Source organism: Xenopus laevis, chromosome 2L, assembly GCF_017654675.1.
Source record: "Xenopus laevis strain J_2021 chromosome 2L, Xenopus_laevis_v10.1, whole genome shotgun sequence".
In the NCBI taxonomy this organism is placed as follows: domain Eukaryota; kingdom Metazoa; phylum Chordata; class Amphibia; order Anura; family Pipidae; genus Xenopus; species Xenopus laevis.
In genome coordinates, this window is record NC_054373.1 from 11862446 (window position 1) to 12006624 (window position 144179).

The 144179-nt window shown below is 41.5% G+C and overlaps 3 protein-coding genes across 4 annotated transcripts in view; 1 reads left to right on the plus strand and 2 right to left on the minus strand.

Moving 5' to 3' along the window:
• Positions 1 to 404: 404 nt before the first annotated feature.
• Positions 405 to 61900, minus strand: dyrk1a.L (dual specificity tyrosine-(Y)-phosphorylation regulated kinase 1A L homeolog). Of its 2 annotated transcripts, none has more exons than XM_041581545.1 (12): positions 61873 to 61900; positions 40307 to 40378; positions 17864 to 18063; positions 15966 to 16058; positions 15701 to 15889; positions 13444 to 13591; positions 12106 to 12392; positions 11878 to 12024; positions 10183 to 10323; positions 8077 to 8383; positions 5706 to 5830; positions 405 to 3853 (listed from the first exon to the last, which is right to left on the minus strand). In XM_041581545.1, exons 2-12 carry the CDS (start codon positions 40314 to 40316, stop codon positions 3245 to 3247), a joined length of 2256 nt encoding a protein of 751 aa, XP_041437479.1. In that variant the 5' UTR covers positions 40317 to 40378; positions 61873 to 61900; the 3' UTR covers positions 405 to 3244. The 2 variants fall into 2 exon arrangements, with proteins under 2 accessions (XP_041437479.1, XP_018101384.1); XM_018245895.2 differs by lacking the exon at positions 61873 to 61900 and adding an exon at positions 60656 to 61801.
• Positions 61901 to 82195: 20295 nt separating this feature from the next.
• Positions 82196 to 96943, plus strand: vps26c.L (VPS26 endosomal protein sorting factor C L homeolog). Its single transcript, NM_001091288.1, is given in 8 exon segments — positions 82196 to 82291; positions 85057 to 85200; positions 86931 to 87080; positions 88651 to 88731; positions 88865 to 88939; positions 93358 to 93508; positions 94134 to 94286; positions 96586 to 96943. Coding segments are annotated over 8 exon segments (894 nt in total). The 5' UTR covers positions 82196 to 82234; the 3' UTR covers positions 96669 to 96943.
• A 7278-nt stretch (positions 96944 to 104221) lies between these two features.
• Positions 104222 to 144179, minus strand: part of LOC108707415 (E3 ubiquitin-protein ligase TTC3) — a 102840-nt gene continuing 62882 nt past the window's right edge. Inside the window, exons 31-48 of the mRNA XM_041581166.1 lie at positions 142550 to 142653; positions 140916 to 140972; positions 139050 to 139123; positions 137641 to 137787; positions 134343 to 135027; positions 132789 to 132854; positions 132155 to 132304; positions 131341 to 131480; positions 131141 to 131209; positions 130337 to 130433; positions 123118 to 123215; positions 122543 to 122618; positions 121012 to 121104; positions 120398 to 120738; positions 119123 to 119264; positions 117869 to 117997; positions 117535 to 117624; positions 104222 to 104449 (exon numbers count right to left, since the gene is read on the minus strand). Coding sequence (XP_041437100.1) covers positions 104342 to 104449; positions 117535 to 117624; positions 117869 to 117997; positions 119123 to 119264; positions 120398 to 120738; positions 121012 to 121104; positions 122543 to 122618; positions 123118 to 123215; positions 130337 to 130433; positions 131141 to 131209; positions 131341 to 131480; positions 132155 to 132304; positions 132789 to 132854; positions 134343 to 135027; positions 137641 to 137787; positions 139050 to 139123; positions 140916 to 140972; positions 142550 to 142653 — 2666 coding nt within the window. The 3' untranslated portion in view covers positions 104222 to 104341. The remainder of the gene's footprint in view (positions 104450 to 117534; positions 117625 to 117868; positions 117998 to 119122; positions 119265 to 120397; positions 120739 to 121011; positions 121105 to 122542; positions 122619 to 123117; positions 123216 to 130336; positions 130434 to 131140; positions 131210 to 131340; positions 131481 to 132154; positions 132305 to 132788; positions 132855 to 134342; positions 135028 to 137640; positions 137788 to 139049; positions 139124 to 140915; positions 140973 to 142549; positions 142654 to 144179) is intronic.

The following is a 144179-nucleotide window of genomic DNA, read 5'->3' on the forward strand; positions in this document are numbered from 1 at the left end:
AAAATTATCATATCATCATCTTGTATGACATAATTAGTAATAAATTTAATTGGGAATAAAACCTGTTGCTGTAGGTTAAAGAATCAATGCTATTGCAGCCTGCAACACGAATCTGAATTTACTACTACTAATAAGCCTTACATTGTGACAGTAATACTATCTTTATTGTGAGTGGGTCCCTAAGCTCAGTAAGTGACAGCAGCACAGAGCATGTGCAGTGAATCAGCAGAAAAGAAGATGGGGAGCTACTGGGGCATCTTTGGAGACACAGATCTTTACTGCTAAAGGGCTGTGGTTGCCTTGGGCTGGTACAGAAGCACAAAACATCATGTACAACATTTCTAGCCTATTTCTTTCATGTGCCTTAGTTCTCCTTAAATCATACCCATGAAGAAAAACAAAAAAAGGCTTGACTTGTGTTATTGCATGCCAAGCCGGGAACAAAGTCATCGACAACAAATTCACAGCATAAATGTATTAAAGGATAAATTAACCAAAAAGAGCCAATTAGCATTAAAATATTTAAATCCGAGGACAATGCGATATAACAAAATGTATAGGACGATAGCTAGACTCCTGCAGTCATTTCCTCCCACATTTCTGTTCTATCTCAGAGTAAAGAAGCATTTAGTTATTAAAAAATAAATATATTTTATTATAACTTTTTTTTCTCGTTTTTTGTAGGGCATAGCGGGTATGGTTATTTTAGCCAGAGCTAAAAACGTGTTCTTGGACTAAGGCAGTAGGAACTGAAAGTTAGGCATCAGTAGCAATAGCCTTCGTTATATTCGGATTTACCTTGGGGTACAACTTCCCTTCGGACCTGCGTGAGTCGGAACAAGGTGTGCGGAGAGTGGAAAGCTTTAGATCACTGGGTTTTGGTAGCTGAAACCGGAACGCACATCTACGAGCTGCTCTGTAACGGGACAGTGTAATACAGGGGTCCCCAACTTTTACCCATGAGCAACATTCAAATGTAAAAAATGTTGAGGAGCAACACAAGCATGGAAATAGTACCTGGAGGTGCCAAATAAGGGCTGTGATTGGCTATTTGGTAGACCCTATTTGAACTGGCAGCCTATAGGAGATTTTTATGAAACCAAAACTTGTTTCCAAGCCTGGAATTCAAAAATAAGCACCTGCTCTTGGGCCACAGTGTAGAGTCCTGCAGCAGGTTGGGTACCAGCAAAAAAAGCGGGTAGCCTGCGGGATGAGGGTTGGATTTTTGGTTGCGGGTATAGATGCAGGTCGCGGGTCTGCACGTCGCAGGTCTCATCTAAATCTCTTATCTTATACGGTCTATATTTTACTCCTTTTAAAATTTCACAAAACTTTTTTTGTCTCCGCCCACTTTTGATGTTGTCCCTTCCGGTTTGCAGCAACATCACGTCCTGTTTAATGGTGGTCAGCGGGTTGTGAATCGGGTTACAGGTAAGGCAGTTACCCGGGTCAGGGTTGGGTAGCAGATCAAAGTGGGTAAATATGTGGGTTGTGGTTCGGTTTGCGTGTTTGGGTCGGGTTTTATAAATTGGTTCCGTGCAGGACTCTACCACTAGAAGCAACATCCAAGGGGTTGGCGAGTAAGATGCTGCTCATGTGCTACTGGTTGCGGATAACTGGTATAAGAAGTCCGGCACTCACATGTCTGTATATGTTGAACTAGAGAACAGTGACAGTTCCAGTTTTGTTGAAGCGATGGTACAGCCTTCATTTTTCCCCCACTGACAATTAAAACAAAAAAAAAACGGTCTAGTTTCACCTTGTGCCAAAAAGTGCAGAACTGCTACATATTGGTTACAGACATCTATGTGCTATAAAAACAGCTTTGGTACAATAAATTATCAAAAAAAGGGAAAATAATTTTTTTTGTAAAATTCACAGCATAATTGTGAGGCAAAAAAATAAGCAGTCACATAAAATTCTGCATTTTTCTTTTTTTTCTTTCTTAAAAATGTTCAAAATGAACAGAAGACATGTTTGTGCAGAAGTTAATAGTGGCGATACCACGTGCGGCGAAACGGAGGGGAGGTTGAAAAAATAAAAAAGGGGGAGAAGGTGGTAGGAGAAAAGCAAATGAACAAAAAAAAAAGAAAAGGGGTTGGGAGGGCAGAGAAAAGAAAAAGGAAGGGGCACAGATGTAGCTATTTCCATCCAACGCAAACCACTACTTCTGTGACCGTCAACCATTAAGGAAGTCAGCTTTATGACACACGCAAAGTGACCTTGCAAAAAAAAAAAAAAAAAAAAAAAAAAAAAAAACTCTACAATTAGTGGGTCACACGAGTCTATGTTAAAAGAAAGGCCTCTTGAATGAACCCCAATTCTGGATTTTTTCAGTATGAAGGACTGTCTGCGAAAGCATGTCCGAAAGTGATTGCATCTAAAATGGCAGGCTCTTCTAACTCAAGAGTCCAAATCCATAAGGCCAAAGGTTATCCCAAAGACCACCGAACTCAGACCTCCCCAAGGACCTGTTGATTGCTTCTCAGTGCACCTTAATATTCAGCCGTCTCCCACAAAAAAACAAACAAAAAAAAAATATCCGATTTTAACTGCTGCTTTGTATCCCAAATTCAGGACAGGAGATTCTGATGACCGCCATCTTAGCATGTTGACTGTGTATGACAACCGTCCCTTTAACTACGGAGGTTCCTCGTTCTTACAGTACTGCATATCTGTGCCCAAGTTTCGATGAACCTTTAAGCCCCCGAAAAGGACTTAAAGAGGTGAATGTTTTATTTTTATTTGATAATGTTGCATTTTTTGTTTTTTAATCATGTTGGCAACTGACTATGTCCAGTATAACTTACTATGGTTAAAATATATAAATATATATGTATATACAAATACATATATATATCATTTTATAAAATTATTATGATACGAGTGTACAGAGTTGAAGGGGACAGCGGGGGAGGGAAGGGGGAAGCAAAAGGAGAGGAAATTACCTCGGAGCTATCCAATAAGGTGTGTTTGGAAACAGCTCGTTAAAAAAATAAAAATCGTTTCACTTCATTGTCCCTTTGCGATCGTTTCAAGTTTTAAAAAAATAGTCAGCTTTTCCCTGTTGTAGCGGTTTAAGTGTATCTCCTTCTGATTAAAGCAGCTTTTGCACTTTTTTGTTTTTGCTTTTGTTTTTTTTTTTTTGAAAAACAAAAAAACCTTTAAAAACAAATAAAACAAAAGAAAAAACAAACCCACACACACAAAAAACAAAAAAAAAACAAACCTAGATTGAATTTAGTCACGAGCTTGCCACAGGACTATGCTGAACACAAACTCCTGTCATGGGAGAGTCTTCTCGGTCAATCCCTTGCCTCATGGTTAAATGTCCTTCCGTTACGTAGTGGGTGGGGCCTGTATTTGCAGAATATTGATAATCTGGATGTCCAGTGAGGCCAGTCTCTTGGCGAGGATTTGAATAGACAGTTAAATTAACATCCAAAGTTCCATTCTGTCCAAAGTCCAAGGTGTTAGCAGCCACAGGACGATTCTGATAGGCCAGGTTGCCTTGGTTGCCGGTAGAAGAGGAAGATGTTGAGGAAGAAGTATTTGAGGAAGACAAGGAAGTCATGGAGTGTTGGCTGTGACCAATATCCATAGAATCCTGGGTGGAGGAGCTCGTTGATGGAGAATTGTAGATCCTGGTCCTTGTCCTGTTACTCAAGACATGCTGTCCATGGTGGTGATGGTGATGATGATGATGGTGGGAGCCGTTCCCATGGTGATGCGGCACATTTTTCTGGGAAGGGGGCACATGAAATGTAGTTTCTTGGACAGGGTGTGTTTCAATAGTGACCTGTGTAGTAGGGGCTTCAGGGACCGTCCAACCAGGAGGAAACTGTGGTCGAACCTAAAGAAGAAAAAAAAATTTTTTAACACACAATATATGTAGCTATATACTCCACTCTCATCAGGCCAATATACAGAACTAGACAAAATTAAATTAAAAAAAAAAATCATTTAGGTTTATTTTTCATTATAAGTCAAATTGTTTTTTTTTTTTTTTTCTTCAAACACTTTCTAATCTAAGCCTTGGAAAATGAGCTCTATATAAACAAACCCCCCAGTTCATGGCTGTATCTGTGCTTTATGGGAGGGACATTTATAATAAAGAGTATATCACTGAATAACCAAGGAGGTGGGAACAAGTGTTAAATAAAAGTGCTTTCAATTTCTCTGTCCTGTATACAGGTACGGGAACCGTTATCCGGAATGCCGTTATCCAGAAAGCTCCGAACTATGGAAAGGTCATCTCCCATAGACTCCATTTTATGCAAATAATCCAAATTTTAAAAAATACTTTTCTTTTTCTCTGTAATAATAAAACAGTAGCTTGAACTTGATCCCAACCAAGATATAATTAATCTTTATTGGAGGTTAAGTCAGCCTATGGGGTTTATTTATTATTTAAATGATTTTCTAGTAGGCTTAAAATATGAAGACGCAAATTACGGAAAGATCTCTTATGCGGAAACCTTCTTAATGGGATCTTCTTGAACATTGTTGTATGTTGTCCCTTTAAATAAACCGGTTTATAAAGATTGCACCTGTCGTGTCATTTATCCTTTAAAATGCAGATTAGTTGTGCTCCAGTGTACAGCTCTGGTTATAACCAATACTATAGTGACAAACATTGTCTGTAAAGGGTTACAAAAGTTTGGTAAGGATAGTTTTCACATCAGGTCTAGATTCCAAATCCTTTATTATTTACAGGAAAACACGTGGCCAACAGATATGTTTTTAAAAATCACACCCTAAATTCAATGATTTCATAATTTAAATGTAATAATTTAAAGGGATACAGTCACAGGAAAAAAATATTTTTTTTCAAAACACATCAGTTAATAGTGCTGCTCCAGCAGAATTCTGCACTGAAATTTTAGATTTAATTTTGAAATCTGACATGGGGCTAGAAATATTGTCATTTTCCCAGCTGCCACCAGTCATGTGACTTGTGCTCTGATAAACTTCAATCACTCTTTACTGCTGTACTGCAAGTTGGAGTGATATCACCCCCTCCCTTTTCCCCCCAGCAGCCAAACAAAAGAACAATGGGAAGGTAACCAGATAACAGCTCCCTAACACAAGATAACAGCTGCCTGGTAGATCTAAGAACAACACTCAATAGTAAAATCCAGGTCCCACTGAGACACATTCAGTTACATTGAGTAGGAGAAACAACAGCCTGCCAGAAAGCAGTTCCATCCTAAAGTGCTGGCTCTTTCTGAAAGCACATGACCAGGCAAAATAACCTGAGATGCACCTACACACCAATATTACAACTAAAAACATACACTTGATGGTTCAGGAATGAAATTTTATATTGTAGCGTGAATTATTTGCAGTGGAAACAGTGTCATTTAGAAATAAAAAAATGATAAAAATCATGACAGAATCCCTTTAAGGGATGGGTAGAACAATGTGGCATTAAAAACATCGGTGACAATTAGGGTATTCACTGAGGCCCCATATGTGGGCTATCGTGTCACTGCAGGGGCTAATATAACCCCAACAAAAGGCAGTAATTCACCTTGCAAATGTTTTTAGGAAAAAGCTACACTGCTATCTAGTGGGAACTGTGGGACTGAGAGCATGTGATAAACAGCATGAGACGAATAACCAACTTCCCTGATATAATAAAGATATAAAGACAATATAAAACAATCGTTTCCCGGACATGGGGTAGAAAGCAAACATGTTACCTGAGGACTGTGCGTCTCACAATCCATAGCCTGTACAGCAGCTGAGAAATGGCCACCACTGTGTCGATGCTGATGAGTAGGGTCAGATCTTGCTCTTCCGCTGTTGCTTGTTCCGGACGAGCCACCTAATATAAATGCAACATAGATATAAAGCAAGTCTTCAAAATGTAGAAAGCAAATTATCTTATCAATGGGTTATTATGAAGTCAAGTTAACTGGGACTGGGACTTGGCAGTTGTAAACTGCTACCAGTCACCATCTGTCTCTCCTATTCATAGCTCCCTGTTAAAGGAGAACTAAACCCTAAAAAAATGAATATGGCGAATGTTTCAGCTTCTCAACAGCAGCAATGCTCCAGGACTTCAAACTTGTCACAGGGGGTCACCATCTTGGAAAGTGTCTGTGACACTCACATGCTCAGTGGGCTCTGATTGGCTGTTGAGAAGCTAAGCTTAGGGCTCGTCACTAATTATCCAGCAGAAAATGAGCTTCCCCTGTAATATAAGCTGATGCTACAGGTTTGCTGATTATTAAATTCTAATGCTAATTGCACTGGTTTCTGTGCTGCCATGTAGTAATTATCTGTATTAATTACTAATCAGCCTTATATTGTGACATTTCTATTCTATGTGTACTGTATATTGTGAGTGGGTCCCTAAGCTCAGTAAGTGACAGCAGCACAGAGCATGTGCAGTGAATCAGCAGAAAAGAAGATGGGGAGCTACTGGGGCATCTTTGGAGACAGATCTTTACTGCTACAGGGCTTGGGCTGGTACAGAAGCACAAAACATAATGTACATCATTTCTAGCTAATTCTTTATTTAATCTTTAGTTATTCTTTAAGCCCCATGTCCCAGAGGAGGCAAGTTAAAACTGTGCACACACACACAGACACTATTATTGTTAAACACAACTGAGGAAGTACAATATGTGAGAGTGGCCTTCAATTAACCCATGACTCTGTGAATGAATGTACTTACTATTGCATTTAGTACTTGTCCAGAAGGGCTGCTATGAAAAAGGCAGGTTAACTGGTTCTTAATAAAAAATGACCTAGAATGTGAGTGGCCGGTATTTTAGATTGTGAGCTCAACTATCGCAGGGATTGATGTGAATTATTTCTGTAAAATGTTAGCTCTATATAAATTCGGGGTAAAAAAGAAAGCCTTTTCGTTTATAGAGGTATAGTGAACGGAAAAACATTAATTTAGACACATTTTGACACATATTTCTACTGTGAATTCTGTTGGCGTTGGCTAAAGAGTCACCAGTAATAAAACAGCATATGCATAGAGTGGAGGAGAAGTATGGAGTCCACGTTTATACAGGTATGGGATTCCTTATTTGGAAACCCTTTATCCAGAATGCTCTAAATTACAGAATGCCCATCTCCCATAGACTCCATTTTATCCAAATAATCCAAAGTTTTAAAAAAGATTTCCTTTTTCTCTGTAATAATAAAACAGTAGTTTGTACTTGATCCCAACTAAGATATAATTAATCCTTATTGGAAGCAAAACCAGCCTATTGGGTTTATTTAATGTTTACATGATTTTCTAGTAGACTTAAGGTATGGAGATCCAAATTACGGAAAGATCCTGATAAAATAGTCAGTGACTACAAAGCTCAAATCTTGTGGAGCGGGCTGGCAGGGAAAACAAAGAGCAAATCCAGAGGTAACCTAAAATTGCACAGTAAACCTTTAAGGGGAACTATCGCGAATATGAAAATTTAATATAAGCTTCATCATACTGAAATAAGAAATTTTCTAAATGCGATTAATAAAAAATTCTGTACCGTTTCTAAAATAATCAAGTTTATGTTCACTATTCCTCTCTCAGCATCTGTTTCTCTTCATTCTGGGGTTGGGTGTCAGATGAATGATCCAATATATCTTATAGAGGGGCTCCTTTTGCCTAGAAGATGTATTAGATCTCACTCTATTAAAATAACCTGATATAATGCCTCTCTACCTGCCGGATGTGTGCAAAAGGCAGTTATTTTGTTAAATTTTGTTCGTACTGGAATCAGTTATGTAAGTGAGCTCCAATTCATCTGCTAGGAAAGGGAGCCCCCCCTATAAGATATATTGGATCATTCATCCGACACCCAACGGCTGCATGAAGACAGAATGAAGAGAAACAGATGCTGAGAGAGGAATAGTAAACATAAACTCGATTATTTCAGAAACAGTGCAGAATTTTTAATTGACTGTATTTAGAAAGTTTCTTACTTCAGTTTGAGGAAGCTTATATTTCATTTTCATTTTCCCAATAGTTCCCCTTTACATGGTGTGAGCTTCCGGAGGTGTGAAAACAACATCAGTGAAGCTACATTTTGCTTTTCTGTGCTGGAGAACAGGTCATCATACCCGAGCTAGACGATGTGCTAGAGGTGGTTCCTGATGACTGGGACTGCTCCATTGCTGGACTCGTCGATACACTGTTACTTGTGTTTGTACCTTCGTCAGCAGTTTTCTTAAAGAAACTATGTTGCAGAGCATAATAGGGTTGGATACGGGTCTTGGCGTCATAATCCAACATCCTTAAAATTAGGTCTTTAAACTTCAAGTAGTCCGCTACAGTATGACCCGATTCCCCAGCACGACGGCCACCCGGTCCTCCAGTTTCTACTCCAATTATGATGTGAAGTTTTCGGGCTCCCGGTGGTTTGTACTCCTAGAGGTATAACAAAGACTCCAATCATGAACATGCCCATATGGGTATACAAATTAAAGAGCAAAGTGCAGTGTCTACAAACAAAATCAACATGCAAATAACTACGGATTGGTTCAAACATGGAGGTGCAACGGTGGCAGCGCTGGGGTCCTATGTTCGAGTCCGGCCAAAGCACTAACTGCAAGGCAAATGTATGTTCTCCCTGTATCTGCATGGGTTTCCTCTGGGTACTCCTGTTTCTTCCTATGCTTCAAAAACCTACAGGCTCCTGATAAAACTAACCCTAGTCTGTGTGAATGTGATAGGTGCTCTGCTGGGGCAGGGACTGATGGGAATGATGTTTAAGGGTCTGGCCAAACGAGCAGATTTGGGGAGATTTAGTCGTCTGGCGACTAATCGCTTCTTCTTCGGTGCGACAATCTCCCCGAAGGTACAATCGGCGCTTCGTTTTCTGAAGTCACCCTGAAGTTTCCTCACGAGGAAACTTCGGAAATCGAATCCCTGCAAGTACATTGCCGCAGATGCTTTATAATTTTAGCCGGCGGAATGTAGGGGGAAGGCAGTTCGGGGAGATTGTCGTCCTGAAGAAAAAGCCAATAATTCTCCAGGCGACTAAATCTCGCCGAATCTGCTTGTGTGGCCAGACCCTAAAGGGGGAACTATCAGGAAAATTTAATATGAGCTTCAGCATGCTAAAATAAGAAACTTTCTATATATATAGTCAATTAAAAATTCTGTACCGTTTCTGAAATAATCAAGGTTATCTTCACTATCTCTCTCTCAGTATCTGTTTCTCTTCATTCTGTCTTCACGCAGCAGTTGGGTGTCAGATATTAATTGACAGTAAAGTTCCAATATATCTTATAGAGGGGCTCCCTCCTTTTGTCTAGAAGATGTATTAGAGCTCACTCTATTAAATTCACCAGACATCATGTCTCTCTACATGCAGGATTTGTGCAAAAGGCAGTTATTTTGTTAGATTTTGTTTGTACTGGAATCAGTTATTTGAGTGAGCTCTAAAGGTGGCCATAGATGCACAGATAATATCGTACAAAACGAATTTTCATACGATATTCGGTGCATGTATGGTGGGAAAAGAGCCAACCAATATCGGCAGAAGACTTGGATATCGATCGGCTCGTCGATCTGGCTGGACTGAAAATTTTGATTGGGTGCCTTTGAAGGCCATCGTCCATTGTCCGTGCTGAATCGTCAGATACAGGTTGAATTTATTGTTTCTACCTGTATATCTGACGATTCAGCTCGTGTGTATTGAAACCAATGATCTTTCTTGGAAAGATCTTTTCCCAGAAAGATTGTAATTGTTACATTAAGGTGGCCATTGTCTATGGCCACCTTAAATCATCTGCTAGGCAAATTGAGCCCCCCTATAAGATATATTGGATCTAACTGTCAATGAATATCTGACACCCAGCTGCTGCATGAAGACAGAATGAAGAGAAACAGATGCTTAGAGAAGTGAACAGTGAACATAAACATGTTATTTCAAAAACACAGCAAAATATTTAATTGATTGCATTTAGAAAGTTTCTTATTTTAGAATGCTGAAGCTTATATTAATTTTTCACTTTCGCGATAGTTCTCCTTTAATCTCTATAAAGAGCTGGAGGATTTGTCAGGGCTATATAAATAAACTTATAATAATCATAAAAGCCATCGGATCTCTGTACAAGTCACAGATTCAGCGCTCCACTGTGACTTCTGCGCTCCAACAACAACTGCCATTAGAAACATCTAAAGGTTTTGATTTTTCCATTCCATAGAATTTAGAAAGTTACCTTTTTTCCATCTTTGGTCTTCTTTAAGTTCCAAGTGCCCTCTGGCACCTTCTCAAAGAACTTTCTAGCTTTTGGTGCTTGGTCAAGAATGTGAGCAGGTGGTATACCTAAAACTTCCACAATTTTACTCATTTGATCGACCTACAAGGTGGATAAAAGCAAAAGTCAATTGAGGCAGAACGAGCTTGTATGTAAAATAAATGAATAGAAATATAGCCTAGAAAGTTTTCCTGAGCCACAGGGATGGGAAATGGCTGCAGCGCAAGATAATTATGGGGCACGATGAAACAAATAAGCTATTTAAATTACAAAACAAATGTAGAGAGTTTATGCTACTGTATGTACAATGTCATCATTTTATTTGTATTTGGTATAGCATAAATGTGATCCTCTGGGGAAACTGAACAGCACTAAAACAGGTCACCGAATTCAAAACAGTGGGGAGGAAACTTAACTTGGGAAGTAGCAGCTATAAAGGTGACCATAAATGCAGAGATTTGGGAGGATTGGCCAAATAGCAGGCTGAAAAGTGGCTTGGACTTAAGCCAGAACTGCTTTGCATTGGAGTGTTGAAGATTTTAAAATCATTTGAACTGTAACCATAATGTAAAGAATGCCAATGCAGTCTAAATCCCTTTAAAGGAGAAGGAAAGGTCTTGTAACTTGGGGCTGCCAAAAGTTATGAACCCCCAAGTGATCGCATGTACTTACCTGAAACTCCAGGCCGGTGTTCCTATCCGGGATTCTTCCAGCAAGCACCACAAAGCGATCGTCTTCTGGCTTCTTCTTCATTCTCCCAGCTGCGCATATGCAGTAGCGCGAAAAGCCGACACTTTAGTGAGAAAGTTGGCTATTTAGTTCTACTGCGCATGCGTCTGCCCCGGTAAATTTGAATATAGAAGACGCAGGAAGACGATTGTTCCGTGTTGCTCGCTAGAAGAATCTCAGGCTGGTGCAGTTTTCTCCTGATAGGAGCACCGACCCGGGGTTTCAGGTAAGTACATGCGTTCACTTGGGAGTGCCCAACTTTAGGCACAGCCAAGTTAAAAGACTTTCCTTCTCCTTTAACTGCTGATCGAACGCAACATTCCCATAACTCAAAACGGGGTGGCAGTATTCAGGGAGCTGCAGTTCACCTCTGTAAACTATATCAGTCTGCAAATGCCAAGCTACAGCACTACACCTTAAGAAGCAGGGCCACCGTCAGGGGGCACAGGGACTACAGTTGTACTGGGCCTGGGCCTAAAAGGGGGCTCGGCTGTGCTGTTCTTAAGCCGCCGAAGACCCAAAGCCGCAACGAAAACCCGAAGCTGCCAAAAAACCCGAAGTTGAAGTCCTAAAGTCGCGAAAAGGCCTGAAACTACAAAATGAGCCGAAGGAAACAGAAAATCACCAGACATCATGTCTCTCTACATGCAGGATGTGTGCAAAAAGCAGTTATTTTGTTAGATTTTATTTGTACTGGAATCAGTTAAGACAGAATGAAGAGAAACAGATGCTGAGAGTGGAATAGTCAACATAAACGTGATTATTTCAGAAACAATGCAGAATTTTTAATTGACTGTATTCAGAAAGTTTCTTACTTCAGTACGAGGAAGATTATATTAAATATTGAAGGTTAACATAAAAGGGGACTGCCCATTTAAATGCATGACTGCTTACAAAAGGAAAATATAAGAGTTTCTATGGCATTACCTCATTGGCTCCACTGAATAAGGGTTCTCCAGTATGCATTTCTACCAAAATGCACCCAAGGGACCACATGTCAATTGCAAGGTCATAAGGCATTCCTAGTAAAACCTCAGGAGACCGATAGAAGCGACTCTGAATATACTGGTATATCTAGGGAGAAATAAACAAGCTGTTAGCGGTTTTGTTTTGGTGATCACAGTTTACTGGGACGACGCAATGATCCAGTCTTACCCTTTGCCCTAGTTGGCACGAGCTCCCAAAGTCAACAATCTTAATGGCGCTTCGTTTCGGGTTACAAAGCAAGATATTCTCAGGCTTCAGGTCACAGTGAATGATACTAAGTTCTGGAGTTGCCAGGAAGAGTAGTGCAGTGCACATCTGCTGTGCAAACTTTCGTGTCAGGTTGAGAGAAACGCCGCGGAAATTGGTGTTGCGCAGTAAATCGTAGAGGTTGTACGAGAGCATTTCAAACACTAAGCAAAGGTGGTTTCTGAACATAAAATGCCGCTTTAAATGCACTGGGGGGAAAAAGGAATGAAAAGAAAGATGGTTACTTTCACAATGTAAAATTAATGGAAAAATCCTTACATCCCCCCCCCCCTTAGGGGCATATTTATAACTGTGTGTAAAAGAAAAACACGTATCAGGTGGCAAGTTATCAGTGAGTCCCTAGTGATTTCAGGTGATTAACTTCTATATCAGGCCAGTGCCCCATCTTTCTCTGTCTTTTTACGTATCCGCTGGCTATCATCAGCAAACAAATGAACTATATGAAATATATGAACTATAGTAGTTTTTCTGAAGCATGCGGCACTGTTGTTTTAAAGTATAAGTAAACCTTTGAAATAAGTGAATGTAAAATTGAGGAGAGTGCAATTCTAAGCAATCTTGCAATGTACATTCATTATTTATTACTTTTCAATTCCATGATATTAAAGGATTCATGTTAATATGAATGAATTTTGTTACAACAGCGCCACTTGCTGGTCAGTTTCCCACCAGTCTGACCACCAAGTAGTGAAGGAAGTTGTCAGGAGAAAGAAAGAGGCTGCTCTGATGTTCTTCTGCTTAGGAAAAAAAAATAGAAACCTTTCTCAAATCTTTCCTAAGCAGAAGAACATCAGAGCAGCCTCTTTCTTTCTCCTGACAACTTCCTTGACTACTTGGTGGTCAGACAAATGACCAGCAGGTGGCGCTGTTATAAAATAAAATTCATTGATGTTAACAGTACATGTATCCTTTAACATCATAGAATTAAAATAAATAATGGATGTATATTGCAAACGTGCTTAGAATAGCATTCTTATCAATTTTACATTCACTTATCTTTAAGGTTTACTTATCCTTTAAACTCAATTTAAGACGTGCCCAGAGCAGTTTTGCAATCATTTGTTTTGTGTGTTTCCATTTGCACCCATAAATGTAAGCTTCCTACATTATTCTCTGTTTCACCACCACCACCTCCTCAGTCTGTGGGGTTCTGGGCTTGATGTTTATAGCAAGCTGCCAATGATATCCAACAAAAGCCATTAAAGTTACAGATGAGAATCAAGTAGGTAAGGTACATACCAATATAGTACTTCATTTCCGTGTCATGTTTGTTCATCAGCTCAAGAAGCCGGACCTCAATTTGGGCTTGGTTTAAAAAAGCTTTCTTGTTCTTTATAATTTTAATCGCCACCCACTCTTGCTCCACGCGATCATATGCCTTTACTACCTAAAAGGATTTAAAAAAAAAAAATGGTGTCTTTGAATGAATTTGCTGACCGACAGCTGATGTTCAATGTAAAAACTAGTTAAATAGACAGGCTGTGCAAAACAAGTGTTTCTAATATAGTTAGTTAGGCAAAAATGTAATGTATAAAGGCTGGAGTGACTGGATGTGTAACATAATAGCCAGAACACTACTTCCTGCTTTGCAGCTCTCTAACTCTGAGTTAGTCAGCACTTTAAAGGGGTTGTTCACCTACAAACAACTAGTTGTTTTCAGATATATCACCAGAATTAATGACTTTTTCCAATTAATTCCTATTTTCTATGTGTAAAAGTTTTTCTAATATTGAAGTGTCAAGTGTCATTTTTCACTTTCTGAAGCAGCTCTGGGGGGGGGGAGTGGCTGACCCTGTAAACTGTTTTAAATTGATACATTTAGTTGATACATTTCTTATTGTTGTCCCTGCTGAGCAGAATCCCTGAGTTTCATTACAGGCAGCTGTTAAAATTGATACAATAGTTGCTAAAATTCCAGAGATGCTGCTGAGAAATGGATCAACTAAATGTTGTAAAATTGTAACCGTTACTGAATTACTGAGCTGCCAGACTCAAACACCAGAGACACGAACATTCAACTTTAAACTTAGATTTTGGAAAAACAGTAAAAAAATAAATAATGGAAAGTAATTAAAAAAAAAAAAAGTCTTTATTTCTGGGGAACAATCTAAACACAACTGAATTGGAAAAAAGTTTTGGTAGGTGAACAACCCCAAACTGCAAACTGAAGAGCTGCTGAATAAAAAGCTAAATAACTAAAAAACCACGAATAATAAAAAATGAAAACCAATTGCAAATTCACAAAATATCCAATTCTACATCATATTGAACGTTAAACGCAAAAGTAAACCGCCCCTTTAAAGATATTTATTAGGACATGTTTAGCCTGACGCATTTCGTGCCAGCCTATGAGTAAGTGCCCAGCTGGCACGAAACGTGTCAATTTAAACATCTCCTAATAAATATCTTTAATTTTTATAATTATTTTTACTACTACAATATTTACTATCCATGGGTCTCTTTTAATAATTTTTTAATTAACTCAGTAACCCCCCTTTTGAAGATAAAGGCATACAATTATATCTATAAGGGAATAAATACTTGTTTTATAACAAGAGCTCCTCAATCAGTTGGACTTAAGGTGGATAAACATCCCCTGAACTGCATAAAATAAATACATTTTACACATACATGATTGTGTAGTTTGAGAAGAGACCATCTTTCCACCTACGGCTCATTTAGTGTTGCTGAACCCCTTCTTCAACTTGTTCCAATGAGAAGTGATGGATTCTGGGACTTGAAGTCGCTCTGATTTCCTGGTTCACGGATTCTTTGAAAAGCAGAAGGACTTCAAATCCCAGATTCCATCACTTGGAACAAGGTGGACGCTGGATTGAATGTCTCTGCCATCCCAAAGTGGGGGACAGAGATTTGAATGGGTGGTTCATTTTAAATTAACTTTACTTACACTGTATAAATTATTTGAATCTTGTTTCCTCCAGTCTGGGAATTCATAATTATAACAAGCAGGCAGGAGCCATTTTGTGGACACTGTTATTAAGACAAGCCTTGTATCATCTCAGAATCTTGTTTGTGCACCAGAATGGGGGACCTGATGTCCAACCCCATGCCCTGGCTACACAATCAAATGGTGAAGAGAACAGGGGAATGTGGGAAAAGCAGTGAATCTAGGAAGTGCTGAACGGAAAGTAAAAGTAATTGTCTGCCCCGCCTCTACGCCTAAGGCATAGAGGAGGGGCAGACAATATTTGATTGACAGCTGAGATCTTTAAATGAGTTTACAACAGCTATGAATGCTTTAATAAAAAAGAATTTAGATTTCATGTTAAATTTCAAAAGGACTTTTGTTATACAGCTTTTTATGTCTGGGTGACAGGTCTACTTTATTAAACCACAAATAATGAGAAATGAAAATCAATTGCAAATTGTCTCGGAATATCACTCTCTACATCATGCTAAATGTTAATTTAAAGGGGAACAACCCTTTAAATGACCTACAAAACGCTAGCTTGAATGACTGGGGGGTGATGCTTACCTGGCCGAATGACCCTTTGCCAATTAATGAATCTATTTCATATCTATCCATCCATTTTTCACCATTCTTAACGATATAGTCATAGTTGTCATCATCGTAGCCATCGTTGTAGACCTTCCTCTCCTTCTTGTGACTGGAGTCATCCCCTTGTCCTTGCTGATGCCGTCGTTTCTTTTTTGCATAGTAGACCTGGAAGGAGAAGGGACCGGAAATCAGTCGTAACCAGAGACATCTTGCTCTGTAGGTTTAAAAGACGTTTCCTCACCTCATTAATATGTTTGTATGTTTTGATCAAGTCAATGGACAGTTTTCTCAATGGTGCTGTGGCCGGTTCACGAAATGTTTGTGGCATCCGCCGCTGCAGAAGGAGACAAAATTAGTTGTCAAAAAGTTGTAAGGTTTCAGTTCCTGTGCTGGCCGTATAAAATGCAACAAGGAATAAATAACTGTGCAAGGAAATGATCATATATGTATAAATGCACTGAATGGTGAGTTACTGCAGCACCTGCACAAATATCACTTCTGGACCTGCACTAGATAAACTGCCTATTTTGGCAACATATATTGAGGGCCAGTGATCTGCCTAAGCAACAGCAAAGCTAAAGAGGTAGAATTTTAGTATGTTATAGAATGAGCAATTCTAAGCAACTTTTCAATTGGTCTTCATTATTTATAGTTTTTCAATTATTTGCTGTTTTCTGATTCTTTCCAGCTTTCACATGGGGATCAATCACCAAATCTAAAAAGCAAATGCTCTGTAAGGCTTCCCATGTATTGTTATTGTTACTTTTCATTACTCATCTTTCTATTCAGGTGCTCTCCTATTCATATCCCAGTCTCTTAATCAAATCAATGCATGGTTGCTAGGGTAATGTGGACCCTAGCAACCACATTGCTGAAATTGCAAGATGCTGAATAAAACGATTGTTCGCCTTTAAATTAGTATGATGTAGAGAGTGTAATTCTGAGACAATTTGCAATTGGTTTTCATTTATTATTATTTGTGGTTTTTGAGTTATTTCGCTTTTTATTCAGCAGCTCTCCGGTTTGCAATTTCACCAACCTGGTTGTTAGGGTCCAAATTAGCCTAGCAACATGCACCAATTTGAACAAGAGACTGAAACATGAAAAGAAGAGGCCTGAATAGAAAGATGAGTAATAAAAAGTAGCAATAACAATAAACTTGTAGCCTTACAGAGCATTTGTTTTTTAGATGGGGTCAGTGAACCCCATTTGAAAGCTGGAAAGAAGGCAAATAATTTAAAACTATAAAAATAAACGAATAAATAATGAAGGCCAATTGAAAAGTTGCTTAGAACTAGCCATTCTACAAAGGTCAAAGGTCAACTTCCCCCTTAAAGGAGAACTAAACTCTCAAAATTTATGTGGCTAAAAATGCCATATTTTATATAGTGAACTTATTGCACGAGGCTAAAGTTTCAGCTTGTCAATAGCAGCAATGATCCAGGACTTCAAACTTGTCACAGGGGGTCACCATCTTGGAAAGTGTCTGTGACACTCACATGCTCAGTGGGCTCTGATTGGCTGTTGAGAAGCTAAGCTTAGGGCTCGTCACTAATTATCCAGCAGAAAATGAGCTTCCCCTGTAATATAAGCTGATGCTACAGGTTTGCTGATTATTAAATTCTGATGCTAATTGCACTGGTTTCTGTGCTGCCATGTAGTAATTATCTGTATTAATTACTAATCAGCCTTATATTGTGACATTTCTATTCTATGTGTACTGTATATTGTGAGTGGGTCCCTAAGCTCAGTAAGTGACAGCAGCACAGAGCATGTGCAGTGAATCAGCAGAAAAGAAGATGGGGAGCTACTGGGGCATCTTTGGAGACACAGATCTTTACTGCTAAAGGGCTTGGGCTGGTACAGAAGCACAAAACATAATGTACAACATTTCTAGCTACTTCTTTATTTAAGCTTTAGTTCTCCTTTAAGAACGGAAAAACCACAATAATAAAAAATTTAAACCAATTGCAAATTGTCTCAGAATATCCCTCTCTACATCATGCTAAAAGTTCATTTGAAGTTGAACAACCCCTTTAAATACTCTCTGAGATTGGATGCATAAAAAGACCTGTCATCAGCAAAGCCACAAAAGCTTACAATCTAGGGCACGTGGCAAGATAACAGCGAATGTAATACCTGGTTAGGCAGCGGTTGCTGAATCTGGTCGTTAAATGGTAAGGCAGATGCTTGTTGGTCGTTTAGGTTCTGCTGACGGCGGTCGCTGAACTGCTGATGTGAATGGGACGTTTGTCCAGCCATCTGAAGGCCGGCAGCATGGAATGAAAAGGATGGTGCAAGCCGGACAGATGATGGTTTGCATGCTGAAGTCTCTCCTCCTATAGAGAAAGGGCACAATAGTCAATAATCAAATGAAAATTGAACAAGGCGTTAGAGATATTGCTATGGGAATACTTTATTTGTATTGCAATTACATCTTACTATACACACCGTACTATTCATATTTTGAAACAATGCTATGATAAATACTATTGTAGCTGTCAAGGGAAAAAACGTTTTTTTATTTTAAAACACATCAGTTAATAGTGCTGCTCCTGCAGAATTCTGCACTGAAATCCGTTTCCCAAATGAGCAAAACCCATTTTTTTATATTAAATTTTGAAATCTGATATGGGGCTAGACATATTGTCAGTTTCCCAGCTGCCCCCAGTCATGTGACTTGTGCTCTGATAAACTTCAGTCACTCTTTACTGCTGTACTGCAAGTTGGAGTGATATCACCCCCTCCCTCCCCCAGCAGCCTAACAACAGAACAATGGGAAGGTAACCAGATAGCAGCTCCCTAACACAAGATAACAGCTGCCTGGTAGATCTAAGAACAGCACTCAATAGTAAAATCCAGGTCCCAATGAGACACATTCAGTTACATTGAGTAGTAGAAACAACAGCCTGCCAGAAAGCAGTTCCATCCGAAAGTGCTGGCTCTTTCTGAAAGCACATGACGAGGCAAAATGACCTGAGATGCACCTACACACCAATATTACAACTAAAAAATACACTTGTTGGTTCAGGAATTAAGTTTTACATTGTAGAGTGAATTATTTGCAGTGTAAACAGTGTCATTGAGAAATAAAAACTACACCATAAAAATCATGACAGAATCCCTTTAAGGAGAGTCTCAGCCTGACCCTATTGGTAGAGCAACTTGTAGCCGCCAGTATTCTATTAACTGTCAGGCACAAATGTTTCCTCCTGTACAGACAGAACCAAGTATTGTACCTGGCAGAGATGGGCAAATGACACATGGCTAACCCCATTCCCTCATATCTTCACACTAGCAACACACCAAAATAACATTTTCTTTTCCTGCTGATCTACCAACTAGGCACTAGGTGGCAATATAGTACAATAATAAAAGTTTAAAAGGCTAAGGAAAGGGAATGCGCAAATGCACAGAAACACAAATGTTCATCTAATTTGGGGTGAATACAGAAAAAAAAAACATAAATGTAACGCACAGTCAAACTTAAAGGAACTGTTCAGTATAAAAATAAAAAATGGTTAAATAGATAGGCTGTGCAAAATAAAAATATTTCTAATATAGTTATTTAGCCAAAAATGTAATGTATAAAGGCTGGAGTGACTGGATGTGTAACATAATAGCCAGAACACTACTTCCTGCTTTGCAGCTGTCTTGGTTTTAACTGATTGGTTAAAGGAATTAAAAGAATTGTTCAATATATAAATAAAAACTGGTTAAATAGATAGGCTGTGCAAAATAAAAAATGTTTCTAATATAGTTAGTTAAGCAAAAATGTAATGTATAAAGGCTGGAGTGACTGGATGTGTAACATAATAGCCAGAACACTACTTCCTGCTTTGCAGCTCTCTTGGTTTCCACTGATTGGTTACCAGGCAGTAACCAATCAGTGACTTGAGGGAGGGGGGGGCACATGGGACATAACTGTTGCTTTTGAATCTGAGCTGAATGCTGAGGATCAATTACAAACTCACTGAACAGTTATGTCCCATCTGGCCCCCCTTTAAGTCACTGACTAAAGGTGGCCATACACGGGCCGATAAAAGCTGCCGACAGACCATGTCGGCAGCTTATTGGCCCGTGTATGGGGCCCCCCCGACGGGCTTCACCAATCTCGATCGGATGGGACAGAAAATCCAGTCGGATCGCGGCCGCATCTATTCGTTGATGCAGTCCCGCGATCCGACCGCCCGTTTGGGCATCGTTAGGATCCGATCATTGGGCCCTAGGGCCCACGATCGAATCAGCCCGATATTGCCCACCTCAAGGTGGGCATATCGGAGGGAGATCCGCTCGTTTGGCGACATCGCCAAACGAGCGGATCTCTCCATGTATGGGCACCTTAACTCAGAGTTAAGGTGGCCATACACGGGCCGATAAAAGCTGCCGACAGACCAAGTCGGCAGCTTATTGGCCCGTGTATGGGGGCCCCCGACGGGCTTCCCCGATCGAGATCTGGCCGAAAGTCGGCCAGATCTCGATCGGATGGGGTTAAAAATCCCGTCGGATCGCGGCCGCATCTGTTCGTTGATGCGGTCCCGCGATCCGACCGCCCGTTTGGCGAACGCTAGGATCCGATCGTTGGGCCCTAGGGCCAACGATCGGATCAGCCCGATATTGCCCACCTCAAGGTGGGCATATCGGAGGGAGATCCGCTCGTTTGGCGACATCGCCAAACGAGCGGATCTATCCGTGTATGGCCACCTTTAGACAGCTGAAAAACAGGAAGTAGTGTTCTGTTCTGTTCCACATCCATGGTCCAAATTACCCTAGCAACCAAATTGCTGAAATTGCAAACTGGAGAGCTGCTGAATAAAAAGCTAAATAACTGAAAAACCACAAATAATAAAACATGAAAACCAAATGCAAATTGTCTCAGAATATCACTCTCTACATCATACTAAAAGTTAATTGAAAAGTAAACAAACCCTTTAAAGTTATATATAAATGTAATTGCTATTGAGAGAAGTGTCTGTCTGTCCTGATCTGCTCTCTGCAAGCAATGTAGTGAGTTTTGAGTCTGTGAATATGCCCAATAAATGCCACTGATTGTTGTTATATGTAACGGGGGGAGATACATGCATGCATTGCTCTTACACAATCTACTTGCTGGCACAGATGCTTTAGTTGCCATGGTGAGTTCCATCTGTCCTAACTAGCCTTACCTTCACTTACCCCTTCCCTACTCACTGTCATTCCCCAATCTGATCTGCTTCTCGCACATACACAACAGTCACACATAAATACATAAATAATAATGGGCACTGAGGGGTTGTTCTGTGACCATATAAAGGCACAAGGCTGCAGGCTGAGTTATACAGGGAACTCTGAGTATCACTCATGTATTATAAGGGATAATGTACCCCCTACTGTAAATGATAAGGATATTAGAAGTCACTGAGGGGTTGTTCTGTGACCATATAAAGGCACAAGGCTACAGGCTGAGTTATACAGGGAACTCTGAGTATCACTCATGTATTATAAGGGATAATGTACCCCCTACTGTAAATGATAAGGATATTAGAAGTCACTGAGGGGTTGTTCTGTGACCATATAAAGGCACAAGGCTGCAGGCTGAGTTATACAGGGAACTCTGAGTATCACTCATGTATTATAAGGGATAATGTACCCCCTACTGTAAATGATAAGGATATTAGAAGTCACTGAGGGGTTGTTCTGTGACCATATAAAGGCACAAGGCTGCAGGCTGAGTTATACAGGGAACTCTGAGTATCACTCATGTATTATAAGGGATAATGTACCCCTACTGTAAATGATAAGGATATTAGAAGTCACTGAGGGGTTGTTCTGTGACCATATAAAGGCACAAGGCTGCAGGCTGAGTTATACAGGGAACTCTGAGTATCACTCATGTATTATAAGGGATAATGTACCCCCTACTGTAAATGATAAGGATATTAGAAGTCACTGAGGGGTTTTTCTGTGACCATACAGTTATACGGATCAGACAACACCAAGGTGAACACTGTCATAGTTTACAAAAGTGAGCACATTATTTTTAATAATAAGCAAGTCACGTGACAAATCCATTACTAAGCAGAGACTGATGACATCACTAAATCAAGGACACATTTAATATATTATAAAGTTGTAAACAAAACGAAATTAATTAACAGGACTAAAAACAACTTAATAATGACCCATAATAAGGTACTTAAAAAAAAAAGTTCTCTGAAATCACCCAGTGTGCCACTGCCCTCAGAGGCCTGAGATACTATTTTAAATAGAATTAGAGCAATATGGCAGCTCCCAGCTACACCAATCAAAGTATGCATTTCACTTATGATTAAGGCTGTGCAGCTGAATAAGTGAAGCATCACTGGACGTATGAACAGATTCTCCGTTCAAAACAATCAATAGATTAAGCAGTCATGGGCAACAGCAGGACTAATTAGCATCCCACTGACGACTTAAAGGGACAGTATCATCTTACAACTGATATCCAAGCGCAAAGTGTAGTTAATTTGAGGGAGGCTCATACAGGTATGGGACCTAGGGGATTTCTGGATAACGGATCTTTCGATGATTTGGATCTTCATACCTTAAATCTACTAGAAAATCATTTAAACATTAAATAAACCCAATAGGCTGGTTTTGCCTCCAATAAGGATTAATTATATCTTAGTTGGGATCAAGTACAAGATACTGTTTTATTATTACACAAAAAAGGAAAATCATTTTACGGCCTTTCCATAATTCTGAGCTTTTTGGATAATGGGTTTCCGGATAGTATATCCCTTACCTGTACTGACAAGCTGAAGAAAAGCACTGAAAAAGAAATGCCAACCCACGTAATTCTTAAAATGTACTTTTAGTTTGTATGGACAGTAACAGGATTCTGCATTAATCAGTCTTAGCTGGGTCCTAGGGGTTAATTAACCTAGCAACCAGGAAGCACGTTTGATTTCTCAATGATATATGAGACGGCCTGAAAAGACAACCACTCACTGACAATAAGAAAAATCATGAAAATGAAGCCATGTTGTTTTGGGTCACCAGGGTCCATTTTCAGCTGAAGGCAAAATAAAATAAAAAATGAAGATCAACTCAAAATTACTTGGAGCAGGTCCAAGTACAAGGCACTTCAAATGAATGTAAATATAAATGTTCCCTTTTGCTCCCTTCTATTTTTAAGAGCTCTGCAGAATTTGTACAACGTTACCATTTTATTATAAATCGTCCCTCAAACATGCGGCATGAGATACAAACAGTCCAGTACAGAGACGGAGCGGAGAGTTGCCGGGCAGACTACAGAGACTACAGAGTAGAAAAAGAAAGCAACGTTCTGATTTGTGGAGCTGCCTTAACAACACACAGTGGCTTTAGGCGAGTGATTGGAAACCAACCGGTTATTCAATTGGAGCTCCCATCATCTCACCTGCAGCTAAATGCAATTATAGGGGCTGGGCCTGGAAGGCAGATCATTTAGGACAATTTTGTAGGGGAGCAAAACACTTGGAATCATCCCTCCATTTAACAGAATGACAATGTCTGGACATCGCTGGGGGACTATGGGCTAAACTGTTAGGCCAGCGCATGGGTCCAGACTGGTATACAGACATCTGGAAGGTAGCACATACTGTCATCTGCCTCCCTTGAATACACCTGCCTCCCAGAATACACCTGCCTCCCAGAATACATCTGCCTCCCAGACTACACTTGCCTCCCAGACTACACCTGCCTCCCAGAATTCACCTCCCTCTCAAAATACACCTGCCTCCCAAAATACATCTGCCTCCCAAAAAACATCTGCCTCCCAGAATACACCTGCCTCCCAGAATACACCTGCCTCCCAGAATACACCTTCCTCCCAGACTTCACCTGCCTCCCAGAATACACCTGCCTCCCAAAAAACATCTGCCTCCCAAATTACACTTGCCTCCCAAAAAACATCTGCCTCCCAAAAAATATCTGCCTCCCAGAATACACCTGCCTCCCAGAATACACCTGCCTCCCAGAATACACCTGCCTCCCAGAATACATCACTCCACATTTAAAACGGACAAGGGGACCATTTGCTTCCTAAAGAGTTCTCTGATTTATTCAGATTTATTATTGAGTCATCCCTCACCCTATTGGTGGCACGTGGTTAACAGTGGGCTGATTTTAGCAGAGAGATATTTTAGAAGACTCGGTTCTGACATCTGGAATTATGAGGGGCCCATGCTACTAATTGGACTTTACATATGCAAATTAGGATTCGGTTTGGTATTCAGCCGAATCTCTCCAAAATAGTGGATTTGGTGCATCCCTAGGCTTTTTTCAACCCAACTTAACTATGTAAGTTAACAGGGCCTTTCCCGAGTGTGGCCCAATTACTGGTCACAAGAGCCATCTGGGTTTGGGGCCTTGCCAACAAATAAAATGGGGGCACCAATAAAAATGGAAAAAAGGCCCTTACATGCAAAGCCTTAGCCAAGCCCCTGATCCACCCAGTCACTCCTCAATTATGTCCAAACTCCACCTATAATTTTCCCAAATCCTGTCCACCATCCCATAAGCCCTACCCCATTCATTTCAGGGCCTGTGACTGTAGTACCACTGTGATTGCAGCACTCAACAATAACACATGCCGCTTGTACTACGAGCAGAAATAAGGCAGCAGGTCTCCAAGTACCCCACTAATACATTCATGCCCCCAGCAACAACAAGACTCAGTACAAATTTATATTTTTAATGTTTTTATTGTTATCCTACAAACTACTGTCTCAGTATTGAAACAAGGCAGGGCAATTGGGAATGTGGAAAAGGCAGAAAGCAGCAGTGAAGGGACAAGTGTGGCCTGTGAGACTGGGAATGGGAGCAGAGTACTGGGACTGATACAGTGAAACTAAACATTATTCTCTATGAATATCCCTTAGACAAAGGGGTTGCACCTGATGAACCAGTGTCTTTTTCCAACTAGATTACTGTGTAACAGACATTGCTTTATCAGCCGTAGTTCCAGGAATATGTAGGACATCAAGTCTTCACCCAAAGACTTGCTCTAATTGACCTTGAGGATGGGGCTCTGGGAGTATTTAGGGCAGAAAATAGGCTTTTTACCCATCTACTGTATGTCCCTAACTGGCCCTCAGGCTGCCCCCACCCCCTGCCAAGGCTCGGTGCCCCCCTAGGAAACCACTGGTAGAGAAACAAAGCATTGTCAGGAAAATAAAGGGGATCCTACTTAGAAATATGTTCTATGTTCGCACCTCATTGAAGAGAAAAAGGTATCCTATAAACCTGGTGTAAATAATAGTATTATTATGGGTACGATAAAGCAGAAGTCATGTTAACTTGCCCTTGAGCCTGGGCAGCAATGGAATGGTTAAATGTGAGTGGGCCTGGAGGGAGTTAAAGTGCTAAATAATAATGAAGAATGTGAGATGGAGCAGACAAAAAGCATGTGACTGCAGACTAAAATTATCCGCTGGAGCCAACCCCAGTGCCCACCTGTTGCAGCGCCAGCACATGGCTTACTTGGATTTTCATTCCCCCACCCCTAAATATTTGTATCATGCAGTAAGACATTCCAGGGCTTGCATTAGGCTCCACTCATGGGAGAAGGGATGTGAGAGGAGCTGGGGGGGGGGGCTGCATTTGTCCAATAGCAGGAGCAGCACTGGCAACTAGCAGGGAAAGGGTTAATGTGGGTTCAGCTCCTGCCTCTGTGTCAGGTTCAAGTCCAAGCAAAAGCCGGTGGGTGCGCCATCAAATTAAAGGCAAAATATTAGCGAAATGGATATTAGTAGCATTAAATACTGCCGGATAAAGGGTATTAAATCGGCCAATTAAACCCTTGTTGGTAGTTTTGTTCGGAGGGACTGTGCTGCCTGCAGTGAGTAGCAACTGCTGCAGATCATTAAATACTCATTTATCAACGTCTCTCTCGCCAGGCAACACAATGCAGAAGCACGGCATAGAGAAGCAGCAGCAGCAGCAGCCGGCAACCCAGCAACAGCGGCTCATTAGCATAGCCTACCGCTAAGTCACTCGCCTGCCATTGGAAGGCGGCGGGGAAAGCCCGGCCAATCAAAAGAGGCTATGCAAATAGGATGCTCGAGTTGCCAGGGCAGAGCAGCTTTCCCGGCTGCCCAATAGGAAAACAAACAATAAACAAGAAATGAAAATTGAGCTCTGTCACATTTTCAAGTCGTCGTTAACACTTTTAAGATTAATGGGGGGCTCTATATTTTGTATGTGTGTGTCGTGTGTGTGTATGTCAGTGTGTGTGTCTGTGTCAGTGTGTGTGTGTCAGTGTGTGTGTGTGTGTGTCTGTGTCAGTGTGGGTGTGTGTGTGTGTGTCAGTATGTGTGTATCAGTGTGTGTGTGTCAGTGTGTGTGTGTGTGTGTCTGTGTCAGTGTTGGTGGGTGTCAGTGTGGGTGTGTGTCAGTGTATATGTTGTGTGTGTGTGTGTGTGTATCAGTGTGTGTGTGTGTGTGTATCAGTGTGTGTGTGTGTGTGTATCAGTGTGTGTGTATCCAGTGGTGTGTGTGTGTTGTGTGTGTGTATCTAGTGTGTGTGTGGTGTGTGTGTGTCGTGTGTGTGGTGTATCAAGCTGGTGTGTGTATCAAGTGTGTGTGTGTGTGTGTGTATCAGTGTGTGGTGTGTGTGTATCAGTGTGTGTGTGTGTGTATTCAGTGTGGTGTGGTGTGTGGTGTGTGTGTGTGTGTGTATCAGGGTGTGTATCCATGTGTGTGTGTGTGTGTGGTGTATCAGTGGTGTGTGTGTGTATCCAGTGTGTGTGTGTATGTCAGTGTGTGTTGTGTGTGTGTGTGTATCAGTGTGTGGTGTGATGTGTGTGTATCAGTGTGTGTTGTGTGTGGTATCAGTGGTGTGTGCTGGTGTGTGTGTGTGTTCAGTGTGTGTGTGTTTATCAGTGTGTGTGTGTGTGTGTGTGTGTTGTGTATCAGTGTGTGTACAGTGTGTGTGTGTGTGGTGGTGTGTGTATCAGTGTGTGTATCAGTGTGTGTGTGTGTGTGTGTGGTGTGTGTGTGTATCAGTGTGTGTGTGTTGTATCAGTGTGGTGTGTGTGTGTGGTCAGTTGTGCAGTGTGTGGTGTGTGTATCAGTGTGTGTGTGTGTGTGTGTGTGTGTGTGTGTGTGTGTGTGTGTGTGTGTATCTGTGTGTGTGTGTGTATCAGTGTGTGTGTGTGTGTGTGTGTGTGTATCAGTGTGTGTGTGTGTGTGTGTGTGTGTATCAGTGTGTGTGTTGGGGGGGAGAGAATGTGGCTGCAAGTGAAAGGCATTACAGTGAGGTTGGTGCTGGAGAGGAATGGGGAGAGGACGATGCAGAGATCATACAGGGGACAGAGCAAGAAATCCTACATTAGAACTTATAGGGCACTATTAACCCCATCATATCTGGTAAGGAGTGAAAGTTTCCAAGGTGCCTAAGGAACAGAATGTGTTACATGAGCCTGTGCTAAGCAGGAGGGGGGGCAGCTCTCTCAGTCAGAATTCCAGAATCAGCACCCGGGATCTCCCTGCTGCTTCATGAACCCCCCAGTACAACAGATCAAGCAATAAACTGTGCCTATTTACTATCAGTACAGGGGAAACACAAACATGGGGCCAAATGGAAGAAATATTGTGTCTGTTTTATTATGATCCGTTCCTTTATCATCTCATAGGAGCTTACAATCTAATCTAATTTCCCCAACACCAGCGTACAAACCCACTTTCACCTGCCAGGGAACAACTCTGAGCACCTGAATGAGCCCCACACAGACAGACAGACAGACTCCATGATGGGACAAACTCTGCTCCCAAGTTGGGGAATCAATAGGATGATGCACAGCTGCAAGCCTGCAAACAACTCCCCAATAAACACTTACAGGCACATTTATCAAAAGTCGAATTTCGAATTCATGCAAGTTGTTAAAAACTCCCCTAAACGCCCATCAATTCAAACAGTCGAAACTTATTTAAAAAAACAAAAAACGAATGTTTAAAATTCGGATGAATCAAATAACCCCAAAACAAATTCAATTTGAAAAACTTGATTACAGGTTTTCCTCCAAAAAAAAAACCTTAAATGTCATGAATGCTGTAAACAACTCCAAATAGATCCCTTGGCGTCTCCCATTGACTCAAACAGCAATTCGTCAGGTTTTAGGTGGCGCATAGTCGAATTCGAATTCTTAAAGGGGAAGATTATAATAAATCTCAAAAATCAAATTTTTTAAAAAACTCGAATCGAATTTGAATAACTCCCTAGTCAAATTTGACAGTTTCGATAATTAAAAAATTGGAAAATTCTAATTTCCAATTCGACCCTTGATAAATCTGCCCCATAGTAACCAGCCCGCTGTCCTGGCTGCTATATATAGTGAATAAAGTAAATTATAAGGATATTAGAAGTTACCGAGGAGTTTCATGGAACTCCGAGGTAACTTCTAATATCCTTATATTTTGCAACAGGGGGTACTTTATTTATTATAATACACAAGTTTCAGTGAGTCATGTGACAGAAATGACATCAGAACTCACCGTTTATAACTGATGACATCAGAACTCACCGTTTATAAGGATATCATTTACTTTTGGCTTTTGTGTATTATATAGTGAATAAAGTACCCCCTCTTGTAAAATATAAGGATATTATAAGTTACCGAGGAGTTTCATGACCATATAAAAACACGAGGCTGAAGGCTGATTGTTTTTATACAGGTCAAGGAACGAGGTAACTTCTAATATCCTCATATTTTGCAACTGGGGGTTCTTTATTTATTATAATGCACAAGTTTCAGAAAATAGAAGTAGAAAATCACCAGCACAACAGGATATTTCTAGCAGGGAAACCCTTGCTCATTTATTTGCGGATGCAACGTTTTGGGGCGTACCCCTTTGTCAAGCATTGTAAATCATGAGACAGAAATGACATCAGAACTCACCGTTTATGACTGATGACATCAGAACTCACCGATTATAAGGATATCATTTCCAGGATATTCATGGCATTTGTGTATTATACAGTGAATAAAGTAGCCCCTCTTGTAAAATATAAAATATAAAAACACGAGGCCTGTTTTTTTAGGTCATGGAACTCCGAGGTAATTTCTAATATCCTCATATCTTGCAACTGGGGGTACTTTATTTATTATAATACACAAATTTCAGTGAGTCATGTGACAGAAATGACATCAGAACTCACCGTTTATAACCGATGACATCAGAACTCATCGTTTATAAGGATATAATTTACAAGATATTCGTGGCTTTTGTGTATTATATAGTGAATAAAGTACCCCCTTTTGTAAAATATAGGGATATTATAAGTTACCGAGGAGTTTCATGACCATATAAAAACACGAGGCTGAAGGCCAAGTGTTTTTATACAGGTCATGGAACTCCGAGGTAACTTCTAATATCCTCATATTTTACAACTGGGGGTACTTTATTTATTATAATACACAAATTTTAGTAAGTCATGTGACAGAAATTACATCACTACTCACCGTTTATAACTGATGACATCACTACTCACCGTTTATAAGGATATAATTTACAGGATATTCATGGCTTTTGTGTATTATAGTGAAATAATACCTGGAAGCACAGGCTTCCCAAGCACCGTCATCAGAATTAATCGCCAGTAATATTAACCAGGAGGTTGTAGAGAATGTAACGGAATAAATATGAGCAATGATCATGAAATGTATATGTGAGGTCAATAATGGTGGACCCAAACTCTGCCGTTCCACACGGAGATAGAACTAGTTGCTTATAGGGCTAAACCAACCCATAACCAGAGCATGCCATGGTCGCAGCACAAACATGAACAGAGAAAATGTATGGCAAGGACTGGTAAAACTCGAAGAGGCAGATTTATCAAGGGTCAAATTGAAAATTCGAATTAGAATTTTAGAGGTTCTATGGCCAAAACTGTCTTTTTAAACAGTTTTTTTTTAAAAAAAAATTCAAATTAGATTTTCGAGATTTATCATACACTAGCCCTTTAAGAATTCAAATACTGCCTAATTGCTGTTTTAGTCAATGGGAGACATCCTAGAATCAATTTTGAGTTGTTTGCAGCCTTCCTGACATTTTTTGGAGAAAAAACTTGAATCGAGTTTTTAAAACTCTATTTGAATTTGAACTCGATTTGAGTTTTAGGGTCGATCCTATTCACCCAAGTTTGGGAAATTTGAAAATTTTAATAAATTTTGAGTTCATTTGGCCTTTGATAAATGTGCCTCTAAAAGTGCAAAAAAACAAAAAATACAAAAACAGGAGCAAGAAGTAATGGAATTACTTGCACCATGGAAAGGTTTAGGTTTACAGCACCATACCTTAAAGGGAATCTCAACCCTAAAAAATAATTTTTTGCTGAATAAAAGAAAACATAATTCTGAGTAACTTTGCAATATACATTCGATACAATATTCCTAAGTTATTTGTATATATATTGCTATTTAAAGCAGTGGCTATTTGTCCCTGTCTGCTCTTTCCTGATGTCTAAGACTTTTGATACAATGTAAGACAAGGCAGCTGATTAACCTGTGTTTGCTGGGGTATTAAGACTTTTGCAACATTGTTTAAAAAGTAACAACCAGCAGCTAAGCAAATGCTTTCAATAACAAATGTTTTTTCAAATAACATTAAATAGCTAGAAATTTTTAATCAATGTATATTGGAAAGTTGCTAAGAATTATGTTTTCTTTTATTGGGTACATTTTATTATGCGGTTGACTTGCCCTTTAAACTCCTAGCCTGGTTGCTATGATCAGTGTCTCTAGGTACCAGCTAATGGTTAAAATGCAGAATTAGTAATTATTTTAGCGATGGTGGGTTCAGGCCGGCTTCCACAAAAACTCTTCGGGTCGCTCTTCCCACCTGCGACCTCACACTGCTGGCTTTCATTTCCTGAATTGATAGACTCGCCACTGCCCCGCCCCTTTTGTAACATAACCGTGGGGTGGGTCTATCGTATCAGACTTCCTGCCTTTAGCTTAAACCTCCGTGCCCCGGGCGTGAGCATGCTCAGTTTGCTCCTCTTACCGCCCTCCCTTCTCTGATGTAATCTGAGCCCAGAGCTATGAGTGAGCAGGGAGAGACTCAGGCAGGAAGTGATGTCACACCAAGCTAATACTGCAGCTGCTATCCTAAACAAACAGAGAGAGCTTCTAGAGCTTTTTACTCAGGTATGGTAAAGCATTCTACAGAATAAATATAGTGTTATAGCTTGCTCTATTGCAGCTAATCTATTGGCTATAAAATGCCTTTCTTCTTCACACAATAACGTGATCTTCGTCCAACAGGATCTTTAAACCTGCCCCAGCACCCAATTTTCACCAAGATATTGGCTGTTGGCTCATTGGTGTGTCCCATATGTTGGCTAATACGCGGTCAACTCCCTATGGAGGGACCAAATCAGCTGCTTTTATCCGCCCCATTACAGGCACCTTAACATCAAAGGGCACAAACTAAACTGTATTTTAATAAATGCCTTGGGTTAACAGCACACAAAAATTGGGAATCGAAATTTTGAATTTTTTTAGGGTCAAAATTTGAATTTGATTTGAGTTTTTTTTTTAAAATTTGAATTTTAAGATTTTTCATACTCTGGCCCTTTAAGAACGCCAATTCGACTATTCGCAACCTAAATCTTACCAAATGCTGTTTACGTCAATGGGAGATGTCCATGGATCAATTTGGAGTTGTTTACAGCCTTTCTGAAACTGGATTTTTTTTTTTTTAGAGAAAAACTCAAATCAAGTTTATTAAATTTGAATTTGATTTGAATTTTCGGGTCCATTTAATCCACCTGAGTTTGAAAAATCTGATTTTTTTTTTTTAAATAAATTTCAATTGGTCGAATTTGAATTTATGGGAGTTTTTAAAAACTCACGTGAATTCAAAATTCAACCTTAAAAAATGTGCCTCTCATTAGCCTTAAAGGGAATATTCACCTTCCAACACTTTTCTTCAGTTCAGTTGGTTCACCAGAAATAAAGACAATTGTTTATAAAAAATTTGTGACCATTCTTCTTGTACTGAAGTGTAAACCCTTAAGTTTCACCAGTGGAGTAACTAGATGCTACTGGGCCCCACAGCAAATTAATTTTAGGGCCCCCAACATTTCCAGAGGTTGTCCTGTTTTACCAATATTTATTGACATTTCTCATTAATTAGGGTCTCATAGGGCCCCTATACCTCCTGGGCCCCCCTGCAGCCGCAGGGTCTGCTTCCTCTGTAGTTACGCCCCTGAGTTTCACCTTCTTAAATCTTTCTAAAGCAGCTGGAGGGGGGTCACCAACTCTGTCACTGATCTAAATTGATACATTTAGTTGATACATTTCTTATCTTTGTCCCTGCTGAGCAGAATCCCTGGGTTTCATTAAAGGAGAACTAAACTGTAAACTTGAATGAGGCTAAAAATTGCATATTTTATATACTGAACTTATTGTATGAGGCTAAAGTTTCAGTTTGTCAATAGCAGCAATGATCCAGGACTTCAAACTTGTCACAGGGGGTCACCATCTTGGAAAGTGTCACATGCTCAGTGGGCTCTGATTGGCTGTTGAGAAGCTAAGCTTAGGGCTCGTCACTAATTATCCAGCAGAAAATGAGCTTCCCCTGTAATATAAGCTGATGCTACAGGTTTGCTGATTATTAAATTCTGATGCTAATTGCACTGATTTCTGTGCTGCCATGTAGTAATTATCTGTATTAATTACTAATCAGCCTTATATTGTGACATTTCTATTCTATGTGTACTGTATATTGTGAGTGGGTCCCTAAGCTCAGTAAGTGACAGCAGCACAGAGCATGTGCAGTGAATCAGCAGAAAAGAAGATGGGGAGCTACTGTGGCATCTTTGGAGACAGATCTTTACTGCTAAAGGGCTGTGGTTGCCTTGGGCTGGTACAGAAGCACAAAACATCATGTACAACATTTCTAGCTACTTCTTTAGTTAAGCTTTAGTTCTCCTTTAAAGGCAGCTGTTAGAATTGATACAATAGTTACTAATACTCCACATACTGCTGAGAAATATATCAACTAAATGTAGCAAATTGTAACTGTTCAGATTCTGCAGTTATTAAACGGAAACTCCACAAAAACATAACATATGCTTTTTGAAAAAGAGAACATAATTTCAAGCAACTTTGCAATATACATCAATTAAAAAATATGCAGACTTTTTGATGATATTTAATGATTTCTGATAGTTCCCTAAGTCTAGCCCCCTGCTCTCCTGCTGATGGGTCTGACTACTTTGCTGAGCTGTCTGACTACTGCTACTTTGTATCAACAGCCATCTGTCCTCAGCCTGCATCCTCCAAACCCCACAATTCCCTGCACATGTGATTTCAATAAGGAAAGGAACATCAAAGTGCAATGCATTGTGGGTTATGTAGTTCCTGCATGTTGTCTGTAAGCTGTGGAGAAGTTGTTACAAACTGTAACATCAGTGTTTAGTCCCTCCTTCCCTGCCCGGATTTCAAATGATGCAGAAAGAGAAGAACTGTTACACAGCTGGATTTCAGCATAGAAATTGGTATTTATTCATACTTTTTGAAGAAACAGGTAACTGTGATGGGTATATTAGGGGGATCTGTGTTATGTGGTCGTTTTATCAAATTTTCGTTTGGAAGTCGAAGTTCCCCTTTAACAACTGCACTGAATACAGGATTTGGTTCGGGATTTGGTTCGGGATTTGGTCTTTTTTTCAGCAGGATTCGACAGAATCCAAGTGCCTGGCAGAACTGAACTCTTAAAAATCACATGATTTTTCGTCACACAAACAAGGAAGTGAAAAAAATAAATAAGGGCACAGTTGTTTTGAACTCTTTCTGGTACAAATTTGCATAGGGAAATTCACGTTTGGATTCAGTCTGGGATTTGGCCAAATCTTTCATGAAGGGATTCAGCCAAATCTCAAAATAGTGAATTAGGTACATTCCTATTATTAACTGAAATAACATAGACAGGAAGATTAATCTTTGCTGTTATTCCAAAACTGAAGTTTAAAAAATAAAAAAATGGAAAGCAATTGATAAAAGTCTGGGGAACAATCTGAAAACAACTGAAAAGTGTTTGGAAGGTGAACAACCCCTTTAAAGGAACAGTAACATCAAAACATGGAAGTATTTTAAAGTAATGAAAATATAATGAACCGCTTCTCTGCACTGGTAAAACTGGTGTGTTTGCTTCAGAAACACCACCCCCATGGCTAAACAGCAGCTTGTTTATATAAACTATAGTAGTACTTATCTGTTATCTACTGTGTATCCTGTGCTTGAATGGCTGCCCCCCATGGCTACACAGCAGCTTGTTTATATAAACTATAGTAGTACTTATCTGTTATCTACTGTGTATCCTGTGCTTGAATGGCTGCCCCCCATGGCTACACAGCAGCTTGTTTATATAAACTATAGTAGTACTTATCTGTTATCTACTGTGTATCCTGTGCTTGAATGGCTGCCCCCATGGCTACACAGCAGCTTGTTTATATAAACTATAGTAGTACTTATATGTTATCTACTGTGTATCCTGTGCTTGAATGGCTGCCCCCATGGCTACACAGCAGCTTGTTTATATAAACTATAGTAGTACTTATCTGTTATCTACTGTGTATCCTGTGCTTGAATGGCTGCCCCCATGGCTACACAGCAGCTTGTTTATATAAACTATAGTAGACTTTCTGAAGCAAACACACCAGTTTTACCAGCGCAGGGCAACAGTACATTACATGGTCATTTCTTTAAAACACTTTCATTTTTTGCCGTTACCATTCCTTTAAAGGAAAAGTTCAGTGTAAAAATAAAAACTAGATAAATAAATAGGCTGTGCAAAATAAAAAAATGTTTCTAATATAGTTAGTTAGGCAAAAATGTAATGTATAAAGGCTGGAGTGACTGGATGTCTAAGAAAACAGAACACTACTTCCTGCTTTTCAGCTCTCTAACTCTGAGTTAGTCGGTGACTATAAGGGGGGCCACATGGGACATAACTGTTCAGTGAGTTTGCAACTGATCCTCAGCATTCAGCTCAGATTCTAAAGCAACAGTTATGACCCATATGCCCCCCTCAATACTCTGATAAATCAGTGGAAAGCAAAAGAGCTGAAAAGCAGGAAGTAGTGTTCTGGCTATTATGTTAGACATCCAGTCACTCCAGCCATTTTTGCCTAACTAACTAATATTAGATTATTTTTTTTATTTTGCACAGCCTATTTACCTAGTTTTTATTTTATAATGAACAATTCCTTTAATTCAGACAGCAACTTTAAAAACAGGGAAACAAAAAGCTATGAATCATAGGCTGCTTTATAATACAATAATACTCATCTGTGTTCAAGCACTTGCTGTTCAAGAAATGCCCCTCCCCAAATTAATTATTTAAAAAAATGTAAAAGTTGGTTCACCTTAAAATGAACTTTTAGAATGAAACAGACAATGGTATTTTAGGCCAATTGAAATCTATAGGGCTGTATTACTAAAGCTAAATGGAGTGGATGTTTGTAAAGGGGAACACTCTTGTTTCTGTACAAGAAGCAATGAACTCTGGATCTGAATCTGGATGGAACAAGAGTTCACATTTGGTCATCAGGTTGTGTTTTTGCCATTGGATGATTTTTCTTTTGCGGCAGCCTAATTTAAAGGGATACTGTCATGGGAAAAAAAAATTTTTTCAAAATGAATCAGTTAATAGTGCTGCTCCAGCAGAATTATGCACTGAAATCCATTTCTCAAAAGAGCAAACAGTTTTTTTATATTCAGTTTTGAAATCTGACATGGGGCTAGACATTTTGTCAGTTTCCCAGCTGCCCCCAGTCATGTGACTTGTGCTCTGATAAACTTCAGTCACTCTTCACTGCTGTACTGCAAGTTGGAGTGATATCACCCCCTCCCTTTCCCCCCCAGCAGCCAAACAAAAGAACAATGGGAAGGTAACCAGATAACAGCTCCCTAACACAAGATAACTGCCTGGTAGATCTAAGAACAACACTCAATAGTAAAAACCCATGTCCCACTGAGACACATTCAGTTACATTGAGAAGGAAAAACAGCAGCCTGCCAGAAAGCATTTCTCTCCTAAAGTGCAGGCACAAGTCACATGACATGGGGCAGCTGTTCTAAGGGAAAAGTTAAAGGGGAAATACTCCCAAAAAGTGTTTTTTCCCTAGTAAATGTAATTCTTTGTGATATACATTAAAGGAGACATATTATGTAAAGAAACAAGAATGTGCTAGTGCATTCAACTCTTATAGAAGGAATGTGCTTTAAAATTTTTTGTTTCTGGTTACTTTATTGAAAATTTCTGCAAAAAAACTCTATTAGTCCTGCCCATCTGCTCCACTTCCTGCTGCCTCCTTTCTCAGCCTATGCAGGGGAGTCCGCAGCACTCAGCTCACTGTTGGATAGGAACCAATCAGCAGCTAGCAGGACCTGATAGAGAACTGAAGCTGTCTGTGCTTGTGTGACTCTAGGGCTGTGATTGGCCAGCCCTCATTTGAAAGTACAAGGACCAGAGAACATCTCAATAGGGAGCTCCAGTAAAGGGTCAATTTTTAGACAATATTAATTTTTAATTTATCCTTTAAAATTGACCTGTCACCTACACATAAAAAGCTGTATAACAAAAGTTGTTAGCAAATTAAACATGGAACCCATATTGTTTTTTTTCATTAAAGCATTTATACCTGTTATAAAGACATTTAAATATCTGAGCTGTCAATCAAATATTACCTGCCCCGCCTCAATTACTTTCACTTTCTATTCAGCATTTCCTAGATGTCATTGCTCTCCCCACATTCCCCCTCCCTCCTCACACTCTATAGTTGTGTAGGGCAATGTGTATGGGCATTAGGTCCACCAATCGAGCGCATACACAAGATTTTTGGGTGATACACAACTTGTCTTAATAACCGTGTGCACAAAATGGCTCCTGCCTGTGTGCTGTGATTGTGTTATTCCAAGACTGACGGAAACAAAATTTAAATAATAAATGTAGTGTAAGTAAGTTTTATTTTGCTCAACTGACATGATAAAAAAGTATTTGGAATTATTTCAGAGGGTGACGGGTCCCCTTTAAAGGAATAGTTCAGTGTAAAAATAAAAACTGGGTAAATAGATAGGCTGTGCAAAATAAAAAATGTTTCTAATATAGTTAGTTAGCCAAAAATGTAATGTATAAAGGCTGGAGTGATTTGATGTATAACCAGTCAGTCTATACACTACTTCCTGCTTTTCAGCTCTCTTGGTTTACACTGACTGGTTACCCTGGCTACCAGGCAGTAACCAATCAGAGACTTGAGGGGGGGCCACATGGGTCATTTCTGTTGCTTTTGAATCTGAGCTGAATGCTGAGGATCAATTACAAACTCACTGAACAGAAATGTACCATGTGGCCCCCCTTATAGTCGCTGACTAACTCAGAGTTATAGAGCTGAAAAGCAGGAAGTTGGATTCTGGCTGTTTTATTAGACATCCAGTCACTCCAGCCTTTATACATTACATTTTTGGCTAACTGACTATATTAGAAACATTTTTATTTTGCACAGCCTATCTATTTACACAGTTTTTATTTTCACACTGAACTATTCCTTTAATGACATATGTCCAAATTATTTGTAACTGTAATTGCTACAGCATCTGTTTGGCTGTTTCTATCTTTTGCACTGCCGGTTCTACTTCCAGAAAAAATGTAGCAGAAGCCAGCTGATTAAGTTAAGTGTCTTGTCTGACTTACACAGAGCAGTGATATATATATATATATATATATATATATATATATATATATATATATATATATATATATATATATATATATATATATATACACATATATATATATATATATATACAGGCCTTTGCTCCTTCTCTATATGGATCTGCCTTGGGTTCACCACTGTCAAGAAGAAGCAGGACAGCGTGGCTTTCAGTGCCACTTTGCATGCCCCCCTGTAAGTGTGAAATACACCTTTAAAGGACAAGGAAAGTTAAACTAAAGAAATAGCTAGAAATGTAGTACGTTATGTACCAGCCCAAGGCAACCACAGCCCTTTAGCAGTAAAGATTTGTGTGTCCAAAGATGCCCCAGTAGCTCCCCATCTTCTTTTCTGCTGATTCACTGCACATGCTCTGTGCTGCTGTCACTTACTGAGCTTAGGGACCCACTCACAATATACAGTACATATAGAATAAAAATGTCACAATATAAGGCTGATTAGTAATTAATACAGATAATTACTACATGGCAGCACAGAAACCAGTGCAATTAGCATCAGAATTTAATAATCAGCAAACCTGTAGCATCAGCTTATATTACAGCCAGGGAAGCTCATTTTCTGGTGGATAATTAGTGACGAGCCCTAAGCTTAGCTTCTCAACAGCCAATCAGAGCCCACTGAGCATGTGAGTGTCACAGACACTTTCCAAGATGGTGACCCCCTGTGACAAGTCTGAAGTCCTGGATCATTGCTGCTATTGACAAGCTGAAACTTTAGCCTCGTGCAATAAGTTCACTGTATAAAATATGCCATTTTTAGCCACATTCGTTTTTAGGGTTTAGTTCTACTTTAACATCAATAAACAGCTACTAACAGGGTAGGTATTTAGAAGTCTTGTATCAATTTACTCAAAAGTAAATATGGCATGTACATAACCTCACACACAAGTAGGGATGCACCGAATTCAGGATTCGGTTCAGGATTCGGCCTTTTTAAGCAGGATTCGGATTCGGCCGCATCCTTCTGCCTGGCTGAACCAAATCTACATGCTAATTTGCATATTCAAATTAGTAGCGGGGAGGGAAATCGCATGAATTTTTGTCACAAAACAAGGAAGTAAAAAAAGTTTCCCCTTCCCATCCCTAATTTGCATATGCAAATTAGGATTTAGATTCCAGTGAAATACAGTGAATACACCTAAAGACCTTTAGCCCCAAACAAATCCAACAGCAGCACTGCCCTAACAAATACTCACCAGCCCAAAAACATTTCTACAAGCCATACCAGGCTGACCCAAAAACATTGCTACAGGCCACACCACTACTTTTTCTGTTACCGAATTCAGAGAGGATCTGCTTAGGCCCCTTGCTCAGAGATGACCACATTTTTTTGGGCTCAGAATTCTGCTTTTTATAGTCATTTCTGATCACTAGCCGTAGAAACAGCAGTAAAGAAAATAAATGTGAGGGACCTGTTATCCAGAATTTCTCAGGACCTGCGCTTTTCCAGATAACAGATCTTTCCATATACTAGAAAATCATTTAAACATTAAATAAACTAGGGATGCACCGAATCCACTATTTAGGATTCGGCAGAATCCTTTGTGAAAGAATCGGCCGAATACCGAAACAAATCCTAAATTGCATATGCAAATTAGGGACGGGAAAGGAAAAAGTGTGAAAATTTTATTAATTTCCTTAATTTGTGATAAAAAGTCATCATAATTTACATATGCAAATTAGTATTCGGTTCAGCCAGACACAAGGATTCAGCCGAATCCGAATACTGCCTGAATCCCGAACCGAATCCTGGATTCGGTGCATCCCTAAAATAAACAATAGACTGGTTTTGCCTCCAATAGGGATTCATTATATCTTTTTTGGGATCAAGTACAAGCTACTGTTTTATTATTACAGGTATTGGACCTGTTATCCAGAGTGCTTTTCGTAATTTGGATCTTCATATCTTAAGTCTACTAAAAAATCATTTAAGGATAAGTAAACCGTAAAAATAAGTGAATGTAAAATGTATGAGAGGGCAATACTAAGCACTTTTGCAAAATACATTCATTATTTATTTTATTTTAATTCCATGAGATTAAGGGATACATGTGCTGTTAATATGAATGAATTTTGTCACAACAGCGCCACCTGCTGGTCATTCTCTGACTAGTCTGACCACCAAGTAGTCAAGGAAGTTGTCAGGAGAAAGAAAGAGGCTGCTCTGATGTTCTTCTGCTTAGGAAAACAATTAGAAACAGCAAAATAACATCACAGCAGCCTTTCTCCTGACAACTTCCTGGACTACTTGGTGGTCAGATTGGTTGAATAAAATGACCAGCAGGTGGCGCTGTTGTGGAAAAATAAATTCATATTGACAGTACATGTAGCCCTTAATATCATGGAATTAAAATAAATTAAATAATGAATGTATATTGTAAAAGTTTTTGAAATAGCACCCTCGACAATTTTCCATTCACTTATTTTTAAGGCTTTATTATACTTTAAATAAACTCAATAGGCTGGGGTTGCTTCCAATAAGGATTAATTATATCTTAGTTGGGATCAAGTACAAGTTACTGTTTTATTATTACAAAGAAAAAGAAAAATTGTTGTTAAAGATTTGGATTATTTGAAGAAAATTGAGATATGGCATTCCTGCAAGTCAGAACTTTCTGGATAACGGATCCCATACCTGTATTGCCACCTGTTGGTATTCAGTCAGGTTGAGGCACCTTCATAGTAAGACCTATAGCACCAGAGAGTTATGACTGGAGCTTCTGTCCACTAAGAAATAGTTGCGGCCTAAACTCCCTTGTCACCAGCCCATGGAGAACGCACACACAGAGCGCTGACACAAGAACACAAGCAACACAAAAAAAGTAAGTGTGATAAATGTACCTGTATGCATCGTCCTCTTTCAAGTCTCATATCCTGGGAATAGAGGGGAGAGCCCAGCAGCAAACCACAACACTGGCAAACAAAAGAAAGAAAGGGCAAGTGTTAGGAGCAGTGTGTAATAACAACAGTAATTATACATCATGCGTGTGGCTTCTACACAATGCAAGGGACTCGCAATGAACTCGAACAACATACGAATCATTTTGCTTTGTCAATTCCAATTTGTTTGAAATGGTTCATGGAACTATATGGCTTGCCCAACGGCTGCAGTCGTTCCCTCTTGCTTCATTTCTACAATAGTTTAGCCAAGACTCCCGTAACTAAAGTAGCCTAGATATATATCAGCTGCAGGCTGAGTTATACAGGGATCCCTGAGTATCACTCATGTATTATAAGGGATAATGTACCCCCTACTGTAAATGATAAGGATATTAGAAGTGACTGAGAGGTTCTGTGACCATATAAAGGCACAAGGCTGCAGGCTGAGTTGTACAGGGAACTCTGAGTATCACTCATGTATTATAAGGGATAATGTATCCCCTACTGTAAATGATAAGGATATTAGAAGTCACTGAGGGGTTGTTCTGTGACCATATAAAGGCACAAGGCTGCAGGCTGAGTTATACAGGGAACTGAGTATCACTCATGTATTATAAGGGATAATGTACCCCCTACTGTAAATGATAAGGATATTAGAAGTCACTGAGAGGTTCTGTGACCATATAAAGGCACAAGGCTGCAGGCTGAGTTGTACAGGGAACTGAGTATCACTCATGTATTATAAGGGATAATGTACCCCCTACTGTAAATGATAAGGATATTAGAAGTCACTGAGGGGTTCTGTGACCATATAAAGACACAAGGCTGCAGGCTGAGTTATACAGGGAACTCTGAGTATCACTCATGTATTATAAGGGATAATGTACCCCCTACTGTAAATGATAAGGATATTAGAAGTCACTGAGGGGTTGTTCTGTGACCATATAAATGCACAAGGCTGCAGGCTGAGTTGTACAGGGAACTCTGAGTATCACTCATGTATTATAAGGGATAATGTACCCCCTACTGTAAATGATAAGGATATTAGAAGTCACTGAGGGGTTGTTCTGTGACCATATAAAGGCACAAGGCTGCAGGCTGAGTTATACAGGGAACTGAGTATCACTCATGTATTATAAGGGATAATGTACCCCCTACTGTAAATGATAAGGATATTAGAAGTCACTGAGGGGTTCTGTGACCATATAAAGACACAAGGCTGCAGGCTGAGTTATACAGGGAACTCTGAGTATCACTCATGTATTATAAGGGATAATGTACCCCCTACTGTAAATGATAAGGATATTAGAAGTCACTGAGGGGTGGTTCTGTGACCATATAAAGACACAAGGCTGCAGGCTGAGTTATACAGGGAACTGAGTATCACTCATGTATTATAAGGGATAATGACTATGAAGATTTTCATTCATCCAGGTCATGGTATATCTAGTATAGGTAAATCTAAAAACAACTGGACTTGAACCTATTGAGTTTATTTAAAGGATAAGAAAGCCTTAAAAATAATTGCTCAGCAAGTCCAGTTGCAGTAGATAACAGATAAGTACTACTATAGTTTATATAAACAAGCTGCTGTGTAGCCATGGGGGCAGCCATTCAAGCACAGGATACACAGTAGATAACAGATAAGTACTACTATAGTTTATATAAACAAGCTGCTGTCTAGCCATGGGGACAGCCATTCAAGCACAGGATACACAGTAGATAACAGATAAGTACTACTATAGTTCATATAAACAAGCTGCTGTGTAGCCATGGGGGCAGCCATTCAAGCACAGGATACACAGTAGATAACAGATAAGTACTACTATAGTTTATATAAACAAGCTGCTGTGTAGCCATGGGGGCAGCCATTCAAGCATAGGAGACACAGTAGATAACAGATAAGTACTACTATAGTTTATATAAACAAGCTGCTGTGTAGCCATGGGGGCAGCCATTCAAGCACAGGATACACAGCAGATAACAGAAAAGCTCTGTAGTATACAATGGGATTCTTCAGAAATGATCTGTTATCTACTGTGCATCCTGTGCTTGAAGGGCTGCCCCCATTGCTACAAAGCAGCTTGTATATATAAACTATAGTAGTACTTATCTGTTATCTACTGTGTATCCTGTGCTTGAATGGCTGCCCCCATAACTACGCAGCAGCTTGTTTATATAAACTATAGTAGTACTTATCTGTTATCTACTGTGTATCCTGTGCTTGAATGACTGCCCCCATGGCTACACAGCAGCTTGTTTATATAAACTATAGTAATACGTATCTGTTATCTACTGTGTATCCTGTTCTGAATGGCTGCCCCCATGGCAACACAGCAGCTTGTTTATATAAACTATAGTAGTACTTATCTGTTATCTACTGTGTATCCTGTGCTTGAATGGCTGCCCCCATGGCTACACATCAGCTTGTTTATATAAACTATAGTAGTACTTATCTGTTATCTACTGTGTATCCTGTGCATGAATGACTGCCCCCATGTCTACACAGCACCTTGTTTATATAAACTATAGTAGTACTTATCTGTTATCTACTGTGTATCCTGTGCTTGAATGGCGGCCCTAATGGCTACACAGCAGCTTGTTTATACAAACTATAGTAGTACTTATCTGTTATCTACTGTGTATCCTGTGCTTGAAGGGCTGCCCCCATGGCTACAAAGCAGCTTGTATATATAAACTATAGTAGTACTTATCTGTTATCTACAGAGTATACTGTGTTTGAATGGCTGCCCCCATGGCAATGGCCTGGGAGAGCCAGTAATTTACATGTCCCCATAAAGAAGACTAAACTCAAATCACAAGTACTGCCCAGCCCCATACCCCCTTATCTTTTTTGATTGAAAGCTCTGATGACTAGGGCCCTCCTATATCAGCCAGTTATCTGTATGTTTGTCCAGCACTGAACAATATGTGTAGTCTGTTCCCATAGAATAACTTATACATGTGTTTCACTGAATATGTCCAGAATAATAAAGGGCCATTATAAATAAATGTATATGTTCCCTTTAATGCTACAAGACACTGACGTACACACAGACAGAATGCTATAAGAGCAAAATATGTGAGTCAGGCCCATCTGACAGTATCATTATGGATTAAAATGTGACAGTTAGGTGTCAGGCAGGTCAGATCAGAGCAGATTTATGGCAATTAAAGCATGTCCTTAGACAAGAGGCAATACGGATTCACTGCAGTGTCAGGAAGCATCTCAAGAGGATCTAGTGCAGCTAGGAAATATGTTGTACAGGTATGGGACCTGTTATCCAGAATGCTCAAGACCTGGGGTTTCCCGGATAACAGATCTTTCTGTAATTTGGATCTTCATACCTTAAGTCTACTAGAAAATCATGTAAACATTAAATAGGCTGGTTCTGCCTCCAATAAGGATTAATTATTTCTTAGTTGGGATCAAGTACAAGCTCCTGTTTTATTATTACACAGAAAAAAGGAATTATTTTTAAAAATGTGGATTATTTGAATAAAATGGAGTCTATTGGACACAGCCTTTCCGTAATTCGGAACTTTCCGATAACGGATCCCATACATGTATAGCTTGATTTTCCAATATCAATAGCATGGTGCACGGATCCAAATATGCCTAAAGTCAGTAAATGAGCCCCATTATAATCACACTGCACTACTACATACATTGGTGTGCACAAAACCCGCCATCTTGCCCCAAAGACATAGCAGCAGATATAATAAAAGTTGAAGTGGCAGTCGCTGGTGAAAATTCGCCCTAAATCATCCTCAGGGACATCGGCAATTTACGAGCAGGCTTAGAGGACAATACGCTAGTGAAAGTTATTGCCACTAGCCCAGTCTTTTCGCCCTGTCGCCAGGCAAATTTTGCCTCAGGCGAACGATTGATTTTACAGAACGTTACCTCTTTCGCCAGAGTTTCCTTCGCCACCTTAGATCTGGCGAATTGATAAGCTGAAGCTACATCCTCCTCAATCCTATGTCAGTGACATCACATCTTATGTCCGTGACATCACAGCTTATGTCATTTACATCACATCCAGTGACATCACATCACATGCCAGAAAGTCATAATAATTTTAAAAACTCTGGCGTTTTTTCATATTTTAAAGTGGGATGGTCTTTAAGAGTTGTAACTGTTACATTTGCATCTATCGAAAGATCGCTATTAAATGGTCGCTTTGACCAATTAAAGCTAGTGAAACTTCGCCAGCATTCGGCTGCTGAGACGCAACTTAGTGAATCAGTGTAGTAGTAATGAATTTGCGCCTGACGAATTGGCGAGAAGGGTGGCGAATCGTTCGCTGGCGAAAATTCGCCCTTTAGTGAATTTGCCCCATATTTTGCACCGAAAACAAGGCATCATATTAAAGTAAGAGACTTGGTTCCTCCACTCAATGTACTTACTGCAGAAATATCTTCGATTAAATATGAGTGTATGTAATTAAAGGGTACGTTCATGTGAATAAATTGTGCTGCCCATAAGCACCCTGTCGACTGCTGTAACTACTGGACATAAGGCTCTTGGTGCCAAATGCATTAGAATGTCCAGTCACGGTAATGGGAATACTTTATTGGCACACACCACCCAAGTGAGCTTGGAATGCCTTCCGAGAAACAAGGAGGACTGACTGGAAGTTCCTGCCGATACATTCATATGCAGCTGCTCCTGATGGTTCTTGTAACTAGTAGTACAAGGCAATATAAATACCTCGAGAGCTTTACATACAGGTAAATGCATGGCATGAGCCTAAAGGAAACACAGTTGTTTGATAAATCCATAAAACTGGTTCTAGAGCAGGTAACGGTTACAGGGGTTCCATCCGAACAAACTCGACGCGTTTCATGCTTCCAAGGATAACAGTCACTGTCTAATGATCCCACCGGCTCTTATAGGAAAAGGAAAGCTACCAAGGCAGTTTATTGCATATAGATTAGCCACAATAGTGCAAGCTAGAATAACATTTTTATTCTTTAGAATGTTTTTCCATACCGGAGTAAACAGCTCTAGACACTGTCTGTTTGTTTAGGATAGCAGCTGCCATATTAGCTTGGTGTGACAGCACTTCCTGCCTGAGTCTCTCTCTGCTCGCTCATAGCTCCGAGCTCAGATTACAGCAGGGAGAGGAGCAAACTGAGCATGCTCAAGCCCTAGCCCAGGAGGTTTAAGCTGAAAACAGGAAGTCTGATAGAGAAGCCCATGTATACACAATAGAAGGAAAGAAATGCGTTTCTTTTCACAGAGGACTTTGCTTTGAGGGTTTACTGGTGTATTTATATAGACCTTTCTGATAAAGTTTACTTTTAGCCTTTCCTTCTCCTTTATATATCGAGGAACTGGCAGTATAGAAAATGAGATTGTACAGCTGATCAGGTTGTTGGTGCATCAGCTGAATGAAGGCAGTGGTGTTGGTGGTGCAGGACATGCTCAGTTGACATGCATGTAATATACTTATACTACCTGTGTTACAATAAAACGATGTCTTGTTTGGAGCTGCTGTTAACATAAGTGTTATACAATGGCAGCTAATTTATTGCTCTCCAGGGTTCAGTATATATTGATTTACAAGTATCTTTATGACAAAGAAGCTGTTTTGTTCTTTGGTGAATTTGTGGTTTGCCATATGGAGCTCTGTTTTATTTTTTATTTATGGATAAGCGCAATATCATGGCAATAGCAGTACTTGGGGGGTTCACTACTAAAGCAAGGAGACCATGGCAATAACACTACTTGGGGGGTTCACTACTAAAGCATGGAGACCATGGCAATAACACTACTTGGGGGGTTCACTACTAAAGCAAGGAGACCATGGCAATAACACTACTTGGGGGGTTCACTACTAAAGCAAGGAGACCATGGCAATAACACTACTTGGGGGGTTCACTAATAAAGCAAGGAGACCATGACACTAACACTATTTGGGGGGGGTTTACTAACAAAGCAAGGAGACCATGGCAATAACACTATTTGGGGGGCTTTACTAAAAAAGCAAGGAGACCATGGCAATAACACTGCTTGGGGGGCTCACTGACAAAGCAAGGAGACCATGACACTAACACTATTTGGGGGGGGTTTACTAACAAAGCAAGGAGACCATGACACTAACACTATTTGGGGGGGGTTTACTAACAAAGCAAGGAGACCATGGCACTAACACTATTTGGGGGGGTTTACTAAAAAAGCAAGGAGACCATGGCAATAACACTACTTGGGGGGCTCACTAACAAAGCAAGGAGACCATGGCACTAACACGGGGGGGGGGGCATTATGGGTGGAAAGTGCAGCAGTTAGCAGATAGTTCTGCAGATCTTTATATTGATGACAGTTCCCCCTCTAGGGACCAGTGCTGCTGTACACTTTGTACTCATAACAAGAAATTTGGGGTTTGGCAAGTAAGGAGAAATCAGCAGCAACAATTGTGTGGCCACATTTGCAACTTCATCTCATGCCACATGACAAGCAGCTGCTTCCAACAACTGTCACATGTAATACAGGTCATGTGTCACATGATGGAATACAGGTAATGTGTCCCATATGACCCATCTCTCTCAATGCAGAGTCCGAGGTCAGGCGAGCATCAAGCAAGGCTGTGTTCTCTCAAAGTAGCCTACACACTAGCTTGTTTATATAAACTATAGTAGTACTTATCTGTTATCTACTGTGTATCCTGTGCTTGAATGGCTGCCCCCATGGCTACACAGCAGCTTGTTTATATAAACTATAGTAGTACTTATCTGTTATCTACTGTGTATCCTGTGCTTGAATGGCTGCCCCCATGGCTACACAGCAGCTTGTTTATATAAACTATAGTAGTACTTATCTGTTATCTACTGTGTATCCTGTGCTTGAATGGCTGCCCCCATGGCTACACAGCAGCTTGTTTATATAAACTATAGTAGTACTTATCTGTTATCTGCGTATCCTGTGCTTGAATGGCTGCCCCCATGGCTACACAGCAGCTTGTTTATATAAACTATAGTAGTACTTATCTGTTATCTACTGTGTATCCTGTGCTTGAATGGCTGCCCCCATGGCTACACAGCAGCTTGTTTATATAAACTATAGTAGTACTTATCTGTTATTTACTGTGTATCCTGTGCTTGAATGGCTGCCCCCATGGCTACACAGCAGCTTGTTTATATAAACTATAGTAGTACTTATCTGTTATCTACTGTGTATCCTGTGCTTGAATGGCTGACCCCATGGCTACACAGCAGCTTGTTTATATAAACTATAGTAGTACTCATCTGTTATCTACTGTGTAGCCTGTGCTTGAATGGCTGCCCCCATGGCTACACAGCAGCTTGTTTATATAAACTATAGTAGTAATTATCTGTTCTCTACTGTGTATCCTGTGCAAGAATGGCTGCCCCCATGGCTACACAGCAGTTTGTTGTTATCCCCAACCTGACACACAACTGGGTTATCCCCAACCTGATACACAACTGGGTTATCCCCCCAACCTGACACACAATTGGGTTATCCCCAACCTGATACCCAACTGGGTTATCCCCCCCAACTTGACACACAACTGGGTTATCCCCCCAACCTGACAAGCAACTGGGTTGTCCCCAACCTGTCACACAACAGGGCTGTCCCCAACCAGAGTCAGCACTGGGGTATCTCTAACTATAGTCAACACTGAGCATGTCCTATTTAAATGGGTTATTCACCTTAAAATTAAACTTTCAGTTTGTAATTTCAGCAATCTGGTTCATATGGTCCAAATTCCCCTAGCAACCATGCATTGATTTGAATAAGAGACTGGAATATGAATAGGAGAGGACTGCGGAACGAGGGTAGGATTTTAAGGTGCGAGTATAGATGCAGGTCACGGGTCTCATCTAAATTCCTTATCTTATTTTATATTGTCTATATTTTAGTCCTTTTAAAATTTTACAAAACTAGTTTCTGCCCAGCCTACGTTTGATGATGTCACTTCTGGTTTGCAGCAAATCACTTCCTGTTTGCCGGTGGTCAGTGGTCGCGGATAAGGCAGTTGCGGGTACGGGTCGGGTAGCGGATCAAAGTGGGTATATTTGCGGGTTGTGTTTCAGGTTTGCGGGTTCGGGTCTTAGAAATTGGTTCCATGCAGGACACACGTGTTGGCTTTATCAGAAACCGTTTCAGCAGTCTACATGGAGCAACCCCACAAAAAACCGGGGAGAACTCAGGACCCCAGTGTTAAATAAGCAACAGCATTAACCACAGAATCCCAGTGCCTTCCAGGGATCAGAACCAGATTCACACAGGACAAAGCAGGATCAATTACCCTTTATCTCTGTCTCAATTACTTCTGCTGTAGTGCCTGTGGCTGATATAACAATGATAGTGCTGGAGAAAGAAAGAGGCTGCTCTGATGTTCTTCTGCTTAGGGAAAAAAACCTTTCTCAAATCTTTCCTAAGCAGAAGAACATCAGAACAGCCTCTTTCTTTCTCCTGACAACTTCCTTGACTACTTGCTGGTCAGACTAGTTGGAAACTGACCAGCAGGTGGCACTATTCTAACAAAATTCATACATATTAAAGGACCAGTAACATCAATTTTTCAACAAAAAAAAAATTTTTTTTTAGTATAGAACGAAAAAAAAACCACAAGGACAAGTTAAACTTATAAATCGCTAAGTCTTTATTAAGAGATAACTTACCAAAATGATGGACTGTTGCCCTGTATGAAGAGGAGCGCAAGCTGAGTTTCAGGAAGTTATTTCTTAATAAAGACTTAACGATTTAAAATGTCTTTAATTCGTTAATACTAACGAATTTTGTTTTTTTTTTTTAAAAATTTATGTTATTGATACTTTAAGAGTTCATGTATCCCCCTTAATATCTTGGAAATAAAGCTAAATAAATAATGTAAATTACAAAAGTGCTTAGAATAACATCCTCATCAATTTTACATTCACTTATTTTAAAAGTTTACTTATCCTTTAAAGGATACATGTACTGTTAAAGGGATACTGTCATGGGAAAACGTGTTTTTCAAAACACATCAGTTAATAGTGCTGCTCCAGCAGAATTCTGCACTGAAATCCATTTCTCAAAAGAGCAAACAGATTTTTTATATTCAATTTTGAAATCAGGGGGCTAGACATATTGTCAGTTTCCCATGTGACTTGTGCCTGCACTTTAGGATGGAACTACTTTCTGGCAGGCTGTTGTTTCTCCTACTCAAACTGAATCAGTCTCAGTGGGACTTGGCTTTTACTATAAAGTGCTGTTCTTATATCTAGCTCGGCAGCTGTTATCTTGTATTGGGGAGCTGCTATCTGGTTACCTTCCCATTGTTCTGTTGTTTGGCTGCTGGGTGGTGGGTGATATCATTCCAACTTGAAGTACAGCAGTAAAGAGTGACTGTAGTTTATCAGAGCACAAGTCACATGACTGGGGGCAGGTGGGAAATGGACAATATGTCTAGCCCCATGTCAGATTTCAAAATTAAATATAACAAAATCGGTTTGCTCTTTTGAAAAATGGATTTCAGTGCAGAATTCTGCTGGATCAGTACTATTAACCAACGTGTTTTGAAAAAAACATGTTTTCCCATGACAGTATACATTTAATAAAGATTTAACAAATGTCTTTGTTTGGTTTTTTTTCTGTTCTATTCTAACAAAACATTGTTTTTAAATTGATGTTACTGGTCCTTTAAGAGTACATGTATCCCCCTTAATATCTTGGAATTAATGCTAAATAATGAATGTGAATTACAAAAGTGCTTAGAACAGCATCCTAATCAATTTTACATTTACTTATTTTAAAGGTTTACTTATCCTTTAGGATGCATGTACTGAATGAATTTTATCGATTTTTTTTAACGATTGAATGAATTTTATCACAACAGCGCCGCCTGCTGGTCATTTTACAACCAATCTGACCACCAAGTAGTCAAGGAAGTTGTCAGGAGAAAGAAAGAGGCTGCTCTTAGGAAAACAATTAGAAACCTTTTTGAAATCAAGGAATTAAAATAAAACAAATAATGAAAGTACACTGCAAAGGTGCTTAGAATAGCATTCTCATCAATTTTTAAGGTTTTCTTATCCTTTAAATGTGGACCCGAGGATGGAGCTCACACAGAAGTGCCCCAGGCTGGTGTAACAGGGGAAGCAGCCCAGGGGTATCAGGTAACCCAGTAGAATGCCACCTTTTATAAAAAAAATTACCGGCTGCTGGGGGGCGGGGCCTCAAAGGGGCAGAATGTGACGTCAAAAGGGGCGGGACATGGCATCAAAAGGGGCGGGCCAAGCCACGGACGCTAGAAGAGGCAAAAGAAAAGGTAAGTTTACAGGGGATTGGGGGGCGGGCCGAGGGGGTCTTTTTAAGGGTATTACAAATTTACCTGCAGTTACCTTGCCGGTAAATTTGTAATACCGGCCCCGGCAGGTATTTTACCGGCTAGGCCTGTAAAATACCGGCCGGGTGGCAACCCTAACTGAGGGGGGTGTCTAACATTTGGTACCTCCCAATGATTCCCCCTTTCCTTCTCCTTTAATGCTGTATGTATATAAAGTAACCTGTTGTAGCAATTATTTCCTCTATAAAACAATGTATGTGTTCAGCTGGCTGCTTGGAAACAGGCGTCTCTACCAGTGATAACATTAGGAATGGATCTTCCCAACAGGAGAAGCTGGTGCTTTAGCTGCACATGAAATGTAACAGAATACACACAAATACAGCACATTGGCAGTGGCCATTCACTGTGCAGAGGAGGGATTTCATGTTCTCCCCCCCCCGTGCCTTGGTTTCTTCCCACTCACCCAAAACTGCACCTCGGGAGTGTCAATGTGATACGGACCTTTGCTCTCACACCAGCACATTGCCGGATCCTTCATTAGCACCTCATACGCACTTAATTAGGAAACATTGGTGAGCATATTCACTTCCACTCTTGTTTCTATAAGAATTAAAGGGGACGGTTCACTTTTCGAGGCACATTTATCAAAGGTCGAATTTCGAATTCACGTGAAATTTATTTTTAACTCTAATAAATTCGAATATACTCTAAATTTGGTTGGGAGGTTATTTAATAAAACAAACCAAATATCACCAACCTAAAAACTCCAATCGAATTTGAATCTAATTCGACTAAACACGAATCGAGTTTTCTCCTCGGAAAAAAAAAAACTCGAATGTCAGGAAGGCTAGCAACAGCTTCAAATTGGTCCCTGGACCTCTCCCATTGACATGAGCGGGTTTTAGGCGGCGAATAGTCGAATTCGAATTTTTAAAGGGGCAAGGTTTGATAAATCTCATAATTCTAATTAAAATTCGAATCAAGTTTGGATTATTCATAATTCAAATTTGAGAGTTTTGACCATAAAAAATTTTAATTTTCAATTCGACCCTAATAAATCTGCCCCCTTAATTATGTTACAGAATGGCCTACGCTAAGCAACTTTTGCATTGATCTTCATTTGTTTTGTTTTTTTAATTATTTGCCTTCTTCTTCTGACTCTTTCCAGCTATCAAATGGGGGTCACTGACCCCATCTAAAAACAAATGCTCTGTAAGGCTACAAATGTATTGTTATTGCTACTTTTTATTACTCATCTTTCTATTCAGGTCCTCTCCTGTTAATAAACCTGTCTCTCATTGAAACCAATGCATGGTTGCTAGATTAATTTGGACCTTAGCAACCAGATGAAAAGGGGACAATACCTTTATACAGAGCAGGTTACGGTGAGGCACTAATGCGATGCTGGAGCTCCTTCAGGGGTCAACTTGTTTTTTTTTTTGCGCATGCCCAATAAGAAGAAAGAGGTAAAGGAAGCCTTTACTAACATGGCGCCTGCCTGACTACATAAGCGATGCGAACAAGGACATGGATTCTACGAGATTTGACTGGCCTACGTGCGTTTATACCATAGCGTTTCAGGAGGTCTTGGGGAGTACAATACAAGGAGAAAGGCATTGATTTTTGCCTTTCCTTCTCCTTTAACCTGTGAGCAGAGTTGGGGAGCAAAACATAGCATGAAAAAGACTATAGGGATGTCAAATACGTGCTGTGATTGGCTAATTGGTAGCCTCTATGAGGACTGGCAGACTACAGGAGACTCTGTTTGGCAATACCTCTGGTTTTTATACAACTAAAACTTGCCTCCAAGCCTGGAATTCAAAAATAATCACCTGCTTTGAGGCCACTGCGAGCAACATCCAAGGGATTAGTGAGAAACATGTTGTTCCTGAGTCACTGGTTCAGTATCACTGCTCTACATAATACTAAAAGTTAAGGTGAACAACCCCTTTAAAGGTCATGTAAAGACAAAAAAATAAAATCCCATTTTTACTTTCTTTAACAAAAAGAAACCTATCTCTGATAAACTTTAATTAAAAAAAGTATACCGTTTTTATAAGAAACCTGACTGTATGCAGTGCAATTCTCCCTTCATGTACTGCTGTGGATAGGAATTGTCAGACGGTCCCTAACTGCTCTGCAGGGAAACAATCATACTTATGAACAGCAGGGGGAGCCCCCGGCTTACTTCCCAGCCATGCAGAACTCAAGCAGCTTTGTTTGTTTCCCTGTAGAGCAGTCGGCGACTGTGTACAGATTTTTATCAAATTTTATTTTTGCCTTTACATCCCCTTTATTGTTTCCAACTCCAGCTGCAGGGACAAAGATCATGGAGCCAGATTTAAACAGATATACTGGGATTCTATTTGGAGGATTATTTTGCTGCAACAACTGGCTCTGCAGAGATGGAGAAAGTTTGTATTAAACAATACAAAGACTATAAAATCCACATTAGATTACATGACAACACAGGACCCAGTGCAGTCTGTATATTCTGATTATGAATCAGTCTTGATGTATCGGCTTCTGGCAGATATTATTTGACTTGTGCTGTTTTGATAATTTATTACGGTCCCTAAGCAGCCCAGATCACACTGAGCATGTGCACAGTCTTGGTCTTGCAAAGATGTTTAACAAAGTTGTGACCCCCTGTGGCCAACTTTGAAAGCATTAATCATTTGTTTGATTAGGCTTGTGGTGCAGTAAGTTCATGTTTATGTTTAGTATACAAAATACAGCTTTTCAAGCTTTATTCTATTTTAGCCTTTACTTCCCCTTTAAAGGAGGCTATGTGCATTAGCTGTAGAATAAGGTTAAATGTATGGATGGTCACATGGCAACAGAGAGTCAGCTCTAAGGAACAGGCCCTTTAACATTTGTATATTGGATAAGTACAAAGCCCTCTACTGCACAATATGAGGCCACTTTATAAATACATGGTATAAAGCGATGACAATACAATTCCACTTGCAGTGCAGATAGAAATAAAGGCTTCTACATACCACTAACCTAGTCATAAAGTGCCCTAATATAGATGTTTACTCATTATGATTCTGAATCATAATCCATTTCTCTCCACTTTATACCCCACACTCAATACACAAGATTCTTTATTTAGCAACCTGTAAACAAATAAGCTGCCCATACACAAACATCAGTCCCCTTAGCCAGGTCCCCAAACAAGGGCAACTTTGCTGATTTAGTATTTATACCAATTCAGCACTATATATTGTAGGTAACTTATACCAACTATCAGACCAGATCAATATGTGAACAGGTCCAATTCAGGTTATGATAAGGGCAATCATTGTGACCCTATAAATGGGACAATCACATGCTATATACAGGCTGAATATGTACAGCAGCACTAGTGATTGGCTGCTTGTGATTCAGTCTGCAGCAGCCAATCACTGGGAAGCACGGCAGCCAGAATCTTGTCAGCCCAACTCCCATAGTGTATAGTCCCGGCCACAAACTTGTCTCTGCATCTGTCTAGCTGCCTCCTCTTGTGACAGAAATATATATATATATATGTATATATGTATATATATATATATATATATATATATATATATATATATATATATACGTATATATATATATATATATTTATTGTCATCTCTTCTGCACACATAATGAGACAAAATTGTAATGTCCCTGTCCCGCCCAGACCACATACACATGCTGCCAAACAAACACATAGGGACATATTTATCAAGGGTTGAATTTCGAATCGAAAAAAACTTCGAAATTCGAATTAAAAATGACCAAGCAAAATTTATATAAGAAAAAAGTTGTTGTTTTTTTTTCCGGTGAATAGTCCGTATTCTTTCAAATTCGAATAGTACGAATCAAAACCAAAAAGACGAATTCAAAAAAAAAACTTAGACTTTTCAAAGTCCACCAATTGACTCCAAATAGGTTTTAGGAGGTCCCCCATAGGTTAAAACAGCCATTCGGCAGGTTTTAGATGGTCTGATAAATTTTGATATCCAAATTCACATTTTTTTCAATTTGAAATCAAATTTGGACTACTCCATAGTTGAAGTACACAAAAAATAGCTTGAAATATAATTCGAAAATCGCCTTTTGATAAATCTGCCCCCCCCAAAAAAATTCAAAACGTGACATTTATTTACACACACACACACACACACACACACACACACACACACACACACACACACACCACACACACACACACACACACACACACACCACACACACACACACACACACACACACACACACACACACACACACACACCTGCAAATAAGAAAATATTTGGAAATGAGAGTACCTGTATAACCTTTAAATCACCTTTACATTAACTTTTAGTATGTTAAAGTGTGGCTAATTCTAAGCAACTTTTCAATTGGTCATTATTATTTTATATATATATATAATATATATATATATATATATATAATATATTATATATATATATATATATCTATATATATATATATATATATATATATATATATATATATATATCTTCCAAATGAGTATCCGCACTCCAAAATCAATCTTGAATCAAGCTGGGGTGCACGGTAAGTCTTGTATACACCATATGAAATATTGGTATATATATACATATTTTTTTTTAATGATTTCCTTTTTACTTCTGCCCTTTCCAGCTTTCAAATGGGGGTCCGTGACCCTATCTAAACAACAAATGCTCTGTAAAGCTACACATTGAGGGAGTTATTTATTAAACTCTGAATGCCAAAAGCTCAAAGAAAAAATCGTGTTTTTTTAACATAAAATCTGAATTTTTAGTGGCAAAACAATAAACCACAAGTATTTTGTGATTTATTATACCTCGAGGATTAAAAAAAAGTCTAAATCCAAAAATCCACATTTCAGAACTGCCGAGGTTGTATATAAGTCAATGGGTAAAGTCCCAGGTTTTTTCCCCGCACAGGAAATTTTCGAGAAAATGTATTGATAAATAAGGGGAAAAATCCTGTGCGGATTTGGATGGAGTCATTTTCAGAAAATAATGAGATAAATTCGGAGATTGATAAATGGGCCTCTTAATGTTCTTATTACTCATCTTTCTATTCAGGCCTCTCCTATTCATATTCCAGTCTCTTATTCAAATCAATGCATGGTTGCTAGGGTAACGTGGACTCTAGCAACCAGACTGCTGAAACTGCAAACTGGAGAGCTGCTGAATAAAAAGCTAAATAACTCGAAAACCACAAATAATAAAAAATGAAAACCAATTGCAAATTGTCTTAGAATATAACTCTTTATATCATACTAAAAGTTAACTCAAAGGTGAACAAGCCAGTGATAGTGGCTAGTGGACTACAGGCAGTATTATTGCAGCGCCTGAAAGGGTTGTGGCAATAAAAGGCCACTGTATGGCACGAGCCAAGGACTGTGAGAACATAAAGACATGTAAAACAGAACTTTCATTTAGCAGAGGTAGAAAAGCTAAAATAAACACACACAGAGGGTGTCCCTGGGACACGGGAGAGAGAGAGCGGGTAAATGGCTTGAACTGTAACACTTTGTATCTTCCATTTAATATTCCCCATCCTATAAATGTTACCTTTCAGCCTCCACATCACAGTCTCAGGCTACTAATGTATCCGACATGGATTGTCTAAAAAGTTTCCCAATAAAAAGCGGCATGGGGATAACTATGTATAGTGCTGCTCTATAGAACAAGTCACACAGATTGTTGTTGCAGCTTGCATCAAATACTGTCAGAAAACTCACAACACAAGTGACCTGTATGTATGTATGTATGTATGTATGTATGTATGTATGCAGCATCATCCTGTCTCCTAAACAAGGGGTGCCAACTAATAAGGGATACAAGAGTGGCCATTTACATCAGGTGTTACACCAGCCTTGCCCTGCATGCATTTCAGGGGATGCAGATAATATTTTCCCATCTAATCTACTCGTCCTGCACCTCAACTTCATCACCCTGACACCCAGTGGGGAAAGAGTCAGCCCAGTAACAATGAAACCCTTGGAATAGTTTATAGAGGCAACCAGAACTGAGAAGGTTCTGAAGAACTGATACTGCTGCTCCTGGGGCCGTCTAACCGACTTGCACCCTGTCCTACATCCAGGACTTCTCCATCACCAGTCCCACTATAGGTGTTGCACAGCTCTCTAACACAATCAGTGTTGCAAGTCTGCTCACAGGAGAGAGCCCAGGGATGGCAGACTTGTGGCCTGGCAGCTGTTTGGATATAAGGATGCAGGAATGGAAGCCAAAAGCTGCAATGGAATGTGTTGCAACTGTTTCCGTCTGGCCTTCACTTGTCACTTGCACACACAGAACCCAATGCCTAGACACACGTATAACACAATCACAAATCATGAACACACACATAACTCAATGCCTGGGCACACACATACATAACCCAACTGACGGACACACACACATAACCCAACTGACGGACACACACACTAACCCAACTGACGGACACACACATATAACCCAACTGATGGACACACACACATAAACCAACTGACGGACACATAACCCAACTGACGGACACATAACCCAACTGACGGACACACACACATAACCAATGAACGGGACACACACACGACACACACACATAAGATGACCACACACTGACGGACACACACACATAACCCAACTGACGGACACACACACATAACCCAACTGACGGACACACACACATAACCCAACTGACGGACACACACACATAACCCAACTGACGGACACACACACATAACCCAACTGACGGACACACACACATAACCCAACTGACGGACACACACACATAACCCAACTGATGGACACACACACATAACCCAACTGATGGACACACACACATAACCCAACTGACGGACACACACACATAACCCAACTGATGGACACACACACATAACCCAACTGACGGACACATACCCCAACTGATGGACACACACATAACACAATGCCTGACCATGTTTAGAGATGAGGCACACAGTATGCCCTGACGTTTGATACAGAGTCACAATCATTGCTTTATGAGTCAGCTCCTTCACTTACTCATCCCTAACAACCAATTAGAATGACATCAAGCATCTTAGTGACATTATTGATGGCAGCCCAGCAGTTTAGAGCATCACGGAGCAAATCCACCACAGATTGTTTGTCCCTATCACTTATAGAAGCTGCTAGCACAATGCCCTGGGCACCATTCCAATGGTCCGTATAAACAACCCCCTGCCCACATATCCCATAAAGGATCCTGCTTTATTAATGTATGGGCAACACTGACTCTTACATCCAGACCCAACATTCCCAATAGAGAAGGGGAGGTAGAAAATACATTGAACAGTTAAGTGACAAGTGAAACACATTCCATTGCAGCTGCTGTAACTCATGTAATGCAAACGATTGGCTCCTATGAGTGGCCCCCCTGTACCCCCATGTTGGAGACATACAGGCCAATGAGAAGGCTCTGCTATATTATGGCAGGTGCCTGGGAATTTGCATTTAAAGAGGCAGAGCCAGATTTATCAACAACCCCAGCAGAGCAGTGTCAGGCCAGTTGTGTGGGTAATCCTGCCTTGTGCAATTCTGTAACTCCTCCCTGATCTCCAGATGTTGTTGAACTACAGCTTCCAGGCCGTAAGAGAAAGAAGGGATAGTGCCAGAGCTGTGCATCATGGGTGTTGTAGTTGAGTGGGACAAACACCTAGTAACATGGCTCCATAACGTCAACATTCCTGGAGGGGTCCTGGATTCTTCACCCTCCGGCTCTTGTTTACACTACAACTCCCAGCCCCCCCCAACTAAACTGCTGTCAACAGCTCCTGTAGGTGTGCAGAATACCTGGAAGCCCTGTAGCTGTACCTGATGGGAGTTGAAATTTAAACACAAATCCACAATAAACATCCCTGTCCCACTTAGAGGCAGCGCAGTTCCAACAACACCTAGAGGGGTTCCCCCAACGCTAACAGGGCAACCATGATCCACAAGGCTGTCCAATCCAGGGGTCTCATTCAACAAAAACTCCCAGCAGAAGCTTTAAAGCTGTACGTAAAGGGAGTTGAAGTTTACAGCATTGCCCAGGAATACAAGACCCACCATGCCAACACTTCCATTCAATGAGGTTTCCCACAACATCCGGAGGGTTGTATCCCGGACCCCCGGGGGTGCCAAATCAGGGTCTTGTTCCAACTACAACTCCCAGCAGGGTCTCTGCATCTCTGTTATTTGAGCAAATGGCAGGGGGTCCCGGCAGCTGTACCTGACGGGAGTTGTAGTTGACAATCTAGCAAGTGCAAGGCACCTAACACCTCTGTTCCGTTTAAAGAAACGGTGTCATTCCACTAACATCTGGAAGGGTTCCCCCAACCCTAGATCCATAAGGCAGTCCAATCCAACGCCTCCCGGGTCCCATTCAATCTGCAACTCCTAGTAGCCCGTCCACTACTCCAAAAGGCAACAAGAACACGATGGAAGCCCCACGGCTGTGGCTCATGGGAGTTGAAGTTGAAACACAAATCCACAATAAACATCCCTGTTCCACTTACAGGCAGCGCAGTTCTAACAACACCTACAGGGGTTCCCCCAACGCTAACAGGGCATCCATGATCCACAAGGCTGTCCAATCCAGGGGTCTCATTCAACTACAACTCCCAGCAGAAGCCTCAATGCTGTACTTAAAGGGAAGTTTACAGCAGTGCCCGGGAATACAAGACCCATAATGCCAACACTTCCATTCATCGAGGTTTCCCACAACATTCAGAGGGTTACATACTGGACCCCCAGGGCTGCCCTATCAGGGTCTTGTTCCAACTACAACTCCCAGCAGGCTCTCTGCATCTCTGTTATTTGTGCAAATGGCAGGGGATCCCGGCAGCTGTACCTGATGGGAGTTGTAGTTGACAATCGAGCAAGTGCAAGTCACCAAACACCTCCGTTCCTTTTAAAGAAACTGTGTCATTCCGCCAACACCTGGAGGGTTCCCCCAACCCCAGATCTACAAGGCAGACTAATCCAGCGGCCTCCCGGGTCCCATTCAAACTGCAACTCCCAGTAACATGTCCACAGCTCCAAAAGGCAACAACAACACAATGAATGCCCCACAGCTGTGGCTCATGGGAGTTGAAGTTGAAACAAAAATACACAATAAACATCCCTATTCCACTTACAGGCAGCGCAGTTCTAACAACACCTAGAGGGGTTCCCCCAACGCTAACAGGGCATCCATGATCCACAAGGCTGTCCAATCCAGGGGTCTCGTTCAACTACAACTCCCAGCAGAAGCCTCAAAGCTGTTGATGTATACAGCAGTGCCCAGGAATACAAGACCCACCATGTCAACACTTCCATTCAGCGAGGGTTGTATCCCGGACCCCCAGGGCTGCCCTATCAGGGTCTTGTTCCAACTACAACTCCCAGCAGGCTCTCTGCATCTCTGTTATTTGTGCAAATGGCAGGGGATCCCGGCAGCTGTACCTGATGGGAGTTGTAGTTGACAATCGAGCAAGTGCAAGTCACCAAACACCTCCGTTCCTTTTAAAGAAATGGTGCCATTCCACCAACACCTGGAGGGGTTCCCCCAACCCCAGATCTACAAGGCAGACTAATCCAGCGGCCTCCCGGGTCTCATTCAAACTGCAACTCCCAGTAGCCTGTCCGCAACTCCCAGTAGCCTGTCCACTGCTCCAAAAGGCAACAAGAACACGGTGGAAGCCCCACAGCTGAGGCTCATGGGAGTTGAAGTTGACAAGAGACTGGAGTTTGACAAGTGCCCCAGTGGCAACACGTCCAGTCCATTTAAAGAGACAGTGCAGCTTCCAACAACAGCTGGAGGGATTGATTGATCCACAAGGCTGGCCATCCAGGTCTTGTTCGAACTACAACTCCCAGCAGCCTCTTGGCATCACCCATAGGGAGAGAGAAGTCGTAGTTGTGCCTGATGGAAGTTGTAGTTGTGCCAAGAGCAGAGAGTGTGTGACAGTGTTGCAGGTCTGACAGCTGCCTCTCCCCTCCCCTTTGCCAAAACCTCTTACCTGTCTCTTGTCCCCTCTTCTAGGCCAATCCCATGGGAGCCCCCCGGTCACACAGAGCGCGGCCCACGGGAGGTCACAGATCCCGCTCCATAAAGCGCAGAGAGAGAGAGAAATCAGAGAGCCCTGGGGGGAGTCCTGGTCCCCAGCACTGGCAGCAGCATCTCCCTCCTCCTTCCTCCCCTGCCTCCTCCTTGTGGTACTGCTGCTGCTGATTCTCGGCGCTGTGCGGGCTCGGCCACTGGATCCAGTTAGGGGGGAGGCGGTGGCGGTTCCTCGGTTCCCGGCCGTGCAGGATGCTGGAAGGGGGAGGAGCGACTCGGCACAAAATGGCGCGCGTTCCCTCAGCTGCGCAGCCTGGAGGGGAGGGGGTGTCACACCGGCCTGAGAGGGGGGGTACGGAGCAGACACTTCCTCACAGCATTACCCACCGGAACCTCGCCAGCAACTGAGGGGGGCACAGCAGCTTGTGAGGGGGGGAAACCCTCGCGAGAATGCGCACTGAGATGCCCGGGCACCGCCCCCTCCCCCAAACATTTAAAAAATGTATTTATTTTTTCTTCAAAAAATGGGGTCTCTTTTTCCACTTTTAGTACTAATACAGACGCAGGAAGAAAAATAAGTATTTGCAAGAAAAAAAAATAGGAATAATAAAATGGCGGCGGGACGAGCGCGTTGCCACGGCAACTGTCAATCAACGTAGCGCGAAAGAGCGCGCCCTTCCCCCGGATACGCGCTGACGTTGTTCCATAGCGAGGAGGGACTCTTGCCAGCAGGCGGCCGTGACGGCTGTACGTCACGTGTTGAGCGAGAAGTTAGAAGGGGGGGGGGAGAAACGGCGGAGGTGGGAGACGTGAAACGAATAATCACACGAGGGTTATTAAATCGTGTGTTTATCGCGGGCGGCACATTTTACTGTAACGTGCGACTTTGTGGCGCAGCGACAGGAGGGGCTCCGGCTTGTTGTAGCAGCACGCGGGGAAATACGGTCCTGTAGGAGCCGCACTGTTCCTAATGCGTTTAAACAACATTTCCCATGAGCCTTAGCGGGGGATGAGCTGGCGGGAGAAGCCACAGGTGGTACATTACACGCGGCCTCAGCTGCTTCCCTTTAATTCTGACACTCTGGCTCAATATGAACCTGTACAGCCTCCCCCATGTCTCCCCATATATATATATTTATATAAAAAGAATACACAGTATCCATACACCAGCCTTACCTGCCCCTCCATCTGCCACTCGGCTCCCCAACAGCGCAGTGTCTTCCCCTGTCTGACAGATGCCTCACCCCTCACCCACTGTCTCACCCACACTCTCCCTCCTCCTGCACCCACACTCTCTTCATCCCTCCTTCACCCCACACTCTCCCTCCTCAACTCTCCTGCACCCACACTCTCTCCCTTCATCCCTCCTGCACCCAAACTCTCTCCCTCCTCACACCTGCACCCACACTCTCTCCCTCCTCACACCTGCACCCACACTCTCTCCCTTCATCCCTCCTGCACCCAAACTCTCTCCCTTCATCCCTCCTGCACCCACACTCTCTCCCTTCTCACACCTGCACCCACACTCTCTCCCTTCATCCCTCCTGCACCCACACACTCCCTCCTGCACCCAAACTCTCTCCCTTCATCCCTCCTGCACCCACATCCTCACTTATCATCATTCTTGTACCCCACACCCTCACATCCCATTAATCCTGCACCCCACACTCATTCCTCATAATTGTGGCACCCCACACTCTCACTTCGGATGTTTTCCATGCAACACACATATTTCCTCTTCATCACTCCTGCACCCCACATTCGCTCATCGTCATTCCTGCACCCCACAACAAAATCCGATGGCACACAGGACTGAAGGAATTCTTCCAAATTTTATTTCAAAGAGGAGTCCAAATGCACTCCGTTTTGAGTTAAAATTTGGAAGAATTCCTTTAGTCCTGTGTGCCATCGGATTTTGTTGTGTTGTACCTTATCGTGAGGTGGCCGAGCCTCTACCCTTGTGCACCAGGCGTCTCTTTCGTTCTGCAGGGTGTGCGAGGTCCTACACTGCTTTGAATCCTGCACCCCACACTCATACTCGTTCCTCATGCTTCCTGCACCCCATTTTCTCACACCTGATGGTAAATTACAGTTCATTGAGTCACGTTATATAAAGACCCACAGTCTCACTCCTGCTCTCCTCTTCGGATCAGGAAAAGCTCAAAAACCAAACCATCAGAACCGCACCTCACAAAATATTTGCATTGTAGGACCAAGTATATATATATTCTAGTGGGCAATAGGAGACATTTTGCAGGGTATGAGTGGAGTACAGTGTCGGTCTGAGTCCGACCAGATGGGCCCCTGCCGGCCCAGCCATGGTCCCGTCCCCCTTAAAAAAACATTGCACTTCTGCGCAGTCGCACCTGAACCGGCGTTCACTGAAGCGCGCAGAGGGGAGCCAGGAGGGGCCTTCATGTGACAGTCCTGGTGAGCCTCCATCACTCCAGTCCCACCCTGATGGAGTACCAGGGCATGAGACTCTCCCGATGGGACTTTGCTATGGTTCAGAGATCACATTGGGGAAATAAACTTAAAACAATCGTATTATTATGTATTTATAGAGTGCCAATATATTGCGCAGCGCTGTATCTTACAAGGTGCTGTGTGCTCTGTTCGAACAGTTTGACCTGCGCCCACATATTAGCCCACCCGACCCGCAGGTTTCAGAGGAGCCCGCACATCACTAGTAAATCACTAGTAAAGGACAACTGCAGGGTAAAGTCAGACATATTGCATTGTTAACTTCCAGTATCTTCCTAAACAAGGACTTACGGAACCGAATATTGTTTGTTGTCTCCCCTTTATGCTAAAGAACAGCAGGAGGGCAGAATTATGAGAAATCTCCCCTGGTTTTATTTGATTTCTTCAGATACATTCATAGAGCAGTTACATGCTTCTGTTACATTATTATGAGAGATATTATTGCCCATTACAAGTGCCCTATTGTCTGTCTCACACTGAACCAGCAGCAATCCAGGGTGAACAACTATTCACTTTCAGATATCCCCATAGACTTTAGTTCATCAGATAAACCAGGAGATTTGTCTGCCTTTATTTACATTTTAGGGGGGAAAAAATTACATATATATTCAACATTTTATCTCTTTTATTCTATCCTTTTAATTCCATATATTTCACCATTCTATCCCACTTATTCTAGGCATCCTATTACTCATTCCAACCATTTGAGCCTTTACATTCTAATTCTATTATCCCACGGACTATAATGTTCCATTTATTCCATTAAGCCATGGATTCTGGGACATGAAACTAAAAAAGGAAAATGTAAGGTTTCCAGAAGTTCGTTCCTGTAGCCGTTTCTATTCCGTTCTCCAACCGGTATAAATCCTAAAATCCAATAATCTGTGAAACAGAGCTTCACAAGGAAGCCCAGGAAAAGACAACAAGAAAAAATGATGGAAATATAGTGCAGTATATCTTAGATATATTTGCCACCTCTCTGTGTGATCTCTATCTATGATATCAATGCTCTTCATATAGTGTAAAAAATATTGAAATAAATAAAACATAAGCCTGGAAAAGACAGTTAATTGCCCAATCTGCTTGGTTTTATGTGAGTGTCATTTTAACTTGTGTTTTATTTATGAAAAAACTTTTTTACTGTATATGAAGCGCATTTTCCTTAGCAAATCCGGACTGGAGCATTGAAAGAACCCCCAGACAGGAACATCATTTTTAAAAGTTTGTGAGTACCCACCTTCCTTTGATGGTGTACCACTAAAATTAAGGATAATAATGGTTTGGTGAATGTTGGAGTGGGTTCCACGGAAAATTGATATCATAGAGTGATCACACAGAGAGATGGCAAATATATCTAAGATATACCACACTATCATTTTTTGTTGTCTTTTCCTGGGCTTCCTTGTGAAGCGGTGTTTCACAAATTATTGGATTCTAGGACGTGAAGCAGTGGTGTATATTAGTGATGTGCAGGTCGAGAAAAACTTGACCTAGACCTGCGCCTGCCCGACCCACACCCGCCTTCCCCTCTCCATTTATAGACCTGCCCAGTTGATGACGTCACAAAAGGGGTGGGACTGGGCAGGCACAAGTCTATAAGATGGAATCCAGCTGGACCCGCAAGAGGAGCAGCATGGTCAGCACCAACCCATCCGACCTGGGGGTATCGGGTGTAATGCGTACCAGGAGACCAGCGCACATTCTTACCTTTAGACACGCTGGTCCTCGGCCCAAAATTAGGAGAAGACGCGTTGACGTCACGTAATGGTCCCAAATTTGAAAATAAAAGCGCTTGAAAATAAAAGTGCCCAAGTTCTCAGTTTCTCTGACTCAGCCAAAGCCTTTATGTGTTCGGATCTTCTGGATTTTGACCTTATTGCCTGTTTCTTGATTCTTGCCTTTTGACCCTTTGCCTATCCACGACTCATCTCTGCCTGATCCTTTGTACCTTACTCCGAATACCTTGGCCGTGTTTAGGATCCTAGTCTGCAGCAGAAAGTCCAGGGGCCCCCAAAGGGTGTCGGTGAAACCCGGAATAAGGTAAGGTTCTCCTACTGCACCTAAAAGGTATTCTGTCAGTCCTTGGGCTCCTATACCTACAGAGCGTAACATTGGGCCTGCCTGCACCTCACTATTGTATATACCATACAGGCACCAGAAGACCCAGCAGTTTTATGGGTGGACCTGGGGGGATTATATGGTAAAATTAACAAGAGCACAAACGAAACCCCCTCGGCCCACCTCCTGAAACTCATGGCTAAATCTGAGGTCTGCTTCTAGGGCAGCAAAAGAAGTAGGATCGCAGAAGTCCCTCTGCTTTCCAGAGAATCTTTGCTGTACCCCCTATAAAAAGCATAAGTCCTAGAATCCTTCAGTTCACAATAAAACGGGAGGGAGGGTGGGACAACATTACTCTGTGAGCCTAAGGAAATGGTTTGCCAGAGTTTTATGGTTTCCTTTTTGGAATATCAGCATTTATATACATTTTCTACATAGGCCCAACAAAATGAGCTCATGTCAAAAAGGGGATGTTTATTCCCTTTAAAATAATTGTAAGACAATGGATTATGAGGCTAAGCGACTTCCCTGGCAGATAAAGCAAGGCGTATAATAGGTATGGCAGCACCTATAAACAAACATAATCAAATGCTGGCGTAAAAAGAGCACCCGCTGTTTAGACTTCAGCATCCACATATAGTTCTTCCAACCTGCACTGCTTCCATTAATAATGCTATTATATGTTATAAGAATATACCAAGATCCCCATATGATCTTAAAAATAAAGTAGAAAGCAGAGAAGCTTTTGGTTTCCATAGAGATGAAACTTAAATTATGCATCTTAAAAATACTTCCAGCTTTATTTATTTATTTTTTTTAAAGACACCGTTCACCTCATTTCACATTGAATCGCAGCAGCGTTTATTCTACTCGGCTGCGGAAACACAATAAATTAAAGTAAGAGCCACGGCAAGGTCACCCTAGGGGAATTTACAAGGAAAGAAAGTGTTAAAAGGGCAACAGACACGAATAGTGATGGACGAATAAATTTGGCAGGCGAAATTTTGCGGCGGAAAAGTCGATTGCGTCATAACGGTCGCACGTCAACACTGTTCGGACACCCATTGACTTTAACACTGGTGTCAAAATTGATGCAGGCGTCAAAAATTTTTTGGCATTTCACAGGAAATTATTATATAGGTAATGATTATTATTAGTGTTACAGAAGTGGGCAGATATCTATCAGACAGGTTAGAAAATCCTGTGGATCAAGCGCCCCGTCCTCTCCTAACCCAAGCCTGGATTATGATCTAAACTTTGGACAGGGGCCAACAAGTAGATCAGCCGGATTTATACCAGTGTGTGGGTGGCCAAATCAGGCAAAGAGCCATAAGTTTCACAACCTCACCAAACAAGCAGATCTTGACATGTATAGCTAAGCTTTAGTCTGGCAGGCCAGTCTGGTCCTGAGGAGAAGGTAGTCAAATTACTATACCCAGTGAAAAGCCTTATATAATATAGTACTCCTTATCTCTCAACCTGGGACATGGATATCAGCTGGGGGAAAAGGACATTAGACCTCTAGGGGGACACATAATAGAGTCTGTGAAGATACGGAATGCATAAGGCTATGCTTTAAAGGAGAATTCAACCCTTAATTAAAAAAAACCCTATCCCCTACCCTACATAGACCCCCTCCTTTCTCCCCCCAGCCTATGGGGCAAATTTACTAAAGGGCGATGTGACTAACGCTTGCAAATATTCATTGGTGAAGGAGATAGACTCTAGTGCTACTTCACACTCTAACACCAGATGAATTTTCGCTCTGGCAAACGGACGTAACTATGCAAATTCACTAAGATGCGGATTTTACTGAACGTTTCCTCTTGCACCAGATTTGCCTTCGCCACCTCAGACCAGGCGAAGTGCAATAGAGTATATAGGACTTCCTCAAAAAAAAATGGAAAATTTTTCTAAGTCCCAAAAAACGCTGGCGTCTTTTCCTTTTTTCAGAGTGATAGGCTGCAAAAGATCGCAATTTTTTTTTTAGGGTACCCAGCTCCCCCCCTACATTTCCTTACATATGGCACATAAACTATACACTGGGCTCATGTGTAGGGCAATATAACAACTATATTGTCTTTATTAAGGTTCCCTGGCCTTGTGTAGTGTAATGTATTTACTGCTACATATACGTCCATTCAACTTTTACTTCCCGCCATATGCAAATTAGCCAACGCTAGCACAACTTTGCGTTGCTTGCGGAATTAACGCTAGTTAAACTTCGCCATCATTGGGCGCCCTGGACTCAACTTCGCATTTTAGTGTATTAGGGTTGTCCTGGCGAATTTTCACCTGGTGAAGTGTGGAGATGTGAGCGAAGCCAATTTCCTCAGGTTAGTAAATTTGCCCCTAAGTGTTACCCCGGGCAAATGCCCTTAAAGTTTTACTTACCCCTCACTGCAGACTCAATCATCAGAGTTCAAGGGCGCCATCTTTAGCCACTTCGGAATGAGACCGGCGATTCGGCAATTTTTGTGATTTTCGGTGCATGTGCAGTTCTCGTGAAACAGAAAATTGCTCCAACTGCGCATGCGCAGCCACGCCGGTCTCATTCCGAAGAGAAGAAGATGCCGTCCGTGAACTCTGTTGCCTGAATCTGCACCGAGGGGTAAGTAAAACATTAGGGGCATTTGTCCGGGGTAACAGGCTAGAGGGAGCGTGGTTCTATGTAGGGTAGGGTTTGAATTCTCCTTTAAGTATCTAATAAACTAGACTCCTTTTTACATGTCTGTTTGGAAGATTGTTCTTTGAGTGCCTGCTCTACTACAATACGGTTTGGATCCGCTCCCTTGGCTGAAGGTTTAGGGCAGTGCACCTAGACCCCTTCCTATACTTGGTGAATTAAAACTTAAGTGACCTTCCTTTCTCTTGGTGTATTGATGACACATAGCCTTCCTTATGTCTCTCAGTGGGAACACAGAGCCTAAAATATGAACAGAAATGAGTCCGTATGTAGTGTAAAAGTCATACACGGGCAGATTTTGTTGTGCGGAATTTTATTTTAGCATGATCCGATAAAACCATCTACTTTTCGTTAAACTGATGGGGTGCGAATCGTATCGCTCCTAACATTTGGCCTCAACAGTCGAGTTTCATTGTGAAAAAGTGATTAAAGGATAAGTGAACCTTTAAAACAAGTAAATGTAAAATTGATACGAGTGCTGTTCTAAGCACTTTTGCAATGTTTAAATAATTCATGACTTATTTTTTTAAATTCCAAGATATTAAAAAATACCTGTACTGTTAATATGAATGAATTTTGGTACAACAGCACCACCTGCTGGTCATTCCCCCCCCCCCTGACCAGCAAGTAGTCAAGGAAATTGTCAGGAGAAAGAAAGAGGCTGCTCTGATGTTCTTCTGCTTAGGAAAGATTTGTGCAAGGTTGCTAAATCTTTTCCTAAGATGAAGATGGCCTCTGTGAGCTCTACTGTGCTGACTCTGCAACGAGGGGTAATTACAGGCTTCGGGGCATTTACTGATGTTAACACCTGTGCGGGGGGAGCAGGGAGGGGGGGACTATAGGAAGTAGAGGATTTTATTAGCAAGGGGGTTTAGTTCTCCTTTAGGGCAGAGACACACACTCAGATTCGGGGAGATTAGTTGCCAATCCCATCTCTTCTTCGGGGTGACTAATTTCCCCAAACTGCCTTCCCACTGGCGGAGTAGCACTCAGAGTGCTTAATTTTCTGAAGTCGCCCTTTGGTTGCCTCACGAGAAAACAAAGCGCTCCGAGTGCCACCCCGCCGGTGATTTACATTCTAGCCGGCGGGATGGCAGTTCGGGGAGATTAGTTGCCCCAAAAAAGAGGAGATTTATCGCCAGGCAACTAATCTCCCCAAATCTGAGTGTGTGTCTCTGCCCTTAAGCGAACGCGCACTGTGCGTGCCTTTTGTGAAAGTAAACAAAAGAACAGATAACCATCGGTCAATATTTGTTAGATATTATCGTAGCCTACACAACAAAGATATGATGAGAGTCTCCTCACATATCGTTTACTATGGATAGGTAAACAGTTTGTCCAAACAATTGTTTAGCTGGCAAGATCGTTCTCAGAGCGGCAACAAAAACTGCCTGTTTGTGGCCAGCTTTACAGAGGTGCCAGTAATAGAGGTCATAGGTATTAAGCTGGTAACAGAAGGCAGAAAATCAAGTTCAGGTTCAGACAAAATCGTATTTACAAGCCAGGCGAAGGTCAGGACCAGTATCAGGAGTAGTCAGAAGGAAAATCCAAAAAGAAGTCGCAACCAGGTCAAATGTCAATACCAGGAATACATATCACAAATAAAGCCCAGTGTCAATCTGGAAGACATCGAAATGCATGCACTAGAGTGCAAAGAAGAGCGCAAATTGACTTTCATGTGCAAAGAGCCCTGACTGACACGGTCAGTTGCCATAGGGGATACTGAAGATCAGCTTTTCTGAAATTGCATAATCACCCAAAAATGTATACAAAGGCAAGGAGGAGGTGTTTTCTAGCATTTTGTGTCTGCACAAAGAGCACCTTTTATTGTTATCCGAAACCTAAATCCTCTGATTCCAGGGCAGGAGCATATTTAAAGGGATACTGTCATGGGAAAAAAAAAATTTCAAAATGAATCAGTTAATAGTGCTGCTCCAGCAGAATTCTGCACTGAAATCCATTTCTCAAAAGAGCAAACAGATTTTTTTATATTCAATTTTGAAATCTGACATGGGGCTAGACATTTTGTCAATTTCCCAGCTGCCCCAAGTCATGTGACTTGTGCCTGCACTTTAGGAGAGAAATGCTTTCTGGCAGGCTGCTGTTTTTCCTTCTCAATGTAACTGAATGTGTCTCAGTGGGACATGGGTTTTTACTATTGAGTGTTGTTCTTACATCTACCAGGCAGCTGTTATCTTGTGTTAGGGAGCTGCTATCTGGTTACCTTCCCATTGTTCTTTTGTTTTGGCTGCTGGGGGGGAAAAGGGAGGGGGGTGATATCACTCCGACTTGCAGTACAGCAGTAAAGAGTGATTGATGTTTATCAGAGCACAAGTCACATGACTTGGGGCAGCTGGGAAATTGACAAAAGGTCTAGCCCCATGTCAGATTTTCAAAATGAATATAAAAAAAACAGTTTGCTCTTTTGAGAAATGGATTTCAGTGCAGAATTCTGCTGGAGCAGCAATATTAACTGATTAATTTTTAATTTTTTTTTTTCCCATGACAGTATCCCTTTAATATTACTTCAACTCCATGTGCCAGTGTTGGACTGGGACACCAGGGGCCAACCGTAAAACCTTAGACCAGGGGCCCACTCTCAGTACTAACATTCTTCATGTCCTCAATCAACCTCTATTTTCCTAGTTTGTTTTCTAGGCCTTCAGCCTCGTGTTTTTATATGGTCATGAAAGTCCTCGGTAACTTATAATATCCTTATATTTTACAAGAGGGGGTATTTTATTCACTAGATAAACCATGCTCAGTGATGTCACATATCAAATCAATGAAGTGGTTACTTTGTTGTTGCCTGTATATTTTGTATGTGGGGTAGTACATTTATAACACATGCGCCTGGGAACTGCTCTGTGTCTATTCATTTGCTTTCAATCCAGTACACAAAGGCCTTAAAATGCACAGTTTTTTTTCAAGGTGGTTTTAGGAATTCTGTTCTTTTTTTTATATTGTTGCCATATATTTGTGTTGAACAGACAGTCCTGATATAATGTAATAAACCTGCGACAGTGGTATTTATAATCCCGTGATATAGAGACCTTGGATACCAGGGTGCTGATCTGGGGAATGGTAAGTGCATTTGTTTAATCAAGAAATGTAATGAACTAATGAATGTATAAATCCTACACATTTATGACATTTTGAGAACAAGTGAAATCACCTGCGAGTGCCAGTTCCAAAAGTCAGACGCTTGAAAAATTATAATGAATTTACATTTTAAAAAAACACATTTTAAAGGGGCCGTATTCTTCTAGGCGCTTTCAGAGTATATTCATAAAACAGGTGCCATTTTACTTCGCTTGATTGGCGAACAGCAGTAAGGATAGAACTGCACGAGCGTTTTTCGTCGGATCGACGCCCGGCGACAATTCGGATGGAGACGCAGGCATCAAGATTCTAATTGGACTGAACAAAAAGTCGGAGGTAACAACTACATACATCCAGGGGCGATTCTGCCTATAATGCCGCCTGAGGCGGCCTTCTTTCGCCGCCCCCACCCCTCCCCACGGCACTAACCTTTATAGCGCCGGAGAGGGCAGGGGCGGTCCGCGACGCTTAGTGCAGAGAGCGCAATAGCGCTCTCTGCACTAGAAGAGCCGAATTTCCGGTTTGAAAACCGGAAATTCGGCTCTTAGTTACCAGGAGCGACATTTTTGCCGCCCCTGGCAACCAGGGGGGCGCTGCCGCCTGAGGCGAGTGCCTCAACTCGCCTCATTGGTGGAGCGCCCCTGCATACATCCAACGCAACACAACTGTCGGGTGTGGAAGCAGAAAGCAGCGTCTTCATCTAAAGGTGGCCATAGACTCAAAGATCCGCTCGTTTGGCGACATCGCCAAACAAGCGGATTTTTCCCCGATATGCCACTAACGGCATGGCTATATTGGGGGTAATTCGAACGATCGAATTACGATGCACCAAGGGGCTCTGACGGGTCGGTCGGTTAAAAATCAAACCTTACCGATCGATATCGTGGCCAGATATCGATCGGGAAGACCTGTCGGAAGCCCCCATACACAGGCAGATAAGTTGTCAAATCGGTCCAAACGACCGATATCAGCAGCTTTATCTGCCCGTGTATGGCCACCATAACAGTCAGACTGTGTAGTTGTTACCTCTGACTTTTCATTCAGTGCAATTATATCTTGATGCGTGTGACTCCATCAGATTTTTCAGGTGCATTTTGTCGCTGGGCGTCGATCCGATGAAAAACACTAAAACTAAAGCAGGCCAGACACAGGCCCGTAAAAGACAGACAGACAGACCTAGTTTGCAGCTTATTGTCCTGTGTATGGGACCCTACGATGGGCTTCCTCGACTGATATCTGGCTGAAAAGCTGGAAGATATTGATCGCTGGTCTCTAGTCTGTTACTTTGCAGAACATTTTAGCAAGCAGCACTGTATTTTTTTGAACAACAGCAGAATAAGCTACGCAACAGAACCGAAAGCATCAGTTGGTTGTCTTAGAGGCATGTTTATCAAAGGTCCAATTTCTAATTCATGTGAGTTTTTAAAAACTCCCATAAATTTAATACAAAAATCAAATTTTTAAAACTTGGATGAATGAAAATGACCCTACAACACGAATCAAAATTGATTTGAATTTTAAAAACTTGATTCGAGATTTTTCTCCGACAAAAACTTGAATGTCAGGAAGGCTGCAAACAACTCAAAATTTATCCCTGGACTTCTCCTATTGACTTAAATAGCAATTCAGCAGTTTTTAGGTGTTGAATTTGAGTTATTTAAGGGCCAGAGTATGATAGATCTGAAAAATCTAGTTTTTTACAAATCGCGAATTGAACTCCCTAGTCAAATTTGACAGTTTTTATCCTTAGAGTGGAAAGTCAAGAGTAGGGAGATCTCAGGCCTTATTATTCATGGTGTTAAATCCCTACTAAGGTTCGAATACGAAATTTTGAGTTAAGATTTTTCCCTTGAATTATTAATTATTAAGAATTCCTTTGAATTATTTGAAGATGTTAATAGTAGTTATGAGCCAAACTTTTGCCAAGTTTCGATGCAAAAATTATGCCCATACACTCCAATGGGAGAAATAAATGTTGTCCATTAAAAAAAATTTACCGTGCAAAAGTCTTTTTTTCAGAGGAAAACTCGATTTGAATTCTATTAGAGTTTTTCGGGTCGAGACTATTTGATTGAATTTTAGATGTTCAAATTTTTTCATTTATAACATATGATTTGAATTGTGAATAAAATCGAATTAAGTAGTTTCAATGAATTAGTTTAAATTAGTTTAATTAGTTTAAAACAATTCACATCACTCTAAAATTCAACCTTTAATAAATAACCCCCTTAGTAAAAAAATATCAAAACTGGTACAGGTATAGGATCCCTTATCCGGAAACCCGATATCCAGAAAGCTCTGAATTATAAATAATAAATATAAACTCCATTTTATCCAAATTTTTAAAAATGATTTCCTTTTTCTCTAATAATTAAACAGTAGCTTGTACTTGATCCCAACTAAGATATAATTAATCCTTATTGGAAGCAAAACCAGCCTATTGGGTTTATTTAATGTTTAAATGATTTTCTAGTAGACAAAAGGCATTACGGAAAGATCCGTTACCGGAAAACCCGAGGTCCCGAGCATTCTGGAAATAGGTCCCGAACCTGTAATAGACTCACCACAGAGACTGAAATAAGTACTCAGCATACACATAATAGTAAAAATGTGTGTAAAGCAAATCAACTGAAAATAAGCAACCCAAGGTTTAACGGAATCCAAAAAGTGCATGGCCAGTTAGAAGCTTATTCATCACGCTGTGTAAAAAAAAAAACAGCTACAAAATACCCCACACATCACAAGGCATCACTGTGTACCTCTGTGTAAAAATCCAGTACAAACGTAAGTAGCCATTTTAAAATGCTATGGGAAGATATGGTATTCTTCCATTTCATTTTTTGCCAACTTAATTAATTTGCGAGTTATTTTTCCTGCTGGGACTCAAGCTGGCCATAGTCTTGTGGGTTTTGTTCATTGCAATGGACTAACCCTTCAGATTACATTAAGTAGTAAAAAGAACAAATCAGACGATGTTCTGGCCGTGAATCGACAGACAGCAATCATAGGAAAGTTATGTCCGACAAATAGTAGTGACAGTCTCTCGTTGATATTGTCAGATAGGTAGTGATGGGCGAATTGATTTGCCAGCCGCAAACTTGCGGCAAATTTCCATGTTTAGCCACCGATGAATAAATTCAAGAATTTGCAGCGAAAATTCGGTAGCGTCAAAGTTTCAAAATAGACGGCGGTGATTAACAGGTGCCCATTGACTTTAATAGATGCCGGCGACAGGAGGACCAGCGGCAACTGCGTGTCCAATTCGGTGCCCCGGCGTTAATTGCGGGCTAGGCTCGGCGGCCCAGTTCAGGACTGTCTGCGGCTCGGTGGTTGGGGACTCCTGTACTAAACAACCAATTGCCTTGGTACGAAAAATGTTTGGATGAGCCACAGTCTGAAAATCATACAAATGTTCTTTTCGTACAACTATATCTTTGTGTCCATGGCCAGCTTTACTTGCTGCTTGAATTTATCCCATTGATTTTCCTCATAAATGGATTATATGTGGCGAAGTAAAAACAGCATCACATCCAGCGTTCGGACAACGTACAATAAACACACACCTTCATAAATTTGTCGTTTATTTTATACAAATTCTTACACTGTTTTTCTAGCGTTAATTGTTCTATACAGTATGATAAATAGCTGACACTCTGCCCCTTCAAAAATCTGCTGCGCTGAAGTCTGCCGACCAGTATAAAAACTATGCTAATATCTTAGAAAACACTCAAAACAGAAAATGAATATTAATGTAAATTGCAAAAGTGCTCAAAGGACCACTCTAAGAAAAGTTCCCACTAATTCAGTTTTTGGGGTTTAGATGCCCAAAAACCACAGCTTTTTTTTTTTTGCAGAAAGAGAGTCATGAAGTTGGCAGTAAATATGCTCCCTCATGCAAGCACAATAAGAAAATATTACTTTTTTTTTTTTTTAGCAAGTACAGTTATTTCCACACTTGCGCTATTTTAGATGATGTAACACGTTATTATAAGGTGCAGTTTAACACTGTTCCAAATAAAATACAGGGAGACTACACTCACGATGAAATGCTGAATCAGTTGATCACAGACTATAGAACACCGTGGTGGAGACAAATTTTACAAACTAGATCACAAAATGTAATGTGCTCATTTATGTTTGGAAAGCAAAGTCCTGCATTGGGTGGGATTCACCCTTGTTACCATCAGAAAATATTTTTTTTTCCCTGTTGTTGTCCCCCTCAACTCCTGAAGATGTCACTTCCAGTTTCAGATTGCAGATAAGACAGCTGCGTGTCAGATCGGGTCTGGGTTTCAGATATTGGACTCTACACAGCACCAAGCTTAGAACCAGGGTTTCCCTCTGCGGAAATGTAGCTTTTAGAGTAGAACTACATGGGTCATTTTCGGTGCGCGTCCATCTGTTCCGAAGCAAGGAAATGCAGGCGTCACGTCAGATGCTCCGAATATAAAGTGTAAAAGTAATACAAATGTCGCACGAACAAGCTGATTGCATCCATCGGATGCGAATGCTGCATGTTGAGTCTTCATCCGACAGTCAAGTTGGACAGTCGAGGCGACATTTATATTACTTACATTAGATCCGGTGCATCCAACGCGACGCCTGCGCTTCCTCGCCCGTGTATTTCTACCCTTAGGGGCATATTTATCAAGGGTCGAATTTCGAATTGAAAAAACTTCAAAATTCGAATTCAAAAAGAGCAACCGAAATTAAGTCGAAGTTTTTTTGATTTGAATAGGTCCGTTTTCGATCTAATAGGTCCGTATTCGGCCGAATTTGAATTGTTCGAATAGAATTAATAGCGCAGTCGATCGAATTCGATTCAAAGTTTTTCCCAAAAAAAACTTTGATTTTTTAAAGTCCACCAAATAGATTCTAGGAGGTCCCCCATAGGCTAAAACAGCAATTTGGCTGGTTTTAGATGGCGAATGGTTGAAGTCAAATTTTTAAAGAGACAGTACATGATAAATTTCGATATTCAAATTTTGGATTTTTTTTCAAATTCAAATCGAATTTGGACTATTCCCTTTTTGAATTACACAAAAAACTAGCTTGAAATTTGAATTCTTTTCATTCGAAAATTCACCTCGACCTTTTATAAATCTGCCCCTTACAGTTAGCATAGGCATCTTTTTCCCACCCCTAGTCACCTGACGCGTGCTACTGCATGAGCCGCCCTAGATGGTGCTGTCCTGGTTGGGACCTCTAATAAGTGGCTTAAAGCAGCTGGTATTTACAAGGTTTTCTGCACTGAGAACATTGAATATGCCTTTTACTACCATATTTTCATTTATTTTTAGGAGCTCACCAAACATGAAACTCAAGCTGCCCTAAAGGGGAAACCAAAAGCAGTTAATACCCAAAGAAACTTTGCTGTAGGTGACCTTCTCCTAAACAGTTATTCGTTCTCCCACAAGCAGGGATGCGTGAATCAGAGTTGTTTAGATTTGCTGAAAATTTGTGAAACAGCAAAAAATTCACCAAAGGCATTGAAGTCAATTGGGCATTTGTTTCAACATTTTTCAAACCGTGCGGCATTTATTCAAACCACGCACATTTTTTTTTAAAGGAGAACTTGACCCCTACCCAGTACCCTACATATTTCCCCCTCCCTGCCCCCCCCCCGCATAGGTAATAACAACTATAAGTGCCCCTAATCCTTTACTCACCTATAAGACCAGAGTAAGCGCAGTGGAGCTCATGGGCGACATTTTCCGACTCTTCGGATTTCTTTTGGTCCTTTTCCTTCCCTTCGGCAATTTTCGGCACTTTTGGCTCATGCACAGTTGCTATGAACCAGAAGACTGCTCCAACTGCCCATGCGCCAGTACATCGCTCACTTCCCGAAGAAGATGCTGCCCACGACCTCCGCTGCGCTTACTCCTATAGGCGGGTAAAGGATTAGGGGCACTTATAGGTGTTATCACCTATGCGGGTGGAGCAGGGGGGGCTATGTAGGGTACTAGGTAGGGGTTTTTATTTGTGGGGAGGTTAAGTTATCTTTTGACTATACATTAGAGTCTATGGCCTTTTTTGTTGCATCGAAAAGTTTCACTCATCCCTGCTGACAAGCTTTCCCCATTGTGGATAGTTGTGGGTACCACTGAAATAGTCATATACCAGCTCAACTGCAGCTTTCAGAGCACAAATACAGCTGAATGTCACTAATGTATAAGACCAAAGCAAGTGATCATCATTAGTTTATAGCAGGAGCAATAAGGTGGCGTTTTGTGCTTAGAACATGCATGGAAATTTCTAGGGGCAAATTCCCTAACCGGCGAAAATTCACCAGCGATGGCTTCAAAGCCATCGCGACACTTCGCCAGGCGTAAATTTGCTAGGACAACACTAATTCATTAAAGTGCGAAGTTGCTGAAGTTTCGCTACCGTTACTTCGGCAATCAAAGAGAAGATGCGCTAGCGTTGCCTAATTTGCATACGGCGGGAAATGTTAAAGTTACATGGACGTATATGTTGCAGAAAATACATTACACTACACAAGTCCAAGGAACTTTAATAAATAAAATAGAGTTGTTATATTGCCCTACACATGAGCCCACTGTATAGTATGTGCCATATGTTAGAAAATGTATAGGGGAGCCCAGTTACCCAAAAAACATTTAACGGACTTTTGCAAGCTTTCACTCTCAAAAAAGGAAAAGGCGCCAGAGTTTTCTGGGACTTGCTCTGAGGTGGCGATGGCAAGTCTGGCGAACGAGGTAAATTTCACTAAAATCTGCATTTTACTGAATTTGCGGAGTTACATCCCTTCGCCAGAGCGAAAATTAGCCTGGTGTTAAGAGTGTGAAGCAACGCTAGAGTCTATCTCCTTTGCTAGCGAAGTGACGCCTGCGCCCGTTAGTAAATCGACAAAGTTCCGAAATGATGTCACTTCGCTCTTTAGGAAATCTGCCCCCTACTTTCTCTCACGCCATTAGTATTGAAAATAAAAATACTCCAAAACAAGCTGCTGAGAGGTTCTGAATGTTGGATCTTAAAAGTATCCTGTTTTTTTCTGCAGATGAAGAAAAAAAAATGTATTTCCACCGTCTGTAGGATGCAGGCACTCAAGCTGTTGAATGCTGGCAAAGACAAGAGACGCTTCCTGTTTCTATGATGTACAGATGTCCTGCAAGCAACACGGTAACCATGGTGTCAGTGGTCCGCGCCGGAATGAGTGGGCTCCTTTTCACCATTCCAAGGTCTACGTTCATCGAAACATTGTTCCGACGCCATGTTATCCACACACGTGCCAATAAACTGCTTGCAAAGTACAGACAACTTGCTGTGGTGGATAATCTGCTTCATGGCCATCTGCGAACATAGAACCGTATGGTTGAGTCGGTTTCTCAAAACTTTTTGAAGTGCTAGTTAAATATTTTTGCACATTTTTCAGAATGCTTTCAGTACTATGGCACACAGGTCATCAGGGATAATGTACCCCCTACTGTAAATGATAAGGATATTAGAAGTCACTGAGGGGTTCTGTGACCATATAAAGGCACAAGGCTGCAGGGAGCTATTGATTATCATTCATGTATTGTAGTGATGGGCGAATCTGACCATTTTTACCAAAATGCATTGAAGTCTATGGGCGACAAAACATTTTTGACGCGCAAAAATTGTTTTCACCCGTTGGAGTCTATGGGCATCATTTTCACTGTGAAACTTGGAGAAAATTTCGCTCATAACAAATTATAAGGGATAATGTACCCCCTATTGTAAATGATAAGGATATTAGAAGTCACTGAGGAATTCTGTGACTATATAAAGACACAAGGCTGCAGGCTGAGTTATACAGGGAACTCTGAGTACCACTCATGTATTATAAGGGATAATGTACCCCCTACTGTAAATGATAAGGATATTAGAAGTCACTGAGGGGTTGTTCTGAGACCATATAAAGACACAAGGCTGCAGGCTCAGTTATACAGGGAACTCTGAGTATCACTCATGTATTATAAGGGATAATGTACCCCCTACTGTAAATGATAAGGATATTAGAAGTCACTGAGGGGTTCTGTGACCATATAAAGACACAAGGCTGCAGGCTGAGTTATACAGGGAACTCTGAGTATCACTCATGTATTATAAGGGATAATGTACCCCCTACTGTAAATGATAAGAATATTAAAAGTTACTGAGGGGTTCTGTGACCAAATAAAGTTACATGACTACAGGGTGAGTTATACAGGGGAATACCACTCATATTATAAGGGATAATGTACTTTATAGTGTAAATTAAAAGATTGGAGACTTATTTGACCACATAAAGCACTTCTGTAAGTTGTTTGGGGGTGAGGGCCAATGAATCTACCATAACACAACCATTATTTTCACTGCTTCTGTTCTTTTATTGTAGGAGGACAATTTACATTATATGGGGATATATATGCCCCACTTTAAACAGCAGTGGATCCATTTTGGAGTGTTTGCACTTTTGCATACTATATATACACTTTCTGTACCATGTAATAAATGTTATTTTGCTGGAGTCTTTCCTCATATCTTAAAAACAGTTTGCACAGTGACCAGATCATGCAGGTTTGGAGTTCCCACATTTAAGCAGAACACATTTAACAAGCAGTGAGTGTGGATTGGATCTGTATGGGCCCATTTTAAGGTTCTGAGATATGGGTTAAACCTCTTTGATATAAACCAGTCATGTCCCTGAACATGGAATGGAAATTAACCAGCAAAAAAGTACAGTTAATGTACACTTGCATACATAACGGATAAATAGGTGTTACAAATAATTCCATGACCTGCATAACTTTGCCTGTAGTTGTCTCTTTACATACAGCCCTGACCAGATCCCTGTAGCGATGTCACAGGCTTGCCAGTTATATACTGCATGGCTAATTAGCGGTTACATAGGTGCGCACCATGTGTAGTGCATTCTGTAGTATGATTAGCCATACAGCATGTGGATTCAGTATGCAGCTAGTGTACAGTTGGCAGCCCTTCATCCCTCCTAAAGGAGCCCCCGAGCTTTGCAGTGTAAACACGAAGCTGCCTCGTTACTGAACAGGATCATCTCTCCCTCTCTGTGGTGACCCTGCTGACGTATCTGGTATAAACAAACACAGCTCTCCATGAGCCAGCGTGTCTACCTTCACAAGCCGACTTCTCTCTCACATAGATGAGCATTTTCTCTCCCCATATACCTCCACCTGTCTCCTCTCTCTCTCCATATACCTCCAAAAGCTTGTCTTTATCTTCTCATACTCCCATATAAATTACCCCTCTACCCCATAATCCTACATACTCTGTCCCATCTCTCATCACATCTCTAGGAGCACCAGCTGCCCCTCTCTCTCCTTCCCTATGCCTCTGAAGGTGGCCATACACACACTGATATTATCAGTATATATTCTGTGTGTGTGTGTACCGTTGGAGACGAGCCAACTGATATCGGCAGAAAACTTGGATATCGGTCGGCTCTTCAATCGGCTGAGGCGGAAAATTTTGATCAGGCACCTGAACATCGGCCATTGTTAGTGCTGAATCATCAGATATGAGTAGAATTCTATTGTTTCTATATGTGATGACCCAGCTCTACACGTGTGTTCAGGACCGCCATCAGAAATCGCAGGGCCCCGTACGACAAAATTTCCTGGGCCCCCTGGGCTGCGCCGACCGCAAGCACCAACTACAGGTCCGCCCTCCCCAACACACAGTAAAAAAACAAAACAAATATTGGTGGCTAGGGTTCCCACGTTAATAAAAAGATATTGGTTGTCAGGGCCCCCCATAAAAAAACATATTATATTAAAAAATATTGGTGGCTAGGACCCCACATGAGAAAAAAAAATTGGTGGCCAGGGCCCCCCCTACATTATAAGAAAATTGGTGGCCAGGGCCCTTTAAACGTCCATGCCTTCCCGAAGTCAGCAGCTCTCAGAAAGATGGGGGGCCGGCTAATCAAGTAAGTGTGGCGTGGCCGGGGCCCCCTACAACTCTCCCCCCTGATGGCTGCCCTGCGTGTGTTGAAAGGAATGATCTTTCTTGGAAGTATCGTAATTGTAACATCTATGGCCACCATTAAGGTATGAACTTTCCTTTTCCTCAGACCTCTCTTCTGACCATGAGCCCTTTTCCCACAACCCCCAGGAGGATGAGCTGACCCCCCCTTTCCCCCACAAACCTCCAGGAATCAGCCCCTCTTCAACTAAAGGTGGGCATACAGGGGCGGATAAAATCTGCTGACAGACCGAATCGGCAGCTTATTGACTCATGTATGGGGCCCTCTGACAGGCTACCCCATTCGATATATGGCTGAAAGTTAAAAACGTCGTTGGATCGCGGACTGCATCTGTTCGTTGATTGCGGTCCTCAGGCCCAGATTTGTGGAGATGCCCAGCCGCTCTATGGGGAGCACTCTGGACGCGCAACCTGTGAGGGCTTGTGTAGGCGGGCGCTAGTACAGATCGGCCTAGGGGCACCCTCCCGGTAAATCCCGCGATGGAGGTCCCGCTTTCCGACCACTCATAGTCCTGTATTATGATCAGATTGTTGGGCCCTACGTCTGATCAGTCCAGTATTGGCCACGTCAAGGTGGGGATATCAGGGAGAGGTCGGCTTGTTTGGCTGTGTGTATGGCCAGCTTTACCCCCCCAAAACATTACTTAACAACCGCCTTCCCCTCATACTCCATTAGCAGCCCATCCCCCCTCTATCGACTTTGCCCCCCTCATTAGTCTTCCCCCTCTTTTTCCCTATCCCATGAGCCGGCCCTCCTCCCTCATTTAAGAGAACACTCGGGCCCCTCTCCAAACTCCTCTCTATGCGCATGAGGCGGCCCCTCGCTCCCCTCTAGCAGCAGTAGGACACGCGTGGCGTGGGAGTGTGTGAGGGAATACACGTCTGTGTGGGCAGTTTGCGCACGAAGCGGCCTCAGTGAGTCAGGCGCTGTACCGAGGGGGGAGCGAACGTCTTATTCTCCCGCGCATTTCAATGTGCAGCGCGTCATGAGCCTGACGTCAGAACCTTCCCTGTTGCTAGGGTAACCTGGGCAGTGTGTCAGCTGAAAGAACCCCCCCAACTGCCCCTCCCCCTGCAACTAACGGACACAATAATAAAGCTGGTTGAAAGAACGCGCTCTGTTTAGTCCCCCCTCCTATCACGTGGCTCGGGCGAGTCATGTGCTCCTATGGTCATGTGGCTTTCCCGTTCCGGTGCAGGGAGCTGCTTCAGGGAGTCACCAATATGGCGACGGTGCTAGACATCAAGATCAAGAGAGCCAATAAAGTCTATCGGGATGGGGTAAGAGCAGCGCGGCAACGGGGCGGGGTTACTGTCCGCTGTAGGATTAACCCTTTACCCGCCGCTGCGAATGCCGGGAGTTGTTCTTTTCTTTCATCAAGTGAACTGTGCAACTCGCCTCTGGTGAAACGGGTTGTTCACCTTTAAATTACATTTTTAGTATGATGTACAGATCTCACCAAGAGAGCTGAAAAGCAGGAAGTAGTGTTCTGGCTATTATGTTACACATCCAGTCACTCCAGCCTTTATACATTACATTTTTGGCTAACTAACTATATTAGATACATTTTTTATTTTGCACAGCCTGTCTATTTACCCAGTTTTTATTTTCACACTGAACTGTTCCTTAAACATTAAATAAACCCAATAGGCTGGTTTAATTAGGATTAATTATATCTTAGTTGGGATCAAGTACAAGTTACTGTTTATTATTACAGAGAAAAAGGAAATCATTTTTTAAAATGTTAATTATTTGATTACAATGAACTCTATGGGAGATGGCCTTCCCGTACTTCGGAGCTTTCTGGATTATGGATTGCCAGATAGCGGATCCCATACCTGTAACACCATCCCATTATTCCGCCATAATCAGTGAGATATGCACAGTCAGTTGATAAATATATGCATGGCCATGGGATATATATACCTGGGGGACCATTAAAGGAGAACTAAAGCCTAACTAAAGAAGTAGATAGAAATGTTGTACATTATGTTTTGTGCTTCTGTACCAGCCCAAGGCAACCACAGCCCTTTAGCAGTAAAGATCTGTGTCTCCAAAGATGCCCCAGTAGCTCCCCATCTTCTTTTCTGCTGATTTACTGCACATGCTTTGTCCTGCTGTCACTTACTGAGCTTAGTAAATAGAATCTAACAGTCACAATAAAAGCATTAGATTCACATTACATGGCAGCACAGAAACCTTTGCAATTCGCATAATTGAATAATCAGCCCTGTAGCATCAGCTTCTATGGCTGTCAAACCTCATTTTCTGCTTGACAAGCCGTAAGCTTTGCTTCCTAACAGCCGCCCAGAGCTCACTGAGCATGTGCAGTGCCACTGACACTGGAACGGTGGCCTAACAAGAACCAAGATGGGCATCTGCTGGGGACAAGTCCTGAATCATTACTGTTATAATGGGCTGCTACAGTAAGTTCAGGGTATAAAAATACAGAATTTCTAGCCAGATTCTTATAATGGAAGCATTTGTAGTCATTGGAGCATTAAGGCAGCCATACACAGGGTTATAGGAATGACTGCACCGCAGGACACAGTATCACACATTAATATTATTAGCCACAGGGAATGTTTTGTATATTTGTAAGCGACCCTTTAATGGTGGTGTGTCCTCAAGCTTTGATTATGGGACAGAAACATAATATTTTAAGTACATTGTATAGTTTAGGAACAAATACCTGTAAGTTGAATTTCCTTATTGCTGCTGCCACCTGCTGGTAAGAAATGCTTTGCATTCCCTTCTGTAAAATCTCGACAGTTCTAGTTTATAAACTCTTTGCTTATAAACATTGTTTTATTATCCAAACTAAACAGTTAATTTCTGGTGGAACAGATCGGAAGATCATCTCCCGTAGACTCCATTTTAGTCAAATACATTTTTGTAAATTATTTCTTTTCTCTGTAATTAGGGATGCACCGAATCCACTATTTTGGATTCGGCCGAACCCCCGAATCCTTCGCTAAAGATTCGGCCGAATACCGAATCCTAATTTGCATATGCAAATTAGGGGTGGGAAGGGGAAACATTTTTTACTTCCTTGTTTTGTGACAAAAAGTCATCCTTGTCCCTAATTTGCATATGCAAATTAGGATTTGGTTCAGCTGGGCAGAAGGATTCGGCAGAATCTGAATCCTGCTGAAAAAGGCCGCATCCTGTTTGAATCCCAAACCGAATCCTGGATTCGGTGCATCCCTATCTGTAATAATAAAACAGTAGCTTGTACTTGATTCCAACTAAGATATAATTAATCCTTATTGGAAGCAAAACCAGCCTATTGGGTTTATTTAATATTTACATGATTACGATCAAGTACAAGTTACTGTTTTATTATTACAGAGAGAAAGCAAATCATTTTTAAAATTTGGCTTATTTGGATAAAATGGAGTCTATGGGAGATGGCCTTTGCGTAATTCTGAGTTTCTGGATATCGGGTTTTCCAGATAACGGATCCCATACATGTAATGTCCATTTTACTGGTTACAGTTGTATGAAAATAAAGTCTTGTGATGTTGCTCTGCTCAGAAAATGAAGTTAGTGATAAGAGAAGAGTCATGTGATGTTCCTCTGGTCAGATCTAAGCAGAGCACAAGACCTTTTCTTTTCTCACAAAGTTTCAAAGTGGGACGTTTCCTGCTATTCGGAGCACCTGGCTCATCACGTTGGGGCAACAGAAATTCTGACGATTCAAAAACATTTATTAGGACATTTCAGGTGAAGGCCTTCACCTGTAATGTCCTAATAAATGTTTTTGAATTTTTAACCACGTTTTGGTTGGGTTTTTTTTGGAGAAAACTCACAATTTCTGTTGTTGTTTCATATACATGCACCCACTGACTGGGGTGAACTGTGAGTATATTCTCTGTCTCTCACTAGTTTTGTTTATTCCTGTTATTGGACTTTAATATACTTTGGTAGGGCTTATATTGGCATTTTGCACCATTCTCTCCAAAGATCCGAACCATATAAAACATGTGTCCATGAAGGTCTCGTTATAAAGCTATTAATCTGCTTGTTTGTTCTTCTGCCGTAGGAAATCTTATCAGGTGTGGTGGTGGTGATGAGTAAGGACACAATCCAGCACCAGGGAATTACTCTGACCATGGAGGGGTCGGTCAACTTGCAGCTCAGTGCCAAGAGCGTTGGCGTTTTTGAAGCTTTTTATAATTCAGTAAAGGTAAGTGGGGTGGGGACTATTCTCTTATGGAAAGAAGAAGTGAAGCCTAAAGCTAAATCTGTCTAGAAATGCTGTATTTTATATGCCATAGAGGTTTAGCAGCAGGGGCGGATTTTAAATAAGGCTTGGGGAGGCTAAGCCTCCCCAAACCTGCTTGGCAGTTAAGAAAAAAAAATAGCGTTGGCCATGTTAGTGATGCAACAGTGGCAAAGTGTTTAAACTGTACCTTATAACAGAATTGTGCCCACGGCCATGTATCACATGCTTGTACTGTATACTATACTTGGGGTGCCAGTACCCACTAACTTTTATTATATTTAGGACTGTACCCACTGACTTACCATATAAAATATCCAGAATCCATTTTTTTCCAGAAAGCTCCAAATTATGGGAAATTCATCACCCCTAAACTCCATTTTAATAAAATAATTAAATTTTTTAAAAATGGTTTCCTTTTTCTCTGTAATAATAAAATAATTCCTTCCGAAATGCTATACTAAGGTATACCAATGGTTAGGTTTAATTAATATTTACATGTTTTTAGTAGACTTTAGGTATGGAGATCTAATTATGGAAAGATTTTTTTTTTTCCGGAAAACCCCAGATCACAAGCAGTCTGGATAAGAGGTCCCATATCATAGTGCCCAATGCTTCTCAACATATCAAATACTTAGTTTACCAGTATACACTGGGGCACATTTACTAAGGGTCGAATTTCGAAGTTAAAAAACTTCGAAATTCTACCATCGAATGTGATATTTCGATAGTCGAAGTATTTTTTCGATCGAAAACGACCGTTTACAATTTAATCCTTCGAATCGTTCGATAAAAACCTTCAGCTTCTAAAAAATTAGCCCAAGACTCTAGGAGGGAGGTTCTAGGAGGTCCCCCATTGGCTAAACAGCAATTCGTCAGGTTTAAGGTGGCGAAGTATCGAAGTCGAAGTTTTTTAAAGATACAAAACTCTAATTCAAAAACAAAGTAACTAAAACTCATTTAGACTAATTTACTGTATCTCTGACTCCATCCTTCCTTAGTTAATACTTATCAGCGTTAAGGATTAAAAATTCACTTTAAGACTGCCTGTATATTTCCACCTTTAGCCTCCCCCAACAAAAAAATCACCCTCTGCCTATGTTCAGCAGCCTTATAACAGTAATGATCCAGGACTTCAAATGAATCCACAGGAGGTTGCCATCTTGGATCTTGTTAGACCATCTCCTGAGTGTCAGTGGCACTGCACATGCTCAGTGTGCTCTGGGCTGCTGTAGAAAAGCATAGATTGGGGGGCTGTCGGAAATCATCAACACAGCAGAAATTCCATCTCTCATTTCACCCGAAGGAGGTGATCTCTTCACTCACACCTCCCACGTCTACTGTAGGTTCTGAATATCCTGCACAAACACAGGCGAGGCTTTAATTACAGTAACTCGTAGCAACCAGGCCAACAGTCTGATCACGTAGGGGCTAACTGCTTTGGCACTCAGCACAACCCTTACGGAAAGACTTCATGGATGCATCGTGGGAAGTCATAGGCTCAGGTAGTGGGCTGGCCTAAAACACTGTCATGGCCGCTTACAGACGCAATAGCAAGGCATATACTGTATATAAAATGGAAATCACTGATACTATAGTTAATTCCCAGATTATCTGGAGGTTCTGTTTCTGCATTTCTGTACTTGCTGCACTTGGTCAGTCACTTTCATATAATCATATTTATTTCCTGACAGCCCATTCAGATCATCAGCAACTCAATGGAAATGGTCAAACCCGGAAAACTTCCCAGCGGCAAAACGGAAATCCCCTTTGAATTCCCTCTGAACGCGAAGGGGAACAAGGTCCTGTATGAAACCTACCATGGCGTGTTTGTGAACATACAGGTATGGGGGGGGGGCAGCATATTTTATATATATATATATATATATATATATATATATATTTAAAAGGGGAACTACACCCAAAACGTGTGTTTGTCTAAGGAAAGAAAACGGAATTCTAAACAACATTTCAATGAACGTTCATTACATTTTCAATATTTTCAGTGGATTAGAGGGATTTTAATATGATAAATATTGACCTGCGACTTCTTGATTGGTCTCTAATTTTTTTTTTACTTTTGGAACTATGTGTCCTACTTTGCCCCTCCAGCTGGCAGTGTAAAATGCTCTCTTGCTGCTGGCTATCACTCAACCCGCCAACCAAAATGCTCTTAAAATTTCAATATAACTGTGTTTTTTTTTGTGGCTAATTTTGTGACTGCCATTTGCTGCTTCGTTGCTTAGGGTAGTAAGAAAAATCAACAGTCAGTGACGTAACTATAGAGGAAACAGACCCTGAAGTCGCAGGGGGACCCGGGGAACAGGGGGCCCGGACTGTGGGGTCTGCTTCCTCTATAGCTAATAAAAAAAAAACTCTCCTCCCCAGCTGCTCTCTTACCTGCGGCGAGAAAGGAGATGCAAGTCAGGTGGGAGTGGGTGGAGTCAGGATGGGGAGTGGGCGGGGCAGAGGTGAGGCAGGAAGTGGGTGGGAGGATGGGGATTGGAGTGCTCCAGGCCCCTCTGAAGTTTTTTTTGCAGGGGTTCCCGGTGCATTCGAGTTGCAACCAGGGGACTTTTTGCATGGCTATTTAGCCTGTTATGCTTATCCAGTAAAATGCTCTCTCTAAAATGAGTTGTTCACCTTCGAGTAAACATTTAGGGGCCTCACTGTGGCAACTTCAGGCGAATATTGAAAACGCATCGCCACGTGTGCATTAGCGCAGGCAACTTTACATTGTAGCCTATGGGGAAAAACGATGAGGCAGTTCGGGGAGATAGTCGCTCAAAAGACGAGGCGATTAGTCACCAGGCGACAAAATCTCCCCGAATCTCCTCGTGTGGACTAGCCCTAAAGGGGTGGTTCACCTTTAATTTAACTTTTGGTATGGTATAGAATGGCTAATTGTAAGCAACTTTTCAATTGGTCTTTATTATATATATATATTTAATTATTTGCCTTTTTCTTCTGTCTCTGACCCCATCTAAAAAAAACAAATTCTCTGTAAGGCTACACATTTATTGTTATGGCTACTTTTTATTACCCATCTTTCTATTCAGGCCTCTCCTATTCATATTCCAGTCTCTTAGTCAAACTAATACATGGTTGCTAGGGGAATGTGGACCCTAACAACTGCATTGCTGAAACTGCAAACTAGAGAGCTGCTAAATAACTCAAAAGCCACAAATAATAAAAAAATGAAAACCAATTGCAAATTGTCTCTACATCATACTTGAAAGGGGAACAAACCCCTTTTATTGTGGGTTCTCCATGGGTTGCTGGGCCACGATTAAGGCTCAAAGCATGCTGGGAGTTATAGTCCAACAACATGTGGGCAACTAAGGCCGGCCAGTTAACAGTGTGGGGGAATTGCAGACGTGAGCTTTACTTCCATGTTACGTTTCTGTTCCTCAGTACTCCCTCCGATGTGATATGAAGCGCTCCCTTCTTGCCAAGGACCTGACCAAGTCTTGTGAGTTCATCATTCACTCGTTGGTAAGAAATGTGTGTAATGAATAAAGCAGGGTCGCTCTTATTGGGGTCCCTGATAGGAATCGAAGGAGCTTATTGGTTACATCTGTTCTTTGTCTGCGCAAACTCACTAACATCTCCATTTGTTGCTTTTTAGCCCCAGAAAGCCAAGTTACCACCGACCCCTGTGGACTTTACTATTACACCAGAAACTCTACAGAATGTTAAAGAGGTACGTTTCTAGTCTTTTTTAATTCAAAGCCTGAGGTCCTTGCTTTCAGTCCCCGATTGTGAAAAAGTGCAAATTACATGGGTTCAAAAATGCTTAAAGGGTTGGATCATCCTTACGTTAACATTTAGTACGTTATAGAATGGCCAGTTCGAGGCAACTTTTCAATTGGTCTTCGTTATTTATTTTTTTTGTTATATTTTAATTATTTTTATCGATACTTTTTACTTATCTTTCTAGTCAGGCCTCTCCTGTTCATATTCCAGTCTCTTATTCAAATCAATGCATGGTTGCTAGGGTCATTTGGATCCTAGCAACCAGATGGCTGGAATTGCAAACTGTAGAGCTGCTGAATATAAAGCTAAATAAGAAAAACGACAAATAATAAAAAATGAAAACCAATTGCAAGTTATCACAGAATATCACTCCCTACATGTAACGTAGAGCAGGTGGAACGTAGGGAATTAGACATGGGGGCTGAGCACACGGGTGACCTCCCTAGAACTTGCCCCTGTGGCTGAATCTCAGGTTTAGCTGTGCCCGACCCACACTGGAATATGAAAACACTTGTTTATTCACTGATTTATGGTAATTCCAAATACTGTGGAGCCACCCGATGTGCTTTGCTTATTGGCAGCAATTAGTTACAGTTTCAAATAACCCCCTCCCCCACCACCATGTCAAACTTGCACTTACCTGATGGACCCAGACGCTCTTCCTAATTGGCTTTTGTTGTGCTTGTTAATGGGACGTCCTGCTGCAAAGGCTTCCACTAGCCACACTGCTTGCCATCACATTAGTCAATCACGTTTGCAGCAGCAAAAGCCGATAACACAGTGATTCCCACACACTGAGGGGCCCATTTACTTAGCTCGAGTGAAGGAATAGAGGAAAAATAGTTTGAATTTCGAATGGTCGAATATGGCTACTTCGACCATCGAATGGGCTACTTCAACCTTCGACTACAACCCTCGACTTCGAATCGAACGATTCGAACTAAAAATCGATTGACTATTCGACCATTCCATAGTCGAAGTACTGTCTCTTTAAAAAATTCTTTGACCCCCCCCCCTAGTTCGTCACCTAAAACCTACCGAGGCCAATGTTAGCCTATGGGGAAGGTCCCTATAGGCTTCCTAACAATTTTCTGATGGAAGGAATATCCTTTTATCGATGGATTAAAATCCATCGATTTGTTCGAATCGAAGGATTTTTATCGTTCGATCGAACGATTATTCCTTTGATTGTTCGATCGCAGGAATAGCGGTAAATCATTAGACTTCGATATTCGAAGTCGAAGGATTTTACTTCAACGGTCGAATATCGAGGGTTAATTAACCCTCGATATTCGACCCTAGGTAACTGTGCCCACACTTGTACCACTTCTACAGCTAAATGGGCATCATATCTGGGGCAATTGTTTATTTATATAGTGCCAGCAAGTTGGGTAATGTTGTTCTATATAACAAACAAGGCTTTCAGAATGAAAATGATCTATTGGGACCTTTTTTGGGGAGCTTGAAAGTGATGCTTAATGGGGTAGTTCACCTTTAAGGTAACTTTTATTATGTTACAGAACAACCAATTCTGAGGACCTTTTTGGTTTGCATTATTTATTTTTTTATAGTTTTACAGTTATTTGCCTTTTTCTTCTGACTCTTTGCAGCTTTCAAATGGGGGTCGCTGACCCCTTCTAAAAAACAAATGCTCTGTAAGGCTACACATTTAGGGGCAGATTTATCAAAAGTCAAAGTGAATTTTGGAATGAAAAAACTTAGAATTTCAAAGAAATTTTTGGGTACTTCGACCATTGAATAAGCCAAATTTGACTTTGACTTTCCAATTGCAAAACCTTCGAAAATTCGACCTCCTAGAACCTATCTGAGGCTTTTGGCCAAGTTTTGAAGGTTTTTTTTAAAAATCCTTCGAATCGTTCGATTCGAAGGGTTAAATTGTACTATTTTACTTCGTTCATACTTCGATCGAATACGGCCATTTTCGCTGGAAAAAATACTTTAACTATCGAAGTACTCAAATTCGATGGTTGAATTTCGAAGTTTTTTAACTTCGACATTCGATATATGATAAATATGCCCCTTATTGTTATTGCTACTTTTTATTTCTTTCTATTCAGGCCTCTCCTATTCATATTCCAGTCTCTTATTCAAATCAATGCATGGTTGCTAGGGGAATTTGGATCCTAGCAACCAGATGGCTGAAATTGCAAACTGGAGAGCTGCTGAATAAAAAGCTAAATAACTAAAAAAAACAACAAATAATAAAAAATAAAAACCAATTGCAAACCGTCTCAGAATATCACTCTCTACATCATACTAAACGTTAACAACCCCTTTAAAGAGATACTGACACCAGAAATTAAACTTTTTTTTTTTTTTTTTTACATCTATTATAACATTGTCGTTACATTACGGATGCACCAAATCGGTTCAGAAAATCGGCCAAATCCTTGCGCTTAGCCACATCTTAATTTGCATATGTAAATTAGGGCCAGGAAGGGAAATCACATAACTTTATCACAATACAAGAAACTAAACATTTTTCCCCCACTTTTTCCTTTTCTATTCTTTATTTGCATATGCAAATTAGCATCCGATTTTTTATTTGCATATGCAAATTAGGATCCGGTTCGATATTCGGCCGAATCTTTCACAAAGGATTCGGCCAAATCCCAAATAGTGTATTCGATGCATCCCTAGTTTGAATGGTATTTATAATTTAGCCCAAAAAGTATTTGCAGCTGCTTTTACATTCCCCATGTGATTCCCCATGTTCCTCTATGTAATATTTATGCAGCAGGAGTTCCAATTACTTAGAGAAGGAGACCTGTTAGTGAAAAACCAGCAACATGACCTATAGGTAAAATTTTGAAGAGTAGGTTTTTTTTTTAGGGTCCGTATCGTTTCAAGTAAATGTTCTAAAAAGCATGGAGGGTAAACTAACCGCAAAGGATCAGCACCTGCAACATCTGGCACAAGATTTCCAGCTGAATGGCTTCAAGGTGTAACACTGGGGCAAATCATTCCAACAGAATCAAAGTAAAGAGCAGGGATCCCCAACCTTTTGAATCCCTGAGCAACATTCAGAAGTAAAAGGAGTTGGGGAGCAACACAAGCATGAAACATGTTCTTGAGGTGCCAAATAAGGGCTGTGATTGGCTATTTGGTAGCCCCTATGTGGACTGGCAGCCTTTGTTTGGCATAGGGTTTCACCTTTTCCGGAAAAAAATACCGGCCTTCCTATATATTTATCTTTTTTCCCCTATTAATAACATTGGGATCAATCATCATTTTTACCGGCCAGAACCCTAGTTTGGCAGTACACCTGTTTTTTATACAACCAAAACTTGCCTCCAAGCCTGGAATTCATAAATAAGAACCTGCTTTGAGGCCACTGGGAGCAACATCCAAGGGGTTGGGGAGAAACATGTTGGTCATGAGCCACTGGTTGGAGATCACTGCTCTAGAACATACTAAATGTACCTTTAAAGTAGGGATGCACGAATCCACTATTTTGGATTCGGCCGAACCCCCGAATCCTTTGTGAAGATTCGGGCCAAATACCAAACCCTAATTTGCATATGCAAGTTAGGGGTTGGGAGGGGGAAACAATTTTTACTTCCTTGTTTTCTGACGAAAAGTCACGCGATATGCAAATTCGGATTCGGTTCGGCCAGGCAGAAGGATTCGGCCGAATCCGAATCCTGCTGAAAAAGGCCGAATCCCGAACGGAATCCTGGATTCGGTGCATTCCTACATTAAAGGGGTGGGGTCTGCCTTTAAGTTAACTTTTAGTATGTTATAGAATGGCCAGTTCTTAGCAACTTTTCCATTGGTCTTCATTATTTCTTCATTATTATTTTTTTTTAATGGTTTGCCTTCTTCTTCTGACTGAGCTTTCAAATGGGGGTCACTGACCCCATCTAAAAAAAACAAATTTATTATTTCTACTTTTTACTACTCGTCTCTCTTTATTCAGGCCTCTCCTAAATACATTCAACCTACATACAGCTCATGGCATGGTTGCTAGAATGATTTGGACCCTAGCAACCAGACTGCTGAAAATACAAACTGGAGAGCCGCTGAATAAGAAGCTAAATAACTCAAAAACCACAAATAATAAAAAAATGAAAACCAATTGCAAATAATCTCAGAATATCACTCTCTACATCATACTAAAAGTTTACTCGAAGGTGAACAACCCTTTAACAACCCTTTTAAAGTCTGGCTGGGATTCTAGAAGTTGTCTCAGTAGCAGGGGAGGCCATGGAGCTGTTAAATAGACGTGACCTTAGGATTTCCTTTTCCTGAATTCATTGTTACACTCTCTGCTTTTACTTTGCCTCCTGTGTGTTTATTCTCATTCATTGATTCATGATTTGCTCTAAATCTCTATCTTCCCAGAGAGCCTCCCTGCCCAGATTCCTCATCCGAGGGCACCTGGACTCCACCAACTGTATGATCACTCAGCCTCTGACTGGGGAGCTGCTGGTGGAAACGTCCGAAGTCGCCATTAAAAGCATTGAGTTGCAGTTGGTCAGAGTGGAAACCTGCGGTGCGTGTGTATTGCCCCTCCCCCTTAGGAAGTCCTGACTTCCACCATGTGTTACTGGGCAGATCTGAATACTACACTGTTATATCATGGTTTGTCTCCTCTGAGCAAGAGAACATTGCAGGGATATTTTATACGTCTGCAGCAAATAGCTGAGGCATCTCACATCAGACAAAATTGAGAAAATTCTTCTGACCTGATCCCCATCAGTGTCCAACCTCACTAATGCGCTTGTAGCTGAATGGAAACAAATCCCACCAACAAAACCCTCCCAGTAGTAACAGTTGTAGTCACAAAACCCAGTAGGCCGGATGTTGCACACAAACCTTATTATTATTATTGTTATTAACATGTATTATTATAGCGCCAACATATTCCGCAGCGCTGTCTAATAAATGGGTTTATAGAAAGAACATACAGTAATACATGTATAGGGACCAGTAACAGATACAAAAGGTGAAAAAAAGCTTACAATCTAAAAGGAGTAGGGGTTGGGACACAAGGTGTGGGTATGGGCAAGACCACGAGTTAGCAGGGTTATGAGATGCAGCATATGGTACTGCATGGAGTGGCAAAACAGAATAAGGTCCATTTTAACTTTAACACCTTCCTTCCCTTCCCCATTTAGGATGTGCTGAAGGTTACGCTCGGGATGCCACAGAGATTCAGAATATCCAGATCGCAGAGGGAGATGTGTGCAGAGGGCTCCCTATTCCCTTATACATGGTATTCCCCAGGCTGTTTACCTGCCCAACGCTAGAAACGACCAATTTTAAAATAGGTAAGTCATTTACTGCATATTCCCCCTCCATTAGCAGGTGCCATCGCCTTTTCCTAAAACAAATAGCAGCTTTCACCGGCGGCCATTTTTCTGCTGACACATCATCAGTAACATTGACATGTGCAAACAGGACACGTGTGCTGTAAAGGTCATGCAATTCAGTTACACAGGCACAACATACTTTGATAAAAAGTTCTGAGCAGTGTAATGGTAAAGCTGAGCTCAGGAGAGGTGTTAGGAGAAGAAAAATAGTATCAGACTGCTTTCTCTTCATTGGCTGTTAGACTGGAGGGTGTGTTTATTAATCTGAGCTGAGAAAAAAATGAGCCAACAGGCAAAGCAGGGAGCAGAATGGGTTAGAAGAGGAGAAGGAATTCTAAGTGATTAAGGTGATGTTGCAGCCTTACTATTCACCTCGTAACAACCAGAGTGACAGTTATCTAAAGATTTCAAAGAGGCCGTTCACTGATTACATTTTTGTAGAGGGGGTTACATGTCCTTTAATAGCTCTGTGGATGGGCACTAATTGCTCCTGTTAGTTAAGGCTGAAACACACGGCGCCGCTTGGTCTGATCTGACGCGATGAGAGGAAACGGATGCAACGAAAATAAGGTAATAGACATGACGGACCTTGTTGCTGAATGCGTCCAACATGACTGTAGGATGCGAACGCTGCAACTTCATGCGACAGTCGTGTTGTGTCGCATGGACGCAGCAACAAGGTCCGACATTTCTATTACTTTATATTCGCCACATCCGTCTCCTCGCAGCGCGTTGGATCTCAGGAAGACGCATCATGTGGTTCAGCCCTTAGAAGAGTAATTATAATTATAAGTGCAGCCATGCTGTTCATGTCAGTGGGGTGTGAATTGGAATGTTAGAGCTGCTAATCACCAGGATCTGTACATGAGAAATTGCAGGGGATCCCGTTGGTGCTGCACTAGAGCAAAGTGTTTGGAGCAAAAGCCGCAGTCCCTGGGGTTAGTATTTGTGGGTCTATCATGGGGCCTATTCCTCACTGGTGTTTTCAGCCAACTGAGAAAACTGAATTTTTACCTGTGTGGTTTCTGTTAAAGGGGTGGTTCACCTTTAAGGTAACTTTTAGTATGTTATAGAATGGCCAATTCAAAGCAACTTTTCAATTGGTTTTCTTTTTTTTTTTTTATAGTTTGTGAATTATTTGCCTTCTTCTTCTGACTCTTTCCTGCTTTCAAATGGGCGTCGCTGACCCCTTCTAAAAAAACAAAAGCTCTGTAAGGCTACAAAACAAACAACAGTTGTTGATAACAGATCAGTGAAGATAAATCAAATCTATTTCCCCTTAGATCTGGGAATCCCAGGGAATAGGAACCATCCGTGTGTTACTCACTTTTATCTTGTAGTCAATGGAGCTGTAAGGATGGTGACACACACTAAGATTTGGGGAGATAAGTCGCCAGCGACAAATCGCTTCTTCTTCAGGCGACTAATCTCCCCGAACTCCCTTCCCGCCGGCTAGAATGTAAATCGCCAGCAGGATGGCACTTGGATCGGCTTTCAGAAGTCGCCCGAAGTTTCCTCGTGACTTTGGGCGACTTTTGGAAAACTAAGCGTTCCAAGTGCCATCCTGCTGGCGATTTACATTCTAGCCGGTGGGAAGGGAGTTCGGGGAGATTGGTCGCCTGAAGAAGCGATTTGTCGCTGGCGACTAATCTCCCCGAATCTCGGTGTGTTACTGCCCTAAAAGGTTAAAGGGAAAAAACTGCCAAACCTTCGTTTGAGTTATGTAAGCCACTCCCACCCTGATCAGCTGATGAAATATTCTCTGGGGGCTTTTACAGGGGTTGTTCACCTTTAAATTAACTTTTAGTATGATGCAGAAAGTGATATTCTGAGAAAATTTTCATATGGTTTTTATTATTTGTGGTTTTTGAGTTATTTAGCTTTTTATTCAGCAGCTCTCCAGCTTGCAATTTCTGTATTCTAGTTGCTAGGGTCCAAATTCCCCTAGCAACCATGCATTGATTTGAATAATTGATTGGAAAATGAATAGGAGAGACCTGAATAGAAAGTTGAGTATTAAAAAGTAATAATAACAATACATTTGTAGCCTTACAGAGCATTTGTTTTTGCATGGGGTCACTGACCCCCCCCCCATTTGAAAGCTGGAAAGAGTCAGAACCAAAAAAGCAAATCATAAAAACAAAAACTATAAAATAAATACTAAAAGTTGAACCACCCTATTAAAATACTCAAAATTCTCATTATCCGACATGCAGGAGAGGAAAGTGCAGGTTAAAAGTTGATTTCTCTGTTGCAGAGTTTGAAGTGAATGTTGTCATTATCTTTCACGACGATCACCTCGTCACAGAGAACTTCCCTCTCAACCTGTGTCGCATGTGATTTCCTGGACGAATCAGGCGCTTTCCCGCGTAACCATGGGGACAGAAGGACCTCCCACCAGCAAACGTCACTTTCAATGTACTAATCAACCATTTGTTTTCACTATCCCCCCTGCAGCACAGTGATGAAAGCTAACTGCTGATTGGTTGCTTTCTGACTGGAACGAGCCACAGCATTGGAATGGACCAAAACAGCTGGGGGGGGGGGAAACATGGCACTTGTTACAGTGTTAATACAGAGTTTGAAAAATGTAAATAAATTGCACTTATTTAGAATTTTTTTTAGTTTTTTTTTATCAGAGCTTCACTTTCAAGGACAGGTATGGGACCTGGGGCTTTTTGGATAATGGATCTTTTCGTAATTTGGATCTTCATACCTTAAGTCTACTAAAAAATCATGTAAACATTAAATAAACCCAATAGGCTGGTTTTGCTTCCAATAAGGATTAATTATATCTTAGTTGGGATCAAGTCCAAGTTACTGTTTTATTATTACACAGAAAAAGGAAATCATTTTTAAAAATTTTTATTATTTTATTATAATGGAGTCTGTGGGAAACAACCTTTCCGTAATTCGTTGCTTTCTGGATAACGGGTTTCCACATAACGGATCCCATACCTGTATTTCCTTTTATGAATGAGCACCAGATTTACTCTAATCATCTGCCTCCGGTGTTTATGGGGTTGGTTTTGTGAAGTTCACGAAATGCTGCCAAAAACAAAGGCAGTCAATTGTTTAATGCTTAAAGGAACAGTTCAGTGTAAAAATAAAAATTGGGTAAATAGGCAGGCTGTGCAAAATAAAACATATTTCTAATATAGTTAGTTAACCAAATATGTAATGTATAAAGGCTGGAGTGACTGGATGTGTAACATAATAGCCAGAACACTACTTCCTGCTTTGCAGCTCTCTTGCTTTCCACTGATTGGTTACCAGGCAGTGACTTGAGGGGCCACAACTGTTGCTTTTGAATCTGAGCTGAATGCTGAGGATCAATGGCAAACTCACTGAACAGTTATGTCCCATGTGGCCCCCCTTATAGTCACTGACTAACTCAGAGTTAGAGAGCTGAAAAGCAGGAAGTAGTGTTCTGGCTATTATGTTACACATCCAGTCACTCCAGCCTTTATACATTACATTTTTAGCTAAATAACTATATGAGAAACATGTTTTATCTTGCACAGCCTGTCTATTTACCCACTTTTTATTTTTATACTGCCAGCGAAGGCTGAACAGCTATGTGGTTCCTCGTGTAAATTACTGGCTCTGCCACTTACCCATCATTCTGTTCAGTGTGTCACTATATGTGAGAAAGTAAAACATATGTAGATGTGTGGACCACCCATAGGCTCCAGTAACAATGTGTGTAAGTCATTGAGGAGAGCTCCTGGCAGTAGACATGAGGGCAGCCATTCATATATAAGGTGAAATCATGATATTTGACAAAAGACTGTACTGGCACATTCATTAGATCTGCTGACAATTTTGTCAATTGAGGGAATTACACAAGCTCTTGATGCTGGGCTAATTGCCCTTAAAGGGGTGCATCACCTTTGAAGTTATGTTATAGAATGGCTTATTCCTTTCAGTTGGTCATTTTTGAGTTGTTTGAATAGGACATTCTATAACATACTAAATGTACATTTAAAGGGGCGGGGTTTACCTTTAATTAACTTTCAGTATATTATAGAATGGGCAGTTCTAAGCAGCTTTTCCATTGGTCTTAATTAATTTTATTGTCATTTTTGAAGTATTTGCCTTTTTCTTTTTCTGTCTCTTTCCATCTTAAAACAAAGGCTCTGTAAGACTATTGTTATCTCCGGCCTCTCCTATTCATATTCCAGTCTCTTATTCAAATCAACACATGGTTGCTAGGGGAATTTCTACCTTGGCAACCAGATGGCTGAAATTGCTTTTCAGTCAGCAGCTCTCCAGTCTGCAAAGTCATTTGCTAAAAAAACACAAATAATAAAAATGAAGACCAATTGCAAATCGTCTCAGAATCACTGTACCATTTTCTTTTGGTCCCATTAAAAGTGGAAAATGGGGGTTCTACTGTAATATGTATATGTATTTATACATATTGTGGCTAAAAAATATCAACTTTGCACTTGTTTTTTTTCTAAAAAAAACAAGCAAACAAGTAAATAGCCTGACCCCTCTAGAGCCTCCCCGAACCACTGGGGACCACTGACCTGACTTCAACTGTCCATGTTTAAATAAGAAACAATGCAAACTTGTACCCCCCCCCCGAACCTGGCTGTATAATTGCTTTGTTTGAATCAAGTTAAGAAATCAGGTAAGTTTAAGGGGTACGGGGATCAAGCTATTATGCAGGGTTCTACTTTAATTAGTAAAACTCACGTGACAATTAAAGGTGCCTGCAATAATCATCCAATCAGAGTTGTCTTTTGTCTTGTCTTCTGACCACGGAGAGAAGAAAAAAGCAACATGGACGACATCAAGGCTTAAAGTCCATCACTGGAGACCTTAAAGTTATCAAGAAGTTTGAGGCCCGTGGTGCTGTATCCAATCTCCCAGGACGTGGATCTTATGGGAAAATTGATCAACAGTAGCAAAGAAATGATACAGACTCCCACAGAGAAACAGAATCAAGGGTCTTCTAGCAGGACAATGACCTTAGAGGGCATGTAAAGGCAAAAAAATAAAATCCTTTTTACAGCCTTTAATGAAAAAGAAACCTATCTCCAATATACTTTAATTAAAAAATGTGTACTGTTTTTATAAGAAACCTGACTGTATGCAGTGAAATTCTCCCTTCATTTACTGCTGTGGATAGGAATTGTCAGACAGTCCCTAACTGCTCTGCAGGGAAACAATCCTACTTATGTACAGCAGGGGGAGCCCCCGCCTTACTTCCCAGCCATGCAGAACTCAATCAGCTTTGTTTGTTTCCCTGTAGAGCAGTCGGCGACTGTGTAGAGATTTGTATTGGATTTTATTTCTGCCTTTACATCCCCTTTACTGTTTCCAACTCCAGCTGCAGGGACAAAGATCATGGAGCCAGATTTAAACAGATAAACTGGGATTCTATTTGGAGGATTATTTTGCTGCAGCCACTGGTTCTGCAGAGTTGGAGAAAGTTTGTATTAAACAAAACAAAAACTATAAAATCCACATTAGATTATAGCAGTTTGCAAAGGAAACGTAGTCTAAACTGTCAGTAGAAAGATGTAGAAGCTCATTCATGGCTGTAAATCACTTGAGTTCACTTATTCCACGTTTTGGGAACAATCTGTAATATTTTTAATAACGACACAAAGAAATGTGGAGACCTGGTATTGTCATATATGTTGTGCAGTAGATTCTTCATCCAGTGCAAAGGGGCCAATAACTTTGTCCACAGCTGTATATAGAAACATTGGGGTAACAGTCACCCTGCTATAGTTCCAGGGTACAAATAAACACTCACCCCAAATCTCCCCCTAACTGGCCTTCAGACTGGGCCCCCTTAGCTAATAACAAGGTTACAGATATATAGAAACATTGGGGTAACAGTCACCCTGCTATAGTTCCAGGGTACAAATAAACACTCACCCCAAATCTCCCCCTAACTGACCTTCAGACTGGGCCCCCTTAGCTAATAACAAGGTTACAGATATATAGAAACATTGGGGTAACAGTCACCCTGCTATAGTTCCAGGCCTGTTTTCTTAATTATGTACAATAAAATGTAAGCTTTTTTTAAGTCTTTTACAACCTGACTCCGGCATTACTACTTCGTGGGTCTAGGCTTGTGTCAGCCTCTTTTGAAGTTTTCCTGGTGTTTGACTCCCCTTGCTGAAGGTCTGGAGCGTGTGCACCCGGGCCCAACGGTGATAGCGGTAAGCTCATAGAGAACGTTCTTAAATGTAGCAGATACTGGCTAAATCATTTTGGTCATAGTTCCAGGGGTACCCAGGGCACAAATAAACTCACCCCAAATCTCCCCCTAACTGACCTTCAGGCTGGGCCCCCTTAGCTCATAACAAGGTTACAGATATATAGAAACATTGGGGTAACAGTCACCCTGCTATAGTTCCAGGGGTACCCAGGGCACAAATAAGCACTCACCCCAAATCTCCCCCTAACTGGCCTTCAGGCTGGACCCCCTTAGCTCATAACAAGGTTACACATATATAGAAACATTGGGGTGCCACCCTGCTATAGTTCTAGGGGTACCCAGGGCACAAATAACTACTCACCCCAAATCTCCCCCTAACTGGCCTTCAGGCTGGGCCCCCTTAGCTCATAACAAGGTTACAGATATATAGAAACATTGGGGTAACAGTCACCCTGCTATAGTTCCAGGGGTACCCAGGACACAAACAAGCACTCACCCCAAATCTCCCCCTAACTGGCCTTCAGGCCCCAGTACATAAGACAACATAAAGGACAGAGTCTTCACTTGATGACAAACCAGAGAAACAGACGCACGAGGCCCAGTGATTTGTGAAAAGTCCACATTTTAGTAAAACAAAGGAGAAAATGCAGTGAAAATCTCAAACAGGTTATGTATCCACAGTCACACACAATTCTACAGGAGAAAACTAAAACAAAATAACAATTTAAAAAGCAAAGAGGGTGCACTGTGTGTATTTAAAGTGGCAGAACACATTTTTGTATTAAATGAAAGGTTACATGTGGGTGCAGCAATTGCAAATAAAATATTTCTTGCCAACGTTACTAATTATATAACTAAAATGGACACTTCTTGCATATTTAAATGTTTTAACTTCCTAAAGTAATAAAACCACAGTGGTAAACCAATTAATTTTCTGTTATACAGCCAGGCCCTTACAGGTCCCATCTATCCCCACTGCAAACAGGAACTTGTTTATAATATTATTATTATTATACACAAAAGCCATGAATATCTTGTACATTATATCCTTATAAATGGTGACTAGTGATGTCATTGGTTATAAACGGTGACTAGTGATGTCATCAGTTATACACGGTGAGTAGTGATGTCATATCTGTCACATGACTCACTGAAACTTGTGTATTAAAATAAATAAAGTTCCCCTTGTTGGAAAATATGAGGATATTAGTAAGGATGCACCGAATCCAGGATTCGGTTCGGGATTCGGACTTTTTCAGCAGGATTCGGATTCGGCCGAATCCTTCTGCCCAGCCGAACCGAATTGGCATATGCAAATTAGGGGCGGGAGGGAAATTGGATGACGGTCAGAAAACAAGGAAGTAAAAAATGTTTTCCCCTTACCACCCCTAATTTGCATATGCAAATTAGGGTTCGGTTCGGTATTCGGACGAATCTTTCACAAAGGATTCGGGGGTTCGGCCGAATCCAAAAAAGTGGATTCGCTGCATCCCTAGATATTAGAAGTAACCTCGGAGTTCCTGTATAAAAAAAATATGGTCATGAAACTCCTCGGTGACTTATAATATCCTTATATTTTACAATAGGGGGTACTTTATTGACTATATTAGAGCTACCGAAGCATAAAGACAATTTATTAATATATTATATATAGATATGGGTGAAACTCAGATATTCTGGGGTTATTGGCCCTTTAATAGGTGGGGATCTTATCAGCTCAGACTTCTCAACAAGCTGCTACAGACACTAAACATTAAACTTGAACTGGCCATTAGTTAACGGGGCCAATGCTAATTTATTTTAATTAGTTTCCCCCAGGGCTGGAAACTGCCAAGGCAGAAAAATCCAGCAGACGAGTCAACGACTATTCCGACACGCGGCTATAAAAGAACTAAATGCCTATGATTGAGGGGGCGCTTCCTGAAAGACGATGATTTTAAAGTGATACTGACACAAAAAACGACTTTTTAAAATATGAATTTACATTAAAAGTTACCTATAGGTCATGTTGATCGTTTGTTTACTGAGAGGTTTGTTTTTTGTAAGTAATTATTAGTTGAAGTTCCTAAACCTGACTGTCCCTTTTTAACAAGTCGGTTAGAGTCTCTAAAGCTACCGGACTCCTGCTGCAAAATATGGCAGCGACCCCATAGGGGATCACAGGGAATCAGACAGGTGATGTAAAAGCATCAGGCAAATACTTTATGGCAAAGTTCGCTTTCAAAGGCGATATTAGATGTAAAAACGTTTAATTTCTGGTGTCAGTATCTCTTTAACCCTATTGTTGCAATAAATGTCTCTTAATTCTTATCCGAAATGCCGCCTGAACGAATTACAAATAAATCTGGGTAGAAATGCCGTATATTTATATACTAAACTCACTGTACCAGCTCAGAGGTTCAGCAGTCCTATAACAGTCCTAATCCAGCCCTTTAAATTGTCCCCAGCAGCTGTTGGAAATCTTTCCAGTGTCAGTGGCTCTGCACATGCTCAGTGAGCTCTGGGCTATTATTGGGAAGCTAAGCTTAGGGGTCACTGGAATCCATCAGAATATGAGGTTGTCCGTTAAGGCTCTTACACACGGGAGGTTTTACCTGCGCTCCCCTGCGTTGCGCTTTCTTCCGTTCAGCCGCAGGGGATCGCAGGAGTAGCTGCACTCAATTATTGTGAAGGGGGCTGGACTCACACAGACGCATGTAAGTGCTGAACGCAGGTGAAATGCAACATGCTGTGTCCCACCTGTGTTTGGCGCATACATGCGTCTGTGTGAGTCCAGCCCCCTTTACAATAATTGAGTGCAGCTACTCCTGCGCTCCCCTGCGGCTGAATGGAAGAAAGCGCAACGCAGGGGAGCACAGGTAAAACCGCTCGTAAGAGCCATAATAAAAAGCTGAGATGCCATTCAAGGTGAAGAATTGCGCATTTTATATTATATATATTGTAGGGAGGCAGTGAATCCAGGATTTGGTTTGGGATTAAGCCTTTTTTCAGCAGGATTCGGTTTCAGCTAAATCCTCATCCTTGGCCGAACTGAATCCAACCCCTAATTTGCATTACGGAATTACTGTACATATGCAAATTAGGGAAAATCACAACTTTTTGTCAGGAAGTAAATGTGTTTTTTTTTTTTTACACTTTTTCCTCCCGTCCCTAATTTGCAAATGCAAATTCGGCCAAATCTTTCATGAAGGATTCGGCCCAATTCCAAATAGTGGATTCAGTGTTTCCCTACTGTATTGTGACATTTCTATTCTATATGTACTGTATATTGTGAGTGGGTCCCTAAGCTCAGTAAGTGACAGCAGCACAGAGCATGTGCAGTGAATCTGCAGAAAAGAAGATGGGGAGCTACTGGGGCATCTTTACTGCTAAAGGGCTGTGGTTGCCTTGGGCTGGTACAACATAACAGCATTTCTTTATCCTGACACTAAAGTGGTGTCTGGAGCTCTTTGTCATGCGACAGGACAAAATAAACTGCTTTTTCCCAGAAAGAGGAGACCTAGAAATATAGTGGGGGGAGGAGCTGCAGAATTAAACGTGTTCTGACAGGCCAGGCTGCCTCTTGTCTCACCTGATTCCCATAAATATCACTGGGAGGAGAGTGGAGGTGTTTTGAGTGAGGACAAAACTTTTCAATGTGCCCTAATCCTTATATGTAAAGCTCTGTGAGATTTACACACAGATAATAGAGCTGCAGGTATAGCACGGCTCAAGCTGTTGTGTTTGTTTCATTGCAAGATATGAAAATGCTAAATGAATAATATATGACAAATGAAGGGTCTATTCTACTTCCAAGCACACAGAATAAAAAAAGCAGAATATGGGGGTGCTAAGCGGTTCTTATGCGCCCAGAGAGGGCCGGGAAATCCTCGGGAAGAAGAGCGTGATCTCTGCATGTTGGGCACGTGCTTTGTGTGTTCAGCCAGGTCTTTATACACTGTGAAAAGAAACGCAGCAATTAATCAACATGAAGTTGGGGCTGATGTTTGTATAAACACTGTGTGTTATGGATAAGAATCCTGTTTGTTTGTTTTTTATCATTGAACAGAATTCCTCAGTTTAAAGGGGTGGTTTACCTTTAAGTGAACTTTTAGTAAAGCAACTTTTCAATTGGCCTTCGTTATTTATTTTTTACTGTTTTGGAATTATTTGCCTTCTTGTGACTCTTTTCAGCTTTCAAATGGGGGTCACTGACCCCATCTAAAAACAAATGCTCTGTAAGGCTACAAATCTATTGCTATTGTTACTTTTTATTACTTTCTATTCAGGCCTCTCCTATTCATATTCCAGTCTCTTATTCAAATCAATGCATGGTTGCTAGGGGAATTAGGTCCCTAGCAGCCAGATTGCTGAAATAGCAAACCGGAGAGCTGCTGAATAAAAATGTAATAATGAAAACCAATTGCAAAATTGTCTCAGAATATCACGCCTTACATCATACTAAAAGTTAACTCAATGGTAAACAACCCCTTTATAAAAGGAAAACAAGCAGGTAAAACTCCCCAAGCTTTTTGCAATTGGTTGCAGTGAATTATGGGACTTGAAATCTCAGCATCAGCCTTTGCCTAACAGTGTCTCACTATTTCTCCACCTTGTGAATCTCTCAGAGACTGACAAGCTGCTGTGCATGTTATATATACTGGTGTAATGTGCATGTTATATATACTGGTGTAATGTGCACGTTATATATACTGGTGTAATGTGCACGTTATATACTGGTGTAATGTGCACGTTATATATACTGGTGTAATGTGCCTGTTATATATACTGGTGTAATGTGCCTGTTATATATACTGGTGTAATGTGCCTGTTATATATACTGGTGTAATGTGCCTGTTATATATACTGGTGTAATGTGCACGTTCTATATACTGGTGTAATGTGCACGTTCTATATACTGGTGTAATGTGCACGTTCTATATACTGGTGTAATGTGCACGTTCTATATACTGGTGTAATGTGCACGTTCTATATACTGGTGTAATGTGCACGTTCTATATACTGGTGTAATGTGCACGTTCTATATACTGGTGTAATGTGCACGTTCTATATACTGGTGTAATGTGCACGTTCTATATACTGGTGTAATGTGCACGTTCTATATACTGGTGTAATGTGCACGTTCTATATACTGGTGTAATGTGCACGTTCTATATACTGGTGTAATGTGCACGTTCTATATACTGGTGTAATGTGCACGTTCTATATACTGGTGTAATGTGCCTGTTATATACTGGTGTAATGTGCCTGTTATATATACTGGTGTAATGTGCCTGTTATATATACTGGTGTAATGTGCCTGTTATATATACTGGTGTAATGTGCATGTTATATATACTGGTGTAATGTGCCTGTTATATATACTGGTGTAATGTGCACGTTCTATATACTGGTGTAATGTGCACGTTCTATATACTGGTGTAATGTGCACGTTCTATATACTGGTGTAATGTGCCTGTTATATACTGGTGTAATGTGCCTGTTATATATACTGGTGTAATGTGCCTGTTATATATACTGGTGTAATGTGCCTGTTATATATACTGGTGTAATGTGCCTGTTATATATACTGGTGTAATGTGCCTGTTATATATACTGGTGTAATGTGCCTGTTATATATACTGGTGTAATGTGCCTGTTATATATACTGGTGTAATGTGCACGTTATATATACTGGTGTAATGTGCCTGTTATATATACTGGTGTAATGTGCCTGTTATATATACTGGTGTAATGTGCCTGTTATATATACTGGTGTAATGTGCCTGTTATATATACTGGTGTAATGTGCCTGTTAAAGGGATTTATACTTACGATAAATATTTTTCTAGTAGGCCCGAACTGTCAGTGCAGACGTATGGGTTATGTCCAGGTTCACCTCTGGAGGCAGGACAGAAGAATTGGTCTCTTGGCCCCTCCCTCAGGATATATAGGCTGGCTCCACCTCTGTTCCTCAGTTCTGTTATAAAGCTCAGTGAGGTGGTTGAAGAGACAGCAGATATGAAGGAAGGTCAAGAGACAACAGTAGGATCACAGAGAGATAGAGAGACAAGAGAATAGAGTCCACAGACCCATACTAAAATCAGCCTGGGTGGGACTTACTGCACTGACAGTTCGGGCCTACTAGAAAAATATTTATCGTAAGTATAAATCCCTTTTTCTCTAGTCGGCCCTCCTGTCAGTGCAGACGTATGGGACGTTCCAAAGCTGTCCCTCAATAATTTGGGTGGGTATAGCTGATTTAAGCCAAATGAATTTCAGACCTGTCTACCAGTAACTGCAGTGTGCAAAACTTTACGGCCAAACACGGCCGACATAGAAGCAAAAACGTGTAACTGGTAAAACTTGATAAAAGTGTTGGGCGAAGCCCATGTAGCAGCCTTGCAGATTTGTTCTGGTGTAGCTGAATTCTGGAGAGCCCATGAGGTGCTCTGTGCTCTAGTAGAGTGAGCCAGCACTCTGAACGGTTTCTGTTGGTGGCTGAGCAGGTAGGCTTGGTTGATAGTCTCTACGAGCCACCTGGCAATAGTGCGTTTGGACACCGCTAGGCCTTTGTGTGCAGGTGAGTAGGAAACCAAAAGAGAATCCGATCGGCGAAAACCAGCCGTTCGCTGTTTGTAAATCCGAATTGCCCTCACAACGTCCAACTTGTGAAGTTGACTCTCCTTGTCATTATGCGGATTCGGACAGAATGAGGGAAGAACAATGTCCTGATTAATATGAAAAGCCGAGACGACTTTAGGGAGGAAACCAGGAACAGTGCGAAGTACGACCTTGTCGTTGTGAATAACCAGCCAAGGCTCTTTATGCGACAATGCCGCTATCTCAGACACCCTCTTGGCGGAAGTGATCGCAATGAGAAAGGCAACCTTAAGAGTCAACCATCTGAGGTCACAGCTGTGAAGAGGTTCAAACGGCTCCTTTTGTAAAACAGATAAAACTAATGTCAGATCCCAAGGAGGCGTGGGGTTCCTAAATGGAGGCCGGGCCCTCAAAGCCCCTTGGAAAAACTGCTGAATATCCGGATGATCCGCCCACTTCAATTGGAATAGAACAGAAAGGGCAGAGATGTGAGCCTTAAGAGTGCTAGGTGCCAAACCCTTTGCAAAACCTGCAGCCAGGAAGTCAGTAATGATCTGTGACGTGCTACTTTCCCATGTGTGGTGATGGCTGGAGCACCAGGCAATGAACGTCTTCCACACCTTGTAGTAAGCTTTGGCTGTATTCTTTTTACGTGCTTGCAGCAGAATATCTATAGCCGCCGGGGAAAATCCCCGTTTGGACCACAACTTGGTCTCAAGTGCCAGGCCGTCAAACGCAACAGAGGTAGATTGGGGTGACGTGCTGGTCCCTGCAGGAGAAGGTCGGACCGCATGGGCAGTCTCCAGGGTCTGGAAATGGACATGCTGATCAGATCTGAGTACCACAGTCTGTTGGCCCAGTCCGGAGCAATGAGGATAGTGGTCGACCCTTCCTGTTTGATTTTGGCAATGATTCTGGGTAGAATCGGAAGCGGTGGGAAAGCATATACCTTGTGAAAGTTCCAGGGAATCACTAACGCGTCTGTGAACGCTGCTCCGGGATCTTTGGTTCTGGAGCAATAACATGGAACTTTGAAATTGTGTCGGGATGCCAGAATGTCGATGTCTGGTACTCCCCACTTGTTGGTGATCTGGGAGAACACCTCGGGATGTAAACTCCATTCCCCCTGGTCTAGTGTTTGTCTGCTGAGGAAGTCGGCTTCCCAATTGAGGACTCCTGGGATAAACACCGCTGAGATGGCCGGAACATGGAGTTCGGCCCAGGTCAGGATCTTGGCAGCCTCCAGCATCGCCTGTTTGCTGCGAGTTCCCCCTTGCTTGTTGATGTAGGCCACTGCCGTGGCATTGTCTGACTGAATCCTGACCGGGTGCGCCCGGAGGAGGCTGGTCCAGCCCTGAAGAGCCAACACAATTGCTCGAAGTTCCAGTACATTGATTTGTAGTTGGGATTCTTGGGGGTCCCAGCGACCTTGCAGAGTGTGTTCGCGGTAAACAGCTCCCCAGCCGAACAGGCTGGCATCGGTCGTCACCACTTCCCACTTGACTGGAGCCCAACTTTTTCCTGATTGTAGGTGCAAGCGGTTGGTCCACCAAGAAAGGCTGCTCCTGGTGTGAGGAGAGATGGGAATGGGTTGCTGAAGATCCTGATGATCTTTGTTCCAGCATTGTAAAAAATTGCGTTGTAGAGGACGCAGATGAAATCTTGCAAACGGAACTGCTTCGAGAGCGGATACCATGAACCCTAAGAGCTGAAGGCAATCGCCGGCCGTCACAGTGGTTTGCTGTAGAAGTTTGGTGGTATTGTTGACAAGATTGTTGATCTTGTCCTCGGGAAGCTGTACTATCTGGTGTTGGGAGTTGAATTGTAGGCCCAAAAAAATTATGCTCTGGGAAGGAAGGAGGGAGCTTTTGCGGTGATTTATTAGCCAACCGTGTTGTGACAGGGTTTGCAGAGTGATCTCTGTGTCCCTGACAGATTGCTCCTGAGTCGTAGCTTTGAGCAGGAGATCGTCCAGATATGGTAACACATGAATCCCCATTGTTCTCAAGTGAGCGATCAACGGTGCAAGCACCTTGGTAAACACTCTTGGAGCTGTACAAAGTCCGAATGGGAGAGCCACAAACTGGAAGTGTTGGTCGTTGACTGCAAAACGCAGAAAGGGTTGAGAACTGGGGTGGATGGGAACATGGAGGTACGCATCCTGGAGGTCGATCGACGTCAGGAAACAGTCGGGTTCCATGAAAGCTATGGCCGACCTGATCGACTCCATTTTGAATTTGTGGTTGTGAATGAATTGATTTAACCTCTTGAGGTTTAGTACTGGTCGGAAGGATCCCTCTTTTTTTGAAACCAGGAAGAGATTGGAATAGAATCCCTTGAATTTTTGAAGGTGTGGCACAGGGACAATAACTTGAGATTGTTGTAGGTCCAGGACGGCTTGTTGTAAGGCTTGTCGTTTGTGTGGAGGTACTACGGATGGAACAAATTTTCTTGGGGGCAATTTGGTAAAATGAATTCTGTAGCCATTCTGGATAATTTGCAGAACCCAATTGTCTAGGACGTGAGTTTCCCAGCATGACAGGAAGTTTGACAATCGACCTCCTACTTTGGATGCTGGGTCGAGGTGGGGGCAGTCAAGTAGAGGTGGGTTTAGTGGTGGTAGGCTTTCGGTGCCTACCCGGTTGTTGCCACTGCGTCTTGTTACGTCTTGCACCCTGGTCTGAGCCGGTGTTACGAAAGTTAGGCGAGCGAAAGGAACGAAAATTGCGGTTAGGAGTGGACCATGTCCGCCTAGTGGTGGATCTGATGGGTTGATCCATGCGCCCTCTTTTTCCTGGTGGAAGGAAAGTACTCTTCCCACCGGTGACTTCCGTAATGATTTGCTTGAGGTCAGGGCCGAACAAGGACTCACCAGTATAGCTCAGTTTCAATAGCTTGTTCTTAGAGGCGGTATCCCCTGACCAGTGACGAAGCCAGAGAGCTCGTCTGGCCATCACCGAATTTGCGGAAGATCTTGCTGCTAGCCGAATAATTTCTAACGCAGCATCGGCTAAAAAGGAAAGGGCCGTGTTCAGTCTACTCATGTCCCCTGTTAACTCCTGGGCTGAAGTAGGAGGGTTCTGGGCAATTTCTTGTGCCCAGTGTCTAGCTGTGCGAGCAAGGCCTGCTGCCGCTGTGGCTGGTCTGAGGATTGCTGCCGATTGAGAATATGCTCGTTTGAGGGAAGACTCTAATTTTCTATCCATGGGGTCTTTAAATGCGGACTCTTCAGTTGGTAATGTAGTTTGTTTGGAGAGTCTAGCAATGGCCGAATCTACCCTAGGAGGCTTATCCCATACTTTGCGCTGTTCCTCAGGAACAGGGTAGGTGTCATAAAAACGTTTTGACAAGGTAAAACGGCGGTCAGGTTGTGACCATTCTGTATCAATAGTTTTAGTGATGGACGTAAAAATAGGAAATGCACGGGCTTTCTTTTGATGGACCCCCAGCACCTTATCTGCTTTTGAGACTGGCACAGTTTCATCTTTTATTTCTAAAGTAGCCATCATCTCTCTCAGGAGTTTCTTTGAAATATCAGGTTTAGCAAAAGTAGGCTGTTCAGTGTCTGAATCACTCTGTGAGTCTGAGCTCAACTCCCCTGATTCTGGTGCAATTGAGTCCAAACAGGACATGGCATCTATGCGGGAGGAAGGACCTGCCTCAGAATCTGAAGCATCAGGTGGTGAGTCCAGCGCCTTGCGCTTAGTGTGTTGAAAAGTGGGTGGCTGAAGAGCAGTCTTTACCCATTCTAAGAAGTCCCCAAGTTGTGGAGGAACTTGTGGAGCTGCGCTGCCTGTGGTTGGTGTATGAGGCAAAGAATTATCATTACTGTGTAATTCCAACAATGGTGAATTGCTATTTGTGAGCTGTTGAGGAGACAGAATGGGCGGCTCCATGGGGCTGCAGTCAGTACAGTATGTGGATTCTGACTTACGAAGTGTATGCTTACATTTCTTGCACTTGGCCCCTTTAACAGGCTTTTTAGCTGGTCTCTTAATAGATTTAGCAGTCTGGATATCCTCCCTGAGTTCTTTCAAAGAATCTGACCTCTCCATATTAAAGAAATATGATGCCTTTACCAGACTCTGTGTGCTGTTGAAGCTGGTGGCTGCTGCTGTGACACTGCCAGATGCTGCTCCTAGCGTGCGCAGCTTAACTGTGTAGCTGGAAACACGCCAAAATAGGTAGAGGATACTGCGCGCCCTGCAGCTATGCGCTCGTGGTAAAACAAAATGGCGGCGATGACGTCATCGCGCCGCGCCATATATGGATAGGCGCATGTGCGCGACCTAGGCGCGCCAACCAAAGGCGCACTATGATCGCGTCATCAGCGAATGGCGCGCTCACCACGCCAGGGAATCCCAGAACGGCCTGGGTCGCTGTGGAGGGCGCGCCCTTAGGAAAAAAAGGCACCATGCGATCTGCCAAGTGAGACATGAGCAGGGTTGATAGCCACAACTCCTACCTGCCAGGGCGCTGATTGAAGCAGCACCACTCCACTTGCTGGAATGACAGCAAGGAGGGATAGGCAAACGAAGGAGGATACAATCAGAGAATGTAGTCTCCTGAATTTACTTGCTGCAAACTGCCAGCAAGGATAGATAGGCATACCAGTGAGGAAATAGCCAAACAAACCCGATGGCTTGTGGCCCTCTGATTCCACTTGCTGCAATATGCTAACAAGGAGGGAACAGGTATAGTGATGATATATTGCTTGAATATATCCTTAGGATGTGTGGTCAATATTCCACTTGCTGCAATATGCCAGCAAGGAGGGAATAGACAAATGTTGGGAGACAGCACTGCATGCCTCCATCTGTAAAAGAAATAAAAATAAAAAAGTAGTAGTGAGATTTCTATCCTTCACCTCCAAGGCAGGACAAAAGAACTGAGGAACAGAGGTGGAGCCAGCCTATATATCCTGAGGGAGGGGCCAAGAGACCAATTCTTCTGTCCTGCCTCCAGAGGTGAACCTGGACATAACCCATACGTCTGCACTGACAGGAGGGCCGACTAGAGAAATATATACTGGTGTAATGTGCCTGTTATATATACTGGTGTAATGTGCCTGTTATATATACTGGTGTAATGTGCCTGTTATATATACTGGTGTAATGTGCACGTTATATATACTGGTGTAATGTGCACGTTATATATACTGGTGTAATGTGCACGTTATATATACTGGTGTAATGTGCCTGTTATATATACTGGTGTAATGTGCCTGTTATATATACTGGTGTAATGTGCCTGTTATATATACTGGTGTAATGTGCCTGTTATATATACTGGTGTAATGTGCCTGTTATATATACTGGTGTAATGTGCCTGTTATATATACTGGTGTAATGTGCCTGTTATATATACTGGTGTAATGTGCCTGTTATATATACTGGTGTAATGTGCCTGTTATATATACTGGTGTAATGTGCCTGTTATATATACTGGTGTAATGTGCCTGTTATATATACTGGTGTAATGTGCCTGTTATATATACTGGTGTAATGTGCCTGTTATATATACTGGTGTAATGTGCCTGTTATATATACTGGTGTAATGTGCATGTTATATACTGGTGTAATGTGCATGTTATATATACTGGTGTAATGTGCATGTTATATATACTGGTGTAATGTGCCTGTTATATATACTGGTGTAATGTGCCTGTTATATATACTGGTGTAATGTGCCTGTTATATATACTGGTGTAATGTGCCTGTTATATACTGGTGTAATGTGCATGTTATATATACTGGTGTAATGTGCATGTTATATATACTGGTGTAATGTGCACGTTATATACTGGTGTAATGTGCATGTTATATATACACTGGTGTAATGTGCATGTTATATATACTGGTGTAATGTGCATGTTATATATACTGGTGTAATGTGCATGTTATATATACTGGTGTAATGTGCATGTTATATACTGGTGTAATGTGCATGTTATATATACTGGTGTAATGTGCATGTTATATATACTGGTGTAATGTGCCTGTTATATATACTGGTGTAATGTGCCTGTTATATATACTGGTGTAATGTGCATGTTATATATACTGGTGTAATGTGCATGTTATATATACTGGTGTAATGTGCATGTTATATACTGGTGTAATGTGCATGTTATATATACTGGTGTAATGTGCATGTTATATATACTGGTGTAATGTGCCTGTTATATATACTGGTGTAATGTGCCTGTTATATATACTGGTGTAATGTGCATGTTATATATACTGGTGTAATGTGCATGTTATATACTGGTGCTTGTACTGTGCAGCTCATTCTCATTTCTATACATACACAGAGCCGGCTTCTACACTCTTCCTTCCACTGCCTCCCTCAATAGCTGCTCCACTCATTCCTCTGTGTCTCTCTCATTATTACATGTAGTAATACTGCTGGATCTAATACAAGTCATTCTAAAAACAACTGGACTTGCAGAGTAATCAATGAAGACGTTTCACTACTCCTCAGAGCAGCTTCTTCAGTACAACTGACTGGTGTGGGAAATCCTCAGCATATAAACTCTTCCACTAATCCAATCACAACTTGCTTTTTTGGACTGTCTGATTTGCATCCAAGAGGGGGGCAACTTGAAGACGGAAGTATACAGGAAACCCACTGATACCGATCAATATCGGTTGTTTGATTCCCACCATCCACTGGAACACAAACTGGGTGTCATTAGATCTCTGCACCACCGGGTGGAATGTGTGACAACTGATACAGAGTCCAAGGACAAGGAGCAAAAACATCTCAGAGGAGCTTTGCAAGCGTGTGGCGACCCAGACTGGGCCTTTGTCAAAACAGCAGCAACCAATAGAAATAACCACCCGGAGACACATAGGGGCAAATTTACTAAAGAGCGAAGTGACTAACACTGGCGAAAATTTTCATGAATGTTACCTCTTGGGCCAGACTTGCCTTCGCCACCTCAGACCAGGCAAAGTGCAATTGAGTAGATAGAAAAATGTTGAACTTTTTTTCAAAATTTTTTCAAAGTCCCAAAAAAACGCTGGCGTCTTTTACTTTTTACATAGTGATAGGCTGAAAAAGAGCGTACATTTTTTTTTGGGTACCCTCCTTCCCCCCTACATTTCCTAACATATGGCACATAAACTATACACTGGGCTCATGTGTAGGGCAATATAACAACTCTATTTTATTTTATTAAGGTTCCCTGGGCTTGTGTAATGTAATGTATTTGCTGCAACATATACGTCCATTGTACTTTAACTTCCCGCCTAATGCAAATTACTAGGGATGCACCGAATTCACAATTTTGGATTCGGCTGAACCCCCGAATCCTTTGTGAAAGATTCGGCCGAATACCGAACCGAATCTGCATATGCAAATTAGGGATGGGAAGGGAAAACATTTTTTACTTCTTTGTTTTATGACAAAAAAGTCACATGATTTCCCTCCCGTCCCTAATTTGCATTTGCAAATTAGGATTCAGTTCAGCCAGGCAGCAGGATTCGAATCCGAATCCTGCCGAAAAAGGCCGAATCCCGAACCGAATCCTGGATTCGGTGTATCCCTACTAATTACGCATCGCTGACGTAACTTCAAACTGTTTAACGTTTGTTAGTGAAACTTCACAAGCGCGCCCTCGACGAAACTTCGGATTTTCGTGAATTAGCGTTGTCCTGGCAAATCTACACCTGGTGTTGCGATGTCATCGAAGACGTCGCTGGCGCAATTTCGGAGGTAAGTATATTTGTCGCATAGTAGGCGAAACAGTCATCCCATATGTAGCTGGAGTGTCTGAGAAACTCAGGAGGATTTTCAACAAACACCACGTCCCTGTGTTTTTCAAACCTAGCAACTCACTGAGACAAAAACTGGTACACCCCAAGGATCCAACACCAAAATAAAAACAAAGCAATGTGGTATACGGAGTCCAGTGTAGCGAGGAATGCACAGATCTATACATTGGGGAGACAAAACAACTGCTCTCCAAGCGAATGGATCAGCACAGGAGGGAGAACTCTACAGGGCAAAACTCAGCTGTCTTTCTACACAAAGGGACACTCCTTTGAAGATAACAAGGTTCAAATCTTGGATAAAGAAGATCCTGGTTTGAACGTGGTGTGAAAGAGGCGATTCATGTCAAGGTGGAGAAACCATCTCTGAACAAGGTCGACCTAAACCTTTTTAATTATTAGGCAGGGGGCAGAGAATTGGTGAATCGGTGTGGTGGAAGGGTGGATGCGGGTGGCTCTTGCGTCGTGGTTGTGGAACTGGGCAGAAGAAAATACAGGCGAGACGTAGCGATCCAGCATCGCCATTTGAACTGTGTTCACTTAGGGAGCGGTGTGGGTTAAAAAGCGGGCCGGCTCTAAGACGCTCTCAGGGATATTTGTGCTTGTGAAATTCGGCCGGTTCTAAGACGCCCTCACGGCTATTTCTGGTAGCGGTAGGAGCCAAGACACATACGGCCTCATAGATCTACTAAGAGGGATGTTCCCCACTTTCTTTTATCTCCGATCTTAGTACCAAGTATAGACACTGATATTGTGATCCTATACCTGTAACGTTTGCCCTTCCCACAACAACCCAATACTATTGAGCAGAGGAAGGTGATTCACTGACTGATAAGTCTTTTATTTGTTAAATCCAATCCTCTATATTCCCACCAGGAGCCAGTGACCTTGAGTCGTTTAAGCTTTCTCTCCTGATCTTATTTGACCTTTGGTCATTTCTGGACACACTTTTAACTAGAAATGATTAAAGGTTAAGTTTTAACTTTGCTCACACTGGAACCTCTGACATATATGGTGGGATGGAGCAACTTCATGGGTCATTCTTTCCTTTTGTCTTTCATTTACTTAGATGTTTCTTGATCCTGCACACCACTATTTTGTTTCTCTATACCAGGGACCCCCAACCTTTTGTACCCGTGAGCAACATTCAGAAGTAAAAGGAGTTGGGGAGCAACACAAGCAAGAAAAATGTTCTTGGGGTGCCAAATAAGGGCTGTGATTGGCTATTTTTAGCCCCTATCTGGACTGCCAACCTACACTGAGACTCCATTTGGCAGTGCACCTGGTTTTTATACAACCAAAACTTGCCTCCAAGCCTGGAATTCATAAATAAGCCCCTGCTTGGAGACCACTGGGAGCAACATGTTGCTCACGAGCTACTGGTTGGGGACCACTGCTCTATACTATATCCAATGGAAGGTGCTCTCCTTGGTTCTTTAGGGCTGGGACACACTGGGCGATTTGGGGAGATTTAGTCGCCTGGCGACTAATCGCCGCGACTTTCCACGACCAATCTTCCCCGAATGCAAAATACAGTTTCAGAACACTTCACACATCCATTCATGCAACTCTCACAAGTAACACCTGTATCTAGGAGTTGCATGACACATTGGATAATCCTATCACAGTAACTACACAGAATCACGTCACGTCTTTGAAGAATTACAATGTGTCATTGTGATTGGATTAGTGGAAGAGTTTATATACCCAGAACTTCCCACACCAGTCAGTTGAACTGAAGAAGCTGCTCGGATGAGTAGTGAAACATATTTAAAGGGATACTGTCATGGGAAAAAAAACAATTTTTCAAAATTAATCAGTTAATAGTGCTGCTCCAGCAGAATTCTGCACTGAAATCCATTTCTCAAAATAGCAAACAGATTTTTTTATAATCAATTTTGAAATCTGGACATATTGTCAATTTCCCAGCTGTCCCAAGTCATGTGATTTGTGCTCTGATAAACTTCAATCACTCTTTACTGCTGTACTGCAAGTTGGAGTGATATCACCCCCCTCCCTTTTCCCCCCCAGCCAAACAAAAGAACAATGGGAAGGTAACCAGATAGCAGCTCCCTAACACAAGATAACAGCTGCCTGGTAGATCTAAGAACAACACTCAATAGTAAAAACCCATGTCCCACTGAGACACATTCAGTTACATTGAGAAGGAAAAACATCAGCCTGCCAGAAAGCATTTCTCTCCTAAAGTGCAGGCACAAGTCACATGACCAGGGGCAGCTGGGAAATTGACAAAATGCCTAGCCCCATGTCAGATTTCAAAATTGAATATAAAAAAAATCTGTTTGCTCTTTTGAGAAATGGATTTCAGTGCAGAATTCTGCTGGAGTAGCACTATTAACTGATGTGTTTTGAAAAAAACATGATTTCCGATGATAGGATCCCTTTAACGATTACTCGGCAAGTCCAGTTGTTTTTAGATTTACCTGTACTAGATATACCATGACCTGGATGAAAATCTTCCTAGTCATAATACTGGTGGATTTAACTTTGCCAATCAGAGATATTTTAGAGAAAAGGGAGGCGACGCACATTTACACAGTTTAGCATAACAACAATTGGCCTCTGCTTACGATGATGATGTAATTCCGTTAAGTCAAAAAGACCGGGTTAAGTTTGACTTTATGTGTCCGGAGCAATCACTTACGTGTCTATGGAAGCAATGGCCGCAGTCCAGCTTCTGCACGGGATACTGTTGGAGCTCATCATGGCAGATAATACACGGTTCATTACAGGACTGCGCAGAGGGGGAAACAACAGCCGTTAATTACCCGTCACATAACAGCATTACTTGTATGAGCCTTGGGAAAACCCGGGGCCCTGCATATGAGGCTGAAAATTTGTATTTTAATATCTGTGAGTGTGACAAGAAGCCTAAGCCTACGTACTATATACCAAACCCAAGGTGTAAGGAATGAACCTGTAACATACTCTCTGTTATTGATTTACAGAGAACAAATACAAGACGTGTCTTACTGTACCTCAGCATCATCAGATTTCTGCCACTTGTTTTTGGTTGGACCAGTGACCACTCTCCAGGGTTGTTTAGGCTGAGGTGACGGGGCCTTTGGTATTACTGTGGAAGGATAGACATTTCCACTTGCTTGTACCTATAAAAATAAATAAATAAAAAAGCACAGTTCAGAATAGGGATGCAGCGGATCCAGAATTCAGTTTGGGATTCGGCCTATTTCAGCAGGATTCGAATTCAGTTGAATCCTTGTGCCTGGCCGAACCGAATCCTAATTTGCATATGTAAATTAGGGGTGGGTAGGGAAATCATGTGACTTTTCGTCACAAAAGAAAAATATTTTCCCCGCTGTTTCCTTTCCTGCCCCTAATTTGCATATGCAAATTAGGATTCGGTTCAGTATTCAGCCAAATCTTTCACCAAGGATTCGGCGCATCCCTAGTTCAGAATGAATGTGGCGTTCTTAGTGATCATGATACTCTTCTTATTCTGCATACTATTTGTTATCATATCGATTTTTATGGTTTATTGTGAGAACCAAATACAATATTTCAAACCCTTAGTGATGATGTAAGTCAGGAGGCAAACTGATCGGACATACAGAATGATGAACCTGTACTGTTGTCGTGGGTAACCATTTGCAAAGACTGGGATGGAAAAGTGCCATTAGGTTGAAAACTTTCATTAAATTGATACTGTCATGGGAAAACGTGTTTTTTTTCCCAAACGCATCAGTTAACAGTGCTGCTCCAGCAGAATTCTGCACTGAAATCCATTTCTCTAAAGAGCAAACAGATTTTTTTATATTTAATTTTGAATTCTGACATGGGGCTAGACATATCGTCTGTTTCCCAAGTGCCCCCAGTCATGTGACTTGTGCTATGATAAACTTCAGTCACTCTTTGCTGCTGCTGGAGTGATATGAAACTTTAAGTGGTACAAGTCCCTTATTGAAACTCTACATGTATGTGTTTAGCATAATATATGTGTTCAGCACTGCAAGGGTTACTGTTTTTAGTGGGAGTGTTTTTGTCTTTTTAAATGCTCACATGGACTAAGTGAAAATTGCTGTTTGAGGAAATGGCTTCTGTCCACGAAACGCGCAAGCGTTGGTATGCTGTGTGCTCCATCCATGCTTTCTGAGATTTTCTAAATAAAGCGATGGTTTTAACACCGCTGGTGCTCCGTGATTGAGGATTTTCTTGCTGGAATCTACTCACGGTTCTACTTGGAAAGTTAAAAGATAAAGTCCATCTCTACTTACCCAAGGTGTCTGTGCTGGAGCCTTATCCTGCATGTCCAGTATATACTCCGTGACCCTGCTAACAACATCGTCATGCTTCATGCCAGCAAGTGTTCCGCCAGTCTTATTGCGCAGCTCCATGATAAAGTTGGTAAGTTCCACGCTATCCAAATAGACAGATATACAAGTGAAAACAATGCAGTTTTATTCAGAGTCACTGAAATATCAGTCCATAGGTTGTACATAAGTTACAATTATATGATTTCTTCCTGCACAGCCTGCAAGGGTTTATTTCATCCTAATCAAAATCATTGCAGCATCTATTCATATAGTACCAGCACATTATGCTGTGCTTTACTGTGCTCTAATAATATGTACTTTAAGAATAGGTACTGTACTGGCAATTGGGATTCATTTGGGGTAAAAAAGTAAGGGCCTATATTATCTCTATATCTCTATCGAGAGAGACAGACACATACATAAACATCAGGAGAACATGCAAACTCCTTACAGTTAGTGCTCTGGCTGGAATCTATACCAGGACCCCCTGAGAGCAACGGTAAGGATGGAATCTATACCAGGACTTCCTGAGAGCAACAGTAAGGATGGAATCTATACCAGGACCCCCTGAGAGCAACAGTAAGGATGGAATCTATACCAGGACCCCCTGAGAGCAACAGTAAGGATGGAATCTATACCAGGACCCCCTGAGAGCAAAAGTAAGGATAGAATCTATACCAGGACTTCCTGAGAGCAACAGTAAGGATGGCATCTATACCAGGACCCCCTGAGAGCAACAGTAAGGATGGAATCTATACCAGGACCCCCTGAGAGCAACAGTAAGGATGGCATCTATACCAGGACCCCCTGAGAGCAACAGTAAGGATGGAATCTATACGAGGACCCCCTGAGAGCAAAAGTAAGGATGGAATCTATACCAGGACCCCCTGAGAGCAACAGTAAGGATGGCATCTATACCAGGACCCCCTGAGAGCAACAGTAAGGATGGAATCTATACCAGGACCCCCTGAAAGAATCAGTATGGATGGAATCTATACTGGGACCCCCTGAGAGCAACAGTAAGGATGGAATCTATACTGGGACCCCCTGAGAGCAACAGTAAGGAGCTGTCAGGCAAGCAGCCTGGACTACACTGAAGGCTGACAATTCTCAATAACTTCTGAAGAAAACTGCTAAATTGAGCAAATTCAATAATAACTATAATTATTGTTCTACAGCCAAATAATTGTGCTCCATGATACTCGTGTGTGGAAGAGATAACACTGCACTATGTACCTTTTGTAGTGAGGAAATATCTCGTGCAGCTCTTCAATAATCTTATCAAATGCCGTCGGTTTCCCAGGAGACTGAAGATGTGCATTTCCTTTTTTCTCCTTAACGGTTGCTACCAGACCCTTCCCTGGTAATGCTGTTGCCTTCGGAATATTCACAGGAGGTGGTTTGGGATCCTTATTAATGTCTTTAGATTTGGCTTTTTTTGTTTCGCGCATTGGCTTTAATGGGGACTCGAGAGATGCTTGAGATGCAGAACCGGAAGCTGGTGGCGGGGTGCTGGGATTAGTTGTACCGGGGAGCTTGTGGGTGGGGGTCGAGGGCTGCAGAAGTGTTTGAAAAACCTAGAATAGAACAAAACATCCATAAAGAAAAAATGAACATGCAAAGCTCGTCTGCTTTGTTATCCCATCATTCCTAGGGAGGACTAGGGCCACAGGAGCGTAAATACAATTCTGCTTATCACAGTCTAAGCTCGTCCCTTAGGGGGAGAGGAGAGAGGAACAGAGACACCCGTGGGCATCTTTTACTAAATGAAAACTGTCTAACTGGAGGCCAGAATGCAAAATATGCCGCTACAGTGGGTAGTTCTGTACTGAACAGATATTCTTACTTACAGATGCATTGGAAGGGGCTGCCAGACTGATTCCTTGTATATCTGAGAACCTAGTTCCATTTTCCACTAATTTAATCTTCTCATCAAACTGGGACTAAAAAAAAGAAAAAAGGACATAAATTAAAAAAGTCCGACTTACAGTTAGTTAGTGCCCAGTAAAGGCATGGAAACAGAATGCTTATATGAGCAGGAGTCATAATGGTGACACTGGAAATATCTTTATTTAACAATAACCTAAAAATTGCACAGTTATGGGACCAGTTATCCAGAATGCTCAGGATAAGGGATCTTTTTGTAATTTGGGTCTTCATGTCTTAAGTTTACTAACAATAATTTAAACATTAATTAAACCGAATAAGAATTAAATGTCTTAATGGGGATAAAGTACAAGGTATTGTTTTATTACTACAGAGAAAAATAATTTTTTTCTTCTTCTGGAATTTGAATTATTCGATTAAACTGCCTCACTGACACGTGTACATTCAAATAAAATAAGCCAAGACATTTAAAGGGCATGTAAAATCTAAAATAGAATAAGAAATGCTGTATTTTGTATACTAAACATTAACATGAACTTACTGCACCACAAGCCTAGTCAAACAAATGATTTATACTTTCAAAGTTGGCTACAGGGGGTCTACATCTTGTAACTTTGTTAAACATCTTTGCAAGACTAAGACTGTGCACATGCTCAGTGTGGTCTGGGCTGCTTAGGGATCATCATAAACAAAGCTGCTTGAGTTCTGCATGGCTGGGAAGTAAGGCGGGGGCTCCCCCTGCTGTACATAAGTATGATTGTTTCCCTGCAGAGCAGTTAGGGACCGTCTGACAATTCCTATCCACAGCAGTAAATGTAGGGAGAATTTCACTGCCTACAATCAGGTTTCTTATAAAAACAGTACACATTTTTTAATTAAAAGTATATTGGAGATAGGTTTCATTTTTCATTAAAGAAAGTAAAAATGGGATTTTATTTTTTGCCTTTACATGCCCTTTAAAATGTATTAGTAGCTTGTTATTGGGCATTTATGCATCAGTGTGACTTGTATATTTACAATAAACAGCATAAGCCCCCTCCAGTAAGTAAACCCCAGAGCTGCAAGACATTCTACAAATGGATGCCTTGTAATAAAATGTAAAGTAAAAGCATTATTCCTATGATCTTCTTAAATTGCAACATTCAGATTTAAAAAGAATTGGGGAGTAACACAAGCATGAAACAAGTTCCTGGGGTTGCCTAATAAGGGCCGTGATTGGCTATATGGGAGCTCCTATATGGACTGGCAGACTCTGTTTGGCAGTACATCTGGTTTTTATACAACCAAAACTTGCCTCCAAGCCTGGAATTCAAAAATAATCACCTGCTTTGAGGCCACTGGGAGCAACATCCAAGGGGTTGGTGAGTAACATGGTACTTGTGAGCCATTGGCTGGGGATCACTGCTCTATAGCATAAAATGCACTGCAGAGTATATTTAGATACCAGGGACAGGCACAATTCTACGAGGCCTCTACAATCGATGACGTACATACCTTTATTTTCTCGCTTTCAGATTTAAGATAAGAAGGAGATAAATCCGCTATGCTTTTTTGTGCTGGTGAAGCAATGCTGTGGACAAGAGAGAGCCAATAATAAATGTTATAAGGACAGTTGGTAGGGAAGTCAGTGTTATAACAATAAAAAGCACAGGATTTGGAACAAAACTACAGACAGAGAAAAAGAAGAGAGATTGATAAAAGCACATTCCCTGGTCCCGTCACATAAGTAATTTATGCAGATGCATGTATTTATAAAGACAGGGTTTTTTTTTTAGTTTAGTTTTTAGTCTGTTTTTAATTTGGCCAGATCAGTAGCACTTCCATTGCATTTTAGTATTTAACCATGGAGTGCTCCCACAACCTTTTCCTTTTTGCATTTTGGAACAAAACTCACAGCACATGGGCTGGCCAGATGTCGGCATGATTGTGTATATAAATGTTACAGGCTGGCTATTACTACAATCACATCATTAATGAATCAGCCATGTAATGGTGAACATCATTTGGCCAGATGATTTCCAGCAAATAGAGCAAGAGAAGGACTGTAAGAAGTAACAGAGGGAACATACCTGTTGGCTTTTAACTTGATGGCACTGTGTTCCACCTTTGCAGCCATAATCCTCAGCTTTAATAACTCAGTTTGTTTTCGGTTCTCAAGGAAGTTGACCTGAAAAAATAGAGAAATTATATATAGATATATATATAGATAGATAGATAGATAGATAGAGTGATAAGGAAGATAACAGGATTTTTGATACTCACCGTTAAATCTGTTTCTCTGTGGTCGATAGGGGGACACAGGGACTATGGGGTTAAGCTCCACCCTCCAGGAGGCAGGACACTTATTCAAATGAAAAAAGGGGGCGTGCCAGTACTGTGGCTTAACCCCAGGCTAGAGCCAATGTATTCAGTTGGTACCAAAGACCTGCTAACCAAAGAACATAAGTAATGCTCATAAAAATATATTAACGGCAGAACAGATAACTCAGGAAGAAATTCCACACAGACCAACATGGTCAAACTCGCATAGGGCGGGAAGCCCTGTGTCCCCCTATCGACCACAGAGAAACAGATTTAACGGTGAGTATCAAAAATCCTGTTTTCTCTGTTGTCTCAAGGGGACACAGGGACTATGGAGACCTAACAAAGCAGTCCCAGAACAGCAGGGTGGGAGCGAGAGAAAAGACACATTATTGCACCACAGAGTGCAACACCTTGCGGCCAAAAGCGGCTTCCGCAGAGGAAAACGTGTCAATTTTGTAAAATTTTGTGAAGGTGTGAACGGAGGACCAGGTAGCCGCTCTGCAGATCTGGTCCAAAGAAGCCGAGTTGCGCCAAGCCCAGGAGGCTCCCACCGACCTCGTGGAATGGGCTCGGACGCCCTCCGGCGGAGATTTACCTTTGGCTAGGTAAGCCTGACGAATGGTCTCCCGTAACCATCGAGCAATGGAGGTCTTGGATGCTGCCAGACCTCGGCGGGCCCCAGAGGGCAGTACGAAAAGATTTTGAGACAGTCGAAAATCCTTGGATCTCTGAATATACCAGCGGAGAGCCCGGACAACGTCCAGACCATGAAGTCTGCGTTCCTTGTCGTTCTTGGGATCCGGGCAGAGTGAGGGTAGAACGATCTCCTGATTTATGTGAAAGGATGAAACCACCTTAGGCAGAAAGGACGGTAAGGTGCGGAGCACCGCTTTGTCTTTGTGGAAGACGAGGAAGGCAGGATCGCAGTATAAGGCACCGAGTTCAGACACTCTCCGAGTTGATGATATTGCCACGAGGAAGACAACTTTCCAGGTAAGCCATTGTTCAGAGACAGTCCAGAGAGGTTCGAAGGGGGGATCCAAGAGAGCATCCAAAACAGTATTCAGGTCCCAGCCGGGGACTGGTGGACGGAATGGAGGACTGATGTGTGCTACACCCTGCAGAAAAGTGCGGACGGAATCATCCAGAGCCAAACGGTGTTGGAACAAGACAGATAGAGCAGAAACTTGAACTTTCAAGGAACTGAGCTTCAGGCCCAACTGCAGACCCCGTTGGAGAAAAGACAGCACTCTAGGGATGTTACAGTCCGTGAAGGAAAAGGGGCTGGAGATGGGAATGGCGGTGTCGTTGCACCAATTCCAATAGTTGCGCCAAACTCTGTGATAAGCTTTAGACGAAGTGGGCTTGCGTGATTGCAGCATAGTAGCAATGACATCCTCCGCTATTCCCTGTCGTTGCCAGATGGCCGCCTCAATAGCCAACCCGTCAAAACGAAGAGGCCCGGGTTGTGGTGGGAGATGGGACCCTGGCGGAGTAGATCGTGCCTGAGGGCTAAGCGAACGGGCGGTGCTATGGACATGTCCCGGAGATCCGAGAACCACGTTCTTCTGGGCCAGAATGGAGCTATGACAATGACTGTGACAGGGGACCGCTTGATCTTCTTTAGCACCCGCGGCAACATGGGAAGAGGCGGGAAGATGTAGGCCAGGTCGAACAGCCAACGTTGTGTCATGGCGTCGACTCCTGCAGCGAGAGGATCCCGGGAGCGGGCGAAGAAAGTGTTGACTTTGCGGTTGTTCCTGGAGGCCATCAGGTCGATTTGCGGATGCCCCCAACGACGAACGAGATCCGCAAAGGCTTCCGGGTGAAGCTCCCATTCCCCTGGGTCCAGGAGATTGCGGCTGAGGAAGTCTGCCCTGGTGTTGTCGACTCCCGGGATGTGAATGGCGGACAGCCTTGCCGCATTGGATTCTGCCCAACTTAGAATTTGCTGAACTTCCGCTAGCGCTGCTCTGCTGCGGGTTCCTCCCTGACGGTTTATGTATGCGACTGTGGTGGAGTTGTCGCTTTGGACTCTTATCGCTTTGGCCTGGAGAAGAGAGGACCGGTGAAGGAGCGCCAACTTTACGGCGCGGAGTTCTAGGATGTTGATAGAGAGTTTGGACTCCGCGGGAGACCACAGACCTTGTGCGGACAGGGAGTTGAATGTTGCTCCCCACCCCAGGAGACTGGCGTCGGTCGTGAGAACCGTCCAATCCGGTGTGGCCCAGGATTGACCCCTGGAAAGATTGCTCGGCTTGAGCCACCACTGAAGAGACAGCTTGGTGGAGGGTAGGAGAGTCATCTTCTGAAGGAGAGATCCGCCCTTCCAGGCAGCTAGAATGTTGGCTTGAAGGGGGCGTAGGTGAAGTTGAGCAAAGGGTACCGCCTCTATGGTGGACACCATGGATCCCAGGACTTTCATGGCCAGATGAACAGTAGGAGACTGAGAGTGCAGAAGAAGGTTGGAAAGAGATCGTATCTTCTCCTGTTTGTCGAGTGGGAGAAAGACCCGTTGTGTCAGAGTATTGAACTCGAGACCCAGGAAGGTCATCTGATGACTGGGAACAAGGTTGGATTTCTTCCAGTTGATCGTCCAACCGAATTCTTGTAGAAGGACAATCGCTCGACGGAGATCCTCTTCGCTCCTCTCTGCTGTGCTGGCCTTGAGGAGCAGATCGTCCAGATAAGGGGTCACCGAAATCCCCTGAAGCCGCAATGCCGCAGCCGTCACCGCCATGAGTTTGGTGAACACCCTGGGGGCTGATGTGAGACCGAAGGGGAGAGCCACAAACTGGAAGTGACGATTCTTGAAGGCGAATCTCAGGAACCGATGATGAGGAGGCCAAATTGGGACGTGAAGGTAAGCATCCTTGATGTCTAGAGACATCAGAAATTCCCTCGACTCCATGCCCCGAATGACTGATCGCAGGGTTTCCATTTTGAAGCGAACTGAGCGGATGTACTTGTTGAGGAATTTCAGGTCCAGAACTGGCCTGAATGATCCGTCCTTCTTGGGAACAAGGAAGAGGTTGGAGTAGAAACCGGAGAAGGTCTCTGATGGGGGTACCGGGACGATCACCCCACTTTGCTCCATCTTGTTGATGCAATCCAGAAAGGCCTGGGCCTTGGTGGGACTGGTTGGAATTCTGGACATGAGGAATTTTCTTGGGGGAAGGGACGAAAAATCGAGATGATAACCCTCTGTGATGATCTCGTTGACCCAGGCGTCTGAGGAGTGTCGACTCCACACCTCCCGGAATTGCAGAAGTCTTCCCCCTATGGATTGCTGCGATTCCGGAGGGGGTGGCCCGTCAGCCTGATACGGGCTTGTCGGAGGAAGATTTGTTCTGGAATTTGGAATTCTTCCAATTTGGGCGTCCCTTGTCAGAAGGTTTGGCTCGAAAATTGGAGCGTCGAGGCGGACTGTATCTTCGTGAAGATCGAGCAGATTGGCCTCGAAAAAATTTTCTTTGACGAAAGGACTGAGTAGATCTAGCTTTAGCTTGTGGGAGGAATGTGCTCTTTCCCCCAGTGGCTTGGGAAATAATTTTCTCGAGTCCCTCACCGAATAGTCTCTGTCCCTTAAAGGGTATAGAAGTTAGGGACTTCTTAGAACTGAGGTCAGCAGACCAATTCTTCAGCCAGAGGGTTCGCCTAGCGGCTACTGATAGAGCTGAAGTCCGTGCTGTGATCTGCGCGGTGTCCAGTGTGGTTTCGGACAGATAGGCCGATGCCTCAGCTATGGATTGAACAGATGAGACGAGGTCTACTCTAGGAACACCCTCCTGAATATCCGTAAGGAGGGAGTCAGCCCATGCTTGAATCGCTCTGGCTACCCAGGCCGACGCTAGAACTGGACGCAGGGTAGAACCTGCTGACGAGTAAACGGCTTTGAGAAAACCTTCGAGACGTCTGTCGGATAAGTCTTTGAATGCAGCCGCGTCTGTCACTGGAAGTGTAGTTGATTTTGACAAACGAGAGACAGGAGCATCGACTGTAGGGGGCATAGACCATTTGTCTACCAATTCCTTTGAGAAGGGGTAGGATTTGGAGAATTTACGAGTGGCTTGAAATTTTCGTTCCGGAAAATTCCACTCTTCTTGTATGATAGCTAAGAGCTGATCGTGAGATGGGAAACAAACCGAGGATTTGTGTTGTCTTTTGAACAAGCTGGAAGTTTGCGCCTGTTCCTTTGACTGAGAAACTTTTAATACCTCAGTAACACCTTTGATGATATGTTCGATATCGTGTTGGACATCGTGGCCTTTAGCCTCATCCTCAAGTTCCTCTTCATCCTCCGACGACACCTCTGAGGGGAGAAGTTCGCCCTCTGAATGGGAGGAATCCCCTCCCACAGTTGAACCATCAGAGGGAGTGTGGGTCCCTGTGCGTGGTCTGGAAGGCTCTGGTCTCTTGCGTTTTCCGCTGGACTTATGCCCCAGTCTGGTCAAGGCTTTACCCAAATTATCTGCGAGGGCAGGTAGATTTTGCAGGGAGGCCAGAGACTGTGAGAGTTGCAGAGCCCACAGAGGAGCAGGGGGTTCTGAAGATGGCCCGGCTGCGTTGTCTTGAGGAGTGTCGTCTCCTGATGGGGGGCCCGATAGTTCTGTGTGAGGGAGGTGAGAGCCCCCTGAACCAGGTACAACAGAAGCTCCCTTGGAGCAAGATCTGCAAAGGGGTTCCCCCTGTCCCCCTGGGATTTTGGATTGGCAATTCTTGCAGGCAAAATAGGTGATTTGTCCTGCTGTTGCTGGTGCTCTGCCCCCCCCCGCCCTGGGGAATAGTCCCCCAGACTTACCTTCTGCCATAAGCAGTGTCTGTGGTACCTGCTGAATAACTGGTTGTGTGCACTGGAGTAAAGCAGCTTTGTCCCCAAAAGATATAGGCTGCTGCAAGGGCAATGCGCTGCAAAAACGGACTCTGTAGAGGCGCTAGAGAGAAGGATGCGCTCAATAGTTACTAAAGGGAAGGAGAGAAGCGTGTTGAGGAGCGCAAAATGGCCGCCGCAATGGAAAGGGCGCGAGATGCGGCATGAGAGAGAGGCTTGGAACGCGGTTCCGCCCCCTCCTCACCCATGCGTTCCAGGGGAAGCGCGCTGAAGCGCTAATGGCGCCAACAGTAAGGAGACGCCTAAACAGTACCCCTGGAGCAGCGTGTTCCTAGAAGATAAACCTTCCCCACATGCAGCACAACAGCCAGAGCAGTAATAGATTGGGTAGGGGGGAGAGCAACCACAGCGTGAGGTAAAAGTAGCCTTTATACTCACATGCAGCCACACTGTAAGGCCCTCTGCTCCCCCTCAAGGAGTGCAGGCATGCCTAACCGAGTCTGTTATAGCCTATGGGCCAGGGAATGACTCCAGTGGGCCTCCCACGGAGGGGGTGTACACAACAGATACAGGTAACCCTGATTGTGGTAGCACCCCTGTCTACTTGAAGCTTGAAAACTTGGAGCTTGCAGGTTGTCCATCCTCCTAGTAAGCAGGACACTTAAAAACTGAATACATTGGCTCTAGCCTGGGGTTAAGCCACAGTACTAGCACGCCCCCTTTTTTCATTTGAATAAGTGTCCTGCCTCCTGGAGGGTGGAGCTTAACCCCATAGTAGCAGGGCTGAACTCTGGCAAGTTGTATGATGTGTTGGTGGTACTCCTGCAGGGTATCCTGTGGTGATACCCTAATAGATCAATGTGATAGAAAGGTGTATCTTTATTGGGGTAGTGAACAGCACACTACATGTTTCGGGCAAGGCCACTTGATAAAGGGCCTTGCCCGAAACATGTAGTGTGCTGTTCACTACCCCAATAAAGATACACTTGCAGACTCAGCTTGCTGCCGTGGACTTCCTGCAATTACCTCCTTTCTATCACTTAACCCCATAGTCCCTGTGTCCCCCTTGAGACAACAGAGAAAAGCACTCCAATATTACTGGTCAATAATCATTTATTCCACTGTGCATACCAACGTTTCGGTCCACGTTTGGACCTTTATCAAGGATCCTTGATAAAGGTCCAAACGTGGACCGAAACGTTGGTATGCACAGTGGAATAAATGATTATTGACCAGTAATATTGGAGTGCTTATCTTCCTTATAGCTATTTATCATATTTTGATATAGCACCCACTTGTCAGAGTGCGGATACACATCTATATAGTTCTGAAGGCCCCAATGAGGGCCGAAACGTTGGAATACAAGAGTGATGTGTGAATAAATCTATTTGATCAAACTACTGGAGTGCTGGTCCATTCTGAACTGTGGATATTATACTTTGACCGTGCACCCAACATTGTTTAGTGTACGAGTGCAGGTACTTTTGTGAATTTATATATATATATATATATATATATATATATATATATATATATATATATATATATATATATATATATATATATATATATATATATATATATATATATATATATATAATTATTTATACATAGTTTTAATAATCTCAGCACTGTTGATTACTGTTCAGCCTGGCCTGGGTGCACACCGATCTCCAGTTCAAGTACAAAAACAAGTTTATTGTGTAAAACACATTAACAATTTGGCTGTTCCCCCAGCCTTTCTCAAAGTTACATATTGTACTATACACAACCCTTAAATACAAAGTGTTTGGCTGGAACCCTCCTCAAATCCCCTCAGTGACGTAGTACAAGTAATACAATTGTCTTGCTTTGATGACGTGAACGGCCAACCGTGAAACTCTGCAAAATTGCAATAAGTAAAAACTGTTCAAAATCGCTATGAATAATAACACTGGTACCTTATCCAAACAATAAAAATTAGTCAACTATGTGCGTATGTACGTGTGATAAGATTCAAATAAAAAATACCTTGTTGCAAAACACTGAATCTCCGAAGAAGTTGAGTTTGCAGCCTGACCCACATTCACCCACCTGTCTAATACTGGCATTTATTTCAAGTACCTGACTTTCTAAAGGGCTCTAGCATAAGTCTCACAAGACAGGATTCTCACCTCAGCAGCCACAGCTCTCTTCTTGTTTTCCTGAAGATTTTCCTCGCTCCTTTTAATCTGCTTTTCCAGTTTTGCTTTTTCATTTTCGATATTAAAGCTGGAAATAAAAACACAGAGTGTTTCACAATGTTTCCAGTCGGTTACAGAAGGCCTTCTAAAAACAAATTCCAGTATGAGCAATAGAAAATAGAAAATGTAACTTCAAAAAGATGAAAGTCACTAGTCAGGTACAGGTATTACATCCAGTCAATAAAGGGGAACAATTCTATGTTTAGAATTTAAAATTCTGTGGTTGCTAGGGTCTCCGACGCCAGAAACAGAACGTATGCTTCGCTTTCTATTCATGCCTACTTCTATTTATCAGCTTGTTATTCTATCCTTTGTAAGGGCAAAGACAGACGTGAAGATTCGGGAAGTTTTTGTCACTGGTGACAAATCGCCTCTTCTTCGGGCGACTAATCTCCCAGAAAAGCCTTCCCGTCAGCTAGAATCTAAAACACCAGCGGGATGGCATTCGGAGTGCTTCGTTTTCTGAAGCCGCCCGAAGTTGCCTCACGAGGAAACTTAGGGGCAACTTCGGAAAATGAATCGCTCCAAGTGTCACCAGCAATTCAGATTCTAGCTGGCGGAAGGCTTTTCGGGGAGATTAGTCGTCCAAAGAAGAAGCGGTATGTCATTGGGCCACTAAATCTCCCCAAATCTTAGCGTTTCCTTACCCGAAAGTTTCATGGGGTTTAGTGAACCAAGCAACATAACTCAATTGAAATTTCAGAACAAATATAAATATTATTCAGTGAGATTTACCCAGATTGTACAAACGTCTCTATATAGGTTAAATATTGCTGCTGCTTTTCCTCAATCTCCCTTGAATATCTGTGCAAAAAACAAAACGGAAATGTATTAACGGTCAGTAATATCCACGGTCACATTTGTTTGTTCCCACTCAATCCAAATCATAAGAAACCAAAGTGAGAGGTTTCAGAGGAAGGAATTTTATCACTTACTTATCGATAGTTTCATTAGACGCCTTAATACCATTCTTTAACACTCTCAGCTTGTCGTGATTCTCTTTTTTCTCTAGTTGCCATTTTTTGGTGTTGCTTTCCATCTCATGATTAAACATTTCAAGCTCTTTCTTTGTAATCTGAATAAAGAGAATTAGGGATTTAGCAAAGTTAGTGGCAATGTATCCTTATTACAAGCCAAGGGATATTTTGTTTTTCCCTTCAGACTATACTTTTGGTAACCCCAACATTTTTCTAGGTTCCTTAATAGTTTAGTATAAAATAAAATTTTAGTATGATGCAGTGATATCCTGAGGTTATTTGCATTTGGCCTCCATTTTTGTGGTTTTGGAATATTCAGTTCAGGAATTATTTCAGTTTGGAATTTGAACAGCTATCTGGGTTCAATTCCCCCTTACAACATGGCAGTGGTTTGAATGACAGACTGGAATATAAATAGGAGAGGGTCTGAAATGTAAAGTAAGTAAAAGAAAATCCAATAATGGTGAAAGGAGCAATAGATGTTCGGCCGAACCCCCAAATCCTTCGCAAAAGATTTGGCCGAATACTGAACCTGCATATGCAAATTAGGGGTGGGAAACATTTCTTACTTCCTTGTTTTGTGACAAAAAGTCACGTAAGTTCCCTCCCCTTAATTTGAATATGTAAATTAGGTTTTGGTTAGGCCAGCAGAAGTATTCGGCCGAATCTGAATCCTGCTGAAAAAGGTTGAATCCTGACCGAACCTTGAACCAAATCCTGGATTCGATGCATCCCTAACAATACTTAAAGCAGGGTCACAAGTGACAATCACCTTCTTCGTTTCGACAGTTTCCTTGATTTGCTTCTGCAGCCCAGATATTTCTTCCTTGCAGCGGCTCTGCAGATGGTCATACTTCTCTGTTGCTTCTTTTAGCTGATCCTGCAGCACAAGATGCTCTTTCTCTATCCGTAGAATATCTCCCTGAGTCCAGACAGATAAGCAACAAGTCTTAGCATTGGACACTTATCTACTTACAGCAAAGAATAAACTAATGTAAAGGGGATGTAAACACACAAATATAAAACTGTCATTTTACACAACTTCTGGCCAAGTAGTATTTGGGCCCTTCGATTGCGTGGCCACACGCTCACAGAGAATTAATAGGAGCTACAGCGAAACCTCAATTTTACATCCCTCCTTATACATGTTTTTGTGCTCCCACCTATATATTATGCATAATACAATTCCTTGATTTCAAACTTTCCCAGATTTTACATAATTTTTTCCTGGTCCCCTGAAAAACGTAGAATTCTACTGTAAATGACACAGGCCAGTATGGATGCTGCAGACTGACACTTTCTCATAGCGTTATTAACACCCACCAGGAAGAGACCCTGAAGCTTATGAAAGTGTGGAACTCCTATGGGAATTAAAAGGTTAAAAGATTATGAATATAAACAATTACCTGCTGCACTTCAAAGGGATAATAAGGCTCAGTATTTACTTCCTGCTCAGATAAGTCTCTGTCAACCTAAAGAGAGACAAAGGAGAAAATGTTTCAGTCGAACTAAATATATACAAGAAAATCCTAATAATCCCCCATACCAATGTGACAGTACCCCTAGAATTCTATTCACAAATTCAGCTAGCTGTAAATTACACACTTACAAGATTTTTGGAAATGAATGCCATATAATATTAGAATTACACTTTATAATTACTCCCATTTAAACATATTAAAAGGGAAAATACACCTTTAACACTTTGAATATCCTATTTTAAGTATCTTTTCTATTGGTCTTCATTTTTTATGGTTTTCCAATTTTAGTCTTCCTATCCGGTCTCTTTGTGGAATGATACTGGTTGTCAGGGTCACTGACCCAGGCAAAAAGAATTGTAAAGCTTCAACTTTTTTTTCTGCTATTCTTATCTTTTGTATTGCTTTTATTTGTATTCAGGCCTTCTACAATATATCTTCCATTCTGACTTCTCAACTGCTGTAGGTTTACTAGAGTAAAGACACACTAGCAACTAGATGGATGTTTAAATACAAGGCTGACATAAAAATCAAGACTATTTGCAAATTGTCTTAGAATACCAATGTGTACATCACACTAAACATTCATTAAAAGGTGAGCTAATTCTTTAAGCAGTTGTAACAGTTAAATTCTTATACAGCTCTATTTCTTTACCTGGAGTCCCTAGATGATGTTGGACTACAACTACCTGTATCCCTCAAGCTGTAATGCAATGTTCTCTCCTTTACCTTAAAGGAGAACTATCACAAAAACGAAATGTTATATAAGCTTCCTCATACTGAAGTTTTCTAAATACAGTCAATTAAATATTCGGCATTGTTTCTGAAATAATCAAGTTTATCTTCACTATTCCTCTCTCAGCATCTGTTTCTCTTCATTCTGTCTTCATGCAGCAGTTTGGTGTCAGATGAATGATCCAATATATCTTATAGGGGGGCTTCCTTTCCTAGCAGATGTGTTAGAGCTCACTCAAATAACTGATTCCAGTACAAACAATATGTAACAAAATAACTGCCTTTTGCACAAATTCTGCATGTAGAGAGACATAATGTCTGGTCATTTTAATAAGAGTGAGCTCGAATACATCTTCTAGGCAAAAGGAGACCCCCTATCAGATAAATTAGATCATTCATCTGACACCCAACTGCTGAATGAAGAGAGAATAAAGAGAAACAGATGCTGAGAGAGGAATAGTGAAGATAAATGGTACAGAATTTTTAATTGATTGTATTTAGAAAGTCTCTTATTTCAGTATGCTGAAGCTTATATTACATTTTCATTTCCACTCTCCAAGCTGCAGTATCTTCATCCCCATGGGGCCTGTGTCCCCCAATTAGGTGAGAGAAATTAAATTAAAATTGTTGTTGATAGTTCCCCTTTAAATAAACTACTAACCCCAAAAGTGGCTTGTAAGCAATAAGCGACTTTATGACACCTGATAAATGCATTAGTGTGAATGAAAAAGCAGCTCCACGACTTACCTGTACTGACACTACCCCAGTGAGAATATTTTTCCTTAATGGAACAAGTTGGGTCCTGGTAATCTCTGTTTCAGCCTCATCCTTGGGATTGAGATTTAAAGTCCTTGCGTTATGAATGACTGGATTTAACTGCTCTGGCTGCTCTGCTTTATTAGGAAGCGGCATGCCTCCATTACACATGATGGTACTATTAATGGTTATTGTAGGCTGCATTGCAATACCAAGACCGGGTATGAATGGGTGCCCTACAGATACTACAGGCAAACTATTTAAGCCATACATTGGAACTATAGAATTACTAATTAAACTGCCATTAAAAACTGGGCTTTGATTGTGCAACAAAAGAAAGGGATTTGAAGGCTCGTGTGGAAGGTATTCAGTACTTATTTCCACAGTCTCGCTTATTATTGAATCAAAGGGATTATTAGAGGAAGGCTGGAATTCTTTAGCCGTTGGGTTGAGCTTGGCCTTTCCAGATGCTTCTTCCAGTATAACTTTGTGTGTGTGCAGTCCCAATAGCTTTCCCACCATGAAGAACTCGGCCGAGTGCAAAAGGAAGTCCTTTAGACCGCCAGCCTCTTCAACCAGCTGGTGCGCTTCTTCTGGGAAGTCCTTAAATGCCCCAATCAGAATGTCATCATCCAGTTCCAAAGGCCCGCGCTCTTCCAGAATATCATAAAAATATCTAGGGGCAAAAAGGAGAGATTACACATTGCCTGTAATGCACAGGGCCTTCTATAAGCATTTTCACAAACAACATGAAGCTTGGAGGATGGAATGGGGCCCACTTTTTTATTTAAAGGAAAACTATACCCCCCAAAATGAATACTCGAGCAACAGATAGTTTATATCAAATAAGTGGCATATTAAAGAACCTTATCAAACGGTAATATATATTTAAGTAAATATTGCGCTTTTACATCTCTTGCCCGGAGTCGCCATTTTGTGATGACTGTCAGAGATCACCTGACCAGAAATACTGCAGCTCTAACTGTAACAGGAAGAAGTGTGGAAGCAAAATACACAACTCTGGTTTGTTTATTGGCTCATGTGACCTAACAAGCAATGATTTATTTGTGCACCGGGCGGCCCTTTTTTTTTTTTTATAATGGCAGTTTTGTATTTATGATTACCCAATGGCACACACTACTAAAAAAATAGTGTATTATTATGAAAATGGTTTATTTACATGAAGCAGGGTTTTACATAAGAGCGTTTTTATTTTAGAGACTACATTGTTTGAGGGATATAGTTTTCCTTTAAAGGGGGGTTTAATACCCCAAATAAGACATTGCATAATTCAATTACATGTCTTTGTATCCTTTGTTTATGTGGGTGGTTGGCAGGGATTATTTGTTTAATAATTACAGGTTTAGAATAATATTGTTATAAAAGAGCCACTTAGTGGCTGCAGGGGAACTGGATGGATAGGGGGGCCCAGAACAGAGCTGTAATTCCCCCCACTCCCCTCCTCCACCAATCACAGGCTGTAAACTGGTGATGATAAGACACAATCTAATGTGTGCATCAAATTGAAAGGCCTTCTAGGTTTTAGTTTAGGGATCTGGGGAGTAAGTCTATTTGTTCTCCCAATTCAAAAAGTCAGTAAGGGTGAGATTTGGCATGAGCAACTATTTGTTGTTCTAAATTTTGAACCATGACAGAATGGCTGTTAGAACAAGTTTTTCCATACACGGCGGTCACCTTGCTCTGCGTTAATGGGAGCCCTGACCAAATGTCAGACCTTTAAAGGGGTTGTTCACCTTCAAACACCTAGTTGTTTTCAGACAGATCACCAGAAATAATGACTTTTTCCAATGACTTTCTATTTTCTATGTGTGACCATTTTTCTACTATTCAAGTTTAAAGTGTCATTTTTCACCTTCTAAAGTAGCTCTGGGAGGGGGTCGCCGACCCTGTAAACTGTTCTAAATTGATACATTTAGTTGATACATTTCTTATCTTTGTCCCTGCTGAGCAGAATCTCTGGGTTTCATTACAGGCAGCTGTTAGACTTGATACAATAGTTGCTGATACTCCAGAGATGCTGCTGAGAAATGGATCAACTAAATGTTGTAAAATTGTAACAGTTCAGAATCTGCACCTGAATTACTGAGCTGTAGTGATGTGCGGGCCAGCCCGATAGCTGCGGCTTTACCCGTGGGTCGAGTGGGTAAGGGCCGACTCCTGCACAAATTGTTGTAGCAGTTCCGGCTTCTGGAATTTAAAGACTTCTGCCCGCCCCTTTTGTGACGTCACTGCGGGGCGGCATGGATCTATAAATAGAGGGCAGCAGCGGGCGCAGGTCGGGTGCAGTTTGGGAGTGGGCGGGTTAGGGTCGGGTGCAGGTTGAGAAATTCTCGACCCACACATTACTACTGAGCTGCCAGACTCAAACACCATAGACACGAATATTAAACTTTAAACTTCGATTTTGGAAAAACAGTAAAAAAAATAAATAATGGAAAGTAATTGAAAAAAAGTCTTTATTTCTGGGGAACAATCTGAAAACAATTAAACTGAAAAAAGTGTTTGGAAGGTGAACAACCCCCTGTAAGGGGTTCTACCACACCCCAACGACAAACATACATACATACACTTAAAGATGTTGTTCACCTTCCAAACACTTTTTTCAAATCAATTGTTTTCAGATTATTCCCCAGAAATAAAGACTTTTTTCAATTATCTTCCATTTTTTACAGGTTTTTTTTCAAAATCAGAGTTTAAGGTTCCTGTTTGATTTTGAGTCTGGCAGCTCAGTATTTCAGGTGCAGACTCTGAACAATTTTACAACATTGAGTTGATCCATTTCTCAGCAGCATCTCTGGAGTATTAGTAACTATTGAATCAAGTCTAACAGTTGCCTGTAATGAAACTCAGATTCTGCTCAGCAGGGACAAAGATAAGAAATGTATCAACTAAATGTGTCCATTTAGAACAGTTTACAGGGTCGGCGACCCCCTCTCAGGGCTGCTTTAGAAGGTGAAAAATTACGCTTTAATTAGAAAACCAGTCACACATAGAAAATAGAAAGCAATTGGAAAAAGTCTATTTCTGGTGATCTATCTGAAAATAACTGAACTGAAAAAATTGTTGTAAGTGAAGAACCCCTTTAATTTCAACATGGAGGTTCATTTTATCACCTTTTGTGCAAATCAGGGAATGGAAATAGATCTTCCAGCAATTACTTCATTATACCATTTACTGTTCTGATGGTCTTCAGATATTCCCATCTACTTCGCCTGGCACTGAGTTCTTCTTTTAATGTTTAGATTATTAACATAAGGGGAAATCTTACTCATAGAGGGTTTCCTGCATGGTATTATCGGGTTGCCATGGTATCCTGTATCCACCTGGAGTGGGATCATAAAGATTTTCAAATTCTTCCATGTCAGGGCGCAAATATTCTGGGATTATAAAAGGCTCATAAGGATCCAACAGGCTTCTGTGAATGGAGAAAAAAACAAAAAACCTTGGTCTTTGGGGTCTGAAACATATATTGCTTTATGCCTCTAAATAATTATTGTGCAATGATGTAGTGCTGGACTGGCCCACCAGGATACCAGGAAAACTCCCGGTGGGCCCAGGTGTCAGTGGGAACTCAGGCTTCTAAACATTTGGCCTCTTCCCTGACGAAGGCTCCTGTGTGGAGCCGAAACGTTGGACCACAAATAAATTCTCCACTTTATTTGCTACGTTGACTTGCTGTGAATTTTTGCCTAGGAGTGCTGTCAATCCCTGCAGCTTTTCTACATATCTTTCGGGCTAGCACCCAGGCTATGGATCAACTTTTGGTCGTGCACTCCATCCCGCTAGCTATATATATATATATATATATATATATATATATATATATATATATATATATATATATATATATATATATATATATATATATATATATATATATATATATATATATATATATCTATATCTATATATTGCTACATACATACATATATATATATATATATATATATATATATATATATATGCTACATTATATATATATATATATATATATATATATATAAATATATATATAAATAAAACAACTATTTCTTATGTAACCTTATACTAATATCTGAATGAAAAGAATGAAACAGGAGGATGATTTAGACAAACTTTTTGATGAGCTACTGATCACCAGCTAAACGTCTACTGGTAGATACTGATCTACCTTTTGGGCACCCCTGAACTAACGTCTAGAATTATGTCGAGAGTGATATTCTGAGACAATTTTCAATTGGTTTTCTATTATCTTATTATTTGTGGTTTAGTTTTTTAATTCAGCAGCTCTCCAGTTTGCAATTTCAGCAATCTGGTTGCTTGGATCCAAATCACCCTAGCAACCATGCATTGGTTTGATTAAGAAACTGGAATATGAATAGGAGAGGAACCCAATAAAAAAAAAAAAAAAGAGTAATAAAAAGTAACAATAACAATGCATTTGCAGTTTTACAGGTGGGGTCAGTGACCCCCATTCAAAAGCTGGAAAGAGTAAGAAGAAAAGGGCAAATAATTAAAACTATAAAAAATAAATAACGGAGACCAATTGAAAACTTCATTCGAATTGGCCATTCTATAACATACTAAAATGAACTAAAAGGTGAACCACTGCAAGATCAGGCTAATGTCAGTCCTATAACGGACATGTAACCTGTTAGTATCAGACGTCGGTTTGCACAGGTCATGCTCAGTACTTACAGAGTATTTTCTTCTGTAAAAATGTCATCGTCTGGAGACCGGGTACTTACTGCACCAGAAACCTTATACAAAGTCTGAAGACAAAACAAATACAATTATTTGACACAACTTCAATGTGTACATTGTTTAATACAATATTCTTGGGAGAAGCTCAGTTGAAGGGCTCCATATATTATAAGTGCTTTGCATCTGGCATGAGTGAAATTGGTCAAGGCCTACAATGTTAACCATGAGATTCAATTACAGGGACGTGTGTTTATGCACAAGACAATAAGCGGCTAGATGAATGGGATACCAGAAAATTGGACCTTTCTTTTATATACAACAGTTTATATCCAGTTTATTCAACCTGTACTGGAGCTTCACTGCAACATTTGCTTGCATCTATATATGGACAGGGCGGCCATAGTCTCTACATTATAAATGGAGGTGATACACAGGTAAGGACAGATTATTCTCTCCCCCATTCTTGCATTTAAAGGAACAGTTCAGTGTAAAAATAAAAACTGGGTAAATAGATAGGCTGTGCAAAATAAAAAATGTTCTAATATAGTTAGTTCGGCAAAAATGTAATGTATAAAGGCTGGAGTGACTGGTTGTGTAACATAATATAACATAACAGTCAGAACACTACTTCCTGCTTTTCAGCTCTCTTGGTTTCCACTGATTGGTTACCAGGTACTAACCAATCAGAGACTTTGGGGGGGGCAAATGTATCATAACTGTTACTTTTAAATCTGAGCTGAATGCTGAGGATCAGTTGCAAATTCACTGAACAGTTATGTCCCATGTGGCCCCCCTTAAAGTCGCTGACTAACTCAGAGTTAGAGAGCTGAAAAGCAGGAAGTAGTGTTTTGGACAAGGACAAGGCAAACCTTTCCTTTCAAAACTTCCCCCTTTCCTCTCCCCAGCTTCTTTGCGCTATATACGGCATACTTTTCCTGCGTTTGGTTCAGCAGTGGATATCTCCCCTCTTGCACCTGCAGACGCCATATTTTCCTTCTTTTCAAATATGTTATATCTGTGCATGCGTCCGTTTAGTTTTGGAGGGGAATTGCTCCTACTGCTTTTGTATGTGCATGCGCAATTTCCCCGATACTCGCAATACGCATGATCGCGGTCTTGGTGTTAGAAGAGGCATTATCGGAACTTTGCTTTTTGGTACCTGGTGATATTTGCAATAGGTACCCAATCATGTTCAGGATTGAGTATAGGTAGGCTCATCTTATAACACTTACAGGCACATTTATCAAGGGTCGAATTTCGAATTCATGTGAGTTTCTCTATTTATTTATTTTTTTAAACTTCAAAATTTGACCAGTCAAAATTAAAAAAACAAATTTTCTCCTGAAAATCGAAAGAAAACTCGAATTGCATTTGATTTGAACTAGAAAAACTTGATTCAAATTTAAAAACCTCGATTCACGTTTTTTTCAGAGAATGTTAAGAAGGCTGCAAACATCGCCAAATTGATCCCTGGACCTCTCCCATTGACTTATACAGCAATTCGTCAGGTTTAAGGTGGCGAATATTCTAATTCGATTTCTTAAAAGGGCCAGAGTATGATAAATCCAAAATTCAAATTCGAATTAAAACTCGAAACGAGTTTGGATAAATCACAATTTGAATTTGAGAGGTTTTTTTTCGAAAATTCTAATTAAAATACGAATTTTCACTTAGACCCTTAATAAATCTGACTCCAAATCGTGAACAGGGTTGTCCACCTGGTGAATCCAGAAGCTAGGTAAGCTCTATGTATACCCAACTCATTTTATTGAGTACAAAATTCATAAAAAGGCAAAACAAACCAGAAAGGAAACAAAACACACACAAAATAAATAAGACAAATTTTAAAAAAACTCAAACCTTGGGCTGATTTTGCTTCTTTTTCTTGTGTTTGTTCTTTACTTTGATACATTTAGTCTAAAAAAAAAAAAAGTTAAAAAAACTAAACCAAAAGGAAAATAAATGGCCTATTAATACAGGTATGGGACCAGTTATCCAGAATGCTCAGGACCTGGGGTCTTCTGGATAACTGATCTTTCCATAATTTGGATCTTCATATCTTAAGTCTACTAGAAAATCCTTTAAAAATGAAATAAACCCAATAGGCAGGTTTTACCCCAATAAGGATTAATTATATCTTAGTTGGGATCAAGTACAAGCTACTGTTTTATTATTAGAGAAAAAGGAAATTATTTTTCATTAAAAATTGGATTATTTTTTTTTAAGTTCTGACCAATGCTGAGGGTCATCAAACAGCCTGCGTACCATAAGCCTAAAGAAAACCATCCACATCTGACAGAATTTTCTGTTAAAGCCCCCATACACGGGCTGATAACAGCTGCTGACAGACAGAGTCAGCAGTTTATTGGCCCGTGTGTGGGACCAACCCCGATCGATATCTGGCCGAAAGTTGACCAGATGTCGATCGGGCAGGTTAAAAAATCCAGTCGGATCCCGACCAGTGTGTCTATGCGGTCCCGCGATCCAACCACCCGTCTAGGATCCATAATGAACCAATCATTGGGCCCTAGGGCCCACGATCGGATTAGCCCGATATCGCCCACTTCAGTGTGGGCATATCGGGGAGAGATCCACTCATTTGGCGACATCGCCAAACGAGTGCATCTCTACGTCTATGGCCACCTTTAGGCAAAGAAAGAAGCTGTGACAATTAATAGAGGATAAACGCTTGATCAATGCTTTCAGTGAAAGATAGCACGGAAAGATCTGGAACACCGCAGGTCCCGAGCATTCTGGGTAACAGGTCCTGTACCTGTACAAAAAATAAATAATATACACGGTGGCTCAATTCAAGAGTTTATTAGTGCACAATAATCACAGTAAACATCATCAAAACCATTGTATCAGCTTATATTGAAACATACAACAAGGCAGTGTTCTCCCTCTGTCAGCCAATCCCTCCTGACGCCTTTCGCGTTATTGAATGCGTCATCCGTGAAAATTACCATTGGTGCAATCAAATCAGAAAGAGCCAACCCCCATTAGCCTGTTTGTTATGATGCGCAGGCACATTCCTGACACACCATAACCCTAGCCAAATAAAAAAAAAACGAGGATTTCTTGTCTTTCCAATAGTGATATTTTAGCCAAAAGGTGCATGAGTGTATTCATTATACTGTACAGGACCAGTTATTCCGAATACTCCGCACATTGGGTTTTCCAGATAACGGATCTTTCCATAATTTGGATCTTCATACCTTAAGTCTACTAGAAAATCATTTAAACATTAAATAAACCCAATAGACTGGTTTTGCTTCCAATAAGGATTAATTATATCTTAGTTGGGATCAAGTACAAGCGACTGTTTTATTATTACAGAGAAAAAGGAAAAAAAATTTTAAAACTTGGATTATTTGGATAAAATGGAGTCCATGGGAGACGGCCTTTCCATAATTCAAAGCTTTCTGGATAACGAGTTTATGGATAATGGATCCCATACCTGTATTATGAAAAGTATCATTAGGATAACTTACAGGCTGCTCTTCATCAGACTTAATTCGTATATTGATGCAACATGAGGCTTCTACAGGGTCTTTATTAACAGAGTAGAGCACATCATTTTTGGTATATGGTATATCTGGAAAAGAAATATATATATATATTAAAGACTAGGGATGCACCGAATCCACTTTTTTGGATTCGGCCGAACCCCCGAATCCTTCACGAAAGATTCGGCCGAATACCGAACCGAATCCGAACCCTAATTTGCATATGCAAATTAGGGGTGGGAAGGGGAAAACATTTTTTACTTCCTTGTTTTCTGACAAAAAGTCACGCAATTTCCCTCCCGCTCCTAATTTGAATATGCAAATTAGGATTCGGATTCGGTTCGGCCAGGCAGAAGGATTCGGCCGAATCCGAATCCTGCTGAAAAAGGCCGAATCCTGGCCGAATCCCGAACCGAATCCTGGATTCGGTGCATCCCTATTAAAGACAGACTGACATACATTTATACACGTTTTCTAGATCTGCCCACTGACGGATACATTTTGGGCAAAAAATATAGTGCCTGACAAGTGCCAGCGCACTCTCATGTGACTCCTGTATTTTTATTCTAGGAAAATAATTATCCTCTCATGGAAGCTGCCCACTGCACCTACCTTAAAATTAAAGATACAACGAATCCAGGAATCGGTTTGGGATTCGGCCTTTTACAGCAGGATACCGCCTAATTCTTATGTGTGGCCGAACCGAATCCTGATTTTCTTATGTAAATTAGGTCTGGGAAAGTGACTTCATTTCAAAACTAGGAAGTAAAACCACATTTACCCACATTTTCCTTTCCCGACAATAATTTGCATATGCAAATTAGTATAAGTATAATTTCACGAAGAATTCAGCCGAATCCCAAAAAGTGGATTTGGTGCATCCCTACTTAAAATGATGGAAATCTCTGATAAGAGGCTCTTCCCCTCTACAAGTTGACATACATGAGCAGAGGCTGCCTGGATAAATTTTAAAAAGTCTGGGACCTGTGGGCTGACACTCTGGATTCAGCCACACCCCTTGTATTATGTTCTGTTAAAGTTACAGAATTTATTTTTAAAAAAAATAGTTTGTATAAAAAAAAACAAAAAAAAAACAAAAACAAATAAAACTTTGAAATCGCTTAACCTTTATTAAGAAATAACTCCACTTGCGCTCCTCTTCAGAGAAGGCGACAGGGCAATGATCCATCATGCGCCACTTGATTTCTCCTCCCTGGATATCTCCTATAAGGAAGGCAGGGAGGAGAAATCGAGTGCTGCATGATGGATCGCCCGATCGCCTTTTCTGAAGAGGAGCGCAAGTGGAGTTTCAGTAAGTTATTTTTTAATAAAGACTTATCGATTTCAAAGTTTAATTTGTTTTTGTGGTTTTTCTTATTCGTTTTATACCAACTAATTTTAAAAAAATAAATTGTTGTTGCTGGTCCTTTAAATTAAAATAAAGAAAAGGTTTGAATCTCCACAAGACCACGGGAAAACTGTAGAAAGGATGGATCTGATGCATGTATTAGCAAGTAATGACTTATTGAATCCACCGTTTCATGTATGATGATATTCAAAGAAATAAATAAAACTTTAACAAAAAAAAACAAACCAGACAGACTGACATACTGTG

What these genes read in the sequence shown, in the direction of transcription:
- dyrk1a.L (XM_041581545.1), bottom strand. An exon ending in GGAAATGAAGTACTATATTG is followed by an intron (nt 12,393 to 13,443) that starts GTATGTACCTTA and finishes TTTTCCCCCCAG; the next exon opens with TGCATTTAAAGCGGCATTTT. An exon ending in TAGCACATCGTCTAGCTCGG is followed by an intron (nt 5,831 to 8,076) that starts GTATGATGACCT and finishes CATTTATATTAG; the next exon opens with GTGGCTCGTCCGGAACAAGC.